At 39.8% G+C, this 126,580-nt stretch overlaps 6 protein-coding genes and 2 long non-coding RNA genes across 8 annotated transcripts; 3 read left to right on the top strand and 5 right to left on the bottom strand.

Moving 5' to 3' along the window:
- Positions 1-9,264: 9,264 nt before the first annotated feature.
- LOC118217877 (zinc-binding protein A33-like) lies at positions 9,265-15,412 on the bottom strand. Its single transcript, XM_035400041.1, has 6 exons — positions 14,978-15,412; positions 13,954-14,049; positions 13,558-13,788; positions 12,744-12,766; positions 12,284-12,402; positions 9,265-11,799 (listed from the first exon to the last, which is right to left on the bottom strand). The coding sequence occupies exons 1-6, from the start codon at positions 15,383-15,385 to the stop codon at positions 11,246-11,248; spliced, it is 1,431 nt and encodes a 476-aa protein (XP_035255932.1). The 5' UTR covers positions 15,386-15,412; the 3' UTR covers positions 9,265-11,245.
- Positions 15,413-18,344: 2,932 nt separating this feature from the next.
- On the top strand, positions 18,345-24,728 carry LOC118217952 (glycerol-3-phosphate acyltransferase 1, mitochondrial-like). The gene is made up of 3 exons (XM_035400211.1): positions 18,345-18,541; positions 20,880-20,938; positions 21,141-24,728. The coding sequence occupies exons 1-3, from the start codon at positions 18,358-18,360 to the stop codon at positions 21,255-21,257; spliced, it is 360 nt and encodes a 119-aa protein (XP_035256102.1). The 5' UTR covers positions 18,345-18,357; the 3' UTR covers positions 21,258-24,728.
- Positions 24,729-34,419: 9,691 nt separating this feature from the next.
- LOC118216973 lies at positions 34,420-60,749 on the bottom strand. Its single transcript, XM_035398666.1, has 14 exons — positions 60,301-60,749; positions 58,912-59,007; positions 58,515-58,745; positions 55,390-55,412; positions 55,189-55,307; positions 54,270-54,808; positions 49,946-49,997; positions 40,484-40,692; positions 39,455-39,550; positions 39,059-39,289; positions 38,247-38,269; positions 37,703-37,898; positions 35,309-35,373; positions 34,420-35,192 (listed from the first exon to the last, which is right to left on the bottom strand). Exons 1-14 carry the CDS (start codon positions 60,706-60,708, stop codon positions 34,607-34,609), a joined length of 2,874 nt encoding a protein of 957 aa, XP_035254557.1. The 5' UTR covers positions 60,709-60,749; the 3' UTR covers positions 34,420-34,606.
- A 10,009-nt stretch (positions 60,750-70,758) lies between these two features.
- Positions 70,759-73,473, top strand: LOC118217963. The gene is made up of 2 exons (XR_004763336.1): positions 70,759-70,847; positions 71,049-73,473. It is a non-coding gene; the product is annotated as an uncharacterized LOC118217963 (long non-coding RNA).
- Positions 73,474-83,213: 9,740 nt separating this feature from the next.
- On the top strand, positions 83,214-97,154 carry LOC118217973. Its single transcript, XR_004763340.1, has 2 exons — positions 83,214-83,279; positions 97,118-97,154. It is a non-coding gene; the product is annotated as an uncharacterized LOC118217973 (long non-coding RNA).
- On the bottom strand, positions 83,800-89,922 carry LOC118217915 (tripartite motif-containing protein 35-like). The gene is made up of 7 exons (XM_035400147.1): positions 89,828-89,922; positions 88,786-89,395; positions 87,776-87,871; positions 87,380-87,610; positions 86,586-86,608; positions 86,125-86,243; positions 83,800-84,753 (listed from the first exon to the last, which is right to left on the bottom strand). The coding sequence occupies exons 2-7, from the start codon at positions 89,191-89,193 to the stop codon at positions 84,200-84,202; spliced, it is 1,431 nt and encodes a 476-aa protein (XP_035256038.1). The 5' UTR covers positions 89,194-89,395; positions 89,828-89,922; the 3' UTR covers positions 83,800-84,199.
- An 880-nt stretch (positions 97,155-98,034) lies between the features above and the next one.
- Positions 98,035-105,077, bottom strand: LOC118216946 (zinc-binding protein A33-like). The gene is made up of 5 exons (XM_035398606.1): positions 105,051-105,077; positions 102,740-102,835; positions 102,344-102,574; positions 101,437-101,459; positions 98,035-98,794 (listed from the first exon to the last, which is right to left on the bottom strand). The coding sequence occupies exons 1-5, from the start codon at positions 105,075-105,077 to the stop codon at positions 98,224-98,226; spliced, it is 948 nt and encodes a 315-aa protein (XP_035254497.1). The 3' UTR covers positions 98,035-98,223.
- Positions 105,078-117,409: 12,332 nt separating this feature from the next.
- LOC118217901 (zinc-binding protein A33-like) lies at positions 117,410-122,950 on the bottom strand. Its single transcript, XM_035400089.1, has 7 exons — positions 122,885-122,950; positions 121,835-122,444; positions 120,562-120,657; positions 120,166-120,396; positions 119,064-119,086; positions 118,593-118,711; positions 117,410-118,000 (listed from the first exon to the last, which is right to left on the bottom strand). Exons 2-7 carry the CDS (start codon positions 122,240-122,242, stop codon positions 117,444-117,446), a joined length of 1,434 nt encoding a protein of 477 aa, XP_035255980.1. The 5' UTR covers positions 122,243-122,444; positions 122,885-122,950; the 3' UTR covers positions 117,410-117,443.
- Between the last annotated feature and the right edge of the window lie 3,630 nt (positions 122,951-126,580).

Raw genomic sequence — 126,580 nt, 5'->3', positions numbered from 1 at the left:
CTAAATATGGATAAGTTGTTCACATTTCTTTCTGAATATGGCTCAAAAGTTCTGACCAACTGATTCCCCACCACGGTCGGCACTCCCTGATTATGAAGGAAAAGATTAAAATTCATGCCAGAATTTAGGGAATAACCTCCAAACTGATACCGTCATCTTCCTGTGGGAGATATAGAGCTTGTGTATGTGAATGTATGTGGCCACACAGGTCTGTGTGTGTGTGTGTGTGTGTGTGTGTGTGTGTCGGTATGTTTATGCTTGTGTGAGTGGGTATACAAATTATTAGATGTGTGTAAATGTGTGGAAAATATGAATTATAGATTACATGTGCAGTATGATTTGTAGTTTGAGTGTTGTAATACAGATTAGGTGGGGTGCATGATATGTTTGCGCTGAATGTAGGATGTATTGATGATGGATGAGAAACAAATTAATTATATGTACCAAGTAATACCATTTGGACGATGTATGGCATTTCATAAGGAAAGTTTTACGGTAATTATTATTTTATTATTATCAGAGACAGCTTTGTGATTATTTGCCAATGCCAATTATTGTTGATTATCCTAATAATTGTCAAGTAAAAGGAAAGAACAGAGTTTGAGACCAATGGCTGGTTAGCAGGTCAAGCTACTGAACAGGGCTGGCCCTAGGATTTTGGTGGCCCTGAGCAAACCTGTCCGAGCCGGGGGGGTGGGGGTTGCTTTGTAAAATCCTTCTTACATTACATTGTTATGAAATGTTCGGTTGCCATTCTGTTTAAAATTTATACCGCTAGTTCCGCGATAGGGGATGAATAACGTAATTGCGAAAATGACGTTATTTACCTTAGATAAACATTGGATGTTGTGCCCTGCCCCCCCCCCCCCCCCCCCCCCCCCCCCCCGCGGTTGTGGCCCTAAACAACCGCATAGACCGTTTATGCCACGGGCAAGCCCTACTACTGGAGGATCAGATGTAAATCCTACAGCATGGAGCTGACAGGGTGAATTCTTCACTGGATCTGCAAAATAAAATCTGAAAATAGCACAGGAGACCGATGCAATAAAACTAACAACAGCTCACAGCACACATACATTTCAAGCTTGTACACTGCCTTATAACCCCAGATAGAAAGGAATGACATCAAACAGGTATAAAAGCATTTGATTTGACCACATGATCTCATCTGTTTAATGTATAAACAAATGAAATAAAAATCTGATTAAAAAAAAAAACAAAACCGAAGAGATAGTATATGTATGTTCATTATCAAAAGTGCATGTATAGTTCATTAACTCTCAACAAAATAATTAATAATGAAAAGGCAATTAATTAATTATAATTACTAAATTGATTTCCTCTATAGTACTCTTTCAGCATGAAAGACTGTGGTCCTTTGTAAGGTAAAATTTGTATTTATATTAACAAGCAAATATAGTCTCCAGTACAACATGAAACCGGGTAAAAGCAGGTCAGTTATAATACATTGTTGTTCAAGTACCAGCTTTATACCCCTTTCGCAGACAAAACTGTACCAAGGTTCCAGGTAACCAAAATGGTCACTGTTACCTCTGTATGCATGTCTGTTCCCTTCTGATAGGCTATTAAAACACCCCCCTTTGTATTTCCACATCTCCGGTAGGTTGATCCCAAATTAACATTCATGCATCCATTGCATTAACCAAATGGTCATTTTTATCTCTGTGCATGTGCCTCCTATTTGGTTCTGAAAGCCATCAACCACCCTCCTTTGATCATTTCACATGTCCAGCAGGTCTACCCTAGTTCAAGTCAACACCCAGGCATGCTGAGGCAGATTAAAAACAGCCACATTTCCTTAAAAGTACCTCATCTATAATTTGTTCAGTTTCACTGGGATGATGTCATTGTTACAACTACTTTCACTGGGCATATCTGCAGGGGTCCAACATTCTCATCTTTTTTCAAACAGGGAGAGAAGTATGGGAACACTCTCTCAGTAAATGTGTCTGTAAAAGTGTAAATGAGTGACGTGTCACTGGAGTCGAAGAAGGACACCTCACCCCTGTCATAGTCCAGCTGCACTCTGATGCTCTGGGGCTTCCTCTTCAGTGTGAGGTCAGTAACTCCAGCTGCTCCGTAATCATCACCATTCCTCAGCATTGTGGCCCAGAATCCACTTTCTGGACTGTATGTTAGACTCCCCTTCCTACTGATGGACTCTTTCACCACTCCTATATCCCCACTTGTTCCCAACCTCCACCTCCCAGCTGTGTTTCCCTGAGGTAAACTCTTCAGATCCAATCACATTCGTACAGTAGCTAAACCTCTCTGTGTTGGCAGGATATTTCTGGTCTGTACCTGTGTCTCTCACAATGGTCAGATCATCAGAGAGAGAGACTTGGGTATGTACAGTATTGGGGTCCAGCACCACAGGAGCTGAAATATCAATAAGAACAATACTTAAAATTAAAATGCTCTATTCAGATCAGGTCACATACACAGGAAATTGAATATAATAGATATGGATTCTAATATACTGTATATACTGATTTATTCTTCAAATAAAAAAAAAACCTATTTACATTATGAAATTTAATAAATTAACACATATCAGCAAAATTAAATGTGTACAATTCACACAGCTAATAAACCATATTATGAATTAGGTTGCATATGTCATATCAATTCTGTTTACTTGTGTTCTGATATTAAATTTAGAGCCGTGTAGTGCAGCCCATAGCATCTTCCTAAACATGGAGGGAACTGAGACTGGGTGACTCTTTACTGTTAATCTTTAGCACCATTTCAATATACAGCTTGTTTCTTCAGATTCAGGTGTTCAATAACTTTTTCCAAAAAAACACGATTTCACCACCTGACCCAGATACTCACTGTACTGAACCATCCCCAGCATCTTCTCCCAGACTCTGAACTTCAGGTTGCCCAGGTGTTTGGCCACATCTATCAGTGCCCCTGAGAGCAGCTCTGGATCCTGCAGTGTGCACTGGGCTCTGTAATGACAAGCAGGAGTCACTCAGACTTTGAAGTTTCAGGTGACTTAAACAGACAAGACAAAATGAGATGAGTTTGCATACCTTTCATTGATGTTCTTGTAGCTCTGAAAAACACATAGTAAGATGTATGCATGAATAAATGTATTCAGTACAGATCATTAAGAGAGACCTGTAACAATAAGTGAGAAACACTGTAATGTACAGGTAACTGCAGAAATAAAGGATACAAAGGATATTGAATGCAGGTGTTTCCACACAGGTGTGGTTCCTGACTTACATCCCAGCATGCTCTCGGTTGTCTATAAAAATCCAGGGCAAGCCCAGCTGGCCATTATTTTTGCTACTATGGCTACAAGAGATCTCAGTGACTTCAAAAATAGTGTCAGCTGTAGTTAGGGTTCAGCGTCATTGGTAAGAATGGTCAATGACAGGTCTGTGGAGCACATACTTCTTGAATGTGATGTCCGTGCCATGCTTTCAGATGCAAGGAAAAAACAGACTAATCTAGAGCGTGAACATGCGGCTTCATCAGTTTGTCTTGGACTTTGTGGCAGTTTGTCATGGTTCTGTGGTTAGCTTGCGTTCCCCCTTTTGGGCCACCAGAGGGCGGCACTTCAGTTTTTAGTTCTGTTCTTTTCCCCCTGTTTAATTGTATTATTGTTTTCAATTATTCTGTTATTGTTTTTGGGTTGTCTCGTTTTCCCTTCCCTCTCTGTGGCCTGATTGTTCATTGTGCCCTCCTGTGTCTCATCAGTGTCTGGTCTATTTAAGTTCCCTTCTTCCTTGACTCAGGAAGATCTGGATCCTTTTAGTTGTCTGTGCGTTTAGACTTGTGTTCGGTATGTTTCCCCGCGTGCATTTCTGAATATGTGTTTTGGTTCTGATTGTTTTTCTACCCTGCCTGTGTTCTGGTTTTGCATTGTTTTGGTTTTTCAGGATTTTCTTTTCTTTTGTTTTTACATTTTACGAGCTTTGCTTTGTGTTTTTGAAACTTGCCCTGCGTGGCCTTGTTTTTGTATCCCCTTGGGTTTTGTGCTATTAAAGTAAAGTTCTCAGTTTTGATTTACCCTTTTGGATTTCAAGTCTTTTTTTTTTTGACTGCGTGTGGGTCTGCTCCCTCGCCTCCCCTGACACAGTTACCTGTCTGGTGTGTACATTAATGTTGTGTACATGTAACATTGTGTGTCATTAATGCTATATTGGACAGAATATAGTTCAGAAACTTCTGTGTTACTTTAATAAGATTAAGTGTCGGCCTGAGTTTCTCCTGGAGTGATATGAAACAATTATCACTTACAGAAAGACACAAATGGTACAGTAATCTCCAATGGAAGAGAAGGTCAATATCTCTTAAGTTCATTGAAAATGTAGTAGGGGAAATTTTATTATCCATCCATCATCTATACCCGCTTATCCTGAACTGGGTCGCTTGTACATTGGATGAGAGGCAAGAATACACCCTGGACAGGCCGCCAATCTACCACAGGGCACACACACCATTCACTCACACACTCATACCTATGGGCAATTTAGAGTCTCCAATTAGCCTACCTGCATGTCTTTGGACTGTGGGAGGAAACCGGAGTACCCGGATGAAACCCACGCGGACACGGGGAGAACATGCAAACTCCCCACAGAAAGGCTCCAAGCCAAGATTCAAACCCACAATCTTTTTTCTGTGAGATGACAGTGCTACCCACTGCAGATGACACACTGGGCCTTTCAGAGACAAATGAATCTAATGATATTTTGTGACTAACAGTGTCAAATGCAGTGCTGAGAACCATTAGTACATATATGGACATATTTCCTGAATCTGTGTTCATATGAAGACCATGCAGAAGGATACTAAGGGCTGTCTCAATGCAATGATGCGGCCTAAATCCAGATTGAAAGTTCTCAAAATAGGCATTTGAAATTTGGTAGTTCTAGATTATTCTACGGTGAAAGGAACTGCCTTCCACTTACACAATATGCTTATTAGTGGTCTTCTAATAAGGCTCTACAAAATGTAGAAAATCTTTGACAATGGTCATTGACTGTAGCTCTGGGAGACGGCAGCCCCATGTGTTTAATATTCTGAAGCCCTTAGCAGACGTCTTTCACCCATTATATTACATTACATTTATTTAGCAGAAGCTTTTATCCAAAGCAACGTACCAAAGTGCACACATTTAAAGATGTGCACCAGTTGACCATCTTTTCTATTCTGCCAGCTGACCATCATTAGGCCATAATTTAGGGTTCTAATTAGATTTATTAAACTGCCTTAAGCAGAGCTGCAAGGTGTTGGGACATTTTTTAAAACAATTATAGGAGATGTAAAACACTACAGTCACACAAATTCAAGAAATTCAGTTAAAAAAAAAAGAGTTTTCCTTGAATTATCAAAAATGTAACTACCCTGCAGAAATAGACTTGTGTGTTTTGGTGAATTTAGGTTAGTGGTTTCACTGTAGCTCTTGGCTTTTTCGTACATGGTGTCAGTTTGTGAATTCAAGCCTTGATTAGGCTACAGGACATTAGCTATGTGAAACATAACATTTAGAGCTTGGTTACACTGGCCTGTGAATGTTATTAGTCATTCTGGCACTATTGCTCACATACAGTGAACTCCATAATGTTTGGGACAATAACAATTTTTTCTTGATTTGGCTCTGTACTCCACAATTTGAGATTTGTAATCAAACTATTTACACATGGTTAGAGTGCAGACTTTCACCCTTTTTGAAAGAGCATTTTTGCTCATTTTGGTTTTACAATGTAGAAATTACAACACTTTTTATAGATTTCAGGTAACCATAATGTTTTGGGACAAATGGTTTCACTGGTGTTTTTGATTATTCCCGTGTGTTCATTTGCTATCGTAGTGCAGGCATAAGAGAGCTTTAAGTATCTAGACTTAATTCTAGGCTTTTGATTGCCTTTGGAGTCTCTTATTGGTGGCTGTCAACATGAGGACTAGAGTTGTGCCAATGAAAGTCAAGGAAGCCATTATGAGGCTGAGAAGTCATATGCCAAACCTTACACTTATCAAAATGAATTTTTTGGAACATCATTAAGAAGAAAGAGAGCACTGGTGAGCTCAGCAATTGCAAAGGACACGGTAAACCAAGGATGACCTCTACAGTTGATGACTGAAGATTTTTTTTCCCAGGAGCTGAAACTGTGGGAGATGCAGAAACTACAGCTCCCTCATCTATCCTGTAGCTCACCACCATCTGAAGACCACAGAGATGAGAACTCAATGGCACTTTTTAATGTAACATTAGGCCTGGGGTATATTTGTGATGTTTGCCCTTTATCAATCCATTACATACTTCTCCTGAAACAGGGAGTTTATTGAACAGCAAGAACTGATCAGTGTGTTACATACAACCAGTGGTACAGCAACCAGTGTCTCAACATTCCATATTGCTCAAACAGCAGGGCAGAGCAGGTGACCTTTCAATTGCAGTGTGCTGCAGTCATTCACTTTCTTTGTTTACTAAACCATCATGCAACCCTTTTGAAATGACTTGTATCACATAATTGATTTTACATGGGAATGTTTTTCCAGAACCCACACAAATCTGTAGACATACATGCATACAAACAAAGGGACACACTTTAATAAAGCAGCCCATAGGAGGCACAAAAGGGGAGTCGCAGGAAGACCCCATTAACTAATAGAATGCACAGTGGTGTCTGAGTGTGTGTGTGCGTGTGTGTGTGTGTGTGTGTGTGTATTTACTGCGCATGCAAATATGCATGTTCATGAGCATGCTCGTGTATGTGTGCATGTATGGCATAGTTTTCATGCATGCATCTGTACTTGGTCACGTGCTTGTGCATACTTACATGTGTGTATGTGTCTGTATGTGTACCCATGTGAGTTTACATGTGTATCTGAGTGTACATGTCCGTGCTTATGCGTTACGTTTCTACATATATTTGTGTGTGTGTGTGTGTGTGTGTGTGTGTGCGCTCGTGAAGGAAGAGCAAAGAAAGAAAGAGGGAAAACGATCAGTGTTGGAGCAGCATGTGTCTCTCCCCATCTTCTCTGTCACCATTTGAATCAAGAAACACGGCAAGAAATATCTGCTACCCGCCCATGACCTTTGTCTGTAGGGAGGAAAACCTCATGCAGTCATAAGCCAAATGAAGTTATATCATCAAGTACATTCATAAAACGGTCTATACAATGACTGAAACCTTATTTATGCATGTAATATTATCTTTAAGAGGAAATTCATGAGTGTGGATGTTTTAAAAATGCAGACAAAGGCAGGCTGAAATAATTGCACTTATTCAATCTAAAACAAAAATTACCACAGATATCAAAATGTGTTATTTTTGAAAGTCTTTTTTATGGTCACTGGAAAAAGTACATTCATAAAATGGGCTATACAATGACTGAAACCTTATTTAAGCTTGTAATATTATCTTTAATATTTAATATTAGGACCCCCTTGAAAACGAGATGGTACATCTCAAGGGGTTATTCCTAATAAAGAATTTCCTCTCCTATTTAAGAGAAACTTCATGAGTGTGGATGTTTTAAAAATGCAGATAAATGCAGACTGAAATAATTGCAGTTATTCTACTTTAAAAAAAAAAATTTACTACAGATATCAAAAGATGTAATTTTTGAAAATCTTTTTTATGGTCACTGGAATGAATGACGTGTTAAGCAAATGAATTAACAACAAATGGCTGGCGCTGCGGTTATGAAAGAAAATTCATGATGCAAAAGTGGTAGACTGGCGCCATCTGCTGGATAAAATGCAGTGGTCATCTTTCACTCTCCTCCAGGAAAGTGTAGCTGTTGTAGGTGGTACTGAAATCACAGGGTCCTGTGATTTACTTTTTGAGGGTAATTCAACAATGCACTGGCTTGCCTTATTTTATTTTCTATGGTTGTGGACATAGTAGGTCTGCAACCAAGAAATTTGTACAATAAGAAACATTTATTCCAAAAAAAAAATAAAAATCAGCTACATATCAATGGAGATGCATTTCTTTAAAAAGTCCAGAGTCTATATGAAAAGACTGGAACGCAGCTATTTTAGTGCTGGTGGACTGTACACACTATAGGGACAGCAGGGTTGTTAGATTTTACTGAACAGCCTATTAAACTTTGCAGAGTCCACACAAGCCAGTTCCACTAAAGGTAGCAGTCAATCTAAGCTGCATGCTATCAGCCTGGAGTCAGTAATTGCATAATTACAGTCCCAATGGTTACTCTGTTTGGTAGTATGGACAGGCATTGATCAGGAAGCAGATGAGGTATAGACCAACCACAGGTTAAAGCTGGAAGTTTCATTATCACTTTTCAGTCTCCCACCATGCCACTAGATGCCACTATTTAAGAGCGGTTAAATACCATTTAATATACCATTTAAAAATACCATTGTTTCTTTTTACTTTTTTACAGTGTGGCGCTTTCTTGGAAAACGCAGTGTACATGGGAATCAGTTGCCAGGCTTTACATTTTGAAAGCATTAAACCATGATTAAATATATTAGCTCATTCAGACGAATTGCCTATTTTCATAGATGCTGCCGTTTATCAAGACAATCTATCACTTATCATTTAACAGTTCTAAAAAAATCCTACACTTGCGATTACAGTGAGCAACAAATCCAGTATCAACCTGGGTCACTCGGGTCAAGGGAGTTTGTGCCAACCGCTACATTATGTGTGTGCTGAGAGGGAGGGGGAGGATATACTGTGTGTGGGGTCTAATGGAAGCCACAGTTATAGGCACTATGAAAAAAAAAAAACATTTTTAGGAACTGATTACAATAGCAGTTTTAAGTTTCCTAAACTTTCAAGGTTCACGGTTCTGTGAATTACAATTTATAAACTTGAGTGGATTACAAATTCTTTTTAGAATTTGTAATCCACAAAGTTTTTATGATGGAACAGAGACCAAAAATATTATGCATTTACTCATATTGTGTTATTCGGCTGACAGAATATTTCCAGTTTTGTTAACTATATTTTATTACTCCATTCAAATACAAAAACAAATGACCAAGTTTATAAAACTAATAATTTTACACTGTGTCAATGTAAAAGATAAAGGTGTTTGTAGGGCAAAAAAATAAACAAGGCATGGCTAAATTCCTTCCTTTCCTCTTTCCCATATACTGCTGACTCCCAGTTGGGGTTGTTTGGGCCTGGAACCAATCTCCACATGCGTAGGATTGGCAGACATACAGCCGTGATTTGAACACAGTAACTTCTTGCTGTGAGGCAACACATTGGTACCCTGCAACAAAACTGAAATCCTGAAATAGTATTCTTGAAATAGTACTTTCATTATTAGTTTTGTAACATCATTAAAAAATTCCATTATATAAAAAAATGAAAGCAATGACTGTTGACTGGCCTCTTTGTCAGTACTAAAACATACAGGGATAGACAAAATAAGTGAAACATTGGTTTCCCATAAAATATAAAACAACTGAACAAATTTCTGGGCAAAACTGCCAACATATTTTTCACCCGATTATTTTGTGACTGTTATACATTTGTTTCCTTTTAGATTACGCAGTGTCAAAAAATTTAAAACACTCAACATTTCAAGGCACTCAAGCTTAACTATTTTACATTTTTTGATTGTTATGCAAACTAACATGAAAACAATATGAGTTGTTTTATTAACAAAACTTTAATTTAATCATTAGAAAACCGTAAAGAAATGAATTAAGCTTTTATAATAAAATGTAGTTTTTCTGAACAAATAAATGTTCACTGGCATAACTTCACAACAAAATGTAAAAATCTAAATTATGCTCAAAACTAAAAAAAATAGTGAAACAATTTTTTACAGTGTGGCTTGCCCTGCTGATGAATATGTCAATTAATCATAATTGACCATTGATTAATATTATTATCAAATATTCTGGAGTGGGGTTATGACCATCATGAGGGACGTTGGAGATATGAGGTTTTAGAGGGTTAATTAATAAGGTTGTATTGTATTTTTACTAATATTGATTTGTAAAACTACATTCATTTTATTCATGTTTCAGTGAACCACAGCAGTGGAATAATAGACAATTCTGAAATTATTGGGAGAAATATGGGGTTGTGTTTTAATACATATTTTTATTGGTATTGCCTTGAACAAAAAATCATTGTGTAAAATCAGTTAAACTGTGTAAATCATTTATGTAAGTATGGTTGGCTATTCTAAAACAGTATCTGTCATGTAATAATTGTCAGTCAATGAAAGGGAATGAGAGACCAATGGCAGGTGTGCAGGTGAGGCTACTGAAGGCTCAGATGTAAATCCTACAGCATGGAGCTGACAGGCTGAACTGATTATTCACTACATCTGCAAACTAAAACCAGGAAAGAGCACAGGAGACTGATAGTATAACACTAACAAGAGCTCATGATGCATTTCAAGCTTGTACACTGCAATATAAACCCATATAGCCAAGAATGAAATCGATCATACATAAAATAATTTGATTTAACCAGAAGAGTGCATCTGTATTTTTTTTTTAAAGTTTATTTTAATGTTTTTTATTTATCTGTTTTTATGTTACCAAAACTGATTGTACACCAATTTGTTTTATTCAATTACAATGGAAAACGAATAAAATCTGATAAAAGCACATTTGATTTATGTATAAACATTACATGAAATGTTTTGTCTTGTGATTCAGATCAAAGCAAAACCCAAAACATACTAAATTAATTCATCATAATTATTAAATGAATTTCCTCTACAGTACTCTTTACGTATGAAGTAATATTTGCAGTTCAAAAGTTTAGATCAATACCAATTTATATTAACAAGCAAAAAGAGTATCCTCTACAGCATGAAAGAACAAGGTAAAAGCAACGCAGGTAAGTTACAATACAGTGTTGTTCAAGCACCAGCTTTGTACCCCTTTTCCAGAACAAAATCTAGAAATGAGGTTGCAGGAAATCAAATGGTAACTGTTACCTCTGTATGCATGTCTGCTCTCTTCTGACTGACTATTAAAACACCCCCCTTTGCACTTCCTCTGGTCTGTCCTAAATCAGTATTCATGCATACTGAGGCTGATTACATTAACCAAATGATCACTGTTATTGCTCTGTGTGTGCCTGCCTTCCATTTGGTTTTGGTAGGCCATCAACCAGCTCCCTTTGGTCAATTCACATCTCCAGCAAGTCAACTCCAGAGTACCCAAGTCAGCAACCAGGTAAGGTATGCTGAAGCAGATTAGAAACAACAAACATTCCTTAAAAGTACACCATCTATTTTTTTAAAACAAATACCGTCACTGGTTTGACGTCACTTTTACAGAAACTGTCAGTGGGCATATTTGCAGGGGTCCAACATTCTTATCTTTTTTCAAACCGGGATAGAAGTACGGGAACACTCTCTCAGTAAATGTGTCTGTAAAAGTGTAAATGACTGACATGTCACTGGAGTCAAAGAAGGACACCTCCCCCCTGTCATAGTCCAGCTGCACTCTGATGCTCTGGGGCTTCCTCTTCAGTCTGAGGTCAGTAACTCCAGATGCTCTGTACTTATCACCATTCCTCAGCGTTAAGACCCAGAATCCACTCTCTGGGCTGCATGATATATCACCCTTCCTACTGATGGACTCTTTCATCACTCCTATATCCCAGGCTAATTTATTCCCAACCTTCACCTCCCAGCTGTGTTTCCCTGAGGTAAACCCCTCAGATCCCAGCACAAACACATAGAGTTTAAACCTCTCTGGGTTGTCAGGATATTTCTGGTCTGTACCTGCATCTCTCACAGTGGTCAGATCATCAGAGAGAGAGACACAGGTATGTACAGTATTGGGGTCCAGCACCACAGGAGCTGAAATATCAAGAAGAAACATATTTAAAAGGCTGAGAAAAGAGAAACAATTCAAACACTTTATTCAGATTATGTCACATACAAAGGGAATTGTAGGCCTATATAATAATTATGGATTCATATATACAGCAGTTATTATGATCTATACTTTAAATATGAAACCTATATTTGGATTATAAAAATGAATAAATGAACGAACACATTTTAAAATTCAATGCACACAATTCACATGGCTAAAAAACATATAATTAATAAAGTTTTACACATAATGTTGATTCTGTGTTTGCCTGGGTTCTGATTTCAAATTGTGAGCAGTGCAGTGTGGCCCGCGGGATCTTGCTAAACTTGGAGGGAACTGAGACTGGGTGACTCTGTAATTCATATCTTTAGCATCATTTCAAAATACAGCTTGTTTCTTCAATTCCTGTGTTCATTAAATACTTGCAAAACACACATGATTTCACCATCTGCCCCAGATACTCACTGTACTGCACCATCTCCAGCATCTTCTCCCAGACTCTGAACTTCAGGTTGCCCAGGTGTTTGGCCACATCTATCAGAGCCCCTGAGAGCAGCTCTGGATCCTGCAGTGTGCACTGGGCTCTGTAATGACAGCAGGAGTCACTCAAGATTTAAATGGTAAATGGACTGCATTCATATATTGCTTTTATCCAAAGCGCTTTACAGTTGATGCCTCTCATTCACCCATTCACACACACTCACACACACATCAACGGTGAAAGGCTGCCATGAAAAGTACCAATCAGCTCGTTGGGAGGAATTGGGGGTTAGGTGTCTTGCTCAAGAACACGTCGGCACACCCAGGGATCAAACTGGCAATCCTCCGACTGCCAGACAACCGCTCTTACCTCCTGAGTTATGCCGTCTCAGATTTAGGGTTTGAAGATACTTAGACACTAGAAAATAGGTCAGAGTCTACATACCTTTCCTTGATGTTCTTGTAGCTCTGAAAAACACATAACAGCACAATTGTAATAAAATGTATACATGTATTAACATACTCAGTAGAGATAATTATGAGAGACATGTTATAATAAGTGAAAAACAATGCAAATAAAAGTGATGTAATTTTAACAGTAAGCACATATGAATGAAGGTACTGTAATGTACAGGTAACTGTCAAAATAAAGGAAACGCTTGAATAAATGAAGGCTGCAAAGAATATTGAAAGCAGGAGCTTCCACACAGGTGTGACTCCTGAGATAATTAAGCAGTGAACATCCCCGCATTATCACGGTTGTGTATAAATATGCTGGGCAGGTTTTGTTGACCATTCATTTTGCTACCATGTGGCTGGAAGATTGTTCATCAACTCTGAATCAAATGACTGCACATCTAGAGAGTGAACAGGCAGTTTCATCCGTCTTGAACTTTGCAGCAGTTGCCTGCATGTGGTGTGCAGTGTCACTGCTATTATAGAGGACACAATGGTGAAAGACAATTATGTGGGGAAAATGAGGCCTTCTGTAAATTATACAGGACATGTCCTACTCTGCAGTCCTGACGTTTTCTATTGACTTTCTGGTGTCATCAGTTTTTCACAAAATTCAAAAATATAAAAAAAAATATGCAATGGCATTTTAAAATGAGCAGATGCATCTCTATGAACACCTGCACCGTGACTTTGACACTGTCACAGTAGGCTACTGCTGCATTGAGGCAGAATAAGGGAACACAGCCAAATATTGTGAAAAACCACAAACCAGCATACTGAATTACAATAAATCAAGCTCCTACCTGTAAAAAGGAGGTGTCTTCAGTGTCCATGGCCTTCTCTATAGCTGTGATTTTGTCTGTAAGAGTGGAGATGTGTCCTGTGATGTTTTCTATCTTCTCCTTCATGATCTGACTCTTCTGCTCATCTTCCTCCCTCAGAGCAGCTAGTCTGGCCTCCTCTTCCTCTCGCAGGAACTGGTGGAGCTTCTCAAACTCTGCCTTTATCTGCCTCTCTGTGTGATGGACCTGACTCTGGAATTCAAACACACTATTTTAAACTTGAATAGTGTTACTATGTGTTGTTATTTAAGTGTGGCAGCCAGTGTGTTTGTTATGCCCGTCACACACAACATAAACCAAAAACAATTCTTTTGTATTTTTGTGTACCTAGAAAGTATTCTTAATTGCTTTCCTTACCCTGATATGTTCTGCTGTTTCCTTACATTCTTGTTCAACCTCAGTAAACCTCTTCAGTTTTTCTTTAATAAGATTAAGTGCAGGCTTGAGTTCCTCCTGGAGTTAAATGAATCAGTTATCACTTCCAGAAAGACACAAATGGCACAGTAATACCCCTGCTGCAATACAAGTGGTCAGTACAGCTTATTAAGAACATGGGAGAAGTAGTAAGGAAAATATCCCTGCTACAAATTAAATAAAGATTAGTGAAACATACTGATAACACAGCATAAAATGTTATATGATGCATTTTCAAAACAATTAAACCAGTCAAATTGTACAGCATATAAGATTAAAAAAATAGCCTAACTTTTGCTGGGTTGAAATTTCATATATTTTATAGTAGACTGTAAGAAAAGTTAAAGTACTTATAAAATTGATTTGACTTACTGGTACAATTATTTTTTACGCATATGTATAGCTCTCCACCAGTCATTGTGGATTTCTGTACTTCCTGGTTGTTGCTCAGTTCTCTCCCCAAGCAAATAACGGAGTATTTCACGGCAGCTTTATTAGGTTGTGACCTTTATTATATTAAAGGTCATGTGTGATATCTCCATTTGTCCTGTCAGTACTTCTAATTTGACTTATCATTGCTATATATTTCTAAAATGGCTCTGCGTATTTCAGTGTTCATGTTGGGAGCCATATTCTCTGTAAAAGGCCCCCAAGCACAACTGTCAGTCAAGATTAACCATGCTTGCATTTATTCATAAAGCCCTACACTGAAAGTCTAATATACATGATGTTTTAATGGTTGTAAAAACACTTTCAGATACAGTGCTGCCTCTTCCTGCTTTTGCCTGATCAGCAGGTTTGTTCCTGTTGCTGCCTTTGCGAGTGGAAGTGGAGGCCAGACTGACTGTATTTACAAGACCTCATACCACCGCCGTCCGTCAAAACTGAATGTTTTACACAGAGATATTTTACTCATATTGGATTGTGTCTTGAGAATATGAAATAGATTTAATTTTAAATAAATTACCTTCAGATCCAGCGCAGCCTCTTCCACTGGACAGACCGGGTGGTTTCTGTGTTTTTTTGAAGTCTGACAGACAACACAAAGAGGCTCTTGGTCATGTTCGCAGAAGAATAAACGTTTCTCCCCATGAAGACTGCAGTGATCATCACTCTTGCCTGCAGCTTCCCTTATAGACTTCTGCATTAAGTAGGACTCCACAATGTTTTTTAGAGCCAGGTTTACAGGAGGATCCTGCCTAGATGCATTTCTCCTGCAGATGGGACATTCTCGAGAGCTTTTCTTTTCCCAGCACTGCTGCAGACATATTTTACAGAAGCTGTGGCTGCATTTCAGGAGAACAGGCTCTTTAAAAATATCACAACATACAGAGCAACAGAGATCGTCCTCAGGAATCAAAGGTTTAGCTGCCATTTGACAGACACAGTCCCTCACTCTGATATTTTTGCTTTCGGTTTTTCTGAACAAACAGTAGCCCATGGGGTGTTGACATGGCATTCAAAACAGGAACAAACTGGCTGATCAGGCTTGTTGCTGTTGTCAGTCAGTAGGAAATCCTTGACAGTGTTTGTCCTCTCTTACATTCAGAGATGATAATGCACCTGAACTGACTGCTCTGGAGGCATTTACGAGGTGCAGTAGTGTATCACTGGTAAAGGCTAATTTTGTTTATATAACACATTTAATGCAAAAGAAAAATTCTATGTGCTTTACAAAAAAACATTCAAAGAAAGAATAAACTGCTGCCCTCTAAGAAAGTCCGTACAGGACAAATAAACAACTAATTCCCCACAAAAGCATATAGAGGAAAAGAAAAGGTGACATAGAAATAAGACTAAATGAAATTAGATAAACTGTCACGGCTGTGACGCCCAGCTCTTCTACTAACCCTGTCTCCCTCTCTCCTCCCTAGTGTCTCTCCCTCTGGTGTTCTACCCAGGGGTATAATTGCTAAATTAATGCAATGATTGGTTAGTTGATTGTTTGATTGTTTCCTTCATGTGTAGCCCTGTGTGTCACTGGCTGTCTGCAATCAGTCATTACCCCCTTTTTGTATTTAGGTCTGTTTCCCCCATTCAGTCAGTGCTTAGTTGTCAGTCTGCCTAGTCTGTATTATTCTGAGCCGCTACGTGTCGTAGCTAAACTCCTGCCTGTCAGTTTTCTTTGTTTTGAGTAAGCCAGAGATCTCTTTCTCAGTGCTCTTCTGTAACTGCCTGCCTTCTGCTGTGATACAATAAATACCCCTGAATTGGGTTTAAGCTTCAGCTGCATCCTGCCAGTTTTTTCTCTGCACTTGGATCCACACCTGTCAGCCGGCTTACATAAACTTTAAACTTTAAAAGACATTTGTAGTAATGGTCAAAAAATATGGTTTTAAAACAACATAATAAAAATCAATAGATAATAAATTCAGATAAATTAGTGCCATGTCATGGACAATAGGACTGTCCTGAGCCTGCTTTTAAAAATATGTGAGCGTTAGGGTATGTCTCAGGTTATCCAGAAGTTTATTCCTGCAGTGAGGGTCCTAACTCCATTCATAATAACTCAAAGCATCTTTGCCAGTTTTTGTTTCACCTTGGGAACAATTGTCAGACCTTTCCCAGATGTACTGAACGGCCTGGATGGGTCACACCCAAAATGCAAGTCAGTGATGTACTGTGCTAAGTCATTTTTTTCTTTATAGACAAGCAGAAAGATTTTAAAATCTATTCTGTAAGCCAATGCAGTGATCTAAGGACTGGTGTAATGTAATGAAGTCTCTTATTACTCATTATATTTTTTGAGATGATAAAAACTGAAATTGTAATGCTATTGCTGTGGGTGTTAAAGGTGAGATTAGAATATATAATAACACCAAATTTCCCATCCTGGTCTTCAGAGACAGGGAATCAAGGTGTATTTAAATTTTTATCCTCCTTTTTTATTCCTGCAGTGAGGGTCCTAAATCCTTACACAATAACTCAAAGCATCTTACTTCAGTTTGCACTGAATATGACACATGACAGTCTGGCTCTTTCAGAGACAAAATTACCAATAATCTGCCAATCCAATAGTCTGTCTAATGATATTGTGTAATCAGCAGTTTCAAATGCAGCACTCGGACCCATATGTTCAAATATGGCAGTATAAATAAATATGTGTTTTTATGAATTTCACTAAGAATCCTATGAAGGGCTGTCTCAGTGTTACTGTATGATGGGGCCTAATTCCACATTGAAAGTTGTAAAAATGGGCATTTGAAATTAGGTAGTTGTTGAATTGGTGAAAAAAACATTTCTGTTTTCAACAGTGTTCATTTCATTGCAAACACAAATAGGAAATGGCTGCTGCTGTACGAGAGGACAAAATTATCTGCATTTATATGTATTTTTGTTATTAAGTGTAGTGCTTACGTGTCACACAAGCACATTACCCTCTGGAGGCACAGTTATGCCCCTGCCCTGAGCTCTAAAAGTGACAAGGATATGAAACACCCGCATCATTTAGTTTTTTTGCTGGCTCTTATAGTTCCTGACCACACATGGATGCAGGAGGAAGCCAAAAGGAACTCATAAATGCCCCACTAAATTGGGTGTGAGGTCATCTCTCCCCTTGAGGGTTGAACCAGGCAAGACTGGCACATAAGAATTCACAGTGTTCAGGAAAAAAAAGCTCCTCCTCAAAAATAGTTTGAAAAATGGTTGGGGTTTTATGTGTAGATTGTAAACGTCCACTTGGACTCAAGGATGACCTGATTAGATTTTGGTGGTCAAAGGTCAAGGTCACTGTGAACTCACGTCCATCCCATTCTCTCGTGAACGCGATATCTCAGGAACGCCTTGAGGGAATTTCTTCAAATTTAGCACAAACATCCACTTGGCTTCAAGGACGAACTGATTCGATTTTGGTGGTCAAAGGATAAAGGTCAAGGTCGCTGTGACCTCACAAATCATGTTTTTGGCTATAACTCAAGAGTTCATGTGCTAATTATGACAAAGTTTCACACAAATGTCTAATAGGATAAAATGATGAAGTGATGACATTTTACATCCAAACTGGCTACTGGTTGGCGGAGGCATACAACCGCGTGGCGGTATTTCTAGTTTTAGTTGTGCACTGTGTATGTACCATTGGGTACTGATTAGGTTCAGCTGGCTGGTTCACTATTAAACCCTGCATGTCATGTTCAAGGCTCTGGCTCAGTAGTTTAATGGACTCCTACAAAATCACCCCAAGACCAAATGAGAGCCGCTGCACTTATATCTCTGAGAGGAGACCAGCCGAGCACTGTGCCCCGGCCTTCTACACACGACCGGAAACCTCGCCGTCTTCCGACCGCCGCAGGTGACCGAGACCCGACCTCGCTCCTAACCGCGACCGTTTCCCGATCGCTGCAGGTCAGCATGTCTGCGGAGCACCAGGAGTTCTTCACGTTCCTGCAGCGGTTGCTGAGCCCGGTCCTGGAGGCGTACAGCGGGGCCGCGATCTTCGTGCACGGCCTCCACCGCCCCGTGGCCGAGAGCGAGTACACGCAGCAGCTGTTCAGATACCTGCTGACCCGCACGGAGAAGAAGGTGGCCGTGTTCGGTGAGCTCACCTCTTATGAGCGCCTCCTCGGAGGCGTTCCTCAGGCCTTGCGTTGGTGCTGGCTGGATACATTCAACCGGGGTCATATTGGGGTGGCAATGGAGATTTAGTGACGTACTGTGTATGTGTGTACAGTGTACTGAACCGGAGCTGTACGTACATGCACAGTTTTAAGTGAATTAATTAGCAAAGCTTAACTATATGTCTAAAAATTTACCGCCAAATGGAGGTCTATGCACGGCCATGTAGCCGACAGCTGGCGCTTGGGGAACTCGTAGCCGTTGCCCAGTGAGTCACTATCCTTATGCCCTAGATGGAGAAAAGTGAGTGAGTGCATGATAATGCGTGCAGGCCTGCATAGCGGGGCGTTGCATGTAGGTGTGTGCACTTAACTGTGCGTGTGTTACCATTTTAAACAAAGATGAGTTTTCACCCCCCTACTTCAGTTTTGGTGACAATCAGTTTAGTCATTGCTATCAGAGTATCAGAGTAGTCGTTGCAATATAATGTAAAATATTTAATATTATATGTTTATATTACTACAGTATATACAGTCATCTCCACAATGCTTGGCACCAAGGCATATTTTTTTCTTGATCTGGCTCTCATAATGAAGAAAAACCCCTACAAACCTGTTCAGTAGATCAGACAAATTCTTCGGGAGGCAGGCGTGCATGTGGCAGTGACTACTGTCCGGAGAAGACCTTACGAACAGAAATACAGAGCCTGCACTGCAAGATGCAAACTACTAGTTGGCTGCAAAAACAAGATAGCCAGGTTACAGTCTGCTAAAAAGTACATAAAACAGTCTGCAGAGTTGTGGACAAAGTTCTTTTTGACAGATAAGACCAAGATTCACTTGTATCAGAGTAATGCAAGAGCAGGTATGGAGGCCCAAAGTAACTGCCAAGAACCCAAGCACTCCCTTTCATTTGTGAAACCTGGTGGGATTTTAGGGTTTAGGCACGTATGGCTGCCACAGGTGCTGGCTCACTTGTCTTTATTGATTATGTACAGTAACTGTTGATAGCAGAATGAATTCTGAAGGGAACAGAAGCACCGTACCTGCTCAGGTTCAACCCAATGCCTCCAAATTCATTGGAAGGTGCTTCATCTTACAGCAAGATAATGATTAGAAAACTAGAAAAATGCCTGATTCGCCAAGTCATTTACCCGATCTGTTTCCAATTGAACATGTGTTTCATATGCTGAAGAGAAAATGTTTGGCAACTGTCCCCCAAAACAAGCTGAAGTTGGCTGCTGTACAGGCCTGGCAGAGCATCATGAGAGAAGATGCTCAGCACTTGGTGATGTCTGTGGGTCACAGATTTCAAGCAGTCATTGATATGTGCCAAAGTACTAAACATGACTGCTTTCATTTGCGTAACATTAATATTGTCACACACCAGCTTGACACCCCTGGGAGGGAGATGCGGCAGGTGCTGTGGAACACCGTTGGTTGCCGCATGGAGAGAGAGCGCTCCCACACAAACATGAAATAAAATAAACAATCCTCTTCACCCTTCCCTCTCACGGGTTCCGGGCGAAAACAATAAACTAAAACAACAAGCTAAAACAACAAAGACAAAATTAAGTAAAACGGTGTGACCACTTTCCCGTGCACTGCCCGTAGCTGACCCGCCTTCCCCGCCAGGTCCCAGCTCCTCCAGCATCCCAGCTGAGGATTACTTTCCTTGACTTTTGTGCTCAAACAAAAACGAAACAAAAATCATAAACACGCTCTCGGTGTGAGCTCCCGGTCTCTGCCCCGAACTGAGGAGAGCAGCACACCTTTAAGCACCTGGGCTGATTAGCTAACGCAACCCAGGTGCGTGTGCTCTCTCCACCAGCCGGCACAGCCGAGACCAATCCGCCTCTCCGGCGGACCGAATGCCACAAATATGTTCCATTATGGTACTCTTAAATGGGGGGCTATGTATATTAAGTGCTGTAATTTCTATATGGTGAAACAAGTGTATAAAAATACTGTTAAATTAATGCGGAGAATGTACACTTTAATCAAATTTGATTTGAAATTTGATTACAAACATAGAATTCTGGTGGAGTACAGAGCCAAATTAAGAAACATAATGGAGCTGACTGTATTTACATATTGTAGTGATTATTTTTCATTTCTGTACATCTGTCAGCTTTGTACTTGCTTCTGTGTTATGTTTGTGTCCTTCCATCTTTCTATGACCGGCTGCTCTGTATAAGAACTACCATAAGCCTGCCATACAAAACAAATTGGTAATCATTTATGTGTTCAAAAAGGACATTTGATTAGCAGGTATAATAGTGATATTGATAATTCTCTCTCGCTGTCTCCCTCTCACAGGGGAAAGTGCGACACACTACCTCGTGAAGAACACAATAAGAACCTTCAAGGAACTGGGGGTAAGATAAACGTGTCTGCCAAGCCTTCGCTAAACTTTTCAGCCGGTCTATTCTTCTGCTGGCCCCGTTTTTATGAAACTTGTCAAACAAGTTTACCCCCCCTCAGCTGAGCTAAGCAGATGGGAGTTAACCATTCCTTATGTGGTTGTTGAGCCCTGTGAAGGAGGAGGAGACTAGCGTAACCCCGCCCCCTGTCCCGCAGGTCCTGAAAGAGAGCCGCGAGAAGAAAGTCACGCTGCTGGAGGTCAGCAGCACCTTCCTACCTCAAGCAAACAGAACAAAGCTCCTTCAGTACATCCTGGGTTTCAGCCTCTTGTAAAGCGTGACACACACACACACACACACACATGCAAATATGCGCACATGCAAGTACACAAACACACAGATACTCTGCAAAAAGGGCTTTTGCTGGCTAGTTAAAAAAGGTGCTATTCTATGGCAAAGCTTTACCAGGAAGTGCCTTCATAACATGAACTTACGGGATAATAGGCTTCTCTTCAGTCTTCCTCCGGATTAGACATTTAACACGTGACGTGCAGCTAATCGCTCAGAGCAGTGCTTGTGCACCACCCGTAATCCCTGAATGTACATTTGAGCGTTTTCGCCAGTGAAAGCCCTAGCTTTTAATCACTTTTTTTGTTTTAACCATGAGAATGGGGTTTTATTCATCTCCGCTGTTTGTCCTCGCTCAATAGGGCACGAATGTCATGCTTGGCACCCAGCAGGTTTCCTTCGCTGTGTCAAAAAAGTGAGGTGAGACCGAACATACACCACCGTCGGGAGATGATCGTGACGGTTACGAATGGTGATAATGAACGGCGATTATCAAGGGCATTTTATTCTGTTTGCTTTTGAAGCATGTGTCTAGGGGAGTAAAACAAAGTGCTTAAGGCTTAAGGATTTCCAGTATCGTGGAAACTCCAGGAACTGTAAGGCAGACGCTAAATTTGAGGTCATCTCACTCTCTGAGACGCTACATTGTGTCTTGTGAGAGACTAGCTTTGCTTTCTGAGAATTAGACAAAGAGTTCTAGATATTGTACTTGCCCAAGTGGTATTAGATTCAGTTTGTGGCTGGGATATTAATGTGGTGACATCAGCTGCAGAGCAAATATGGTATTCTCAGTGATCTGTAGAATTGTCCATTGAAGAAAACATTTGAGTTTGACTGCGCTATCCCATTATTTCTACCCGTCTGTCGAGTGATGTCATTATAGTTAACACCCAAATAATGCATTACATTCAGTCAACCTTGCCACAGTGTTACATAAACAATGTGTGTTGTTTGGGTGTACTTTCTATCAGTGGTACAGCAGTACAAAAACAATGTGAGTTTGTTATATGGTGGTGCATTCTGTCAATGTTGCTACAATGTTACCTAAACAATGTAAGTGTGCAGATCAGATTTATATTCTGTCAGCTTTGCTACAATGCTATGTAACCACCCAAACAGTTGTACAATGCCGTTGGGTGTGACCTGTTAGCATTTCTCAGCAAGTGCAAAATGTGTAGGTTTCCATTGAACAGTCAATGTTGTGGTTCCTTTGTATGTTTGAGAAGAGCGTGTTAGCAGCGTTGGGATTTCTTTTCCAGTTTAAAATGTGTCAGAGTAGCCTTACTGCACTTCACTGTTGCATTAAACATTCTTTAGCTCCTGAAGATGGATGGAATCCCTGAGAAAAGTCAAAACTTAACCCACAGCTTTCTGTCTTTCCATTTTGCACTGTATACTACGAGTTAAGTGTAGTACTCTTTGATTGGTTGAAGTGTGAAAGGGAAGACTACAGGAGAGCTACACCCATAAGGCGGACTGAAGCAAGTCATTTGATAAACTTGGCATAGCCTCGTGTTGCTTAAGGTGGGCTAAAACTCCCATGAATGTGAAGTTTGAAGATGCACATTGTCCACATAAGTACAACTTGTAGGAGGGCATCAGCGCCACACAGTGAGGAGCCAGGTGGTCAAAATTTTAAAGCGTGGCCCCCTTTTCGTGTCCAAAAAAAAAAAGTTGTGTTATATTTTGTAACATTGCTGTTGCAATTTCGTTTCAGTTATCACCACAACCGTGTAAGCTATGATAAACCTAGGTTACCCTCAGCTAACCCTAACTTGAAAATAGGTAGTAAATCATTAGAATAATTGGATTGGATGAAGTGTACATTTGAATGTCGTAGATGTGCCTGTGTAGTCATTAGTGATCTGTGAAAATACTATTTTTTTCCCCTTACATCTATTTCACTAAATTATGTCAGTAAAGGTTTGAGGCAACATGGAAACTTGCAGTTCCAATAACGATAATTGTTATGCATAATGATAATAATGAAAATTATTACACATAATATGTTTAACCACATGTTGACTCTCGGTTGCAAAAAGAGATGTGAAAATAGATTTTTTTTTTCCCCCCTGTTTCCCAGCTTGCTTCAGTAGGAAGGCTGTGATAGGCTTTTGGTTGGTTTAATGTTTGATTTTTTTTTTTTTTTAAACACAATAAACTGTAGGAATACAATGCCCATAGGATCCTGCAGGAAAAAAAAAAGATTGTGATTGAGTGAGGTTTGTCCTATGACATATGCCTGCAATTATGTTTAGTACTGTGAAATCCATTAAATATTCAAAAAGAGTTTTCAGTACTGATGTCCTTCGTTGACAATAGCCCGCATTTACAAAGGACTTACTTTGTCATTGAAGTGGACCTGATTGGAAGTCACTAAAATCTGGACCTCACAACAGTGATTCCTTGTGCACAATACCCAATAAGCCCCCACCTGGGTTACAAACATGTTTGTGTTTGTAAAACAGGAACCCATTCGTCCATCTTTTACCCTTAGATAGAAGAGTAGGTTTTTGGAATGCTTTCTGCAGAATTATAAAACAGTGTTCTAGAACTCCATTGCATTCAGTAACTACTAACAGTTGTTACATCAGCTATAGAATGTTTTTGATCTCACACCTTAGAATTTACACCAAGCCATAGTGCAACAAAAACTATAAACTCGTTAGCTTTCGCCACTTGGTCTTGTCCCTGAAGATGTTGTGCGAGTAAGTCCATTAGGTTTCCAAAGGCTACCAATTTAGTTCCACTGCACCAAGTGCCCAAATGCTACCTGTTGTCACCAGTGAGAGCCACGCTAATCCTCTAGTTGGAGGTAGTGCATGGAGTACACCTGTAGTGTGTGGCAAAATCTTTGGCTTGTGCGTTTGAGGAGAGCAAAAGCTTCAACCGCAGTTGTTCTTGCTAGGGGTACAGGTGACCGCACAAGGTCGGGGGGCACAACTGGAAATTGATTACAGATTGAAACTGGGAGTAACGTTGGTCTGTGTGGGAGGGTTTCTGATAATTGGTATGCCTGGAGAGCATGAGCTTACCATAGCAATGTGTTATCCCATACTCGCATTGTTGTCTAAGGGAAGGGTTGGTTTTGGTTTGATGAATGGTACTCAAGGTGCTGATGCTATGCAACCTATATCCGTCACGCAAATCATCTCTGTGAACTAATCCATCTTATCTCAGCAAAATGAGTGTGCGCCTCCTCTTGACTTCTAGCATAGTCTGCTGTTAACGTATGGAACTGTTGTGTGGATCCTGGGTGTATGCTAGGTAGAGACCGGATAGATGACCAGTTGCGGTTTCTAGTCCTCCACAAACAGCCGTTGTTTCTGCTGTCCCGTTCACTGCAGTACCGAATGCCACTGAATCTATTAAACTCGGGTTTGGGACATTATCAGGGTTAAACTAACCACACCAGTTCCAGGAAGAAGAGGGCAGAGGAACTCCCGTGCATTTAATTTTTAAAAAATGTGCGTGAGCATAGCTAGCAGCAGAGCACTAAAGCCGTTCCTGCTGAACGATGAAAGAGACGCGCTCTCTTTGCGCTTGAGCCACCGAGTCAGAAACGGGCTTCTGCCGCCGCGTCTCTGAAGCCGCTTTTACGAACATCCGGCAGCGCAGACGAACGGTCCCTGAGAAGCTCGCCGAGCCGGCCGAAAACCAAACTAACAAATCCAGCTCCGCAGAAGAACTTCACCACATCCTTGAAACTTTGAACAGGGCAGGTTTATTTCCCCTCACGGACATACGGCCTGATTTATTGACACCTTTAGCAAAACCAACGACGCAACCAGTGATTGGTCATGGCATTTGTTTTGCGCCAATCAATGGTTGTGTTATTACTTTTGCGAGTGCTAAAATGTTTTGCACGTGCTGAAGGTTTCAGTAAGTCAGGCCCATACTGGCTGGCTGAGAGCTGGATTGATGGAGTGAGTTGAACACTCGGCAGAGGGGTGTGATATTGCTGATCAGGCACGGGGGAGCGGTCAATTACACAAACTTTGGAAAAGAAATACACTCGTCTGCGTATTTGCTGAAGGGACCTTTCTTGTCAACAGGCACGAAAAAAAACAACTGCAGTGCTCATCTTGTTTCCTTATGTAATTATTCTTGCACTTAAAATTAAAAAGACAAAGCAATAATGAACTGTGTCCTTTTCTTATAGCACACACTCCAAACGCATCATGCATACACATGCTTTCGGCATATTATGCACACACACACACACACACACACAAATTAAATAGCACACACACATGCACATGCACTCACTGAACACACTCTAAACTGTAGGCAAATAATGTATGATGTAGTTAGTAAGTTGAAAAAGTCATTCTAATTTTGAGCTGAAAGGTTAGTGTGTGCTAAATGGCATTCTCTGGCAGCACGTGACCAATCCAGTCTCTCGTCATGTAAAGAGCTCTGGTCACAGTGAACGCGAGTCGCCCCGAAAACAATGATGTGTTCATTCATGCAGTCAGTTGTTGTTACATTACATTCTATTATTTTAATCTTCAGAAAATTAACTGCTGTGTCAATGTTTCCTTTTCTCTGCATGGTTAAAAAATGCGCTGTAAGGTAACCCTGAAACAAAAAGAGCTGTACCTCTGATTACAGAATCATGGTGACGCACATGTATGTTTTTGTTTGGTTTTGTTTTAAATAGGTTTATTAATTTATCTCCAGGTTTTGTTTACTGTAAATGCATTGCTTCGTTGTCATTTTCACCAGTTGTAGTTTAACGCAATGTTTTAGCACACTTATGAGGATTGTTCTGTTTTTAAATAAATTAATGTTGGAGAGACAACAAGGCCTGGCTGTGACTTTCTTCCACTGTATTATTTTTAGGACACCGTGTTGATTTCGTCGGGAAATTCATGGAAGTCTGCCTCTTATCAGACCCCAAAGGAAAACAGACTGTTTACTGTGCTGACAGGGAGTCAGCAATAGTGACTAGGAGACTTTTGGGTCAGCATTATGTAAAACTTAAGGTTAGGTTCTTCATAATACAGTGTAATCATGTTTTCTGTTGTTGTGAAGCCAATGTCATGGGGAACAAGTTGGGTGTCTCGGCTGCAAAGGTTAGCCCAGTGTGGGATTCACTGTTGTACTATTTTGTCTGCGTCTATATATATAAGGAGAGAGGTGCAGGTCCCAAGAGACTTGGCAGCTCAGTCTCGTACGCATCACATGAGTATAGCCATTTCACCACTCACATTTTGTATGTTGTCATTATTACTGAACACACTGAACAATAAACTGCATTCATTTTAACCCGGCATTCCTCGTTGACACTGCACACCTAACATACACATGGGACTCAGGATATCTGCACCCCATAGTCACTCACCTATACACTAGTGTTGTAGCAGGATACACAATTGTATTTATGCAGGCTACACTATTCACGTCTACCAAGTTAGACGCACGAAACTGGGGCCACTCTACTGGTGGGCAGTAGTCTCCACCGTCTGGGCATAACTGCTAGCACAGAGGAAAGGTTAAAACACTGTGTTGTCACTGTGAGTCAGATAATCAAGATAACATAAAATTAATCCCATTCCAGTAGTGACTTTGATGTGACAATTTTTGGTTTCTTACAGCTGGTGACCTCCATGCGCCGTTTGGTGTATGTGAGGGGTTTCTTGCAGTTTAAAGACAGACATCCAGATAGATCCAGTGGATCTTTACGTCCCTCTGGTAAATATATATTTGTATGTAGACCTAATTTATATTTACATTACTATAGTAGTGTGTGTGCGTGCGTGCGTGGTTGTGTGTGAATAGACAATAGAAGACAAATGTAGATGTGGGCAGTTTTGAAGGAACCACCTGAGCGCCAGAGTTTATTTCTGTTTCTGTTCACTAATATTTATTCTGAAGCTCAATCTATAATGTTATATGTTACATTACTCTAATGTTACTGCTCCTGGCACCTTACATTAGCTTGCGTTTCCACAGCTAATGCTGTGAGTCACCTCTTCAAATGTGTTAAACTACAGCGACGGGTCAAATAACATTACAGGCATATTCTATTGTGTTCTATTATATTTATATAATATTTAAATGGAAATTATTTAAAATATACTATGGAATACATAATGAGATCCTCATGAGAACTTACTATATGAGCCTTAAAGTTTCAGTCCATCATTTTTTCAAATTTGATAAAAATGATATATTTGGCATTTTTGTAGCAATATCGATTCAGTGTGTTTGCGTTTGTAAATTGCTCTTCTGTATGCTGTTTTCCACTGGTTGTGTCAGGTGCAAAATTCGCTACGTATACAGATTTGATGATGCATGCACAGAACGTGCATGTGCTTAAAATCGGGGACCCTCCCCCAGGATCTATGCTATCTGTTCAAAGGAGAAGACTGAGAAAGAGAGGCACCGGCAGTGCAACGTTTTTAAACAAAGCTGGCTGGGGTTGCATAGGCCTACACATTCAAAATGGCTGAAAAATCAATGGAAAGAACACCATCTTCAGATAATAACCCACCAGCTGAAGTGGCCAAAAAAATGGATGCCCCCAACAATCAGAAGGCACAGTTCTAACAGCCTAACATCAGTACCGAATGTAACCTCCTGCTTTTCTTGCTTTTACGGAATTGTGGATAAAAAAATGTGAAAGTGAGTGTATCTACATACATCATACTTATACTTACTATAGCTCCCTTATTTGTCGCAGTTGATGTCTCTCACAGTTTGCCAAGAAATGATCAAATGTGACCACGTGTTGACACTTTAAAATTAGGTTTGATATGTTGCTCAGTATTTCTGTGTTGGATGACATTGCTCACTGTTTCCAGGCTTACACACACAAGCAAGCCATGCCACTTTGTTTGGAGGTGTAGCTTCATTTATGATTTAACTCTATAATTTGAAGTATGAAAACAAACTGTTGTGACCACCGGTGTCACTAAATCCATCGAAACCGAAAAATTATGGGTAGACACACAAAAAAGGTTTTATGGTATTTTTTACAGTGTATGTCACACCCTAAATGTAAATAATGTTTTCATATTCTTCCAGAATATGTGCCTATATCTAGGAATATATGTCGCAGAGCGCAAACTGCTTCACTGCCCCCTTGAAAACCCACCTTCCCCACCGCGTCTATGAAACCGCTGTGCGAATATCCAGCGGAGCTCACAAACGGTCCCTGTGAAACCCATATCCTCCAGCCCACCAATAGAGCACCTGCACAAAGTATGTGAAAGCAGTGATTAATACACTTATTCATATAATATAACTGACACAAATGTCATAGAAACACGGCTGATTTGTTATCTCCTCATTAAGATTTAAGATTTATTTAATTTTGAAAGAGCTGTCAATTTATTGTAATTTAATAGATGCAGTTAAGGGGTTTTTGGACCGAAGGTGATTCATTTGCTTTCTGGGCCTTCTCAACACATAAGCATGAAATAAAACATGCAGTTATCTGCTGTCTCCATTGTCTCTACTGTACTGTATGTCCTGAGAGAGCCTTTAGTGTCAATGTGTGAGTGAACGTTCTCACAGGATGAACTCCAGCAAAGGCGCTGGGTGCTCTGGAGGGATTTACAGGGTGCAGTAGTGCACCACTGAATGTAGCACTGGGCCTTCCCTGATTATCAAGCAGACAAATGAAATTCATGCAATATTTTAGGGAATAGTCTCTAAACTAACGCTACCATCTTCCTAAGGGCAATGTAGAGCTTGTGTGTGTGAATGTAAGTCACTGCACACGCTTGTGTGTGTGTATGAGTGTCTATATGGCCACTCGCTGGCATATGTCTGGGTTTAAAAATTAGTAGATCTGTGTAAATGTCTGGAAAATATGAATTCTATTTTATATGTGCAGTGTGAATTTCAGTTTGTATGTTGGAATACAGGTTAGGTGGGATGCATGATACTGTATGATTGTATGAGTGTAGGATGTATAGATGATGTATTGAGGAACAAGCTCACTATAAGTGCCAAGTAATACCATTTAGAAGATGTAGGCCATTTCACAAGGCATGCTGTAAGATTTCCTATATTATTTACTCATTTATCTTATTGTTTTGCCCGTTAATTTTTGTACTATACAAAAATTAAAGGGCAAAACAATAAGAACAAAATAATGTTCAAAAAAAGAGTTCATGCAATATTATCCATTTATCGAATCTGTAAAGATCAGGCAATTTAATAGTCATGCTCACGTTTTCATCAAACTGAAGAAGAAGCCCAACTGTTTGCTAGGCTGCATGTTGCTATAAGAGCCCTATATTATAAACATGAAAAAAAAAAAAAAAAATATATATATATATATATATATATATATATATATATATATATATGCTATATTCCTTACAACAATTTTTTTGTTACATAATTTAAATTGTGTAACATGATTTGATGAAAGTGAATGCCATGAAATCTCCTCAAATCAAATTTGTTTAGTGGATTTAGCAAACATCTGTCTCAATACACTCACAGTAAATCCTGGCCGAAACCCCCACAAGAGCCAGCCTAGAGTAATTAATTAAGCCTGAAATAATTGTAATAATTCTATTTGAAGAAAAAAAGCACAGACATCATGAATTAAAAACATAAAAATTATTTATTAAAGATCACTGGAATGAATGACATGCTAAGCAACAACAACAAAATAGATGGAAGACAATTCACTAATGAGGGACAAATTCATGGTGCAAAATTGGTACAATGGCGCCATCTACTGGATGTCATTATGGACATGCACTCTCCTACGGGCAAGGGTAGCTGCAGTAGGTGGCACTGAAATCACAAGGTACTGTATTTCACCCTTCATGCCTAATTCAACAATGAACTGGCTTAATACATTTTTTATGGTTTTGGACCATTGCATAATTACAGTTCCAATGGTTATGCGAATTTATCATGAATCCAATTGCCCAAGTATTTATAACGAGGGACTATTTCAATAGGAGTACCATCTAGGGTACATATCTGGAGATTGTCATAATCTATTTTTTTTATCTGATAAACAGCACTTAGTTTTATCACTATTTAAAACAAGTTTCATATCTATGAGTGCTGTTGCAAAGCAACGAAAGCAAGCTGTAGATGTTTAACAGTCAGGGGGATAAAGTGGGAAAAGCAATAGAGGTATCATCTGAATGAAAAAGGAATTTACAGTCATTTAAAAATAACAATGTCATTAATGTAAATGGAGAGCAGCACCAGACTACCAAATAATTAAAACTGTACTGTACCTATTTTCACACACTGAGATCTGTCCAAGAGGTAATTATGGAAACAATATTGTGCTGCAGTGTCTAGCTGAATAAGTGGCAGTCTGTGTAATAACATGGAATGGTCAACTGGTCGAAGGCCATAGAAAGGTCAATACAAAGTGCAGCACAATGAAGCTTCCAGTCTTAAGACACAATTTCATTTAAGCCTGAGGATGTGGCAGTGATGGTGCTATGCTTAACCCTGAATTCTGAATGATAAAGGATAAGTAAAGAGTGGCTCCAAAGAAATGATTAGAACTGCACATTAATTAGAGAATCCAAAGTTTTAGTCAGGCATGGCAATTTGAAAATTGGCTGATAATTATTTACATTACGTTTTACCCAACTTCATGGAAGGGCAGCACGTGAGCAATTTTCCAGACTTTCAGGGCAGTGCCAGACGTAATAAGAGGGCCAGCAAGTTCTAGACAGGATACAGGTTGTCCTCACCAGTGGTGGACCTAAGATTTATAACTAGAAGTGCATCTGCAACCTCTTTAGTAATAAACAGACAGAGTAAAAGACAAAAGAGTCCTGATCACAAAAGGAAGAGGGCCCCAGTTGTGAACACATAATAAATGAGGTGACTGGCAGCTGCAAAGTGCTTATTAGAAGCTGTGCATATCTCTTTTTACCAGATACTAAAGTAGTGCCAGACTTGTCATGGACAGGCAATGATGTGGTATTATATTGCTTGGTAGAATTTATAATCTTCCAGAACATCTGTAGCAGTGAAGAGATGACTGCAGGATGCAGTTTCAAATAAAAAAACACTTCTGAAACTTCCCAACAAGAAGAGCTTAAAATGAGCAAAAGAACACAAAGATTGGATGGTAGATGATCGGAAAAGAGTATTTTGGGTGGCATCCTGGAGTCGTCTCTTCACTGTTGCAGATGTTTGGCGAGTACTATTCAATGAAGCTACCAGCTGAGGACCTGTGAGGCGTCTATTTCTCAGACTAGAGACTCTGATGTGCTTGTCCTCTTGCACAGTTGTGCATCTGGAACTTCCACTCCTCTATCTGTCCTACTTAGATCCAGTTTGCTCTCTTCTTTCAAGACAGTAGTGCACATTATTGTATGAAATCTTCAGTTTCTTGGCAATCTCAGTGGAATAGCTTACATGTCTCAAAACAACAATTGACTGACAAGTTGTTTCTTTTTTGGCCATTTTTTAAACCAAAATTGAACTTTAGAAATGCCAGTGTACTAGATACTGTAGTAACTGAAAGAAACACCTTGTCCCCTTGCACTATTGTTTATTGTTTACTGTTTACCATTTGCACTATGTTTATTTTATTTTATTTTATTTATTTTATTTTATGTTCACTGTTATGCACCACCAGATGAAAACAAATTCCTCGTATGTGTAAACCTACTTGGCAATAAAACCTGATTCTGATTCTGATTCTGAAATATATTTTTTAGCTTAATTAAACAGCACAATTGTTTTCAGCTGCACTTTCTTTCATACCATATTAGCACATGAGCATACATAATTAAGGATGAGGCAACACAGTGTGCTGTCAATACACTGGAGTAATGGCTGCTGAAAATGGGGATTTGCAATCATCTGTAAATACTGAATTAAAAAACTGTTCTTTCAAACAATATTTTTAAAATATATATTATCAATCTCTTGGCTGTATTTTGTGACCAATTTAATGCTACCTTGGTGAATAATATCACTTCTATAAAAGTTATGAAAACATAAACATTTCTCTGTGATTCCAAACTTTTGAACAGTTGTATACATCCATCCATTTTCTATACCCGCTTATCCTGGGAAGGGTCACGGGGGGGGGTTCTGGAGCCTATCCCAGCATGCATTGCGCGAGAGGCCAGAATAAACCCTGGATAGGTTATCAATCTATCGCAGAGCAAACACACCATTCACGCACTCATACCTATGGGCAATTTAGTCTCCAAAATAGGTCTACCTGCATGTCTTTGGACAGTGGGAGGAAAGCTACACAGAGAAGGGGAGAACATCCAAACTCCACACAGAAAGGTTAAGGCTTTGAACTCAGGACCTTCTTGCTGTGGGGCGACAGTGCTACCCACTGTACCACCTTGCCACCTGGTAGATGTGAAATTTAAGGTATGTTGCTTGTACATAAATGTTTTTGTTACAGTGTTTGTCACCCTAAATATCATATATCATAAATTTCATATTTCTTTCAGAATATGTTGCTGAAAAGTCTTCTATGAATATATGTCACCCAGGGTAAACTACCACACTGCCCACTTGACTCCCCACCTTCCCCAAGTATCCCCCAGCACACCAATACAGAACCTAGACACAGTATGTAAAAGCAGTGATTTATATATTTATTCAAATAATACAGACTAACACAAATAGCAACATGTTTAATTGTTTTCTACTTCCCAAGATTCATTTAATTAACAAAAAATAAAGGTAATATATGCAGCTAAGAGGCATTTGTCCATTTACTAAAGGTATCACATTAGCTTTCTGGGCCTTCTCACACAGGAAGAAAAAGTGCAGTTATCTGCTGTCTCCATTGTCTCCACTGTACTGTATGTTCTGAGAGAGCGTTTAGTGTCCATGTGTGAGTGAACGTTCTCACAGGATGAACTCCAGAAAAGGCGCTGGGTGCACAGAGATGATAATGTGCCAACAATTTGAATTCATGCCAGAATTTAGAAAATATTGAAATATTATTTTAAAGAAAAATATTCATATTTTTATTTTGAAAATTTCATTTGAAAATACTTATTACTAAATAAGTATTTTAAAATTAAAATAAGTATACTAAAATTACTTAATATTCTTTAAAATAATTATGTTGTTTTTACACATTGGAATCCTTTTTTGTGATTTAAATTCTCTAACACGATATGATGAAAGAAAATGCTATCAAATCCACATTTGTCACAATAAACTTCACAGTAAACCATGGCTTAAACCCCCACAAGGGCAAACCTAGAGAGAAGGTGGCAAAGAAAAACTCCCTGGGTGGGACACATAGTGATGCTATGAGAGATAAAATCAAAGAAAGCTTTGTGATTACTTGCCAATGGCAATAATTTCATTATGCTTTATTATTGTAATACTTCTCATGTGATAATTATCAATCAATGAAAAAGGATGAACAGAGTTTTAGAATAACAGTAGGTTTGCAGGTTAGGCTACTGAAGGCTCAGATGTAAATCCTACAGCATGGAGCGGACAGGGTGAATTGCAAAGTAAAATCTGAAAAGAGCACAGGAGACTGATGGAATTGAACTAACAAGAGCTCATGATACTCACATTTCAAGTTTGTACATAACCTTAAAAACCCAACTAGACAGAAATGACATCAATCTGGTATTTGATTGACATCAATCATGCCTTTGATTTAACCACAAGAGTGCATCTGTTTTATGCATAAACATATGAAATAAGGTTTTGTCTAATGATTCAGATCAAAGGAAAACCAAAAAGATACTGCTTGCCTGTACTTGTACAAATGCATGTTCAGTTCATAAAATAATAATGAAGAAAAAAATATTACAATTATTACGTGAATTTCCCCTATAGTACCCTATCTGTGTGAAGAAATGTGGTTCTTTGTAAAGTTACATTTATAGTTCCAAAGTTTAGATCAATAACATTTTATATTAAGAACAAAAATAGTCTCTGTTACTGCAGGAAACATACTGGTCAAAGCAAGGCTGGTCAATTACAACAGAGTGCTGTTCAAGCACCAGCTTTATACCCCTCTACCAGAACAAAATGTACCGACAAGGTAACCAAACGGTTATTGTTACCTCTGTATGCATGCCTGCTCTCTTCTGATAGGCTATTAAAACACCCCCCTTTATACTTCCATGTTTCCGGTAGCTCCATCCGAAATCAACATTCATGCATACTGAGGCCTATCACACTGACCAAATGTGATAGGCCTCTGTGCGTGTGCCTCCCATTTGGTTCTGGTAGGCCATCAACCAGTCCCCTTTGATCAGTTCACATGTCTAGTCTGCCGCAGATCAAGTCAATAACCAGGCATGCTGAGGCAGATTAGAAACAACCAAAATTCCTACACCTCTTCATGGTTCAAAAAAAAAGAAAAGAAAGAAAAGAAAATGCTCACTGGGATGACATCACTGTTATGGAAACTTTCACTGGGCATATGTGGAGGGGTTCTTCATTCTTATCTCGTTTCAAACCGGGAGAGAAGTATGGGAACACTCTCTCAGTAAATGTGTCTTTAAAAGTGTAGATGAGTGACATGTCACTGGAGTCGAAGAAGGACACCTCCCCCCTGTCATAGTCCAGCTGCGCTCTGATGCTCTGGGGCTTCCTCTTCAGTCTGAGGTCAGTAACTCCAGATGCTCTGTACATATCACCATTCTTCAGCGTTAAGACCCAGAATCCTCTCTTTGGGATGCATGGTATATCTCCCTTCCTACTGATGGACTCTTTCATCACTCCTATAGTCCACTCAAGTTTATTCCCAACCTTTACCTCCCAGCTGTGTATCCCTGAGGTAAACCCCTCAGATCCCATCACACTAACGCAGGAGTTAAACCTCTCTGGGTTGGCAGGATATTTCTGGTATGTACCTGTGTGTCTCACAGTGGTCAGATCATCAGAGAGAGAGAGAAAGGGGGGTGCAGTATTGGGGTCCAGAAACACAGGAGCTGAAATTTCAAGAGGAAAGATATTTAAAAGCCTGAGAAAAGAGAAACATTTCAAATACTCTATTTAGATTAGGTCACATACAAAGGAAATATACAAATAATAAGAATTATGGATTTGGATGGCAGGTATGCCATCCTGCTAAGTCACACTTTGGCAGGGCAGCGTGCCCCATACAAATACAGCACTGAGAGTTTGGCACTTTGCAGGGCTCCCTAAAGAAATAACCACAATGACCACAAACTCTCAGCCCTTAAAAACTTTCATTTCTGTACCTTCTAACACCCAAACCTAGAGGATTTTGCGTTTTTTTTGCGTCTTTTTCCTGCCTGATTAGATCATCCCAAATACTCCAGGCCCAAAAAGAATATATGTCTCCCTATTGGACATATATAGAAGTGCACTCATTTAAAACAGCAACAGAGGCGGACATGGTGGCACAGTGGTTAGCACTGTCGCCTCACAGCAAGAAGGTTATGTGTTCAAATCCCCGCTTGGGGCCTTTCTGTGCGGAGTTTGCATGTTCTCCCCGCGTTCGCGTGGGTTTACTCCGGGTACTCCGGTTTCCTCCCACACTCAAAGACATGCATGTTAGGTGCGCTCCTGCAGTTGCCCTTGACCAAGGCACTGGCCTCAGAACTGGAGTTGGTCCCCGGACGCTGCACTGTGGGTGCCCACTGCTCCTAAGTAACTAGGATGGGTCAAAATGCAGAGGACAAATTACCCCACGGGGTTCAATAAAGTATATCTATCTATCTATCTATATATATATTCTTCACTAGTAGCTTCCCGGGGAGAACATCTACCTATGACACTTTTGGATGAGCAACAGGCTGCGTTCAAACCCCACCTCGGACTCATAAAAACCTCTCACTCAAACTAAAAATAAAACACTGAAACTATATTTTTGCATCTCAATAATCTTTGTGGGAAAGTAATTTATATTTCTGTATTTATACAACTACAGAATAAATATAACCACGCTTTACACAGTTCCTTCCGCCTTCGGTATTTTGACTGAGTTTAATGTTAGCTACCTATCAGCGTTGCATTGCGGTCCGGTAGGTAATGTTACCGGTCGTATAGAAACTGACACAGGATAATGACTTCTTCACGGCATGTATATCTATTTTCTTAAAAAGTGACAATGTCGAATACATCGCTCTGCCATATCTACTGTTCAATACTTTTTAACTAGGCTACCATGACTACACTGCAACGCCACTTTTTTAATTTTCAAGTTAGCTAGCTCTATATATCCTCTACCGACATACAAAAAATTGTAAGTTATGTACAATAACCCATTACAAACGCTTCCATTGAAAAATATGAAATACACTTTCATTTATTTGTCATTCATTTTAAAGGGAAAATGATTGAATCCATATGTGTTTCTGTCAGCTAGAATGTGTGTTTAAATGCATGTGTATGTGTATGCATGTCTCTCAACCAACATTTACATGAATTACTATTATCACTAACTCATAACAAACACAGTACAAAAGAAATGATATCTGAAGAAAAACACACTTTCAACATACAAAAAATGCCAAGTTTCTCACATACAAAGCACTGTCTATAAGTCATCATTCAAATCCATACCTATCATTAGGAGTATTGGTATCAAAATTGCACCAAAGTTACATGAAACAATATTGGTCATTTTAGCTCACACAAATTAAGCTGTATTCCAAAGCAATGCTGCTACCTATCCATCCATCGATTATCTACACCTGCTTATCCTGAGCAGGGTCGCGAGAGTTGCTGGAGCCTATCCCAGCGTGCATTGGTCGATAGGCATGAATACACCCTGGTCAGGCTACCAATCTATCGCAGGGGGGACACACCATTCACTCACACTTATGGGAAATTTATGGTCTCCAATCGGCCTACCTGCATGTCTTTGGACTAGGGGAGGAAACCCAAACGGACGCGACGAAGAACATGCAAGCAGAGATTCGAACCCAGAACCTTCCTGTTGTGAGGCGACAGTGCTACCCACAGGACCACCTAAATTATTTAAGTAACTTGGCCCTGTGTTATTTCATATTACCATTTGAATAGAACGTGGTCATTCAAACTTTTAAGTGTCACATCAAAGTATCACATAAAAAAATGTTTAATTTGTCTTAGCTAAGATAGCCAATCTTGTTTATTGTAACTTGGTCTAATTTTGATATCATTACTTCTAATGGCAGGCCTAGATTTTGCAAGTCTTAATGACTTATAGTCCTTTGTATGTGTGAGTAAATTGCCATTTTTGTACATTGTACATTATATATACTGTAGTTAAAGTGATTCATACTTTAAACATGAAATGAATGTGAAAATGAATAAATCAACTAACACATTTCAAAATTCAATTCACACAGCTAAAAAAACATTATTAATTAGGTTTTATATATAATGCAAATTCTGTGTTTGCCTGGGTTCTAATTTCAAATTGAGAGAAGAGCAATGCACCCCACGGGACCTTCATAAACTTGGAGGGAACTGAGACTGGGTGACTCCGTATTGTTTATCTTTAGCACCATTTCAGAATACAGCTTGTTTCTTCAGATCTGTGTGTTCATTAAATACATGCAAAAAACATAATTTCACCGGCTGCCCCAGATACTCACTGTACTGCACCATCTCCAGCATCTTCTCCCAGACTCTGAACTTCAGGTTGCCCAGGTGTTTGGCCACATCTATCAGTGCCCCTGAGAGCAGCTCTGGATCCTGCAGTGTGCACTGGGCTCTGTAATGACAAGCAGGAGTCACTCAAGATTTAAATGGTAAATGGACTGCATTAATATAGCGCTTTTATCCAAAGCGCTTTACAATTGATGCCTCTCATTCACCCATTCACACACACTCACACGCCAACGGTGAAAGGCTGCCATGAAAGGTACCAATCAGCTCGTTGGGAGCAATTAGGGGATAGGTGCCTTGCACAGGGACATGTCGACTCACCCAGGGCGGGGGATCAAACTGGAAACCCTCCGACTGCCAGACAACCGCTCTTACCTCCTGAGTTATGTCGCCCCAGATTTAGGGTTTGAAGATACTTAAACAGACACTTGAAAATAGGTCAGAGTCTACATACCTTTCCTTGATGTTCTTGTAGCTCTGAAAAACACAACAGCACAATTGTAATAAGATGTATACATGTATAAACATACTCAGTAGACACCATCATGGGATACATGTTATAATAAGTGAAAAACAAGAGCCAGGCAAATAAAAGTGATGTAATTTTAACAGGAAGCAAATACGAATGAAGGTACTGTAATGCACAGGTAACTGTTAAAATAAAGGAAACGCTTGAATAAATGAAGGATGCAAAGAATATTGAAAGCAGGAGCTTCCACACAGGTGTGACTCCTGAGATAATTAAGCAATGAACGTCCCAGCATTCTCACGGTTGTGTATAAAAATGCTGGGCAGGTTTTGTTGACCATTCATTTTGCTACCATGTGGCTGGAAGATTTCTCAGCAACTCTGAATCAAATGACTGAACATCTAGAGAGTGAACAGGCAGTTGCATCCGTCTTGAACTTTGCAGCAGTTGCCTGCATGTAGTGTACAGTGTCATTGCTATTATACACAATGGTGAAAGACAATTATGTGGGGAAAATGAGGCCTTCAGTAAATTATACAGGACATGTCCTACTCTGCAGTGGTGATGTTTTCTATTGACTTTCTGGTGACACCAATTTTTCACAAAATTCAAAAATATTAAAAAAATATGTGATGACATTTTAAAATGAGCAGATGCATATCTATGAACACCTGCACCCTGAGTTTGACACTGTCACAGTAGGCTACTGCTGCACTGGTGCAGAATAAGGGAACACGGCCAAATATTGTGAAAAACCACAAACCAGCATATTGAATTAAAATAAATCAAGCTCCTACCTGTAAAACGGAGGTGTCTTCAGTGCCCATGGCCTTCTCTATAGCTGTGATTTTGTCTGTAAGAGTGGAGATGTGTCCTGTGATGTTTTTTATCTTCTCTTTCATTGTCTGACTCTTCTGCTCTTCTTCGTCCCTCAGAGCAGCTAGTCTGGCCTCCTCTTCCTCTCGCAGGAACTGGTGAAGCTTCTCAAACTCTGCCTTTATCTGGCTCTCTGTGTGCTGGGCCTGACTCTGGAATTCAAACACACTATTTTAAACTTGAATAGTGTAACTATGTTTTGTTATTTAAATGTGGCAGCCAGTGTGTTTGTTATGCCTGTCACACACAACATAAACCAAAAACAATGCTTTTGTATTTTTGTGTACCTAGAAAGTATTCCTAATTGCTTTCCTTACCCTGATATGTTCTGCTGTTTTCTTACATTCTTGTTCAACCTCAGTAAACCTCTTCAGTTTTTCTTTAATAAGATTAAGTGCAGGCTTGAGTTCCTCCTGGAGTTGAATGAATCAGTTATCACTTACAGAAAGACACAAATGGCACAGTGATACCCCTGCTGCAATACAAGTGAAGGTCACAACAGCTTATTAAGAACATGGGGAAAGTAGTCAGGAAAATATCCCTCCTACAAATTAAGTAAAGATTAGTGAAACATACAGTACTTATAACACAGCATAACATTTTATGTGATGCATTTTCAAAACAATTAAACCAGTCAAATTTTACAGCATATAGGATTAAAAAATACCTTTTGCTGGGTTGTAATTTCATATACTTTATAGTAGACTGTAAGAAATGTTAACGCACTTATAAAATTGATTTGACTTATTGGTACAATTATTTTTTTGCACATACGTATAGCTCTTGTCTCCACCAGTCATTATGGATTTCTTTACTTCCTGGTTGTTGCTCAGTGCTCTCCCCAAGCAAATAACAGAGTATTTCGCAGCAGTTTTATTAGGTTGTGACCTTTATAATATTAAAGGTCGTGTGATATCTCCATTTGTCCTGTCGGTACTTATAATTTGACACATCATTGCTACAGATTTCTAAAATGGCTCTGTGTACTTCAGTGTTCATGTTGGGAGCCATATTCTCTGTAAAAGGCCCCCAAGCACAACTGTCAATCAAGATTAACCATGCTTGCATTTTATTCATAAAGCCCTACACTGAAAGTCTAAAATATGTGATTTTTTAATGGTTGTAAACACTTTCAGATACAGTGCTGCCTCTTCCTGCTTTTGCCTGATCAGCAGGATTGTTCCTTTGGCGGCCGTTGCGAGTGGAAGTGGAGACCAGACTGACTGTATTTACAAGACCTCATACCACAGCCGTCCGTCAGAACTGAATGTTTTACACAGAGATATTTTACACATATTTGATTGTGTCTTGAAAATATAAAATACAGTATATTCAAAATGGAATACCTTCAGCGCCAGTACAGCCTCTTCCACTGGACAGACCGGGTGGTTTCTGTGTTTTTTTGATGTCTGACAGACGAGACAGAGAGGCTCTTTGTCATGTTCGCAGAATAATAGAAGTTTCTCCCCATGAAGACTGCAGTCTGTAGTCTTCTGCTTTAAGTAGGTCTCCACAATGCTTCTTAAAGCCCAGTTTATAAGTGCCATTTTACAAACTCAGTCTCTCAGTCTGATATTTTCACTTTCGCTGAAACTACAACAGAACACACCCCATGTAATTCAAAACTGGAACAAACTGGCTGATCAAGATTGTTGTCTTCAGTCTTCTTGAACTCTTATATCGGTCATTATTTGACTTTTTTTGACGACATCGGGATCGGCAGTTATGCCGTATAATAAACAAAAAAACAAAGATTATTTATCTGTACTTGTCTGTTCGAACGTTGTAATTGCTATTTGCTAGAATTATCCAGTAGAGGGAGCTCTAATACAAGTGTGAACTGCAGCAGCTGACGCGCTACTTCTCTAATAAGACGTTTGTCACTCGTGCCTCATCCAATATTCTCCACTGCAATACTTGTCTGCACAGATTCGATTGCCGCAATAAAGGTATGTATATTTAGTGAAAGTTTTTAATTAAATGCGTTTATACGACCACTATGTTTATCAATCCTCATTATCAAGCGAGCGAGCTAGCTAACATATTTGGTTCACTTTAGCAAGGTAGCTGGCTAGCAAGCCTTTATGAAGTGGCAGTGAGCACATAAGCAGCGTAGGATCTACATTTCCAGAGGACATCGCTGTATTCTCAAATAAATAACCAGCCAAAATAAAATGGAGATTGAATGTATCACACATTTGTTTTTTTATCTGAGATAATGATATCAGCTACTATATGATGCTGTGTAAATAGCCAACGCGTGATTGCAAGCGAGTAGCTATGTCATCTAGTCACGCGTCATCGTAGCAAGCTATCCAGACAGTAAAAACGCAGATAAAACACTTCTAACATGGATCATTTTAAACCATGTTATCTAGCTTTGTCGTGATAACTTGAGAGAAGGATTGCTGTTGGAGAAGTGAATCAACCAACAGTTAGCGCGGGTAACCTGCACGAAAGCGCATTGTAGTTTTCTTTCACGTATTTCATCCAGTCAATTTAATTTCATCTAACGTTACACTTGATTCACTCTTTAGCTCCGCTAGATAATGTCTTACTCTTTGAGATCATGTAGTAGAAATAAAATAAGAAAATATAATTAATTTAACTTACTGAGAATATATAATAAGAAATAATGAGGCTGTGTATGAAATGCTTATGCATTTAAACTAACGCATTAACGCTAATGCGGTATTGCGAGCGAGTGTGTAATCTAGTCACGAGCCAGAGCGCATTGTAGTTATTTTCACCGCCTAATTCTTATGGGCAGGGAAGCTCGCTAGATAGTCTTACTCTTTGAGATCATGTAGGAATAAAATAAGAAAATATAATTAATGTACTGAAAATAGGTACTAAGAAATAATAACAAATTAATAACAGCAACAACAATAATAATACTATTCATAAAAATACATGTTTGAAACTGGAAAACTGATTTTTTTAAATTATTTTTTTTATAGATGGCTGGAAAAGAAAGGAGTAAAAGCAAGGTGTGGAGTTATTTTGATTTCACACACTTAAAGATGGTGTTTGTATATTTAATTTAATATCATCTTTCACTTTTTTATCTAAAAAGTTCTTTGTGTGTTTATTTTTATTTGTTTGCTTATAAGTTAAATGTTCTTAAATATAGAAACTTGATTGATTTGAAAATGTTGCACTTTTTGACAAAATATTGGTCAAAACATAGGTAATCGGTAGACTCTCCAAAATCAGGATCGGCATCGCACCCAAAAATCTGGCATCGGTCGGGCTCTAATGATAATATGCCTGAACCGGCTGCTCTGGGGGATTTACAAGGTGCAGCCAGTAGTGTCCCCCTGGATTAATTAAAATGCCCAGGCAAATTTTATTTATTCAGCATATTCATTCAGGAACATTTATTTAGCTTGTTTCAAGACACTGAAACAAGAATACATAATCTGCATTCCTCTAAGAGCCCTTACTGGACAAACAGACAGCACATTCCCAATAAAAGCATGTAGAGGCTAAAGGCCAATTCATGGTCCAGACGTAGCATACACGGACCGAACTAAAAATGACGAAATAGCGGACCTCAGCGTACGTCCACCTGGGCATGTCCGCGCGAAGCTCAATTTTTGTGACCGCGAGTACCTAGCGTACGCGTACCGGTGTCACACAAATCATGGCTCGGTATGAAACTGTTTCACATCGACATGCATTTCATGCGGCACCGGAAACACACGGTGATGCAGAATACACAAAACAGACATGGAGTCGACATTTGAAGAGAGACTGGCTGAAGAGGTGAGAAGGTACAGGTATCTATACGATTCATACCAACGGGATTATGAAGATTTTCAGAAGAACAACAATTAATGGAGAGAAATAAGCACAACGCTGGGCAAGGATGAGGCCATGTTGTTTACAGTCCAACTCCCGGCAGAAACGGAAAACGACGCGCAGAGACTGTGGGAAATGTAGGGCTTGGGTATGCGGTGGTACGACTGGAGTATGAAAGGGCAAACGACTGCGGACTGTCCGTCCGCACAGCGTGTGCGCCCTGTATTTATAGAAATGTAAAAGCCTTAAGGAGACATTAAGATGAAAAGGAATTAAATTAGATAATTCTACATTTTCAAAATATGTTTGCAGTAATTATAGTTAAACAGCTATATGAAACACCAAAATTCATTGTCATTATTTTCAGTTTGAGTGACAGACCGCCTTTTTCTCTTAGCATAATTTTTTAAACAAAAGTAGATATGAAATTCATTCCTCCCCTATTTCTCTGTAATTTAAATAGGCGTCGCAATGTTTTCACAGATGTAAACATCAGCAGTTTGGTGTCTTGTTACCATAGACAACAGAACCCTCTCCACAGCCCTTTGCCAAAGTATAAATGCAAAATTTTGTGCGACACTTTCATTTTTGTCGCACGACCGCAAGGGTCATGTGACAAAGTATAAATCACGCTTTAGAATTCTACAGCCATTTCAGAAGCGAAATGGCACCGAAAAAGGCGCTCTCCATCTTATTCAAAATAAGTCCAGAAGAGATTTTGTCTTGGTAAAATGAAATTTTATTCAAATTACAGCCAATCCCTGTCTTGACATCATTCTGATTGTTCAATTCCAGGTATCCAGGTTATGTCAGGAAAGAGGCCCTATAAAAAGAGGCCCTATGGCTAGACACGTAAACCTAGACTGAACAACAATATTTGTATATGTGTTTATTCTCCAAGATTTTTGACAGTGAGATTTTAATAATTTCTGTTTCATGAATGGGTGATTTTAGTCATTATGATGAAAAGGAGACATGCACCGCCTTCTGGACTGCAAATCCGCAGCAGCTAGAATAGTACGCCACAGCCTGGTATGCCAACTCGCTAACTGCCAGTGCACATGTTTTTTGGTGTGTCACAGGTCAAAATTTGGTAAACCCAAATGCAGACTCAGACAGTGTGGCGAAACTCCCGTAGGAGATGTTTAATGCAACGGCACACAATACAGCAGGCAGTCTCATAGTCAGCTCGTGCAAAAGATCAAAACCAGAAAAATCCACCGGGGCAAAAGTACAAAACATTAGGCAAAAATCAAAGTCGAAAAACAGGCGAAGGTCAAAACAGGAAATCAACAAAGCTAAGACGGCAGGCAGAAAACGGTGGTCGGGAAACAGGCAAGATCGAGCACGAGACAAACTGACAGGAGTAAACGCTGGAAAGGCACTGTAAACAGCAGGCACAATCTGTCACTGAACAGCAGGGGAACAGAGAATAAATACTACAAGAACCAGGTGAGTGAAATGAGAGATACTAGAACAGAGCGTGAGAATGCAAACGGAACAGGTGAATGAAATGCGAGTGATTAACCAGTGTGTGAGAATGCGACCAGAACAGGCGAGGGTGATCAGCAGAGGGGAGAGATAGTTAGAGGAAACCACGCCCACACTACAAACCGAAGCAAAGATTGCACAGGAGAGAAACAGATAACCAACTAGAAAGTGAAGTGACAGCAGGAACATAGCATGGTGGCTATCATGAGATAGCAGTCATTCTGGTAAGACCATATCCAGCTGGTAGGCCAGCTTTGTACAAGCAGCAGACCATCACCAAATTACAGATGTTAACCAGCTGGAGCAGAAGCTGGTTCCAGCTAAATTCCATTTTAGGCTGTTAACTGGATTGTCCACCAGGTCACATAACTCACATAACTCTAATGGATGTGCTTATGTTCTCTTTCATTGTAAGTCACTGTAGATAAGAGCATCTGCTGAATGAATATAATGTACAGTGCATATGAGTGATGTCCAGGAACAACACCTCACTCCAATGATGCAATTAACTTATTGTACAAATCACCATTGTTTAGTTGAATTAGCTCACCAGTAATTGACTCACCTGCAGTTGTATTATGACAATATAATGACAATGTAATGTCATTTTAATTCATAATTAGACATGCACATCACTCATTAACCCACGTGTTGTCTTCATATTATGCATGCACTTTGTGTTCACAGGGTCAAAAATGACCCATTCCCAATGGATCCTCTGTAATAAAGTCTCTTCATTGAATTTTAAACTTTAAATAATTCGTTTTCAGAGAAGCAACCTGTGTCCTCATCAGTAAATCAATTAATACCTTTACAGTCCAGAGAGACTGTATTTCTTCTGTTCATACCACTCGCCTTTACTACAAAACTCATGTCATAATTGTTTACTTTTGCTGTAATAGATGTGTGACATTTAACTTTGATTATGACTTATGATTTTATAACTTCATATTTAAAACAATCATTCATCACAATCGTCATTTTTTGTACCCTGATGGTACAAATTCTATTACAAAAAATACAAATTTTATAAAAATATAAAAAAGGGCCGTGTTCAACTTTTTTTTCTGGCAGGGTTACTCCAGGAAAACTAATAAAAGTTCATACAAAAAAAAAAAAAAAACAATTTCTGGGGTTTTAACTGCCATTAAGTTGAGGATAGAGCATTTTTGACCCTGAAGGCAAAATGAGGGTTAAATATTTTATATGAAGTCAAAAAGATAAATAAATAAATAAAAACATGTTATTGAACCGGCTGGTAGTTACACATCATTTATTGAATGACGGTGCTTTATTATCATTGTTTTGTGAGTAAAAAGCATGGAAAAAGGATGTAGGTGCATTATGTGTGCCCAAAGGGCATGACAGTAGCATGGTTGGGGTTCAGTCCGGATGGTAGGAAGCATCACATAAAGCCCTTGTGTGCGTGTTTGTGTGTGTGTGCGTGTGTGTGCATGTATTTGTTTGTGTTTATGCACCTGAGAAGGAAAATATCAGTGTTGGATGTGTCTGTCCATGCCTTCTTTGTCATCATTTCGATGACGACACACCCCAGGCTCCATATATCTGTTATGACTTTCTGTAGAGAGGAAAACTTCCTCATGCAGCCATAAACCAAATGAAGATCAAGTACTTTCATAAAATGGGCTATACAATGACAGAAACATTATTTATGCATGTAGCCTTATCTTTAATAGGAAAATCATGTTTTAAAAATGTTTTTAAATTCAGGCTGAAATAATTGTAATAATACTGTTTGGAAAAAATAAGCAGAGCCATCAAAAGTTGAAAGCTTTTCAAATTTTTTAATGGTCACTGGAATAAATGATGCACTAAGCAAGTAAATTAACAACAACTGGTTGGACTGCAAAATTCATGGTGCAAAAGTGGTAGAGTGGCGCCACCTGCTGGATAAAGTGCAGTGGTAATTTCTCACTCTCCTCCTGGCAAGGGTATCTGTTGTAGGTGATACTGAAATCAAAGGGCCTTGTGTTATTCTATGGCTTGACACACATGTCAACATTCTACAATTGAGTTTTTTTATGGTTTGGGTCATGGTAGATGTGCATCCAAGCAACATTTTTTAATGTACAATTTATTAAAATAAGGAACGTCTGCATATTAATAGACAGACTTAAAATAGATAAAAGTCCAGTGTCTTTCAGAAGAGACTGGAATGCAGCTATTTTAGTCCTGGTGGATTGTACACACTATAAGGACAGCATGGTTGTTAGATTTTGCAGAGTGGCCTACTAAACTTTGCAGAGTCTACACAAGTACAATGAATTAGGCAGACACTTCGCTTTGCTAGTGAACTGTATCTGATCATGCTTAATATCCCATAATAAAACGGTGAAAAGACATGCAGAAATTTTGCCACTGGAAAAAAAAGTAATAACAATAAAGGGGAAAAACAGTATGAAATCCTGATATTTCATTAGATGGCTGTTGAATAATGATTAAATGGCAGTGTAGTATAATGGGTAAGGCGTTGGGCTTGTAATCGAAAGGGCACAGGTTTGATTCCCAGATGGGGCACTGCTGTTTTAACCTTGAGCAAGGAATCCGAAAAATATTTTATGGTAAAATACTGTTTTTTTACTTAACCTGCACTTAACCTGCATTGCTTCAGTATATATCCAGCTGTATACATGGATGCAAAGAAAATGCTATGTAAGAAGTTGTGTAAATCACTCTGGAAACAAGCATCTGCTAAAAACCTGTAATTATTTATTGCCATTATCTACAATAACGCAGAAAGTGTTTTGTAAAAAAAAAAAAAAAATCCAGTGGAATCCAGAAAAATATTTAATGGGAAAAATGTTTTTTTTTTTTTTTTTTTCTCCTTATTCACAGTGTGGTGTGGAAAACCAAGTTGATATTGGAATCATTTACCAAGCTTTACACTGCAAAAGAATAGTCACATTGCGATTAGATATTCTAGCTCATTCAGAAGATTAGCCCATCTCCATGAACGCTATTGAACACTAGTTTCAAGACAATCGATTATTTATCAACAACCTTCTAAAGCCTCATATTTCCAACGTCGCTCATAATGGTTTTGCACTTACTCCACTATATATGATTAAGGGCCTCATATGATTAATGGTCAACACATTATAAAAAGGTTCAGAATACTCAAAAATTCAAGGAAACTTGCTTCAGTAATATTTTTTAGTTTTACGTTTAACATTTTTAAATTTCAAAATGAATTAGTTCAGAAAATTTGCATTTCATTGTTGGAAAAACTAAAAACTCAGTATGAATCTGTTAGTCTGCTGTTAACGTATGGAACTGTTGTGTGGATCCTGGGTGAAGACTGGATGGATGCTAGGTAGAGACCGGATAGATGACCAGTTGCGGTTTCTAGTCCTCCACAAACAGCCGTTGTTTTTGCTGTCCAGTTCACTGCAGTACCGAATGCCACTGAATCTATTAAACTCGGGTTTGGGACATTATCAGGGTTAAACTAACCACACCAGTTCCAGGAAGAAGAGGGCAGAGGAACTCCCGTGCATTTAATTAAAAAAAAATGTGTGTGAGCATAGCTAGCAGCAGAGCTCTAAAGCCGTTCCTGCTGAACGATGAAAGAGACGCTCTCTTTGCGCTTGAGCCACCGAGTCAGAAACGGGCTTCTGCCGCCGCGTCTCTGAAGCCGCTTTTACGAACATCCGGCAGCGCAGACGAACGGTCCCTGTGAAGCTCGCCGATCCGGCCGAAAACCAAACTAACAAATCCAGCTCCGCAGAAGAACTTCACCACATCCTTGAAACTTTGAACAGGGCAAGTGTATTTCCCCTCACGGACATACGGCCTGATTTATTGACACCTTTAGCAAAACCAACAACGCAACCAGTGATTGGTCATGGCATTTGTTTTGCGCCAATCAATGGTTGTGTTATTCATTTTGTGTTTACCACGTGCTAAAATGTTTTGCACGTGCTAAAGGTTTCAGTAAGGCCCTTACTGGCTGGCTGAGAGCTGGATTGATGGAGTGAGTTGAACACTCGGCAGAGGGGTGTGATATTGCTGATCAAGCACGGGGGGGAGCGGTCAATTAAACAAACTTTGGAAAAAAATACACTCGTCTGCGTATTTGCTGAAGGGACCTTTCTTGTCAACAGGCACGAAAAAAAAACAACTGCAGTGCTCATCTTGTTTCCTTATGTAATTATTCTTGCACTTAAAATTAAAAAGACAAAGCAATAATGAACTGTGTTCTTTTCTTACAGCACACACTCCAAACGCATCATGCATACACATGCTTTCGGCATATTATGCACACACACACACACACACACACACACACACACACAAATTAAATAGCACACACACATGCACATGCACTCACTGAACACACTCTAAACTGTAGGCAAATAATGTATGATGTAGTTAGTAAGTTGAAAAAGTCATTCTAATTTTGAGCTGAAAGGTTAGTGTGTGCTAAATGGCATTCTCTGGCAGCACACGTGACCAATCCAGTCTCTCGTCATGTAAAGAGCTCTGGTCACAGTGAACACGAGTCGCCCCGAAAACAATGATGTGTTCATTCATTCAGTCAATTGTTGTTACATTACATTCTATTATTTTAATCTTCAGAAAATTAACTGCTGTGTCAATGTTTCCTTTTCTCTGCATGGTTAAAAAAATGCGCTGTAAGGTAACCCTGAAACAAAAAGAGCTGTACCTCTGATTACAGAATCATGGTGACGCACATGTATGTTTTTGTTTGGTTTTGTTTTAAATAGGTTTATTCATTTATCTCCAGGTTTTGTTTACTGTAAATGCATTTCTTCATTGTCATTTTCACCAGTTGTAGTTTAACGCAATGTTTTAGCACATGAGGATTGTTTTGTTTTTAAATAAATTAATGTTGGAGAGACAACAAGGCCTGGCTGTGACTTTCTTCCACTGTATTATTTTTAGGACACCGTGTTGATTTCGTCGGGAAATTCACAGAAGTCTGCCTCTTATCAGACCCCAAAGGAAAACAGACTGTTTACTGTGCTGACAGGGAGTCAGCAATAGTGACTAGGAGACTTTTGGGTCAGCATTATGTAAAACTTAAGGTTAGGTTCTTCATAATACAGTGTAATCATGTTTTCTGTTGTTGTGAAGCCAATGTCATGGGGAACAAGTAGGGTGTCTCGACTGCAAAGGTTAACCCAATGCGGGATTCATTGTTGTACTCTTTTGTCTGTGTCTATATATATAAGGAGAGAGTTGCAGGTTCCAAGAGACTTGGCAGCTCAGTCTCGTACGCATCACAAGTATAGCCATTTCACCACTCACATTTTGCACCATTGTATATTGTCATTATTACTGAACACACTGAACAATAAACTGCATTCATTTTAACCCGCCATTCCTCGTTGACACTGCACACCTAACATACACATGGGACTCAGGATATCTGCACCCCATAGTCACTCACCTATACACTAGTGTTGTAGCAGGATACACAATTATATTTATGCAGGCTACACTATTCACGTCTACCAAGTTAGACGCACGAAACTGGGGCCACTCTACTGGTGGGCAGTAGTCTCCACCGTCTGGGCATAACTGTTAGCACAGAGGAAAGATTAAAACACTGTGTTGTCACTGAGTCAGATAATCAAGATAACATAAAATTAATCCCATTCCAGTAGTGACTTTGATGTGACAATTTTTGGTTTCTTACGGCTGGTGACCTCCATGCGCCATTTGGTGTATGTGAGGGGTTTCTTACAGTTTAAAGACAGACATCCAGATAAATCCAGTGGATCTTTACGTCCCTCTGGTTAATATACATTTGTATGTAGACCTAATTTATATTTGCATTGCTATAGTAGTGTGTGTGTGTGCGTGCGTGTGTGGTTGTGTGTGAATAGACAATAGAAGACAATTATAGATGTGGGCAGTTTTGAATGAACCACCTGAGTGCCGGAGTTTATTTCTGTTTCTGTTCACTAATGTTTATTCTGAAGCTCAATCTATAATGTTATATGTTACATTACGCTAATGTTACTGCTCCTGGCACCTTACATTAGCTTGCGTTTCCACAGCTAATGCGGTGAGTCACCTCTTTAAATGTGTTAAACTACAGCGACGGGTCAAATAACATTACAAGCATATTCTATTGTGTTCTATTATATTTATATAATATTTAAATGGAAATTATTTAAAATATACTATGGAATACATAATGAGATCCTCCTGAGAACTTACTATATGAGCCTTAAAGTGTCAATCCATTATTTTTTCATATTAAAAAAAGATGTATTTGATACCTTTGAAAAGTGGCATTTTTTGTAGCAATATCGATTTAATGTGTTTGTGTTTGTAAATTGCACTTCTATATGCTGTTTTCCACTGGTTGTGTCAGGTGTGAATTCTTGCCACGTATAAAAATTTGATGACGCATGCACAGAAGGTGCATGTGCTTAAAATCAGAGACCCTTCCCCAGAATCTCTGCTAAAATTCTAGGGAGAAGACTGAGAAAGAGAGGCATCGGCAGTGCAAAGTTTTTAAACAAAGCTGGCTGGGGTTGCATAGGCCTACACATTCAAAATGGCTGAAAAATCAATGGAAAGAACACTATCTTCATATAATAACCCACGAGCTGAAGTAACCAAAAAAGGAAACCCTGACAATCCGAAGGCACTCTTAGTCTAACAGTAACATCAGTACATAACCTAACCTAATCCTTTTCTTTTTCTTGTTATAGTAATAAAAAATAGTGAAAGTGAGTGCATGTATTTACATCGTACTTACATAGTCCAACATTGGTACCTAACTCACCTCCTCCTTTTCTTACTTCTACAGAGTTGTGGATTAAAAATAGTGAAAGTGAGCGTATCTATGCGCACCATGCTTACACAGTCTGACATTACCTACCTAACTTAACCTACCAAACCTTAGCTCCCTTATTTCTCATGGTTGATGTCTCTCAAAGTAAAATTTACCAAATGTAACCACGTGTTGACACTTTATCTTTAAAATTAGGTTTGCTCAATATTACCATGTCGGACAACATTGCTGGTTGTCCCCAGGCTTACACCCCTAAGCAAGCCATGCCCCCTTGTTTGGGGGTGTAGCTTTCTTTCGAATGGAACTCTGGAATTTGGAGTATAAAAAACTGTTGTGACCACCACTGACCACAAATGTCACCAAAACTGCTAAATTGCAGATAGACTCAAATGTGAATCGCATGGCAAAAAATGTGTAATGTATTTTTTTAGTGTTTGTAACACACTAATATAAGTACTTTGTTCATATTTCTTTCAGAATACGAGCCTTAAAAGTTTCTGAAACTTTTGTATGAGTGTATGTCAAGCGCAAACTACCACAGTTCCCACTTGACAGCACCCTACCCAGTTATCCCACAGCCCAACAACACAGCACTTGCACCCAGAAAGTAAAAGCAGTGATTACAATATTTATTCATATAATGCAAACTGAAACAAATGTATGAGTAACAACAATAATTTGTTCCATATTCCTTAAGATTTGTAGCCTTCAATTTATTTTAAGTTACTACATGTAGTTAAGGGACTTTTGGACTGAAGGTACGGCATTAGCTTTCTGGGCCTTCTCGATGCATACACGTGTGTGCGTGCATGTGAGTATCTACATGGTCTTGCTGCCATGCGTCTGGCTATACGATTAGTAGATCTGTGTAAATTTATAGAAAATGTGAATCATATATGCAGTGTGAATTGCAGTTTTTATGTTGTAATACAGGTTGGGTGCATGATATGTTCATACTGAATGTAGGATGTATTGATGATGTATGTGAAGCAAGTCCAAGTAATACCATTTGAAAGATGCATGGCATTTCACAAGGCAAGTTGTAAGGCAATTAGTATTTCCTATTTTATTTACACTTCAATCTTATTGTTTTCACATTTTCCTTTCCTGTACTATAATATGTGGCCATTATTCAATCAAAAATAATGTTCCAAAAATAATTTTGGAAATATTGACTGCAAATATCAATTTATCTGATTTGTGAAGATCAAGCAGCTTCATGCTCATGCTCAAGTTTTCACCAAACTACAGAAGCCTGTCTGCTGGGCTTTACTTATAGCAGTGGTGTCAAACTCGTGCCATGGAGGGCCGTGTGTATGCAGGTTTTCATTCCAGCCTCAGATCTTGATTATATAATTAGTTAAATTATTTGCTGAATTAGGGATCCAGGTTTGTGCACAATGGTGACCCGACGTCTATGGTGACCCGCATTGTCTAAATAAAATTTTTCTTATATTCTGTGCTTCAATGCAGTTAAACGCATATGGCTGAATGAGTAATTGGACTCAATTAAGGCAGCATTAATTGGTTGGAATGAAAACCTGCAACCTGCAACCAGCAACATGCTATAAGTGTCCTATACAATAAACAAAGTGAATGAATTGAGTAAAAATATACAGACTTTATTCTTTTAAATATTCAGTTTTTCAACCACTAGACTCCTACTTTTTGTCATTTAAATTAACATGATTTGATGAAAGAGAATGATCTGAAATCAACTCAAATCTGTATAGTGCATTTGAAAAACACTTGTCACGATCAGACTGTATAAGGTCACGATACACTTCACAGTAAATCCTGAACAAAACCCCCACAAGAGCAAACCTAGAGTGAAGGTGACAAAGAAAAACTCCATGGGTGAGACACATAGTGATGCTATGGGAGATACAATCAGAGAAAGCTTTGTGATTACTTGCAAATGCGTATTATTTAATTATGCTTGATTATTCTAATAATTGCATGAATTAATTGTCAATAAAGGAAAAGGAATAAAATTATTTTTAGACGAATAGCAGGTGTACAGGTGAGACTACTGAAGGCTCAGAAGGTAAATCCTACAACATGGAGCCGACAGGGTGAATTTATTCTTCACTGGATCTGCACAGTGAATCTGAAAAGTGTACTGGAGACTGATACAATCAAACTAAAGAGAGCTCACAATAATCATGCATTTCAAGCTTGTACACTGCCTTATAAACCCAGCTAGAGAGGAATGGCATCAATCAGGCATAAAAGTATTTGATTTAACCACAAGTGCGCATCCATCCTTCATTAAATTAATAGATAAAAGAGCTCATCTGTTTTGTGTATAAACATGAAATAAAATTTTGTCTAATCATTCAGATCAAAACAAAACCCAAAAGATACTGCCTGTACGTGCTTTATCAAAAATGCATGTACTGTTCATTTATTCTCAAAAGAAAAATATGAAAAGAAAATGAATTCATCATAATTATTATTATTAAATGAATTTCCTTTGTAGTACTCTTTCAGTGTGAAGTAATCTGGTCCATTGGAAAATAAAATATGTAGTTCCGAAGTTTAGATAATTAAAAATGTATATTAACAAGAAAAGATTGTCTGTTTTACCACATGAATCATACCAGGTAAGAGCAATTAGCATACAATGTTGTTTAAGTACCATTTTTATACCACTTTCCCAGGTATAGGACCAATAACCAAACGATCATTGTTACGTCTGTATGCATGTCTGCTCCTTTCTGATTGGCTATTAAAACACCTCCCTTTGTACTTCCACCTCTTCGGCAGGTCCATCTTAAATCAACATTCATGAATACTGAGGCCTTACATTAACCAAATGGTCGTTACCTCTGTGCGTGTGTCTGCCTACCATTTGGTTCGAGTAGGCCATCAAGCACCCCCCTTTGGTCAATTCACATCTCCAACAAGTCTACCCCAATTCAAGTCAACAACCAAACATACTGAGGAAGATTAGAAACAGCCAAAATTTTCACAAGTATAACATCATCAGTTTGTTAATCTTTTAACAAACACCTTCATCATCATCATTAGGATGATGTCACTGTTACAGAAACTTTCACTGGGCATATTTGCAGGGGTCCTTCATTCCTACCATCTTCTTTCAAACAGGGAGAGAAGAATGGGAACACTCTCTCAGTAAATGTGTCTTTAAAAGTGTAAATGAGTGACATGTCACTGGAGTCGAAGAAGGACACCTCCCCCCTGTCATATTCCAGCTGCACTCTGATGCTCTGGGGCTTCCTCTTCAGTGTGAGGCCAGCACCTCCAGTTGCACCGTACTTATCACCATTCCTCAGCGTTAAGACCCAGAATCCTTTCTTTGGGTTGCATGATATCGCTCCCTTCCTACTGATGGACTCTTTCATCACTCCTATATCCCAGGCAGATTTATTCCCAACCTTCACGTCCCAGCTGTGTTTCCCTGAGGTAAACCCCTCATATCCCAGCACACACCCACAGGGTTTAAACCTCTCTGGGTTGTCAGGATATTTCTGGTCTGTACCTGTGAGTCTCACAGTGGTCAGATCATCAGAGAGAGAGAGACAGGTATGTACAGTATTGGGGTCCAGCACCACAGGAGCTGAAATATCAAGAAGAAGGATATTTAAAAGGCTGAAAGAAAAGAGAAACATTTCAAATACTCTATTCAGATTAGGCCACATACACAGGTAATTATATATAATTATGGATTGTAATATACTGTGGTTATAGTGATTTATACTTAAAAAATAAAAGCTATTTGCATTATGAAATGAATAAATCCACATAGCAAATTCAATGCACACAATTCACACACTAAAAACCTGTATTATCATCTATATGTTGATTTATTGTTTGCTTTAGTTCTAATATTAAAATTAAGAGCAGTGCAGTGCAACACCTTGGAGGGAATCGAGACTTCATTAAATGTTTGCAAAAAACATTATTTCATTTATTTAAGTATCTGCCCCAGATACTCACTGTACTGCACCATCTCCCGCATCTTCTCCCAGGCTCTGAACTTCAGGTTTCCCAGGTGTTTGGCCACATCTATCAGTGCCCCTGAGAGCAGCTCTGGATCCTGCAGTGTGCACTGGGCTCTGTAATGACAAGCAGGAGTCACTCAGGCTTTGGGGTTTGAAGTGACTTAAACAAAAAAGATGAAAAGGTGAGTCTACATACCTTTCCTTGATGTTCTTGTAGCTCTGGAAAAAAAAAAAACACAATAACAGCATAATTGTGATAAGATGTCTGCATGTATAAAAGTATTCAGTAGAGACCAGTATGAGAGAAAAGTAACAATATGTGAAAAACAAGAAACATGCTAATGAACATGATGTAGATTTTAACAGTATGCACATAAATGAAGGTACTGTAATGTACAGATAACTGTAAAAATTAAGGAAACAATCCGTCTCTTGCCTTGTTACTCTGTAAAGCATCTTTGTGACATTCTTCTGTAAAAGCCGCTATACAAATGTTGAATTGTACTGAACTTGGGTAAATGAGGGACATATAAAGCATTTTGAAATAAGAAGTTTCCACATAGGTGTGGTTCCTGGTTTAATAAAACAATGAACATCCCAGCATACACACGGTTGTTTTTAAAAACACTGGGTAGGTCCATGTGACCATTATCTTGGCTACCATGGCTAGACGAGATTGCAGTGACTTCAAAAAGGGGGTCAGCTGTAGGTAGAGTACAGTCTCATCTCATAAAGAACACGTTTTCAACGTACAAAAATGCCAGGTTATTCACACATACAAGACCAGTCCAGATCTGCCATTAAAAGTATTGATATCAAAATGATGCCAAGTTACGGTACTACAAACAATATAGGCTATCTTGCCTCACCGAAATTAAATAAAATGTATTCCAAAGCAATGCTACCCAATATTTCCTCAATTCTTTCAAGTCACTTTTGCAAAGCGTTTTATTATGAGAATGAGAAATGCGAAGTGACCCTGTAAGCAACAGTTGTGGATTATGGCTATCCTTGTGTGAATTTGTACAGTCTGATGAGCGTGTACCGTTTAGCAGTTTCGGTTTGCTATATATGTAAAACAGTGGCTGTGACAAAGGGTGCGGTGGCGTAAGTGTAAACGCATCAGAAACGCAGCTGAAATATGGCCAGTGTATGTACTCACAAATTTGAGGCCATCCAACGAGCCTTGATTGAGAAAAAAAATCAGCAAGTCTGTAGAATTAGAGCTCCCTAGGTCGCAACTTGTGTACCCTGCTGTCCTGCTCCGTTGTCTGTTTCGTGGAGATGCACTTTTAGTGTTTGTAAGGTTTATAAGGCATTTTGATAGGCTTATCTGCAGGTGGGAATCCGCTTTGCTGTTTTGCGAAGCTAGAACCGGAAAAGAGGCTTTGCATATGAGAAAATAACAACAGTGTGAGAGAAATTAGGATGAAATGATGAAATTGCGTAGTTGAAACAATATGTTTTTAGCAGAATGGGCATGTAGGTGGAGGTTGACATGATCACAGACTATAGTGCGAAGTAAATGAAGTGACCATGAGCGAGCTTAGTTTCCTAATTGAACGGTATACAGTCTCTATAAAGCATTAATTGTTAAAGTGGAGGGTTAAGTAATGTGTGAAATCTATTGCACTGATGTGCTCTTCTCATGTTCAGTAGTAGCAGCTATAATTATGAGCGAGTCATGATTTTAAATGTAATGTTTCAATGGGGAGTTGCAGAACGTACATACGCAGTAATTGTATGTGACTAGACAGACAACAGGGCAAGGTAACATGAATGTAGAAACATGGCGTTTCCTGATAAAAAGGTTTTGTACGGTAGCCAAGTGAAGAAATACAGTTAGTAGAAATGGCACAGCGGTGAACTGGTGTAACTTTTTAATAAAAGGAATACATTTGCCATCATGAAATGCATATGGGTGGCCGTGAGTGAGTTTTGGTAAAGAAAATATAAAAGCGTAAGAAAACATTAGTGTAAAAGAGGAAATAATCTGCCTGAGGGCGAGGCGGGATTCAATCCTTCAACCGGAGGTTTACCAGTCTGTGACTTTGTTACTGCAGCCCCATGACATAGCTATGCAATGCGTTAAATATCATTAGCAAACCTGTCCGTGGTTTTAAAGAAGAACACAGGCCAATAAGCACAGAAGAGCTCCCGTTGAATCCATATGGCTTTGCAATATTGTAGCCGGTTAATAACTGAACGTGCAGACGGTACGCCATAATGCAGTGTATACGTTCGGTGAACGGTGGGTTGATATGGTGTAAAAGCAATAATTGAGAAGTAGTAGACAATTATTAGTGAGGGTAAAAGCAGGTTACAGAAACATGCTCCTAGCTGGGATTGAACCTAGGAGCCTATGTTCCCAAGACTGCAACCTTGCCCACAAGGCCACAGCAGACTAGCTGTTTAAGCTAGAAATGTTTCAGAATAAAAAGGTATGGGTATTTTGCGTGTGTATGCGAGTTTTTGATTGGGTCGTGTAGGTGAAGATTTTGCTGATGTCGGTAAAGTGTCCAATGGGGAGACATGTTGTTAGTGGGATAGGCGGCAGGAAAAATAATAAGGAGGAGGAGAAAATGCGAAATCCCCTTAGTTTGGGGCTTTATTGTGTGGATATGAAGTTGTTTATGAAATCTGTGTGTTGAAATGGGGTCAGAATGTACAGAATTTAATGTTTTTTTAAGGGCTGTGTGTCTGTGGCTGTTGTGGTTATTTCTGTGGGGAACCCTGAAAAGTGCCAAACTCTCGGTGCTGTATACGTATGGGGCATGCCCCCGCCAAGGTGTAACTTGGCGGGATGGCATACCTGCCATCCCAACCTGACATCCCAATTACTATTACAGAGCAAAGAATGGTCAAAGATAGATCTGAGGTGAAAATGAAGCTTTCTGTAAATCATACAGGACATGTCCTTCCATGCAGTGTTGATACTTTTCAACTGAAATGTGCAAAGATCTGCATCTTCACACATCAACATTACGATTGATTTCACCAACACTAATCCCACCAAACGCACCCAAACTGAATCACATTCACAATTCACAAATTATTCATTCTTGCTTCTGAGACTAAATGCTTAATTCACACCAAGTCTGATTTTGTCACACAGAAACATGCATGACGACATTTTTAAATGAGCAGATGCATCTCTATGAACTCCTGTACTCCGAGTCTAACACTGTTATATTAGGCCACTGCTGCATTTGTGCGGAACAAGGGAACTTTGGAATGCAGCCAAATACTGTCAAAAACCAAGAACCAGCACATTAAAATAACTGTTTGTTGAGTTTTAATGACATTGAATCAAGCTCCTACCTTTAAAAAGGAGATGTCTTCAGTGTCCATGGCCTTCTCTATAGCTGTGATTTTGTCTGTGAGGGTGGAGATGTGTCCTGTGATGTTTTCAGTCTTCTCCTTCATGATCTGACTCTTCTGCTCCTCTTCCACTCTCAGTAAAGCTAATCTGACTGCTTCTTCCTCTCGCAGGAACTGGCGGAGCTTCTTAAACTCTGCCTTTATCTGTCTGTCTGTGTGACGGGCCTGACGCTGGAATTCAAACACACATTTTTAAACATGAATAGTGGAATTATGTTTTGTTATTTATGTATGGGAGCCAGTGTGTTTGATATGCCCGTCACATGCAGTAGTCACCAAAAAATAATGTTTTTGTATTTTTGTGTTGCAGTAAAGTATTCCTAAATGCTTTACTCACCCTGATGTGTTCAGCTGCTTTCTTACATTCTCGTTCAACCTCAGTAAACCTCTTCAGTTTTTCTTTAATGAGATTAAGTGCAGGCTTGAGTTCCTCCTGGAGTTAAATGAATCAGTTATCACTTTCAGAAAGACACAAATGGCACGGTAATGCTTTAATTCAAGAAATGGTCAGCATAACTTATTTAGTACATGAGAAATGTGGCAGGGAAAATAGCCTTCTACAACTCAAGTCAAAGTCAGTGAAACATACTTATAGCACACTGTGGGGTGGGGATGGCTGGTTTAAGCAGCCACACCTGCCCTGGGTCAAGCTAATTGGACCTGGCCAATTGGATAATTGGTTAAGAATTAGATAATTGGCTAGGCTAATTGGACCCGGGAACAGGAGTGGCTGCACCTGTGCATAGTGAGGCAATCAGTGCGCACAGGTTAAATCTGCCATTCCCACTCACACGAGGAAAGCCTCTGTCATGACAGTTTTTACATCTGCTCAGTTGGCTGTAACATCTTGCCACCCTCGTAAATAAACGTGGACAGTTTGAACATCATCACCCTGTGTCTCTGTGCTGGAGGGCCCCTTGGAAAGCTACTTTGGTGGCCTGTGGCAGGCTTGTTTGCCACACACACCATTTTATGTTATGTGTGTTCAGTAAACCAGTCTTTCATCAATTTTTCAGCATGTACAGGATTATTACAAAATAACTTTTACTGGGTTGTACTTCATATAATTTATAGCAGACTGCAATAAATGTTTATGCATAAAATTTATAGAATTGATTTAACTTTTTAGTACAAGATTCTCTTGCGCATATGTGTAGCTCGTCTCCACCACAGTCATTGTGGACTTCTGTACTTCCTGGTTGTTCCTCAGTTCTCTCCCCCAGCACATTACAATGTATATAACAATAGTTTTATTAGGTCTGGACCTTTATTACATTAAAGGTAACGTGATATCTCTATTTGTGCTGTCAGTACAAATAATTTGACACATCATTATTGCATATTTCTAAAATGGCTCTGCGTATTTCAGTGTTCATGTTTGGAGCCATATTCTCTGAAAAAGGCCTCCAAGCACAACTGTCTGTCAAAATTTAAGCATGCTAGCATTTTACTTATAAAGCCTTCTACTGAAAGTGTGAAATATGTGATGTTTTAATGGCTGAAACGACACTTTTAGGTACAGTGCTGCCTCTTCCTGCTTTTGCCTGATCAGCAGGTTTGTTCCTGTTGCTGTCTTTGCGAGTGGAAGTGGAGGCCAGACTGACTGTATTTACAAGACCTCATACCACAGCCGTCTGTCAGAACTGAATGTTTTACACAGAGACATTTTACACATATTTGATTGTGTCTTGAGAATATGAAATAGATGTCATTTAAAATAAATTACCTTCAGATCCAACGCAGCCTCTTCCACTGGACAGACTGGGTGGTTTCTGTGTTTTTTCGAAGTCTGACAGACGACACAAAGAGGCTCTTGGTCATGTTCGCAGAAGAATAAACGTTTCTCCCCATGAAGACTGCAGTGATCATCACTCTTGCCTGCAGCTTCCCTTATAGACTTCTGCATTAAGTAGGACTCCACAATGTTTTTTAAAGCCAGGTTTACAGGAGGATCCTCCATAGAGGCATTTCTCCTGCAGACAGGACATTCTCGAGAGCTCTTCTCTTCCCAGTACTGCTGCAGACATATTTTACAGAAGCTGTGGCTGCATTTCAGGAGAACAGGCTCTTTAAAAATATCACAACATATAGAGCAACAGAGATCGTCCTCAGGAATCAAAGGTTTAGCTGCCATTTTACAGACACAGTCCCTCACTCTGATATTTTTACTTTCAGTTTTTCTGAACAGACAAAAGAGCACAGAACACACCCTATGGGGCGTTGCCATGGCATTCAAAACTGGAATAAACTGGCTGAACATACTTGTTGCTGTTGTCAGTCAGTAGGAAATCCTTGACAGTGTTTGTCCTCTCTTACATTCAGAGATGATAATGCACCTGAACTGACTGCTCTGGAGGCATTTACGGGGTGCAGTAGTGTACCACTGGTAAAGGCTATTTTTGTTAATATAACACATTTCATACACAAGAAAAATTCTATGTGCTTCACAAAAAAAAAAAAAAAAACCTTCAAAGAAAGAATAAACTGCTGCCCTCTAAGAAAGTCCTTACGGGACAAATAAACAACTCATTCCCCACAAAAGCATATAGAGGAAAAGAAAAGGTGACATAGAAATAAGACTAAATGAAATTAGATAAAATTAAAATTTTAAAAACATTTGCAGTAATGATAAAAAAATAAATACAGGTGATTTTAAAACAACATAATAAAAATCAATAGATAATAAATTCAAATAAATTAGTGCCATGTCATGGAGAATAGGACTGTCCTGAGCCTGCTTTTAAAAATAGGTGAGCGTTAGGGTATGTCTCAGGTCATCCAGAAGTTTATTCCTGCAGTGAGGGTCCTAAATCCATACATAATAACTCAAAGCATCTTTGCCAGTTTTTGTTTCACCTTGGGAACAATTGTCAGACCCTTCCCTGATGTACTGAACGGCCTGGATGGGTCATACCCAAAATGTAAGTCAGTGATGTACTGTGCTAAGTCATTTTTTTCTTTATAGACAAACAGAAGGATTTTAAAATCTATTCTGTAAGCCAATGCAGTGATCTAAGGACTGGTATAATGTGTTCTGCTCTCTTAGTCGTACTCTGGCAGCAGCATTCTGGATCAGCTGTAGTAACCATTGCAGTAGTCTAGCCTAGTTGCAATAAAGGGATGATATCAGCTTTTCAAAGTCAGATTTGGACATGAAGTCTCTTATTACTCATTATATTTTTGAGATGATAAAAACTGAAATTGTAATGCTATTGCTGTGGGTGTTAAAGGTGAGATTAGAATATATAATAACACCAAATTTCCCATCCTGGTCTTCAGAGACAGGGAATCAAGGTGTATTTTAATTTTTAGCCTCCTTTTTTATTCCTGCAGTGAGGGTCCTAAATCCAGACATAATAACTCAAAGCATCTTACTTCAGTTTGCACTGATTATGACACATGACAGTCTGGCTCTTTCAGAGACAAAATGACCAATAATCTGCCAATCCAATAGTCTGTCTAATGATATTGTGTAATCAGCAGTTTCAAATGCAGCACTCGGATCCATTTCTGTCAGGACCACTGTCATCAAGTAGAACTTTATTGACAATAAAGGCAATACAGTTATGTTTGGAGGTATGGCTCTATTCTGGAGCTCTCCCGCCAACCACGCAGCCCGCGTGGATAAGGCCGGGAGGCCAGCAGCCAAACCCCAAAACAACCATATGCCGATATGCTATCAATAAGTGTCTCCGGCTGATGTGATGACTATGTGTACGACCACCTGGAGGAAGCCCTTCGTCCAGTCGAGCCTTTCGGCTTGAGGCCGTCTATATTTTTTACATGGATCAGTGGTTATGTGTACCAACAGCATGTTGGACGTTCCCCTGAGGCCAATACTTACATGTAATATTAATTAATAACCCCAAGGAACATACTATGTGTGGTATGACATTAGGCTATGTGTACCGACAGCTGTCGGTATTTCCCCTCGAGCGCCGCGATTTGAACTAACCGGGGGAAATATACTACCGACTACGTCAGTGTAAATGAATCCTCACTCGTTGCATAGGCCAGTAGTAGCAGCAGCAGGAGCGCGGTGGCAGTGACGCAGCAGCGTAGGAGCCATAGCGCAGCAGCAGTAAGAGCAGTGATGTGAAGCACGTGTTCAACGATGATGTGATGACTATGTGTACGACCACCTGGAGGAAGCCCTTCGTCCAGTCAAGCCCTTCGGTTTGAGGCCGTCTATTTTTTTTTTTTTTTTTTAATGGATCAGTGGTTATGTGTACCAACAGCATGTTGGACGTTCCCCTGAGGCCACTAGTTAGATGAATTATTAATTAATAAACCAGGGGAACATACTATGTGAGATGTAATATTAGGCTATGTGTACCGACAGCTTGTCAGTATTTCCCCTCAAGCGCCGAGATTTAAACTAAACCGGGGGAAATATGCTACTACCTGCATCAGTGTAAATGAATCCTCGCTCATTGCCATCCATACAAGCATGCATGGACAAGACCAGAGGGGGCAGCAGCAAAACCCCCCAAAGCAAACATACGCCGACATGTTGTTAGTACTTAGTCTCTGACATAGGGCGACATAGCTCAGGAGGCAAGACCGATTGTCTGGCAGTCGGAGGGCCGCCGGCTCAAACCCCGCCCTGGGCGTGTCGAAGCGTCCCCGAGCAAGACACCCAATCCCTAACTGCTCTGGCGAATGAGAGGCATCAATTGTAAAGCGCTTTGGATAAAAGCGCTATATAAATGCAGTCCATTTAGTCTCCGGCTGAAGTGATGACTATGTGAAATGCCATTCGGCTACCGGAAAGGCCCTTCGTCCGGTCAGCTCGAGGCTGTTCTAACATTGTGGGTCAGTGGCTATGTGTACCAAGGGGTTTTTTTTTATTTTTTTTTACTATTTGTAATGTTAAAGGCTATGCCTACGTGTATGGCCTTGGCTTCTATCAATCAAATTTATTTGTATATTGTATTTTACGGCAGTTGTCACAATGCATTTTACGGACAACCCTGACCTGAACCCCCACAGGAGCAAGCCTAAGGCGACAGTGGCAAGGAAAACTCCCTGTGGCAGATAGGAAGAAACCTCGGAAGGAACCAGGCTCAAGGGGGAAACCCATCCTCCTCTGGTCGGCTCAGGTTGTCGATTGTGACAAGCATGTCAGTCAGTGGCTCAGCTACCTCGTAAGTCCAAGGCCATTCAAACTAATCACCAAATATCATTAGGCTATGTGTACCAGCAGCTTGTTCGTATTTCCCCCCAGCACAGAGATTTAAACCAATTAGAGGGAAATATACTACTCATATTAGTGTAATGAATCCTCGTTCAGTAGTAGTGCAGCAGCAGCAGCAGCAATAAACAGCAGGAGCAGTAGCATCAGCAACAGCAACATGGCAGCAGTATCATCAGCAGTAGTGGCAGCAGTACACAGCAGCAGCAGTAGCACCCAGCGGCAGTAAAAGCAGCAGCAGAAGCAGAAGCAGTACCAGCAGCAGCAGCTTCAGTAGCAGTAGCACCCAGCAGCAGCAGCAGTAGCACTAGCAGCAGCAGCAGCAGTAGTAGTAGCAGTAGCAGCAGCAGGAAACTGATTACAGAGGAAACATTGGCGGCTGCGACACCGGTACTTGCCAGTAGACAGTAGCAGCCGTGCTCCTATACTGCAAAGCTCATAGCTTTTGAATGGAAATTATGTCAATGCCAACGGATGAAGAAGTACATGTCCAAAGCCCCGTAGCTTCACTGAGGATGCTGGGAACCATCACTGCTGCCGTTGCCACACTGGAGCAAGAGTGGTGGTGTAGAACTCCGGAATGGGGACCACATTGCCAATGAGACAGAGGCGGACGGCAACCAGATTTCGTCATGGCATTTCCCAATGAAGGCTCCTCAGGGCTCGCATGGGGGCGCCACCACAGGTACCGGGTCATGGAGGAGAGGACGGAAAACAGTGCTAGTATGCAATAATGACACAAGTTTCTTCATTTTCTTAGATTAAAAGCTTGAGGTGTATAAAATATATAGCTAATTTAAGCATATTTGCCATGGTGAGATCATATAAAGAACCATGAAGCATAAGGAAATGCAGTTTCCAACAGTGGGTACTCCAGGGTTGAAACACTTGCCTTAAGAGAGACCAGTTGTGAACGCAGTTATGAGGCTGAATAGTCTATTAATTTTTTTTTTTTTTTTTTTTTTTAATTGTGGGGAAATGCATTATGCAGAGATTGGATGAACATATTACTGTTTCTGCCCATCAGGCGTCACGATGAGGCTAATCTTGCGTTGCGCTATCGGAAGCGACTCCTACCAAACGGATACGCTGGAAAAGATGCATAGCCTGGTCCCGAAAGCCGAGACGATTGGCGATCGTGTTTTTAAGTTTCGCTTACATTACATTATAGGCATTTGGCAGACGCTCTTATCCAGAGCGACGTACACCAAGTGTATAATCATAACCAGGAACAAGTATGACGAAACCCCTAGAGAGAAGTACCGGTCCAAGTGCAGGGAACAACCGCATAGTTCAACTTGGACCCTGAAGGTTAAACTGATTAACACTAACAGCGCTTGCAACAACGCTTAATTCGCTGACATAAGCGCCACTCCGGGCGAGGGCAGGCATCGAAGCAATAAGGTTCGAATAATTATTTCTCAATACGTCGTTATTTAAATATTATTTAACAGTTGGGCACAGTGGGCTGCTTTAAAGGGCCACATTGCATTACTAATATGCTTACCGAATGAGTACATTAGGAGAGGAATTGGAACCAGTCTTTTAAAAAAAATTTATTTTTTATTTTATTTATTTAATTAATTAATTAATTAATTAATTAATTAATAATTCATGTATTTATTTATTTTATTAGCCATCGTATTGCACTCTATTTAGACGAAAATGCAATGTACGATTAAAGAAACTATGACAAAGTTGCGAAAGCACATGCTACAAATCTGCCTGGAACCAGCCATACCGGCAGCAGGTCCAAGGATGACGCGCCACGCCATTCGCGTGAGCATGCAATTGTAGAGACGGCGAAGCCAATACCTAGGCTATGTGGAGCATGTCCGTAGCAGGAGGTATAATTATTATTATTTTTTTTTTTTTTCTTCTCCCGCAACATGTTCTCAGTCGTGTGGTCACATGCCTGATCACATGCACGGTGAAGAGGTCTGAGCAGTGACGCGGAGAAGGCTACATGAAATCCCTTCTCCGCTGTGATAAGCCTAAACGCCCGTTTAGGTGTCATGGAATACAACGATACACTTATGAATGCGGAACGTACGCATTCGCGTCTTGCAACAGCACAATATTGAGAGAACCAGTTGGATAAGACAACGTTAGCCTAATTCGTCTCATTACAATAAACATTAGCAATCCCTAAACATTCAGCATCGTGATCTGACAGCTAAATTAGATAGCCAACCAACTTGTATCCTCGCAGATTTAACACCAATATGAATTTAATGTTTTTATTTTTCTGTCGCGATGATTGGGTCCTGATAGGGAACCGGCTTTTTAAGCGCAAATCGTGAATCAGTGGAGAACAACTTTCAGAAACCGAAAGTTGAAGCCGAAGCTGGTTTTCATTTACAACATTGGCTGTAGCCTACTTGCCGGTAACAGTCCAACACTCCTTGTAGTGTAGCGATTCAGCGAAGGGTAGAATGCAGCTTTGAACAATTTAGACATCTCAGCTCTTTGCAACACGCCCTGCCGCCCATGTTCAATCTGCCAAACCTATAACAGCCAGAGTTTAACTGCCATCAACCCAATTTTTTCCGGAATAACTGTTTACACCAGGAAGTAGGCATGGGGCTATCTAGTAGCTGCGTGTTAGCGACTGTCCTTAATCCGTCAGCCGTTCGTAAAGAACAAAAGATTCTTTATCGATACGCCTACTTTTCCCATCTCGCCAAGCGTGAGAACTTTGGCGTTCTAAATTCAGACATTTCCGCTTAGATTTACGTGCACGAACCCCAAATTCGCGTAAAACGGTTGATTGGAAGACCCCGCTCTGATCAAGTAGAGGATGTAGCGTACGACCCAATTCTACTGCGTTCAGGAAGGTAGCCGAAAACATTCACGCCAGGAATTCTTTAGCAGTGACGCATCTAGCTTTGACTCTGGTGGTGAGAAACTCGACAATAAGCATGCCATTAACTTGTGCCCGCATATGTTGGAACGTTTCCGCTTTTAGCGAAAGACTTGCGATATTCGTGGAACCAGCCCCTCTGTGAGACGTCCCCGCAATCGAACGTGTATATTCGGTGTTGTCAATTTAGCGACTTTTAGAGGCCATAGCTACTTTCTATAGAAATAGTTGGCAACACTGTATATTATGCGTTTACGCTAGACTCAGAGCTCAGCAGAATTTAAATAAAGTTGATGACCCGGCAAAATCTGCAGCTAGCAGATATGGACGTGGCAGCAGCTTCCAGGCTTGAACATGGCGTCCTCCATGGAGGGGCGGCGCTGCCGCAAAGCAGCGCTCCTTGAATGAAGCTCCCTGGCCAGTTAGCAGTGAGGACAGTGCACCGGTATCCTCAATATTTGGAATAAGCCGCTTAGACAACGCTTTGCGTGGCTGGCCCCGAAATGGATCGCCTGCCTGCTGCAGCTAGGCTTTGAGGTAAGGAGCAATGCAAATGAATAGCGAGACTTCTTCATAGTGCCTAGGCTGTGAGCTTAGACTAGCAGCTAACATGTAGCAAGTAGACTTGGTTTAGACTGGCAACGTGCCGTAGGCTAGCTGGATTGCAGGAAGAAGCGCCGATTTACGAAGCAACGTGCAGCGCTTGCATGCAGGAGGAGCAGCCGAATGAGTAGAGGGAGGCTGTTTAAGTAGACCGCCCTGTTAGTGAATGTACTGTGATAGGCGAACATCACTCAGCTGAGCCATCAGCTGATTCGGCCGGAGCGCTTGACTCTCGTGACCTGCCAGAACTACGCGATGCTCCATATGTTCAAATATGGCAATATTTCCTAAATGTGTTTTTATGAATTTCACTAAGAATCCTAATAAGGGCTGTCTCAGTGCTACTGTATGATGGAGCCTAATTCCACATTGAAAGTTGTGCATTTGAAATTAGGTAGTTGTTGAATTGGTGAAAAAAACATTTCTGTTTTCAACAGTGTTCATTTCATTGCAAACACAAATAGGAAATGGCTGCTGCTGTACGAGAGGACAAAATTACCTGCATTTATATGCATTTTTGTTCTTGAGTGTAGTGCTTACATGTCACAAGCACATTACCCTCTGGAATCACAGTTATGCCCCTGCCCTGAGCTCTAAAAGTGACAAGGATATGAAACACCAGCATCATTTAGTTTTTTTTCTTAGGCTTCACCCAAACCTCTTTGAGTGTTATAGTTCCTGACCACACAAGGATGCAGGAAGAAGCCAAAAGGAACTCATAAATGCTCCACTAAATTGGGTGTGAGGTCATCTCTCCCCTTGAGGGTTGAACCAGGCAAGACTGGCACATAATTTACAGTGTTCAGAAAAAAAGCCCCTCCTCAAAAATAGTTTGAAAAATGGTTGGGGTTTTATGTGTAGATTGTAAACGTCCACTTGGACTCAAGGATAAACTGATTAGATTTTGGTGGTCAAAGGTCAAGGTCACTGTGAACTCACGTCCATCCCATTCTCTCGTGAACGCGATATCTCAGGAACGCCTTGAGGGAATTTCTTCAAATTTAGCACAAACATCCACTTGGATTCAAGGACGAACTGATTAGATTTTGGTGGTCAAAGGACAAAGGTCAAGGTCACTGTGACCTCACAAATCACGTTTTTGGCTATAACTCAAGAGTTCATGTGCTAATTATGACAAAGTTTTGCACAAATGTCTAATAGGATAAAATGATGAAGTGATGACATTTTACATCCAAACTGGCTACTGGTTGGCGGAGGCATACAACCGCGTGGCGGTATTTCTAGTTTTAGTTACGCACTGAGAATGTACTATTGGGTACTGATTAGGTTCAGCTGGCTGCTTCACTGTTAAACCCTGCATGTCATGTTCAAGGCTCTGGCTCAGTAATTTAATGGACTCCTACAAAATCACCCCAAGACCAAATGAGAACCACTGCACTTATATCTCTGAGAGGAGACCAGCCGAGCACTGTGCCCCGGCCTTCTACACACGACCGGAAACCTCGCCGTCTTCCGACCGCCGCAGGTGACCGACACCCGACCTCGCTCCTAACCGCGACCGTTTCCCGATCGCTGCAGGTCAGCGTGTCTGCGGAGCACCAGGAGTTCTTCACGTTCCTGCAGCGGTTGCTGAGCCCGGTCCTGGAGGCGTACAGCGGGGCCGCGATCTTCGTGCCCTTATGCCCTAGATGGAGAAAAGTGAGTGAGTGCATGATAATGCGTGCAAGCTTGCATAGCGGGGTGTTGCATGTAGGTGTGTGCACTTAACTGTGCGTGTGTTACCATTTTAAACAAAGATGAGTTTTCACCCCCCTACTTCAGTTTTGGTGACAATCAGTTTGATTAGTCTTTGCAATATAATGTAAAATATTTAATATTATATGTTTATATGACTACAGTATATACAGTCATCTCCATAATGCTTGGCACCAATGCATATTTTTTTCTTGATCTGGCTCTCATAATGAAGAAAAACCCCTACAAACCTGTTCAGTAGATCAGACACATTCTTCAGGCAGGCGTGCATGTGGCAGTGACTACTGTCCGAGAAGTCCTCACGAACCTCGGTTACAGTCTTCTAAAAAGTACATAAAACAGCCTGCAAAGTTATGGACAAAGTTCTTATTGACAGATGAGACCGAGATTCACTTGTATCAAAGTAATGCAAGAGCAGGTGTGGAGGCCCAAAGTAACTGCCAAAGCCCCAAATCACTCCCTTTCATTTGTGAAACCTGGTGGGATTTTAGGGTTTAGGCATGTATGGCTGCCACAGGTGCTGGCTCACTTGTCTTTATTGATTATGTACAGTAACTGCTGATGGCAGAATGAATTCTGAAGGGAACAGAAGCATCGTAGCTGCTCAGGTTCAACCCAATGCCTCCAAATTCATTGGACGGTGCTTCATCCTACAGCAAGATGATGATTAGAAAACTAGAAAAATGCTTGATTCGCCAAGTCATTTACCCGATCTGTTTCCAATTGAACATGTGTTTCATATGCTGAAGAGAAAATGTTTGGCAACTGTCCCCCAAAACAAGCTGAAGTTGGCTGCTGTACAGGCCTGGCAGTGCATCATGAGAGAAGATGCTCAGCACTTGGTGATGTCTGTGGGTCACAGATTTCAAGCAGTCATTGATATGTGCCAAAGTACTAAACATGACTGCTTTCATTTACGTAACATTAATATTGTCACACACCAGCTTGACACCCCTGGGTGGGAGATGCGGCAGGTGCTGTGGAACACCGTTGGTTGCCGCATGGAGAGAGAGCGCTCCCACACAAACATGAAATAAAATAAACAATCCTCTTCACCCTTCCCTCTCACGGGTTCCGGGCGAAAACAATAAACTAAAACAACAAGCTAAAATAACAAAGACAAAATTAAGTAAAACGGTGTGACCACTTTCCCGTGCGCTGCCCGTAGCTGACCCGCCTTCCCGGCCAGGTCCCAGCTCCTCCAGCATCCCAGCTTAGGATTACTTTTCTTGACTTTTGTGCTCAAACAAAAAGGAAACGAAAATCATAAACACGCTCTCGGTGTGAGCTCCCGGTCTCACACCTTTAAGCACCTGGGCTGATTAGCTAACGCAACCCAGGTGTGTGTGCTCTCTCCACCAGCCGGCACAGCCAAGACAAATCCGCCTCTCTGGCGGACCGAATGCCACAGATATGTTCCAAAAATTATGGTACTCTGAAATGGGGGGCTATGTATATTAAGTGCTGTAATTTCTATATGGTGAAACAAGTGTATAAAAATACTGTTAAATTAATGCGGAGAATGTACGCTTTAATCACATGGAAATTTGATTACAAACATAGAATTCTGGTGGAGTACAGAGCCAGATTAAGAAACATAGTGGAGCTGACTGTATTTACATATTGTAGTGATTATTTTTCATTTCTGTACATCTGTCAGCGTTGTGCTTGCTTCTGTGTTATGTTTGTGTCCTTCCATCTTTCTATGACCGGCTGCTCTGTGTGAGAACTACCATAAGCCTGCAAATTGGTAATCATTTATGTGTTCAAAAAGGACATTTGATTAGCAGGTATAATAGTGATATTGATAATTCTCTCTCGCTGTCTCCCTCTCACAGGGGAAAGTGCGACACACTACCTCGTGAAGAACACAATAAGAACCTTCAAGGAACTGGGGGTAAGATAAATGTGTCTGCCAAGCCTTCGCTGAACTTTTCAGCCGGTCTGTTCTTCTGCTGGCCCCGTTTTTATGAAACTTGTCAAACAAGTTTACCCCCCTCAGCTGAGCTAAGCAGATGGGAGTTAACCATTCCTTATGTGGTTGTTGAGCCCTGTGAAGGAGGAGGAGACTAGCGTAACCCCGCCCCCTGTCCCGCAGGTCCTGAAAGAGAGCCGCGAGAAGAAAGTCACGCTGCTGGAGGTCAGCAGCACCTTCCTACCTCAAGCAAACAGAACAAAGCTCCTTCAGTACATCCTGGGTTTCAGCCTCTTGTAAAGCGTGACACACACACACACGCACGCACACACACGCAAATATGCGCACATGCAAGTACACAAACACACAAATACTCTGCAAAAAGGGCTTTTGCTGGCTAGTTAAAAAAGGTGCTATTCTATGGCAAAGCTTTACCAGGAAGTGCCTTCATAAAATGAATTTACGGGATAATAGGCTTCTCTTCAGTCTTCCTCCGGATTAGACATTTAACACGTGACGTGCAGCTAATCGCTCAGAGCAGTGCTTGTGCACCACCCGTAATCCCTGAATGTACATTTGAGCGTTTTCGCCAGTGAAAGCCCTAGCTTTTAATCACTTTTTTTGTTTTAACCATGAGAATGGGGTTTTATTCATCTCTGCTGTTTGTCCTCGCTCAATAGGGCACGAATGTCATGCTTGGCACCCAGCAGGTTTCCTTCGCTGTGTCAAAAAAGTGAGGTGAGACCGCAGATACACCACCGTCGGGAGATGATCGTGACGGTTACGAATGGTGATAATGAACGGCGATTATCAAGGGCATTTTATTCTGTTTGCTTTTGAAGCATGTGTCTAGGGGAGTAAAACAAAGTGCTTAAGGCTTAAGGATTTCCAGTATCGTGGAAACTCCAGGAACTGTAAGGCAGACGCTAAATTTGAGGTCATCTCACTCTCTGAGACGCTACATTGTGTCTTGTGAGAGACTAGTTTTGCTTTCTGAGAATTAGACTGAGAGTTCTAGATATTGTACTTGCCCAAGTGGTATTAGATTCAGTTTGTGGCTGGGATATTAATGTGGTGACATCAGCTGCAGAGCAAATATGGTATTCTCAGTGATCTGTAGAATTATCCATTGAAGAAAACATTCGAGTTTGACTGCGCTATCCCATTATTTCTACCCGTCTGTCGAGTGATGTCATTATAGTTAACACCCAAATAATGCATTACATTCAGTCAACCTTGCCACAGTGTTACATAAACAATGTGTGTTGTTTGGGTGTACTTTCTATCAGTGGTACAGCAGTACAAAAACAATGTGAGTTTGTTATATGGTGGTGCATTCTGTCAATGTTGCTACAATGTTACCTAAACAATGTGAGTGTGCAGATCAGATTTATATTCTGTCAGCTTTGCTACAATGCTATGTAACCACCCAAACAGTTGTACAATGCCGTTGGGTGTGACCTGTTAGCATTTCTCAGCAAGTGCAAAATGTGTAGGTTTCCATTGAACAGTCAATGTTGTGGTTCCTTTGTATGTTTGAGAAGAGCGTGTTAGCAGCGTTGGGATTTCTTTTCCAGTTTTAAATGTATCGGAATAGCCTTACTGCACTTCACTGTTGCATTAAACATTCTTTAGCTCCTGAAGATGGATGGAATCCCTGAGAAAAGTCAAAACTTAACCCACAGCTTTCTGTCTTTCCATTTTGCACTGTATACTACGAGTTAAGTGTAGTACTCTTTGATTGGTTGAAGTGTGAAAGGGAAGACTACAGGAGAGCTACACCCATAAGGCGGACTGAAGCAAGTTATTTGATAAACTTGGCATAGCCTCGTGTTGCTTAAGGTGGGCTAAAACTCCCATGAATGTGAAGTTTGAAGATGCACATTGTCCACATAAGTACAACTTGTAGGAGGGCATCAGCGCCACACAGTGAGGAGCCAGGTGGTCAAAATTTTAAAGCGTGGCCCCCTTTTCGTGTCCAAAAAAAAAAAGTTATGTGTTATATTTTGTAACATTGCTGTTGCAATTTCGTTTCAGTTATCACCACAACCGTGTAAGCTATGATAAACCTAGGTTACCCTCAGCTAACCCTAACTTGAAAATAGGTAGTAAATCATTAGAATAATTGGATTGGATGAAGTGTACATTTGAATGTCGTAGATGTGCCTGTGTAGTCATTAGTGATCTGTGAAAATACTATTTTTTTCCCCTTACATCTATTTCACTAAATTATGTCAGTAAAGGTTTGAGGCAACATGGAAACTTGCAGTTTCAATAACGATAATTGTTATGCATAATGATAATAATGAAAATTATTACACATAATATGTTTAACCACATGTTGACTCTCGGTTGCAAAAAGAGATGTGAAAATAGATTTTTTTTTTCCCCCGTTTCCCAGCTTGCTTCAGTAGGAAGGCTGTGATAGGCTTTTGGTTGGTTTAATGTTTGATTTTTTTTTTTTTTTAAACACAATAAACTGTAGGAATACAATGCCCATAGGATCCTGCAGGAAAAAAAAAAGATTGTGATTGAGTGAGGTTTGTCCTATGACATATGCCTGCATTTATGTTTAGTACTGTGAAATCCATTAAATATTCAAAAAGAGTTTTCAGTACTGATGTCCTTCGTTGACAATAGCCCGCATTTACAAAGGACTTACTTTGTCATTGAAGTGGGCCTGATTGGAAGTCACTAAAATCTGGACCTCACAACAGTGATTCCTTGTGCACAATACCCAATAAGCCCCCACCTGGGTTACAAACATGTTTGTGTTCGTAAAACAGGAACCCATTCGTCCATCTTTTACCCTTAGATAGAAGAGTAGGTTTTTGGAATGCTTTCTGCAGAATTATAAAACAGTGTTCTAGAACTCCATTGCATTCAGTAACTACTAACAGTTGTTACATCAGCTATAGAATGTTTTTGATCTCACACCTTAGAATTTACACCAAACCATAGTGCAACAAAAACTATAAACTCGTTAGCTTTCGCCACTTGGTCTTGTCCCTGAAAATGTTGTGCGAGTAAGTCCATTAGGTTTCCAAAGGCTACCAATTTAGTTCCACTGCACCAAGTGCCCAAATGCTACCTGTTGTCACCAGTGAGAGCCACGCTAATCCTCTAGTTGGAGGTAGTGCATGGAGTACGGAGTGAGGCGCAGTGGGTAAGGAACTGCGCTTGTAACCGAAAGGTCGCAGGTTCGAATCCCGGGTAAGGACACTGCCGTTGTACCCTTGAGCAAGGTACTTAACCTGCATTGCTTCAGTATATATCCAGCTGTATAAATGGATACAATGTAAAGTGCTAAGTAAAAGTTGTGTAAGTCGCTCTGGATAAGAGCGTCTGCTAAATGCCTATAATGTAATGTAATGTAATGAGTACACCTGTAGTGTGTGGCAAAATCTCTGGCTTGTGCGTTTGAGGAGAGCAAAAGCTTCAACTGCAGTTGTTCTTGCTAGGGGTACAGGTGACCGCACATGGTCGGGGGGCACAACTGGAAATTGATTACAGATTGAAACTGGGAGTAAAATTGGTCTGTGTGGGAGGGTTTCTGATAATTGGTATGCCTGGAGAGCATGAGCTTACCATAGCAATGTGTTATCCCATACTCACATTGTTGTCTAAAGGAAGGGTTGGTTTTGGTTTGATGAATGGTATTCAAGGTACTGATGCTATGCAACCTATATCCGTCACGCAAATCATTTCTGTGAACTAATCCATCTTATCTCAGCAAAATGAGTGTGCGCCTCCTCTTGACTTCTAGCATAGTCTGCTGTTAACGTATGGAACTGTTGTGTGGATCCTGGGTGTAGACCGGATGGATGCTAGGTAGAGACCGGATAGATGACCAGTTGCGGTTTATAGTCCTCCACAAACAGCCGTTGTTTTTGCTGTCCAGTTCACTGCAGTACCGAATGCCACTGAATCTATTAAACTCGGGTTTGGGACATTATCAGGGTTAGACTAACCACACCAGTTCCAGGAAGTAGAGGGCAGAGGAACTCCCGTGCATTTAATTTTTTTAAAAATGTGCGTGAGCATAGCTAGCAACAGAGCACTAAAGCCGTTCCTGCTGAACGATGAAAGAGACGCGCTCTCTTTGCGCTTGAGCCACCGAGTCAGAAACGGGCTTCTGCCGCCGCGTCTCTGAAGCCGCTTTTACGAACATCCGGCAGCGCAGACGAACGGTCCCTGTGAAGCTCGCCGATCCGGCCGAAAACCAAACTAACAAATCCAGCTCCGCAGAAGAACTTCACCACATCCTTGAAACTTTGGACAGGGCAGGTTTATTTCCCCTCACGGACATACGGCCTGATTTATTGACACCTTTAGCAAAACCAACAACGCAAGCAGGGATTGGTCATGGCATTTGTTTTGCGCCAATCAATGGTTGTGTTATTCATTTTGCGAGTGCTAAAATGTTTTGCACTTGCTGAAGGTTTCAGTAAGTCAGGCCCATACTGGCTGGCTGAGAGCTGGATTGATGGAGTGAGTTGAACACTCGGCAGAGGGGTGTGATATTGCTGATCAGGCACGGGGGGTGGGGGGGGGGGGGCGTTCAATTAAACACAAACTTTGGAAAAGAAATACACTCACCTGCGTATTTGCTGAAGGGACCTTTCTTGTCAGTAGGCACAAAAAAAACAACTGCAGTGCTCATCTTGTTTCCTTATGTAATTATTCTTGCACTTAAAATTAAAAAGACAAAGCAATAATGAACTGTGTCCTTTTCTTATAGCACACACTCCAAACGCATCATGCATACACATGCTTTCGGCATATTATGCACACACACACACACACAAATTAAATAGCACACACACATGCACTCACTGAACACACTCTAAACTGTAGGCAAATAATGTATGATGTAGTTAGTAAGTTGAAAAAGTCGTTCTAATTTTGAGCTGAAAGGTTAGTGTGTGCTAAATGGCATTCTCTGGCAGCACATGTGACCAATCCAGTCTCTCGTCACGTAAAGAGCTCTGGTCACAGTGAACGCGAGTCGCCCTGAAAACAATGATGTGTTCATTCATGCAGTCAATTGTTGTTACATTACGTTCTATTATTTTAAACTTCAGAAAATTAACTGCTGTGTCAATGTTTCCTTTTCTCTGCATGGTTAAAAAAATGCGCTGTAAGGTAACCCTGAAACAAAAAGAGCTGTACCTCTGATTACAGAATCATGGTGACGCACATGTATGTTTTTGTTTGGTTTTGTTTTAAATAGGTTTATTAATTTATCTCCAGGTTTTGTTTACTGTAAATGCATTGCTTCATTGTCATTTTCACCAGTTGTAGTTTAACGCAATGTTTTAGCACACTTATGAGGATTGTTTTGTTTTTAAATAAATTAATGTTGGAGAGACAACAAGGCCTGGCTGTGACTTTCTTCCACTGTATTATTTTTAGGACACCGTGTTGATTTCATCGGGAAATTCACAGAAGTCTGCCTCTTATCAGACCCCAAAGGAAAACAGACTGTTTACTGTGCTGACAGGGATTCAGCAATAGTGACTAGGAGACTTTTGGGTCAGCATTATGTAAAACTTAAGGTTAGGTTCTTCATAATACAGTGTAATCATGTTTTCTGTTGTTGTAAAGCCGATGTCATGGGGAACAAGTTGGGTGTCTTGGCTGCAAAGGTTAACCCAGTGTGGGATTCATTGTTGTACTATTTTGTCTGTGTCTATATATATAAGGAGAGAGGTGCAGGTTCCAAGAGACTTGGCAGCTCAGTCTCGTACGCATCACGAGTATAGCCATTTCACCACTCACATTTTGCACCATTGTATATTGTCATTATTACTGAACACACTGAACAATAAACTGCATTCATTTTAACCTGCCATTCCTCGTTGACACTGCACACAGAACATACACATGGGACTCAGGATATCTGCACCCCGTAGTCTCTCACCTATACACTAGTGTTGTAGCAGGATACACATTTGTATTTATGCAGGCTACACTATTCACGTCTACCAAGTTGGACGCATGAAACTGGGGCCACTCTACTGGTGGTCAGTAGTCTCCACCGTCTGGGCATAATTGTTAGCACAGAGGACAGGTTAAAACACTTTGTTGTCACTATGAGTCAGATAATCAAGATAACATAAAATTAATCCCATTCCAGTAGTGACTTTGATGTGACAATTTTTGGTTTCTTACAGCTGGTGACCTCCATGCGCCGTTTGGTGTATGTGAGGGGTTTCTTACAGTTTAAAGACAGACATCCAGATAGATCCAGTGGATCTTTACGTCCCTCTGGTAAATATACATTTGTATGTAGACCTAATTTATATTTACGTTACTATAATAGTGTGGGTGCGTGGTTGTGTGTGAATAGACAATAGAAGACAATTGTAGATGTGAGCAGTTTTGAAGGAACCACCTGAGCGCCAGAGTTTATTTCTGTTTCTGTTAACTAATATTTATTCTGAAGCTCAATCTATAATGTTATACGTTACGTTACTCTAATGTTACTGCTCCTGGCACCTTACATTAGCTTGCGTTTCCACAGCTAATGTGGTGAGTCACCTCTTCACAGAGGTGGGTAACCCGGCTTCAAAGAGTAAAAAGACTGACCATGTATTTGCTCCACCACCATGCACTAAACCAGCTGATTCTAATTAGCACAACTTTACAGCATGATAGGAGAACTAATGATTGTAATCAGCTGGTTTAGTGCATGTTGGTGGAGCAAATACATGGTCAGTCTTTTTACTCTTTGAAGTCGGGTTACCCACCTCTGCTTCTTCAAATGTGTTAAACTACAGCGACGGGTCAAATAACATTACAAGCATATTCTATTGTGTTCTATTATATTTATATAATATTTAAATGGAAATTATTTAAAATATACTATGGAATACATAATGAGATCCTCATGAGAACTATATGAGCCTTAAAGTTTCAGTCCATCATTTTTTCTTATTTAAAAAAATGATATATTTGATACCTTCTCAAGTGGCATTTTTGTAGCAATATCGATTCAGTGTGTTTGCGTTTGTAAATTGCTCTTCTGTATGCTGTTTTCCACTGATTGTGTCAGGTGCAAAATTCTCGCTACGTATACAGATTTGATGATGCATCCACAGAACGTGCATGTGCTTAAAATCGGGGACCCTCCCCCAGGATCGATGCTATCTGTTCAAAGGAGAAGACTGAGAATGAGAGGCACCGGCAGTGCAAAGTTTTTAAACAAAGCTGGCTGGGGTTGCATAGGCCTACACATTCAAAATGGCTGAAAAATCAATGGAAAGAACACCATCTTCAGATAATAACCCACCAACTGAAGCAAACTGCTTCACTGCCCCCTTGAAAACCCACCTTCCCCACCGCGTCTATGAAACCGCTGTGCGAATATCCAGCGGAGCTCACAAACGGTCCCTGTGAAACCCATATCCTCCAGCCCACCAATAGAGCACCTGCACAAAGTATGTGAAAGCAGTGATTAGTACACTTATTCATATAATATAACTGACACAAATGTCATAGAAACACGGCTGATTTGTTATCTCCTCATTAAGATTTAAGATTTATTTAATTTTGAAAGAGCTGTCAATTTATTGTAATTTAATAGTTAAGTTAAGGGGTTTTTGGACTGAAGGTGATTCATTTGCTTTCTCGGCCTTCTCAACACATAAGCATGAAAGAAAACATGCAGTTATCTGCTGTCTCCATTGTCTCTACTGTACTGTATGTCCTGAGAGAGCCTTTAGTGTCAATGTGTGAGTGAATGTTTTCACAGGATGAACTCCAGCAAAGGCCTTTGGGTGCTCAGAGATGATAATGTGCCTGAGCTGACCTGCTCTGGAGGGATTTACAGGGTGCAGTAGTGCACCACTGGATGTAGCACTGGGCCTTCCCTGATTATCAAGCAGACAAATCAAATTCATGCAAGATTTTAGGGAATAGACTCTAAACTAACACTATCATCTTCCTGAGGGCAATGTAGAGCTTGTGTGTGTGAATGTAAGTCATTGCACATGCCTGTGTGTGTGTATGAGTGTCTATATGGCCACTCGCTGGCATGTGTCTGGGTTTAAGAATTAGTAGATCTGTGTAAATTCTCATTTATCTTATTGTTTTGCCCTTTAATTTTTGTACTATATAGTACAAAAATTAAAGGGCAAAACAATAAGAACAAAATAATGTTCAAAAAAAGAGTTCATGAAATATTATCCATTTATCGAATCTGTAAAGATCAGGCAGTTTAATAGTCATGCTCAAGTTTTCATCAAACTGAAGAAGAAGCCCAACTGTTTGCTAGGCTGCATGTTGCTATAAGAGCCCTATATTATAAACATGAAAAAAAAAAAAAAAAAAATATATATATATATATATATGCTATATTCCTTACAACAATTTTTTTGTTACATAATTTAAATTGTGTAACATGATTTGATGAAAGTGAATGCCATGAAATCTCCTCAAATCATATTTGTTTAGTGGATTTAGCAAACATCTGTCTCAATACACAGTAAATCCTGGCCGAAACCACCACAAGAGCAAGCCTAGAGTGATTAATTCAGCCTGAAATAATTGTAATAATTCTATTTGAAGAAAAAAAGCACAGACATCATGAATTAAAAACTTAAAAAATTTTTTTTAAAGATCGCTGGATTGAATGACATGCTAAGCAACAACAACAAAATAGATGGAAGACAATTCACTAATGAGGGACAAATTCATGGTGCAAAATTGGTACAATGGTGCCATCTACTGGATGTCATTATGGACATGCACTCTCCTACGGGCAAGGGTAGCTGCAGTAGGTGGCACTGAAATCACAAGGTACTGTATTTCACCCTTCATGCCTAATTCAACAATGAACTGGCTTAATACATTTTTTATGGTTTTGGACCATTGCATAATTACAATTCCAATGGTTATGTTAATTTATCATTAATCCAATTGCCCAAGTATTCATAATGAGGGACTATTTCAATAGGAGTATCATCTAGGGTACATATCTGGAGATTGTCATAATCTATTTTTTTATCTGATAAACAGCACTTAGTTTTATCACTATTTAAAACAAGTTTCAGAACTATGAGTGCTGTTGCAAAGCAACAAAAGCAAGCTGTAGATGTTTAACAGTCAGAGGGATAAAGTGGGAAAAGCAATAGAGGGATCATCTGAATTAAAATGGAGTTTACAGTCATTTAAAAATAACAATGTCATTAATGTAAATGGAGAGCAGCACCAGACTACCAAATAATTAAAACTGTACTGTACCTATTTTCACACACTGAGATCTGTCCAAGAGGTAATTATGGAAACAATATTGTGCTGCAGTGTCTAGCTGAATAAGTGGCAGTCTGTGTAATAACATGGAATGGTCAACTGGTCGAAGGCCATAGAAAGGTCAATACAAAGTGCAGCACAATGAAGCTTCCAGTCTTAAGACACAATTTCATTTAAGCCTGAGGATGTGGCAGTGATGGTGCTATGCTTAACCCTGAATTCTGAATGATAAAGGATAAGTAAAGAGTGGCTCCAAAGAAATGATTAGAACTGCACATTAATTAGAGAATCCAAAGTTTTAGTCAGGCATGGCAATTTGAAAATTGGCTGATAATTATTTACATTACGTTTTACCCAACTTCATGGAAGGGCAGCACGTGAGCAATTTTCCAGACTTTCAGGGCAGTGCCAGACGTAATAAGAGGGCCAGCAAGTTCTAGACAGGATACAGGTTGTCCTCACCAGTGGTGGACCTAAGATTTATAACTAGAAGTGCATCTGCAACCTCTTTAGTAATAAACAGACAGAGTAAAAGACAAAAGAGTCCTGATCACAAAAGGAAGAGGGCCCCAGTTGTGAACACATAATAAATGAGGTGACTGGCAGCTGCAAAGTGCTTATTAGAAGCTGTGCATATCTCTTTTTACCAGATACTAAAGTAGTGCCAGACTTGTCATGGACAGGCAATGATGTGGTATTATATTGCTTGGTAGAATTTATAATCTTCCAGAACATCTGTAGCAGTGAAGAGATGACTGCAGGATGCAGTTTCAAATAAAAAAACACTTCTGAAACTTCCCAACAAGAAGAGCTTAAAATGAGCAAAAGAACACAAAGATTGGATGGTAGATGATCGGAAAAGAGTATTTTGGGTGGCATCCTGGAGTCGTCTCTTCACTGTTGCAGATGTTTGGCGAGTACTATTCAATGAAGCTACCAGCTGAGGACCTGTGAGGCGTCTATTTCTCAGACTAGAGACTCTGATGTACTTGTCCTCTTGCACAGTTGTGCATCTGGAACTTCCACTCCTCTATCTGTCCTACTTAGATCCAGTTTGCTCTCTTCTTTCAAGACAGTAGTGCACATTATTGTATGAAATCTTCAGTTTCTTGGCAATCTCAGTGGAATAGCTTACATGTCTCAAAACAACAATTGACTGACAAGTTGTTTCTTTTTTGGCCATTTTTTAAACCAAAATTGAACTTTAGAAATGCCAGTGTACTAGATACTGTAGTAACTGAAAGAAACACCTTGTCCCCTTGCACTATTGTTTATTGTTTACTGTTTACCATTTGCACTATGTTTATTTTATTGTATTTTATTTATTTTATTTTATGTTCACTGTTATGCACCACCAGATGAAAACAAATTCCTCGTATGTGTAAACCTACTTGGCAATAAAACCTGATTCTGATTCTGATTCTGAAATATATTTTTTAGCTTAATTAAACAGCACAATTGTTTTCAGCTGCACTTTCTTTCATACCATATTAGCACATGAGAATACATAATTAAGGATGAGGCAACACAGTGTGCTGTCAATACACTGGAGTAATGGCTGCTGAAAATGGGGATTTGCAATCATCTGTAAAGACTGAATTAAAAAACTGTTCTTTCAAACAATATTTTTAAAATATATATTATCAATCTCTTGGCTGTATTTTGTGACCAATTTAATGCTACCTTGGTGAATAATATCACTTCTATAAAAGTTATGAAAACATAAACATTTCTCTGTGATTCCAAACTTTTGAACAGTTGTATACATCCATCCATTTTCTATACCCGCTTATCCTGGGAAGGGTCACGGGGGGGGGTTCTGGAGCCTATCCCAGCATGCATTGCGCGAGAGGCCAGAATAAACCCTGGATAGGTTATCAATCTATCGCAGAGCAAACACACCATTCACGCACTCATACCTATGGGCAATTTAGTCTCCAAAATAGGTCTACCTGCATGTCTTTGGACAGTGGGAGGAAAGCTACACAGAGAAGGGGAGAACATCCAAACTGCACACAGAAAGGTTAAGGCTTTGAACTCAGGACCTTCTTGCTGTGAGGCGACAGTGCTACCCACTGTACCACCTTGCCACCTGGTAGATGTGAAATTTAAGGTATGTTGCTTGTACATAAATGTTTTTGTTACAGTGTTTGTCACCCTAAATATCATATATCATAAATTTCATATTTCTTTCAGAATATGTTGCTGAAAAGTCTTCTATGAATATATGTCACCCAGGGCAAACTACCACACTGCCCACTTGACTCCCCACCTTCCCCAAGTATCCCCCAGCACACCAATACAGAACCTAGACACAGTATGTAAAAGCAGTGATTTATATATTTATTCAAATAATACAGACTAACACAAATAGCAACATGTTTAATTGTTTTCTACTTCCCAAGATTCATTTAATTAACAAAAAATAAAGGTAATATATGCAGCTAAGAGGCATTTGTCCATTTACTAAAGGTATCACATTAGCTTTCTGGGCCTTCTCACACAGGAAGAAAAAGTGCAGTTATCTGCTGTCTCCATTGTCTCCACTGTACTGTATGTTCTGAGAGAGCGTTTAGTGTCCATGTGTGAGTGAACGTTCTCACAGGATGAACTCCAGAAAAGGCGCTGGGTGCACAGAGATGATAATGTGCCAACAATTTGAATTCATGCCAGAATTTAGAAAATATTGAAATATTATTTTAAAGAAAAATATTCATATTTTTATTTTGAAAATTTCATTTGAAAATACTTATTACTAAATAAGTATTTTAAAATTAAAATAAGTATACTAAAATTACTTAATATTCTTTAAAATAATTATGTTGTTTTTACACATTGGAATCCTTTTTTGTGATTTAAATTCTCTAACACGATATGATGAAAGAAAATGCTATCAAATCCACATTTGTCACAATAAACTTCACAGTAAACCCTGGCCTAAACCCCCACAAGGGCAAACCTAGAGAGAAGGTGGCAAAGAAAAACTCCCTGGGTGGGACACATAGTGATGCTATGAGAGATAAAATCAAAGAAAGCTTTGTGATTACTTGCCAATGGCAATAATTTCATTATGCTTTATTATTGTAATACTTCTCATGTGATAATTATCAATCAATGAAAAAGGATGAACAGAGTTTTAGAATAACAGCAGGTTTGCAGGTGAGGCTACTGAAGGCTCAGATGTAAATGGCTCAGATGTACAGCATGGAGCGGACAGGGTGAATTGCAAAGTAAAATCTGAAAAGAGCACAGGAGACTGATGGAATTGAACTAACAAGAGCTCATGATACTCACATTTCAAGTTTGTACATAACCTTAAAAACCCAACTAGACAGGAATGACATCAATCCGGTATTTGATTGACATCAATCATGCCTTTGATTTAACCACAAGAGTGCATCTGTTTTATGCATAAACATATGAAATAAAGTTTTGTCTAATGATTCAGATCAAAGGAAAACCAAAAAGATACTGCTTGCCTGTACTTGTACAAATGCATGTTCAGTTCATAAAATAATAATGAAGAAAAAATTATAGTACCCTATCTGTGTGAAGAAATGTGGTTCTTTGTAAAGTTACATTTATAGTTCCAAAGTTTAGATCAATAACATTTTATATTAAGAAAAAAAATAGGCTCTGTTACTGCAGGAAACATACTGGTCAAAGCAAGGCGGGTCAATTACAACAGAGTGCTGTTCAAGCACCAGCTTCATACCCCTCTACCAGAGCAAAATGTACCGACAAGGTAACCAAACGGTTATTGTTACATCTGTATGCATGTTTGCTCTCTTCTGATAGGCTATTAAAACACCCCCCTTTATACTTCCATGTCTCCGGTAGCTCCATCCTAAATCAACATTCATGCATACTGAGGCCTATCACACTGACCAAATGTGATAGGCCTCTGTGCGTGTGCCTCCCATTTGGTTCTGGTAGGCCATCAACCAGTCCCCTTTGATCAGTTCACATGTCTAGTCTGCCCCAGATCAAGTCAATAACCAGGCACGCTGAGGCAGATTAGAAACAACCAAAATTCCTACACCTGTTCTTTGTTCAAAAAAGAAAAGAAAAGAAAATGCTCACTGGGATGACATCACTGTTACGGAAACTTCAACTGGGCATATTTGCAGAGGTCCTTCGTTCCTACCATCATTGTTCAAACAGGGAGAGAAGAATGCGAACACTCTCTCAGTAAATGTGTCTTTAAAAGTGTAAATGAGTGACATGTCACTGGAGTCGAAGAAGGACACCTTCCCCCTGTCATAGTCCAGCTGCACTCTGATGCTCTGGGGCTTCCTCTTCAGTGTGAGGTCAGCAGCTCCAGCTGCAAGGTACTTATCACCATTCCTCAGCGCTAAGACCCAGAATCCACTCTTTGGGCTGCATGTTATATCTCCCTTCCTACTGATGGACTCTTTCACCACTCCTATATTCCAGTCTGGTTTATTCCCAACCTTCACCTCCCAGCTGTGTGTCCCTGAGGTAAACCCCTCAGATCCCAGCACATTCACATAGAGTTTAAACCTCTCTGGGTTGTCAGGATATTTCTGGTATGTACCTAATCTCACAGTAGTCAGATCATCAGAGAGAGAAAGCGAGGCGGCTGCAGTGTTGGGGTCCAGCAACACAGGAGCTGAAATTTCAAGAGGAAAGATATTTAAAAGTCTGAGAAAAGAGAAACATTTCAAATACTCTATTTAGATTAGGTCACATTCAAAGGAAATATACAAATAATAATAATTATGGATTTGGATGGCGGGTATGCCATCCTGCTAAGTCACACCTTGGCAGGGCAGCGTGCCCCATACAAATACAGCACTGAGAGTTTGGCACTTTGCAGGGCTCCCTAAAGAAATAACTCTCAGCCCTTAAAAACTTTCATTTCTGTACCTTCTAACACCCAAACTTACAGTATTTTGCGTTTTTTCCTTCTTTTTCCTGCCTGATTACATCATCCCAAATACTCCAGGCCCAAAAAGAATATATGTCTCCCTATTGGACAAAAATAGAAGTGCACTCATTTAAAACAGCAACAGAGGTGGACACGGTGGCACAGTGGTTAGCACTGTCACCTCACAGCAAGAAGGTTATGTGTTCGAATCTCCGCTTGGGGCCTTTCTGTGCGGAGTTTGCATGTTCTCCCCGTGTGGGTTTACTCCGGGTACTCCGGTTTCCTCCCAACTCAAAGACATGCATGTTAGGTGCACTCCTGCAGCTGCCCTTGACCAAGGCACTGGCCTCAGAACTGGAGTTGGTCCCCGGGCGCTGCACTGTGGGTGCCCACTGCTCCTAAGTAACTAGGATGGGTCAAAATGCAGAGGACAAATTACCCCACGGGGTTCAAAAAAGTATATCTATCTATCTATCTATCTATCTATATATTCTTCACTAGTAGCTTCCCGGGGAGCACATCTACCTATGACACTTTTGGATGAACGACAGGCTGCGTTCAAACCCCACCTCGGACTCATAAAAACCTCTCACTCAAACTAAAAATAAAACACTGAAACTTAAATATAAACATTGTTTATTGTAACTTGGCCTAATTTTGATATCATTACTTTTGATGGCAGGCCTAGATTTTGCAAGTCTTAATGACTTACAGTGTTGTGTATGTGTGAGTAACTTGGCATTTTTGTACATTGAAAACATGTTTTTATTCAGATTCATATATACTGTAGTTAAAGTGATTCATACTTTAAACATGAAATGAATATGAAAATGAATAAATCAACTAACACATTTCAAAATTCAATTCACACAGCTAAAAAAACATATTATTAATTAGGTTTTATATATAATGCTAATTCTGTGTTTGCCTGGGATCTAATTTCAAATTGAGAGAAGAGCAATGCACCCCACAGGACCTTCATAAACTGAGACTGGGTGACTCTGTATTGTTTATCTTTAGCACCATTTCAGAATACAGCTTGTTTCTTCAGATTCCTCTGTTCATTAAATACATGCAAAAAACATAATTTCACCGGCTGCCCCAGATACTCACTGTACTGCACCATCTCCAGCATCTTCTCCCAGACTCTGAACTTCAGGTTGCCCAGGTGTTTGGCCACATCTATCAGTGCCCCTGAGAGCAGCTCTGGATCCTGCAGTGTGCACTGGGCTCTGTAATGACAAGCAGGAGTCACTCAAGATTTAAATGGTAAATGGACTGCATTTATATAGCGCTTTTATCCAAAGCGCTTTACAATTGATGCCTCTCATTCACCCATTCACTCACACGCCAACGGTGAAAGGCTGCCATGAAAGGTACCAATCAGCTCTTCAGGAGCAATTGGGGGTTAGGTGCCTTGGTCAGGGACACGTCGACACACCCAGGGCGGGGGATCAAACTGGCAACCATCCGACTGCCAGACAACCGCTCTTACCTCCTGAGTTATGTCGCCCCAGATTTAGGGTTTAAAGAGACTTAAACAGACACTTGAAAATAGGTCAGAGTCTACATACCTTTCCTTGATGTTCTTGTAGCTCTGAAAAACACATAACAGCACAATTGTAATAAGATGTATACATGTATAAACATACTCAGTAGAGAACATCATGAGAGACATGTTATAATAAGTGAAAAACAAGAGCCAGGCAAATAAAAGTGATGTAATTTTAACAGTAAGCACATATGAATGAAGGTACTGTAATGTACAGGTAACTGTCAAAATAAAGGAAACGCTTGAATAAATGAAGGATGCAAAGAATATTGAAAGTAGGAGCTTCCACACAGGTGTGACTCCTGAGATAATTAAGCAATAAACATCCCAGCATTCTCATGGTTGTGTATAAATATGCTGGGCAGGTTTTGTTGATCATTAATTTTGCTACCATGTGGCTGGAAGATTTCTCAGCAACTCCGAATCAAATGACTGCAAATCTAGAGAGTGAACAGGCAGTTTCATCCGTCTTGAACTTTGCAGCAGTTACCTGCATGTAGTGTACAGTGTCATTGCTATTATAGAGGACACAATGGTGAAAGACAATTATGTGGGGAAAATGAGGCCTTCTACAGGACATGTCCTACTCTGCAGTGGCGATGTTTTCTATTGACTTTCTGGTGACACCAAATTTTCACAAAATTCAAAAATATAAAAAAAAAATTTGTGATGACATTTTTAAATGAACACCTGCACACTGAGTTTGACACTGTCACAGTAGGCTACTGCTGCATTGGTGCAGAATAAGGGAACACGGCCAAATATTGTGAAAAACCACAAACCAGCATACTGAATTACAGAAAATCAAGCTCTTACCTGTAAAAAGGAGGTGTCTTCAGTGTCCATTGCCTTCTCTATAGCAGTGATGTTGTCTGTAAGAGTGGAGATTTGTCCTGTGATGTTTTCTATCTTCTCCTTCATGATCCGACTCTTCTGCTCCTCTTCCTCCCTCAGAGCAGCTAGTCTGGCCTCCTCTTCCTCTCGTAGGAACTGGTGGAGCTTCTCAAACTCTGCCTTTATCTGCCTCTCTGTGTGCTGGGCCTGACTCTGCAATTCAAACACACTATTTCAGACCTGAATAGTGTAACTATGTTTCGTTATTTAAGTGTGGCAGCCAGTGTGTTTGTTATGCCTGTCAAAAAGAACATAAATCAAAAACAATTATTTTCTATTTTTGTGTACCTAAACAGTATTCGTAATTGCTTTCCTTACCTTGATGTGTTCAGCTGTTTTCTTACATTCTTGTTCAACCTCAGTAATCCTCTTCAGTTTTTCTTTAATAAGATTAAGTGCAGGCTTGAGTTCCTCCTGGAGTTAAATGAATCAGTTATCACTTACAGAAAGACACAAATGGCACAGTAATACCCCTGCTGCAATACAAGTGAAAGTCAATACAGCTTATTAAGAACATGGGAGAAATAGTCAGGAAAATAGCCCTACTACAAATTAAGTAAAGATTAGTGAAACATACTTATAACACAGCATAAAATGTCATGTGATGCATTTTCAAAACAATTAAACCAGTCAAATTGCACAGCATATAAGATTTAAAAAATAGCCTAACTTTTGCTGGGTTGAAATTTAATATATTTTATAGTAGACTGTGAGAAAAGTTAAAGTACTTATAAAATTGATTTGACTTATTGGTACTTTTTTTTTTTAAATTATATTTTGCGCATATGTATAGCTCTCCACCAGTCATTGTGGATTTATTTACTTCCTGGTTGTTGCTCAGTTCTCTCCCCAAGCAAATAACGGAGTATTTCGCAGCAGCTTTATTAGGTGTGATATCTCTTTGTCCTGTTAGTACTTCTAATTTGACTTATCATTGCTATATATTTCTAAAATGGCTCTGCTTAATTCAGTGTTCATGTTTGGAGCCATATTCTCTGTAAAAGGCCCCAAGCACAACTGTCAGTCAAGATTAACCATGCTTGCATTTTATTCATAAAGCCCTACACTGAAAGTCTAATATACATGATGTTTTAATGGTTGTAAACACACTTTCAGATACAGTGCTGCCTCTTCCTGCTTTTGCCTGATCAGCAGGTTTGTTCCTGTTGCTGCCTTTGCGAGTGGAAGTGGAGGCCAGACTGACTGTATTTACAAGACCTCATACCACAGCCGTCCGTCAGAATGGAATGTTTTACACACAGAGACATTTTACACATATTTATTTGTGTCTTGAAAATATTAAACACATTATATTGAAAATGGAATACCTTCAGCTCCAGTACGGCCTCTTCCACTGGACAGACCGGGTGGTTTCTGTGTTTTTTTGAAGTCTGACAGACGACACAGAGAGGCTCTTTGTCATGTTCACAGAAGAATAGAAGTTTCTTCCCATGAAGACTGCAGCGAGCATTACTCGTGTCGGTAGTTTCTCTCTCAGTCTTCTGCTTTAAGTAGGACTCCACAATGCTTCTTAAGGCCAGGTTTGCCGGAGGATTATCCATAGAGGCCTTTCTCCTGCAGATGGGACACTCTCGAGAGCTCTTCTCTTCCCAGTACTGCTTCAGACACACTCCACAGAAGCTGTGGCTGCATTTCAGGATAACAGGCTCTTTAAAAATATCGCAACATACAGAACAACAGAGCTCGTCCTCAGGAACCAAAGCTTTAGCCTCCATTTTACAGACTCCGTCCTCTCAGATACTTTCACTTTTAGTTTTGCTGAACTTTAGACAGAACACACCCCATATCGTTCAAAACTGGAACAAACTGGCTGATCAGGCTTGTTGTCTTCAGTCTTCATGCCCATATACTGAGATGATAATGTGCCTGAACTGACTGCTCTTGAGGGATTTACAAGGTGCAGAGAGTAGTGTCCCCCTGGATTAAATAAAAATGCCCAGTCAAATTATATTTATATAGCACATTCATTCGGGAACATTTAATTTGCTTGTTTCAAGACATTTGAAAGGGGGGAGTAGGCTAGTTAGATTATTATGAACATGAAGCTAATGAGCTTAAAACTGGGAAAATACATTGTCAGCTTCACTTAACAAACATCTTAACGTTATGACAGGAGCCCCAGAAAGCAAATAACATCACAGGGATCCATTAAAAAACGTTGGTAAACTGAATGGCTAGCTGCCATTAACCCGTAGGCCTATGTGTTTGTGACCGGAAGTAAAATAGCCCCCTTCACACGAGTGGGGAAAGTTTATCTACTTTTACAACAATCAAAAAGAACAGAATACTGGAAAATCCCACAGTTTAAATCACACTGTAATTATCTTGAACACATATACGCGTACTTACTAACTGGAATGAGCAGGGAATCAAAGAGATGGACAAAAGCTAGCTAGGCCATTTTTTCTCTCGCTTCTACTGGCCTGAAAAGGCGAGAGCTGGCCAGCATGCCTACCCGTCTCACAAGAAAATGCCTCATTGTCCTCTAGTGGTGAAATCTGGAATAACCTTTCTTTTTGAACAGCGTTAATTCAAGGCAGTATGGGCTGGGAAAAATGGTTCTTAAACAGAAAAATACACATTTGATATTATAAATGTGACCACTCATTTGTGTGATTCACAATGGTCAGCTGCAACTATATGGCCATGTGTTTGGGGGAGTGAAGGCTTACATAAAAGGTGCGCACCAATCATCTTTCTTTTCCATTCTGCTTTCTGGCAGCTGATCATCATTAAGTTATAATTTAGGGCTCCAATCAGTTTTATGAACCTGCTTTAAGCAGAGTTGCAAGGTTTTGGATATTTTTTATGACAATTATAGGTGATGTACGACACCAGTCATTAAAAATCCAACAAAACATGTTCAAAGAAAATGAGTTTTCCCAAAATTATCCTAAATGGAACTACCCAGCAGCCATATTCTTTGGTGTGTCTTTATGAATTTAGATTAATGGTTTCACTGCAGTTCCTGGCTGTTTCTTACATGCTGTAAGATTAGGAATTCAAGCCTTAAGTAGGCTACAAAATGCTAGGTTTGTGAATCTGATTTGTATCAGGGCTCTAGATTAACATTTAGAGCTTGGCTATTCTGGCACTGTTGCTCATCCTGGTGTAAATTCCAGCTTGGTTCCAGCCTAGTTTTAAGCTGGTCCAGCTGGTCTGAATCTGGTCCAGCTGGAGTGAAGCTGATTTAGAGATGCTCAAGATGACAACAAGCTGGTTGAGATAGCGGTCACGTAACTAATGGATGTGCTTATGTCTCTTTCATTATAAGTCACTGTAGATAAGCATCTGCTGAATAAATATAATGTAAAGTGCATATGAGTGCTGTCCTGAAGCAATAGCTTCCTGTAATGATGCAAGCCATTGTCCGTGGTGATGCGATAAATAACTGTTATTATAGCCTGCAGAAGAACATTGTTTTTTTAAACTCATGATTAGTTGATGGAAATAATTTTGGAAATGACAGTACAATGACAATATAATCTCATTTAAATTCATAATTAGACATGCACATCACTCATTTACCCTTATGTTGTCTTCATATTACCCATGCACTGCATGTCAACAGGGTCAAAATTCCTCCCATGCCAGTCAAAAATGACCCACCTCCATCAGACCCCCTGGAAAAAAGTCTCTTCATTGAATTTTAAACCCTAAATCAATATTTCTCGTGTAGAAATACCCTGTTGCTCAACAATAAATCAGTGAATAACTCCTTTCCTTCTTTACAACCTAGAGACTGTATTTAATCAGTTTTCACTTTGACTATGACTTATGATTTCATGACTGCAAGGTTAATAAGACATTTTAAGATAATCTCCGTTCCTTGATCGTGAACTAATTTTATAGAAATATGTAAAACGTTTTGTACTGGTATGTTCACTCCAGGAAGTCATCAAATTGCATGTTAAAAAAATGACTTTTCTTGGGTTTTCACGGCTACTAAAATTCAGGATAGGGCATGTTTAACTGAGGACAAAATGGGGGTTAAGTATTCTATATGAAATTTAAAAAAATGATTGAACTAGCTGGTAGTTATGCAACATTCCCTGAAGGACTGCATTTCATATTCCTTCTTTTATGAGTGGAAAGCATGGAAAGAGTATATAAATCATAGTCTGAATGCGCTTCTAACCAGTCTAACAGGGGACACACCCTCAAACTTCACCTGTCCCCTTCACTTGTGCTACATTTGAGTGTTTGTGTGTGTGTGTGTACGTGTGTGCATGTGCGCATGTGTGTGTGTGCGTGTGTGCGTGTGCGCATGTGTGTGTACATGTGTGCGTGCGTATGTGCTTGTGTGCATGTGTGTGTATGTGTGTGTGCATGTGTGTGTACATGTTTGTGTGCCTGTGTGCGTGTGTGCATGTGTGTGTGTGTGTGTGCGCGTGCGTGCACGCGTGTGTGTGTGTGCATACACTTTTGGGCTGTTTATTGGTTTTTTGCCCAGGCTCAGTGTATCATGGCTAGTTGTTCAGATCATGACCAGAGTCCTCTCCTAATAAAAACATGTCCATCCAGATGACTCTCATCAGAGCACAGCAAACAGTCAAACAGAATTGATTCAATAAAAGAAAGGCAGGAGCTCAAACTGTGGGAGGTGCAGGAACTAAAACAAGAGCAGATTTCCATCATCTGTGCTGTGGATCACCACCGTCTGAAGACCACAGAGATGAGAACTCAACGGCTCTTTTGAATGTAGCATAAAGCCTGGGGCACAATGGTGATGTCTGCCCTTTATCAATCCATTACATACTTCTACTGAAACAGTTTATTGAACAGCAAAAACTGATCAGTGTGGTACAAACAAAAGTACAGCAGCCAGTAGGGTGGGAGGGGAGAACATGCATTCATACTAAACAGTACCAGTCTGACCAAACAAACAGAACCATCACTAGGCAGCAGAACTCCAGAATGCTGCAGTTAGAAGACTGAGTGTCCCAACATTTCATATTGCTCAAACTGCAGGGCAGAGCAGGTGACCTTTCAACTGCAGTGTGCTGCAGTCATTCACTTTCTTTGTTTACTGAAACATCATGCAACCCTTTTGAAATGACTTATATCACATAAATAATTTTACATGGGAATGTTTTGCCACAACCCACACAAATGTGTACACATACACATACAACAAAGGCACACACTTTAATAAAGCCGATAGGAGGAACAAAAGGGGAGTTGCAGGAAGACCCCATTAACTCTAATAGAATGCATGTGCATATTTACTGCACGTGCAAATCTGCATGTTCATGAGCATGCTTGTGTATGTGTGCATGTATGGCATAGTTTTAATGCATGCATCTGTGTGTGGTCACATGCTTGTGCATACTTACATGTCTGTATGTGTCTGTACGTGTAGCCATGTGAGTGTACATGTGTATCTGAGTGTACATGTCCGTGCTTATGCATTCAGTTTCTACATGTGTATATTTGTGTGTGTGTGTGCATGCTCGTGAAGGAAGAGCAAAGAAAGAAAGAGGGAAAAAGATCAGTGTTGGAGCAGCATGTGTCTCTCCCCATCTTCTGTGTCATCATTTGAATCAAGAAACACGTCAGACAAGAAATATCTGTTACCCGCCCATGACCTTTGTCTGTAGTGGGGAAAACTTCATGCAGTCATAAGCCAAATTAAGTCATATCATCAAGTACATTCATAAAACAGGCTATACAGTGACTGAAACCTTATTTATGCTTGTAATATTATCTTTAAGAGAAAATTCAAGTCTCTGGATGTTGTAAAAATGCAGATAAATGCAGAAAGAAATAATTGCAGTTATTCTACTTAAAAAAAATAAATAAATCAGATATCAATTTGTGATATTTTTGAAAATCTTTTTTATGGTCACTGGAATAAATGATGTGTTAAGCAAATTAATTAACAACAAATGCCTGGCGCTGCACATATGAAGGGAAATTCATGGACGCAAAAGTGGTAGACTGGCGCCATCTGGTGGATCAAGTGCAGTGGTCATTTTTCACTCTCCTCCAAGAAAGTGTAGCTGTTGTAGGTGGTACTGAAATCACAGTCCTGTAATTTACTCATTGAAGGTAATTCAACAATGCAGTGGCTTGCGTTATTTCATTTTCTACGATTATGGACATAGTAGGTCTGCAATCAAGCAATTTGTACAATAAGAAACTTTTAATCCAAATAAGAAACAGCTGCATATCAATGGAGATGCATTTCTTTAAAAAGTCCAGAGTCTGAACAGGCTGGAACACAGCTATTTTAATGCTGGTGGACTGTACACACTATAGGGACAGCACAGCAGGGTTGTTAGATTTTACCGAATAGCCTACTAAACCTTACAGAGTCTGCACAAGCCATTCCACTGAAGACAGCACTAAATCTAGGCTGCATGCTATCAGCCTGGAGATTCTGTAAACACACTTACACCATCACAAAGCCAACGATTGCAAAATTACAGTCCCAAGGGTTATGCTGATTTGTAGTATGGACAGGCCGTGATGAGGAAAGGACCAACCACAAATTAAAGCTTTGTTTCACTACCACTTATCAGTCTCACAATGTGCCACTAGATGGCGATATTTAACAGCTGTTTCAGAAAAGGCAGACAAGCAGTGTTGACTGGGGTTGGTTCCAGAAAGCAGGTTCGGCAAGTTATCTGGATCTATTCAATCAAAATGTAGGAAAATCCTAAATTATCGGGTCCCAATATGAGGATCAGAGAAAGCCTGAGTCAGATGTGATGGTAACGTATGCTCTGAAACTAACCTGCCACCTGACAGGTTAACTTGAGCTAAACCCGACCTACCCCATATTATTTGGAGAGACAACTTCAGGAGACCAGTCACTTTGCAGGTGACCTTGATAAACAGTACTAAATAAAAATAAAAATCCCATAATAAAATGGTGAAAAGATGAGCATTAATGCTGTAAATGAAAAAAAAAATGTAGGAAAAAAACAGTTTGAAATCCTTATGGGATGGCCATTAAATATCGAGTTATCGTTATTCTACATGACTTTGACAATGTTTTGAAAAAGAAAATAATGTAAATTTTACGTTTTACCGAAACGGTTTCTACCATTTTTATTTTTTTATTTATTATTTTTTTTATAGTGTGAAGTGTCCTTTCTTGGACAACCCAGTGGATAAGGGATATGGGAATCATTTGTCAGGGTTTACATCTTGAAAGGATTAAACCACAATTAGATAGATTAGCTCATTTGGAAGAACAGCATATTGTCATAAATGCTGTAGTTTTTCAGGACAGTGTATCATTAACAGATTACACACTCACAATTAGTGTGCCATAAATCCAGTATCAGCCTGGTTTGCTCGGGTCATGGGAGTCTGTGCCAACCGCTACACTACTCCTGTGTGCTGAGAGCAACAAGCACCAATTAGGAAGGGGGAGGAGATACTGTGGGTGGGGTCTAATGGAAGCCGCGGTTATGGGCACTATGGATGTGGGGCGGGGCTGAGACATAAATTTAGCTGAGACTCCTTTACCGAGAAACTCTTCCCATATTTCAGTGCTAATTTATACACTGAGCAAATCCTGGAGCTTTTCAGATCTTCCCAGAGAGGGTTTCTATGTCTATTACAGTGATGTCATCCCAGTGTATGTGTCTCTGACAGTGATGTCATCTAAGCAAAGCGATGTCTTTCTTTTGCTTGTAGTCAAAATGTTGACAAAGGTGTATCTGATATACAATGTAAAAAAAAATTGTAGAGTATATTTTTTTTAGGAACTGATTACAGAAGCAGTTTTAAGTTTGCTCAACTTTCAAGGTTCAAGGTTCTGTGGATTACAAATTCTAAGATTGGGTGAATTACGAATTCCAAGCTTTTATGTTGGCACAGCGACCAAAAATGTGTTGCATTAACTCATATTGTACTATTCAGCAGAGAGAATATTAGCAGTTTTGTGAAATACATCTTATTACATGTGAAATACATTTTATTACTTCATCCATCCATCGTCTATACCTGCTTATCCTGGACAGGGTTGCAGGGGCTCCTGGAGCCTATCCCAGCATGCATTGGGCAAAGGGCAGGATTACAGGTTGCCAATCTATGGCAGGGCACACACACTCATACCTATGGGCAATTTAGAGTCTCCAATTAGCCTACCTGCATAGTCTTTGGACTGTGGAAAGAAACCGGAGTACCCAGAGGAAACCCACGCAGACATGGAGAGGACATGCAACTCCACAGAGAAAGGCCCAAGCCGAGATTCGATTACTTTTTATTACTTCATTCAAATATAAAACCAAGTTTATGAGACTAATAATTTTACACAGAACCAATGTAAAAATAAAGGTGTTTTTGTGGAAAAAAAAAAAAGCAAGAACATACAGGGGTGGACAAAATTAAGTGAAACATCGACATCAACAACTGCCATGTTAATTTTATAGGCAAAAACACCAACCTATTTTTCACCTAATTATGGCCTGCTGTTTTTGACTGTTATACATTTGTTTCTTTTAGATTATGCACTGTCAATAAAGCTAAAATACTGAACATTTCAAGGCAGGTTTTAAGGTTTTATAATAATTTTTCTGAACTAATTGATGTTCAATAGCATAAATTGACACAAAGTTTAAAAATCTAAATTCTGCTCAAAACTAAAACATTTAGTGAAATAAATTGGCTTGACATTTTTAGTATTCTGTACTTTTTACAGTGTGACTTGCCCTGCTGATGAATATATTAATTAATCAATTAATCTTAATTCATTATTAATCATTTTATTATCAAATATTCTGGAGTGGAGTGAGGACAGAACCACAATGAGGGACATTGGGAACAAGAGGATTTAGAGAGTTAATTAACTAGGTTGTGTTTTATTTTTACTAATATTGATGTGTAAAACTACATTCATTTTATTCATGTTTCAGTGAACCACAACAGTAGAATAATGGACAAATCTGAAAATATTGGGAGTAATATGGAGTTCTGTTTTAATACATACACTCACCGGGTTGGACCCCCTTTTACCTTCAGAACTGCTTTAATTTTTTGTGGCATAGATTCAACAAGGTGCTGGAAACATTCCTCAGAGATTTTGGTCCATATTGACATGATAGCATCACGCAGTTGCTGCAGATATGTCGGCTGCACATCCATGATGCAAATCTCCCGTTACACCACATCCCGAAGGTGCTCTATTGGATTAAGATCTGATGACTGTGGAGGCCATTTGAGTACAGTGAACTCATTGTCATGTTCAAGAAACCAGTTTGAGATGATTTGAGCTTTGTGACATTGTACATCATCCTGTTGGAAGTAGCCATTAGAAGATGGGTACACTGTGGTTATAAAGGGATGGACATGGTCAGCAACAATACTCAGGTAGGCTGTGGCGTCCCCATTCTAATGCTTGGTTTGAACTTCAACAGATTGCCTTGACCATGTCTGCATGCCTAAATGCATTGCGTTGCTGCCACATGATTGGCTGATTAGATATTTGTATTAACGTGCAGTTGAATAGGTGTACCAAATAAAGTGTATTTTTTTATTGCTATTGCCCTATAGAAAACGTTTTTCATATAAAATCAATTAAATTGTGTAAATCAGTTATTTAATTATGGTTGATTATTCTAATAACTGTCATATAATAGCTGTCATTCAAGAAAAGGGAATGAGAGACCAATGGCAGGTGTGCAGGTGAGGCTACTGAAGGCTCAGATGTAAATCCTACAGCATGGAGCTGACAGGGTGAATTTATTCTTCACTGGATCTGTAAAGTAAAATCTGAAGAGCACTACTGATGCAATCAATCTGAGCTCACGATACGCAAACATTTCAAGCTTGTACACTGCCTTATCCACCCAGGAATTAAATCAATCAGATATAAAAGAATTTGATTAAACCAGAAGAATGCATGTGCATTTTTAAAATTTGTTTTAAAATTTTATTTTACACGTTTTTTATGATACCAGGACTGATTGTACACCAACTTGTTTTTTAACTGCAATGGAAAATTGAATAAAAACAAATAAAAAGAGCACATCTGCTTTATGTATAAACATTATATGAAATTATTTGTCCTATTAGCTAGAGCAAAACAAAACCCAATTAATTTATTTATTATTATTATTATTATTATTATTATTATTATTATTATTATTATTATTGTTATTGTTATTGTTATTGTTATTATTATTATTATTATTCATAATAATAATTAATGGATTTCTTCTATAGTATTCTTTAGGTATGAGGAAATTTGGTCCTTTGCAAAGTAAAATGATCAGTTAAAAAGATTAGATCAATACCATTAATAAACAAAAACTGTCTCCAAGGACAGCATGAAAGATATGAGGTAAAAGCAATGCAGGTAAGTCACAATACAGTGTTGGTCAAGCACCAGATTTGTACCCCTTTTCCAGAACAAAATCTAGCAATGAAGTTGCAGGAAATCAAGCAGTTCAACTGTTCAACTGTTACCTCTGTATGCATGTCTGCTCTCTTCTGACAGACTACTAAAACATCCCCCTTTGCACTTCCTCTGGTGTGTCCCAAATCAGTATTCATGCATACTGAGGCTGATTACATTAACCAAATAATCACTGTTATCTGAGTGTATGTCTGCCTCCCACTTATTTCTGGTAGGCCATCAACCACCTCACCTTGATCAATTCACATCTCCAGCAAGTCTACCCCAGAGTACCCAAGTCAGAAACCAGGCATGCTGAGACACATTAGAAACAACAAAAGTTATTTCCAAGTACAACATCTCTACTTTGTTCTTTTTTTTAAAACAAATACCTTCACTGGATTGACTTCACTTTTACAGAGATTTTCACTGGGCATATTTGCAGGGATCCATCATTGTTATCTGTTCTCAAATGTGGAGAGAAGAATGGGAAGACTCTCTCAGTAAATGTGTCTTTAAAAGTGTAAATGAGTGACATGTCACTGGAGTCAAAGAAGGACACCTCCCCCCTGTCATAGTCCAGCTGCACTCTGATGCTCTGGGGTTTCCTCTTCAGTGTGAGGTCAGTAACTCCAGCTGCTCTGTACCTACCACCATTCCTCAGCATTAAGACCCAGAATCCTCTCTTTGGGGAGTATGTTATATTTCCCTTCCTACTGATGGACTCTTTCATCACCCCTATAGTCCAATCAGATTTATTCCCAACCTTCACCTCCCAGCTGTGTTTCCCTGAGGTAAACCCCGCAGATCCCAGCACAAACGCACAGTAGCTAAACCTCTCTGGATTGTCAGGATATTTCTGCTTTGTATCTGTGTGTCTCACAGTGGTCAGATCATCAGAGAGGGAGAGAGTGGCACATACAGTATTGGGGTCCAGCACCACAAGAAGAATGATATTTAAAAGGCTGTGAGAAGATACACATTTCAAATACTCTATTCAGATTATGTCATATACATGGGAAACTGTATATCATTGTTTTGATTTTGAATACACGGTAGTCATAGTGATTTATGCTTTAAAAACAAAATCTGTTTGCATCATGAAATTAAATAAATGAACACATATCATAGCAAATTCAATGCAATACAATAAATCAGAGTAAAACCCAGATAATGCATTTCAGGAAAAAGGGTACAGCAAGAAGTACACAAAATATCACTTTTGGACCATCACCACTAGAATATGCTAATGTGTATAAATACATGGGGTTTGCCCTGGATGAATTTATGACCTACAAGGTGGGGATAAAATCCCTAGTGACCTTGGCTGGAGGAGCGTTAGGCTCAGTGATTAATAAATTTAAAGTGCGCAAAGATCTTGGCTATTCAACATATTCACAACTTTATGATGCCTGTGTCTCTCCTGTACTGAATTATGCTGCTGGTATATGGGGCTTTAAAGAATCCAAAAAATGCCAATTCTATTCAGAACAGATCCATACAATGTTTTCTTGGGGTATATAAATTTGCTCCAGTTCTAGCTATTCAGGGTGAAATTACACAACACCCCATGGACAAAAGAACTTGATGATGCATTTTTTGAGGAAGTTGATTTACAATATATTTACAGAAATAACTTACGGTGTAATATTAACATGATTAAATATAAGCTTTTATCAAAGAAGAAAAGTGGTCTAATAATATATTGCTAAAACCAAAATTAAGGACATATATTCATGTTAAGCAAAACTATGGCCCTGAACCATATGTTATGGCATACCTAACCAGAAGCCAAAGGTCCCTGGTTGCCTAGTTACAAACCGGTATCCTTCCTCTGGCTATTGAGGTAGGCAGATCTAATGATGTAGTTGAAGAACAAAGACTATGTCTGTTATGTGATCTGGGTGAAATTGAAAATGAATCCAACTTTATGCTGTACGGTACATATTATGATGATCTAAGAGCACCAATTTTCCATGAAATGTCTAAACGAAATCCTGAAGTGTTTTGGGGGGGTGGGGATGATGAAAAATTGCTATTTAAGTTTGACGTTTTTAAAATGACTAACTTTGTATCAAACACCTGGAAAAGAAGGCAAGATGGGTTGTTTGTTTAGTCTCTAATGAGGTGTTATTATTTATGTAATGACTATGTACATGTTGCAAAAACCTGAAAAAGAAGATAAGAAGGTTTGGTTATGGAGTCTATACTGTTTTGTACAGGACATATGTATCAGATATGTGTTTGTTGCATTTTAATAGGTTTATGATTTACTCTGGATCTGTTATATGCAAAATGTTGGTGTCGTGTAAGCCAATGTGGGCTGGGCATCGGTGTGATGCATGACACAATAATAAAATTCATTCATTCATTCATGCACGTAATTCACACAGCTAATAGTTCCTGATATGAATTAGGCCTTATAGGGAGGGGCTTGAAGGGAGAGCTGAGGGGAGGGTTGGGAGGGGGTTGAATGTTTCTTTTCTTTTTTTAAATCTAGTGTTACGTCCCCTGCCTCTGCTGGTCTGGGTGGTGCAGGAGGAGGTAGTTGCCTGATTGCCTAATTGCTTGATTGCCTCCACCTGCCGGTGGCCAACATAAGCCCTGCAGTATGAGCCAGGGGAGTTCTTTCTTTGAGATCTTCTTTGGGGTTTCTTTTGTGTGTGGTTTGATTCGTGGTTTTGGGTTTGTAGTATTTGTGAAGATTGTTTTTTTTTTTTTTTTGAACTTTGTGGGGTTTCCTTTGTTTTAGTTTGTGATTTGTTTGTTGGTTATTCTAATAAATGTCTGGGTTTGTGTTTTTAGATTAGTTTCTGAATTGTTTTTTAGTACATTGGACTTGTTTGTTGCGGCCCTTCGAGCCGGCCGTAACACTAGTTATTTTCTCCAAACTTACAAACTGCAGTTTTAATTAGGTTTTAAACAGTGCACTAATTCACTAATGTTAACTAATGCTTGCTTGTTTTCTGATATTAAATTGAGAGCAGTGTAGTGCAGCCCCAGAATCTTCCTAAACTTGACGGGAACTGAGACTGGATGATTCTGTACTGTTTATCTTTCACACCATACAGCTCGGTTTTTTGAGTTTGATGTTTTCATTTAAATGTTCACAAATAATGTGATTTCAATTTTTGCCCCAGATACTCACTGTACTGCACCATCTCCTGCATCTTCTGAACTTCAGGTTGCCCAGGTGTTTGGCCACATCTATCAGTGCCCCTGAGAGTAGCTCTGGATCCTGCAGTGTGCACTGGGCTCTGTAATGACAAGCAGGAGTCACTCAAGATTTAAATGGTAAATGGACTGCATTTATATAGCGCTTTTATCCAAAGCGCTTTACAATTGATGCCTCTCATTCACCCATTCACACACACACTCACACGCCAACGGTGAAAGGCTGCCATGAAAGGTACCAACCAGCTCGTTGGGAGCAATTAGGGGTTAGGTGTCTTGCTCAGGGACATGTCGATACACCCAGGGCAGGGGATCAAACTGGCAACCCTCCGACTGCCAGACAACCGCTCTTACCTCCTGAGTTATGTCGCCCCAGATTTAGGGTTTGAAGAGACTTAAACAGACACTAGAAAATAGGTCAGAGTCTACATACCTTTCCTTGATGTTCTTGTAGCTCTGAAAAACACATAACAGCACAATTGTGATAAGATGTATACATGTATAAACATACTCAGTAGAGAACATCATGAGAGACAGGCTATAATAAGTGAAAAACAAGAGTGTGGTAAACACGCCTGCCACAGGCCACCAAAGTGGCTTTCCTTGGGGCCCTCCAGCACAGAGACACAGGGAGATGATGTTCCAACAGTCCAGATTTATTCACAAGGGTGGCAAACCAGCCATCCCCACACCACAAAGAGCCATTCAAATAAAAGTGATGTAATTTTACCAGTGAGCAAATGCGAATGAAGGCACTGTAATGTACAGGTAACTGTCAAAATAAGGAAACACTTGAATAAATGAAGGATGCAAAAAACATTGAAAGCAGGAGCTTCCACACAGGTGTGACTCCTGAAATGATTAAGCAATGAACATCCCAGCATTCTCACGGTTGTGCATAAAAATGCTGGGCAGGTTTTGTTCTGAATCAAATGACTGCAAATCTAGAGAGTGAACAGGCAGTTTCATCCATCTTGAACTTTGTAGCAGTTACCTGCATGTAGTGTGCAGTGTCATTGCTATTATATAGGACACAATGGTGAAAGACAATTATGTGAGGAAAATGAGGCCTTCTGTAAATTATACAGGACATGTCCTATTCTGCAGTGCTGATGTTTTCTATTGACTTTCTGGTTACACCAACAAAATTCAAAAATATAAAAAAAAAAAATTTGATGACATTTTAAAATGAGCATATTCATTTCTTTGAACACCTGCACCGTGAATTTGACACTCACAGTAGGCTACTGCTGCATTGGTGCAGAGTAAGGGAACACGGCCTAATATTGTGAAAAAACCAAAAAACCAGCATACTGAATTACAGTAAATCCAGGTCTTACCTGTAAAAAGGAGGTGTCTTCAGTGTCCATGGCCTTCTCTATAGCAATGATTTTGTCTGTAAGAGTGGAGATGTGTCCTGTGATGCTTTCTATCTTCTCTTTCATGATCCGACTCTTCTGCTCATCTTCCACTCTCAGAGCAGCTAGTCTGGCCTCCTCTTCCTCTCGCAGGAACTGGTGGAGCTTCTCAAACTCTGCCTTTATCTGCCTCTCTGTGTGCTGGGCCTGACTCTGCAATTCAAACACACTGTTTTAAACTTGAATAGTGTAACTATGTTTCGTTATTTAAGTGTGGCAGTCAATGTGTTTGTTATTCCTGTCAAAAGAAACATGAACCAAAAGGAATTATTTTGTATTTCTGTGTACCTAAACAGTATTCATAATTGCTTTCCTTACCTTGATGTGTTCAGCTGTTTTCTTACATTCTTGTTCAACGTCAGTAAACCTCTTCAGTTTTTCTTTAATATGATTAAGTGCAGGCTTGAGTTCCTCCTGGAGTTACATGAATCAGTAATCACTTACAGAAAGACACAAATGGCACAGTAATACCCCTGCTACAATACAAGTGAAAGTCAGTACAACTTATTAAGAACATGGGAGAAGTAGTCAGGAAAATAGCCCTCCTACAAATTAAGTAAAGATTAGTGAAACATACTTATAACACAGCATAAAATGTTATGTGATGCATTTTCAAAACAATTAAACCAGTCAAATTATATGGCATATAAGATTTTAAAAATAGACTAACTTTTGCTGGGTTGAAATTTCATATATTTTATAGTAGACTGTAAGAAATGTTAAAGTACTTATAAAATTGATTTGACTTATTGGTACAAGAATTTTTTGTGCATATGTATAGCTCCAGTCATTGTGGATTTATTTACTTCCTGGTTGTTGCTCAGTTCTCTCCCCAAGCAAATAACGGAGTATTTCACGGCAGCTTTATTAGGTTGTGACCTTTATTATATTAAAGGTCATGTGTGATATCTCCATTTGTCCTGTCAGTACTTCTAATTTGACACATCATTGCTGCATATTTCTAAAATGGCTCTGTATATTTCAGTGTTCATGTTTGGAGCCATATTCTCTGTAAAAGGCCCCCAAGCACAACTGTCAGTCAAGATTAACCATGCTTGCATTTTATTCATAAAGCCCTACACTGAAAGTCTAATATACATGATGTTTTAATGGTTGTAAACACTTTCAGATACAGTGCTGCCTCTTCCTGCTTTTGACTGATCAGCAGATTTGTTCCTGTTGCTGTCTTTGTGAGTGGAAGTGGAGGCCAGACTGACTGTATTTACACCTGTGCACCAGATCCCTTGGCCCTGTAATATCTGCCCATGGCTTGTCCTATCACTCCTATGCCGACGACACGCAACTCTTTCTCTCCTTCTCCCCATCGGACACACAGGTCCCTGCCCGCATCTCCGCTTGCCTGAGGGACATTCAGAGCTGGATGGACAATCACCACCTGAAGCTCAACCTGGGAAAGACGGAGCTAATCTTTATTTCTGCTCTATCCTCTCCCCTCCTCGACTTTTCCATTTCCCTAGGGGACACCGTAGTGACATCATCACCCTGCGCCAAGAATCTCGGAGTGGTGATGGACAACAGGCTGTCCCTCTCCAACAACATTGCAGCAGTAACCCGGGCATGCAGATTTTTCCTGTACAACATCCGCAGAATCTGCCCCTTTCTCACCACCTACTCAACCCAGCTCCTGGTCCAAGCAATGGTTCTATCCCGCCTGGACTACTGCAACTCTCTTCTGGCTGGACTACCGGCATCTGCCACCAGACCCCTGCAACTCATTCAGAATGCTGCGGCTCGTCTGGTCTTCAACCTCCCCAGACACTCCCACGTAACTCCCCTGCTCACTACCCTCCACTGGCTGCCTGTTATAGTTCGCATCAAATTTAAAACATTGGTCCTAGCATACCAGGCAGTCAAGGGATCAGCCCCAGCATACCTCCACAAGATATTCAAACCCTACATGCCAGCCAGATCCCTCCGTTCTGCTACCTCAGGACACCTAGCACCTCCCCCTCTTCGCACCTGCACTTCCAGAACACGTCTCCTGTCTGTTCTGGCCCCACGATGGTGGAATGACCTCCCTGTGGAGGTCAGAACAGCTGAGACACTGACCCATTTCAAACGACGACTGAAGACTCACCTCTTCAGGCTGCACCTCTCCCCATCCCTCCCTTCCCCCCTGTAAATGACTAAACTTAGGGTTGTAACTAGGCAGCTGTTTCGTAGGTGACTTAGGTGCATTAACTGTCTTAACGACTACTTGTATTTTTTCCATAGATTGCGTTGTTGCCGTTCTCGTTGTTAGTGTTAATCAGTTTAACCATCAGGGTCCAAGTTGAACTATGCGGTTGTTCCCTGCACTTGGACCGGTACTTCTCTCTAGGGGTTTCGTCATACTTGTTCCTGGTTATGGTTATACACTTTGTTGTACGTCGCTCTGGATAAGAGCGTCTGCCAAATGCCTGTAATGTAATGTAATGTAATATTTACAAGACCTCATACCACAGCTGTCCGTCAGATCTGAATGTTTTACACAGAGACATTTTACTCATATTTGACTGTGTCTTGAGAATATGAAATAGATGTAATTTAAAATAAATTACCTTCAGATCCAGCGCAGCCTCTTCCACTGGACAGACCGGGTGGTTTCTGTGTTTTTTTGAAGTCTGACAGACGACACAGAGAGGCTCTTGGTCATGTTCGCAGAAGAATAAACGTTTTTCCCCATGAAGACTGCAGTGATCATCACTCTTGCCTGCAGCTTCCCTTATAGACTTCTGCATTAAGTAGGACTCCACAATGTTTTTTAAAGCCAGGTTTACAGGAGGATCCTCCCTAGAGGCATTTCTCCTACAGATGGGACATTCTCGAGAGCTCTTCTCTTTCCAGTACTGCTTCAAACACACTCCACAGAAGCTGTGGCTGCATTTCAGGAGAACAGGCTCTTTAAAAATATCACAACATACAGAGCAACAGAGATCGTCCTCAGGAATCAAAGGTTTAGCTGCCATTTCACAGACACAGTCCCTCACTCTGATATGTTTGCTTTTGGTTTTTCTAAACAAACAGAAGAGTACAGAACACACCCCATGGGGTGTTGACATGGCATTCAAAACTGGAACAAACTGGCTGATCAGGCTTGTTGCTGTTGTCAGTCAGTAGGAAATCCTTGACAGTGTTTGTCCTCTCTTACATTCAGAGATGATAATGCACCTGAACTGACTGCTCTGGAGGCATTTACAGGGTGCAGTAGTGTACCACTGGTAAAGGCTAATTTTGTTTATATAACACATTTCATGCACAAAAAATTCTATGTGCTTTACAAAAAAACATTCAAAGAAAGAATAAACTGCTGCCCTCTAAGAAAGTCCTTACAGGACAAATAAACAACTCATTCCCCACAAAAGCATATAGAGGAAAAGAAAAGGTGACATAGAAATAAGACTAAATGAAATTAGATAAACTGTCATGGCTGTGACGCCCAGCTGCCTACTAACCCTGTCTCCCTCTCTCCTCCCTAGTGTCTCTCCCTCTGGTGTTCTACCCAGGGGTATAATTGCTAAATTAATGCAATGATTGGTTAGTTGATTGTTTGATTGTTTCCCTCATGTGTAGCCCTATACCTCTGTGTGTCACTGGCTGTCTGCAATCAGTCACCCCCTATTTGTATTTAGGTCTGTTTCCCCCATTCAGTCAGTGCTTAGTTGTTAGTCTGCCTAGTCTGTATTATTCTGAGCCGCTACGTGTCGTAGCTAAACTTCTGCCTGTCAGTTTTCTTTGTTTTGAGTAAGCCAGAGATCTCTTTCTCAGTCCTCTTCTGTAACTGCCTGCCTTCTGCTGTTATACAATAAATACCACTGAATTGGATTTAAGCTTCATCTGCATCCTGCATCCACTTGAATCCACACCTGTCAGCCGGCTTACATAGACTTTAAACTTTAAAAGACATTTGTAGTAATGATCAAAAAATAAATACAGGTGATTTTAAAACAACATAATAAAAATCAATAGATAATAAATTTAAATAAATTAGTGCCATGTCATGGACTGTCCTGAGCCTGCTTTTAAAAATAGGTGAGCGTTAGGGTATGTCTCAGGTCATCCAGAAGTTTATTCCTGCAGTGAGGGTCCTAAATCCATACATAATAACTCAAAGCATCTTTGCCAGTTTTTGTTTCACCTTGGGAACAATTGTCAGACCCTTCCCAGATGTACTGAACGGCCTGAATGGGTCATACCCAAAATGCAGTCAGTGATGTACTGTGCTAAGTCATTTTTTCTTTATAGACAAGAAGAAGGATTTTAAAATCTATTCTGTAAGCCAATGTAGTGATCTAAGGACTGGTGTAATGTGTTCTGGTCTCTTAGTCGTACTCTGGCAGCAGCATTCTGGATCAGCTGTAGTAACCAAGCAGTAGTCTAGCCTAGCTGCAATAAAGGGATGATATCAGCTTTTCAAAGTCAGATTTGGACAAGAAGTCTCTTATTTCTCATTATATTTTTTGAGATGATAAAAACTGAAATTGTAATGCTATTGCTGTGGGTGTTAAAGGTGAGATTATAATATATAATAACACCAAATTTCCCATCCTGGTCTTCAGAGACAGGGAATCAAGGTGTATTTTAATTTTTGCCTCCTTTTTTATTCCTGAGGTGAGGGTCCTAAATCCATACACAATAACTCAAAGCATCTTACTTCAGTTTGCACTGAATATGACACATGACAGTCTGGCTCTTTCAGAGAAAAAATTACCAATAATCTGCCAATCCAATAGTCTGTCTAATGATGTTGTGTAATCAGTAGTTTCAAATGCAGCACTCGGATCCATATGTTCAAATATGGCAATATTTCCTAAATATGTGTTTTTATGAATTTCACTAAGAATCCTAATAAGGGCTGTCTCAGTGCTACTGTATGATGGAGCCTAATTCCACATTGAAAGTTGTGCATTTGAAATTAGGTAGTTGTTGAATTGGTGAAAAAAACATTTCTGTTCTCAACAGTGTTCATTTCATTGCAAACACAAATAGGAAATGGCTGCTGCTGTACGAGAGGACAATATTATCTGCATTTATATGCATTTTTGTTATTGAGTGTAGTGCTTACATGTCACACAAGCACATTACCCTCTGGAGTCACAGTTATGCCCCTGCCCTGAGCTCTAAAAGTGACAAGGATATGGAACACCAGCATCATTTAGTTTTTTTGCTGGCTCTTATAGGCTTCACCCAAACCTCTTTGAGTGTTATAGTTCCTGACCACACAAGGATGCAGGAGGAAGCCAAAAGGAACTCATAAATGCCCTCCTTGAGGGTTGAACCAGGCAAGACTGGCACATAATAATTCACAGTGTTCAGAAAAAAAGCCCCTCCTCAAAAATAGTTTGAAAAATGGTTGGGGTTTTATGTGTAGATTGTAAACGTCCACTTGGACTCAAGGATGAACTGATTAGATTTTGGTGGTCAAACGTCAAGGTCACTGTGAACTCACGTCCATCCCATTCTCTCGTGAACGCGATATCTCAGGAACGCCTTGAGGGAATTTCTTTAAATTTAGCACAACTTATGTGTAGATTGTAAACGTCCACTTGGATTCAAGGACGAACTGATTAGATTTTGGTGGTCAAAGGACAAAGGTCAAGGTCACTGTGACCTCACAAATCACGTTTCTGACTATAACTCAAGAGTTCATATACTAATTATGACAAAGTTTCACACAAATGTCAAATAGGATAAAATAATGAAGTGATGACATTTGACATCCAAACTGGCTACTGGTTGGCGGAGGCATACAACCGCATGGCAGTATTTCTAGTTTGAGTTATGCACTGTGTATGTACCATTGGGTACTGATTAGGTTCAGCTGGCTGCTTCACTGTTAAACCCTGCATGTCATGTTCAAGGCTCTGGCTCAGTAGTTTAATGGACTCCTGCAAAATTGCCCACTGAGTCACTACCCTTATGCCCTAGATGGAGAAAAGTGAGTGAGTGCATGATAATGCGTGCAGGCCTGGATAGCGGGGTGTTGCATGTAGGTATGTGCACTTAACTGCACCCCCTACTTTAGTTTTGGTGACAATCAGTTTGAGTAGTCTTTGCAATATAATGTAAAATATTTAATATTATATGTTTGTATGACTACAGTATATACAGTCGTCTCCATAATGCTTGGGACCATTTTTACATCTATTTCACTAAATTATGTCAGTAAAGGTTTGAGGCAACATGGAAACTTGCAGTTTCAATAACGATAATTGTTATGCATAATGATAATATTGAACATTATTACACATAATATGTTTAACCACATGTTGACTCTCAGCTGCAAAAAGAGATGTGAAAATAGTTTTTTTTTTTTCCCTGTTTCCCAGCTTGCTTCAGTAGGAAGGCTGTGATAGGCTTTTGGTTGGTTTACTGTTTGATTTTTTTTTTTTTTAAACACAATAAACTGTAGGAATACAATGCCCATAGGATCCTGCAGGAAAAAAAAAATTGTGATTGAGTGAGGTTTGTCCTATGACATATGCCTGCATTTATGTTTAGTACTGTGAAATCCATTAAATATTCAAAAAATGTTTTCAGTACTGATGTCATTCGTTGACAATAGCCCGCATTTACAAAGGACTTACTCTGTCATTGAAGTGGGCCTGAGTTCCACTGCACCAAGTGCCCAAATGCTACCTGTTGTCACCAGTGAGAGCCATGCTAATCCTCTAGTTGGAGGTAGTGCATGGAGTACACCTGTAGTGTGTGGCAAAATCTCTGGCTTGTGCGTTTGAGGAGAGCATAAGCTTCAACTGCAGTTGTTCTTGCTAGGGGTACAGGTGACCGCACAAGGTCGGGGGTCACAACTGGAAATTGATTACAGATTGAAACTGGGAGTAAAATTGGTCTGTGTGGGAGGGCTTCTGATAATTGTTATGCCTGGAGAGCATGAGCTTACCATAGCAATGTGTTATCCCATACTCACATTGTTGTCTAAGGGAAGGGTTGGTTTTGTTTTGATGAATGGTACTCAAGGTACTGATGCTATGCAACCTATATCCATCACGCAAATCATTTCTGTGAACTAGTCCATCTTATCTCAGCAAAATGATGAGCGTGCACCTCCTCTTGACTTTTTGCATAGTCTGCTGTTAACGTATGGAACTGTTGTGTGGATCCTGGGTGTAGACTGGATGGATGCTAGGTAGAGACCGGATAGATGACCAGTTGCGGTTTCTAGTCCTCCACAAACAGCCGTTGTTTTTGCTGTCCAGTTCACTGCAGTACCGAATGCCACTGAATCTATTAAACTCGGGTTTGGGACATTATCAGGGTTAAACTAACCACACCAGTTCCAGGAAGAAGAGGGCAGAGGAACTCCCGTGCATTTAATTTTAAAAAATGTGCGTGAGCATAGCTAGCAGCAGAGCACTAAAGCCGTTCCTTGCTGAACGTTGAAAGAGACGCGCTCTCTTTGCGCTTGAGCCACCGAGTCAGAAACGGGCTTCTGCCGCCGCGTCTCTGAAGCCGCTTTTACGAACATCCGGCAGCGCAGACGAACGGTCCCTGTGAAGCTCGCCGAGCCGGCCGAAAACCAAACTAACAAATCCAGCTCCGCAGAAGAACTTCACCACATCCTTGAAACTTTGAACAGGGCAGGTTTATTTCCCCTCACGGACATACGGCCTGATTTATTGTTGGCAAAACCAACAACGCAACCAGTGATTGGTCATGGCATTTGTTTTGCGCCAATCAATGGTTGTGTTATTCATTTTGCGAGTGCTAAAATGTTTTGCACGTGCTGAAGGTTTCAGTAAGTCAGGCCCATACTGGCTGGCTGAGAGCTGGATTGATGGAGTGAGTTGAACACTCGGCAGAGGGGTGTGATATTGCTGATCAGGCACGGGGGGTGGGGGGGGGGCGTTCAATTAAACACAAACTTTGGAAAAGAAATACACTCACCTGCGTATTTGCTGAAGGGACCTTTCTTGTCAGTAGGCACAAAAAAAACAACTGCAGTGCTCATCTTGTTTCCTTATGTAATTATTCTTGCACTTAAAATTAAAAAGACAAAGCAATAATGAACTGTGTCCTTTTCTTATAGCACACACTCCAAACGCATCATGCATACACATGCTTTCGGCATATGCACACACACACACACACACACACATGCACTCACTGAACACACTCTAAACTGTAGGCAAATAATGTATGATGTAGTTAGTAAGTTGAAAAAGTCATTCTAATTTTGAGCTGAAAGGTTAGTGTGTGCTAAATGGCATTCTCTGGCAGCACATGTGACCAATCCGGTCTCTCGACATGTAAAGAGCTCTGGTCACAGTGAACGTGAGTCGCCCTGAAAACAATGATGTGTTCATTCATTCAGTCAATTGTTGTTACATTACATTCTATTATTTTAATCTTCAGAAAATTAACTGCTGTGTCAATGTTTCCTTTTCTCTGCATGGTTAAAAAAATGCGCTGTAAGGTAACCCTGAAACAAAAAGAGCTGTACCTCTGATTACAGAATCATGGTGACGCACATGTATGTTTTTGTTTGGTTTTGTTTTAAATAGGTTCATTAATTTATCTCCAGGTTTTGTTTACTGTAAATGCATTTCTTCATTGTCATTTTCACCAGTTGTAGTTTAACGCAATGTTTTAGCACACTTATGAGGATTGTTTTGTTTTTAAATAAATTAATGTTGGAGAGACAACAGGGCCTGGCTGTGACTTTCTTCCACTGTATTATTTTTAGGACACCGTGTTGATTTTGTCGGGAAATTCACAGAAGTCTGCCTCTTATCAGACCCCAAAGGAAAACAGGCTGTTTACTGTGCTGACAGGGAGTTAGCAATAGTGACTAGGAGACTGTTCTCAGGTGCCAAACATACAGTTGGGTCAGAATTATGTAAAACGTAGGTTCTTCATAATACAGTGTAATCATGTTTTCTGTTGTCGTAAAGCCGATGTCATGGGGAACAAGTAGGGTGTCTCGGCTGCAAAGGTTAACCCAATGTGGGATTCATTGTTGTACTATTTTGTCTGTGTCTATATATATAAGGAGAGAGGTGCAGGTTCCAAGAGGCTTGGCAGCCCAGTCTCGTACGCATCACGAGTATAGCCAAGTTTTTAAACAAAGCTGGCTGGGGTTGCATAGGCCTACACATTCAAAATGGCTGAAAAATCAATGGAAAGAACACAATCTTCAGATAATAACCCACCAGCTGAAGTGGCCAAAAAAATGGATACCCCCAACAATCAGAAGGCATAGTTCTAACAGCCTAACATCAGTACCGAATGTAACCTCCTCCTTTTCTTGCTTTTACGAAGTTGTGGATAAAAAAAATGTGAAAGTGAGTGTATCTACATACATCATACTTATACTTACTATAGCTCCCTTATTTGTAGCAGTTGATGTCTATCACAGTTTGCCAAGAAATGATCAAATGTGACCACGTGTTGCCACTTTAAAATTAGGTTTGATATGTTGCTCAATATTTCTGTGTTGGATGACATTGCTCACTGTTCCCAGGCTTACACACCCAAGCAAGCCATGCCACTTTGTTTGGAGGTGTAGCGTCATTTATAATTTAACTCCATAATTTGAAGTATGAAAACAAACTGTTGTGACCACCGGTGACCACAGATGTCACTAAATCCATCGAAACCGAAAAATTACGGGTAGACACACAAAAAAGATTTTATGGTATTTTTTACAGTGTATGTCACACCCTAAATGTAAATAATGTTTTCATATTCTTCCAGAATATGTGCCTATATCTATGAGTATATGTCGCAGAGCGCAAACTGCTTCACTGCCCCCTTGAAAACCCACCTTCCCCACCGCGTCTATGAAACCGCTGTGCGAATATCCAGCGGAGCTCACAAACGGTCCCTGTGAAACCCATATCCTCCAGCCCACCAATAGAGCACCCGCACAAAGTATGTGAAAGCAGTGATTAGTACACTTATTCATACAATATAACTGACACAAATGTCATAGAAACACGGCTGATTTGTTATCTCCTCATTAAGATTTAAGATTTATTTAATTTTGAAAGAGCTGTCAATTTATTGTAATTTAATAGATGCAGTTAAGGGGTTTTTGGACCGAAGGTGATTCATTTGCTTTCTGGGCCTTCTCAACACATAAGCATGAAAGAAAACATGCAGTTATCTGCTGTCTCCATTGTCTCTACTGTACTGTATGTCCTGAGAGAGCCTTTAGTGTCAATGTGTGAGTGAACGTTCTCACAGGATGAACTCCAGCAAAGGCGCTGGGTGCTCAGAGATGATAATGTGCCTGAGCTGGCTGCTCTGGAGGGATTTACAGGGTGCAGTAGTGCACCACTGGATGTAGCACTGGGCCTTCCCTGATTATCAAGCAGACAAATCAAATTCATGCAAGAATAGTCTCCAAACTAACACTATCATCTTCCTGAGGGCAATGTAGAGCTTGTGTGTGTGAATGTAAGTCACTGCACACGCTTGTGTGTGTGTATGAGTGTCTATATGGCCACTCGCTGGCATGTGTCTGGGTTTAAGAATTAGTAGATCTGTGTAAATGTATGGAAAATATGATTTCTATTTTATATGTGCAGTGTGAATTTCAGTTTGTATGTTGGAATACAGGTTAGGTGGGATGCATGATACTGTATGATTGTATGAGTGTAGGATGTATAGATGATGTATTGAGGAACAAGCTCACTATATGTGCCAAGTAATACCATTTAGAAGATGTAGGCCATTTCACAAGGCAAGCTGTAAGATTTCCTATTTTATTTATTCATTTATCTTATTGTTTTGCCCTTTAATTTCTGTACTATATAGTACAAAAATTAAAGGGCAAAACAATAAGAACAAAATAATGTTCAAAAAAAGAGTTCATGAAATATTATCCATTTATTGAATCTGTAAAGATCTGGCAGGTTAATAGTCATGCTCAAGTTTTCATCAAACTGAAGAAGAAGCCCAACTGTTTGCTAGGCTGCATGTTGCAATAAGAGCCCTATATTATAAACATGAAAATAAATAATAAATATATATACATATATATATATATATATGCTATATTCCTTACAACAATTTTTTGTTACATAATTTAAATTGTGTAACATGATTTGATGAAAGTGAATGCCATGAAATCTCCTCAAATCAAATTTGTTTAGTGGATTTAGCAAACATCTGTCTCAATACACTTCACAGTAAATCCTGGCCGAAACCACCACAAGAGCAAGTCTAGAGTGATTAATTCAGCCTGAAATAATTGTAATAATTCTATTTGAAGAAAAAAAAGGTACAGACATCATGAATTAAAAACTTAAAAATTATTTTTTAAAGATCACTGGAATGAATGACATGCTAAGCAACAACAACAAAATAGATGGAAGACAATTCACTAATGAAGGACATATTCATGGTGCAAAATTGGTACAATCGTGCCATCTACTGGATGTCATTATGGACATGCACTCTCCTACAGGCAAGGGTAGCTGCAGTAGGTGGCACTGAAATCACAAGGTACTGTATTTCACCCTTCATGCCTAATTCAACAATGAACTGGCTTAATAAATGTTTTATGGTTTTGGACCATTGCATAATTACAGTTCCAATGGTTATGTGAATTTATCATTAATCCAATTGCCCAAGTATTCATAATGAGGGACTATTTCAATAGGAGTACCATCTAGGGTACATATCTGGAGATTGTCATAATCTATTTTTTTATCTGATAAACAGCACTTAGTTTTATCACTATTGAAAACAAGTTTCAGATCTATGAGTGCTGTTGCAAAGCAACAAAAGCAAGCTGTAGATGTTTAACAGTCAGGGGTAGAATTGGAAAATTGGCTGATAATTATTTACATTACGTTTTACCCAACTTCATGGAAGGGCAGCACGAGAGCAATTTTCCAGACTTTTGGGGTAGTGCCAGACATAATAAGAGGGCCAGCAAGTTCTAGACAGGATACAGGTTGTCCTCACCAGTGGTGGGCCTAAGATTTATAACTAGAAGTGCATCTGCAACCTCTTTAGTTGTAAACGGGCAGAGTAAAAGACAAAAGAGTCCTGATCACAAAAGGAAGAGGGCCCCAGCATGTCAGTTGTGAACACATAATAAATGAGGTGACTGTCCGCTGCAAAGTGCTTATTAGAAGCTGTGCATATCTCTTTTTACCAGATACTAAAGTAGTGCCAGACTTGTCATGGACAGGCAATGATGTGGTAGTATATTGCTTGGTAGAATTTATAATCTTCCAGAACATCTGTAGCAGTGAAGAGATGACTACAGGATGCAGTTTCAAAGAAAAAAACACTTCCCAACAAGAAGAGCTTAAAATTAGCAAAAGAACACAAAGATTGGATGGTAGATGATTGGAAAAGAGTATTTTGGGTGGCATCCTGGAGTTGTCTCTTCACTGTTGCAGATGTTTGGCAAGTACTATTCAATGAAGCTACCAGCTGAGGACCTGTGAGGTGTCTATTTCTCAGACTAGAGACTCTGATGTACTTGCCCTCTTGCACAGTTGTGCATCTGGAACTTCCACTCCTCTATCTGTCCTACTTAGATCCAGTTTGCTCTCTTCTTTCAAGACAGTAGTGCACATTAGTGTATGAAATCTTCAGTTTCTTGGCAATCTCAGTGGAATAGCTTACATGTCTCAAAACAACAATTGACTGACAAGTTGTTTCTTTTTTGGCCATTTTTTAAACCAAAATTGAACTTTAGAAATGCCAGTGTACTAGATACTGTAGTAACTGAAAGAAACACGTTGTCCCCTTGCACTATTGTTTATTGTTTACTGTTTACCATTTGCACTATGTTTATGTTATGTTATTGCACTACGTTTATTTTATTTTATTTCATTTTATTTATTTTATTTTATGTTCACTGTTATGCACCACCAGATCAAAACAAATTCCTCGTATGTGTAAACCTAGAGGACGGAGTGTAGCACAGTGGGTAAGGAACTGGGCTTGTAACCGAAAGGTCGCAGGTTCGATTCCCGGGTAAGGACACTGCCGTTGTACCCTTGATCAAGGTACTTAACCTGCATTGCTTCAGTATATATCCAGCTGTATAAATGGATACCATGTAAAATGCTATGTAAAAAGTTGTGTAAGTCGCTCTGGATAAGAGCGTCTGCTAAATGCCTGTAATGTAAACCTACTTGGCAATAAAACCTGATTCTGAAATATATTTTTTAGCTTAATTAAACAGCACAATTGTTTTCAGCTGCGCTTTCTCTCATACCATATTAGCACGAGTATAAATACTTAAGGATGAGGCAACACAGTGTGCTGTCAATACACTGGAGTAATGGCTGCTGAAAATGGGGATTTGCAATCATCTGTAAAGACTGAATTAAAAAACTGTTCTTTCAAACAATATTTTTAAAATATATATTATCAATCTCTTGGCTGTATTTTGTGACCAATTTAATGCTACCTTGGTGAATAATATCACTTCTATAAAAGTTATGAAAACATAAACATTTCTCTGTGATTCCAAACTTTTGAACAGTAGCATACATCCATCCATTTTCTATACCCGCTTATCCTGGGAAGGGTCACGGGGGGTTCTGGAGCCTATCCCAGCATGCATTGCGCGAGAGGCTGGAATAAACCCTGGACAGGTTATCAATCTATCGCAGGGCAAACACACCATTCACACACACCATTCATGCACTCATACCTATGGGAAATTTAGAGTCTCCAAAATAGGTCTACCTGCATGACTTTGGACAGTGGGTGGAAACCCACACAGACAAGGGGGGAACATACAAACTCCACACAGTAACATAAAATAATTATGTTGTTTTTACACATTGGAATCCTTTTTTGTGATTTAAATTCTCTAACACGATATGATGAAAGAGAATGCTATCAAATCCACATTTGTCACAATGAACTCCACAGTAAACCCTGGCCTAAACCCCCACAACATCAAACCTAGAGAGAAGGTGGCAAAGAAAAACTCCCTGAGTGGGACACATAGTGATGCTATGAGAGATACGATCAGAGAAAGCTTTGTGATTACTTATTAATGCCAATAATTTAATTATGCTTTATTATTGTAATAATTTGCATGTGATAATTATCAATCAAGGAAGAGGGATGAACAGAGTTTTAGAACAACAGCAGGTTTGCAGGTGAGGCTACTGATGGCTCAGATGTAAATCTTACAGCATGGAGCTGACAGGGTGGATTGCAATTGCTCATGATACCCCCATTTCAAGTTTGTACATAACCTTAAAAACCCAACTAGACAGGAAAGACATCAATCCGATATTTGATTGACATCAATCATGCCTTTGATTTAGCCACAAGAATGCATCTGTTTTATGCATAAACATATGAAATAAAGTTTTGTCTAATGATTCAGATCAAAGGAAAACCAAAAAGATATTGCTTGCCTGTACTTAAAACAAATGCATGTTCAGTTCATAAAATAATAATGAAGAAAAAATTATTACAATTGTGAAATTGTACAATTGTACAAAAGTGAATTTCCCCTATAGTACCCTATCTGTGTGAAGAAATTTGGTCCTTTGTAAAGTAAAATGTATAGTTCCAAAGTTTAGATCAATAACATTTTATATTAAGAACAAAAATAGTCTCTGTTACTGCAGGAAACATACTGGTCAAAGCAAGGCTGGTCAATTACAACAGAGTGCTGTTCAAGCACCAGCTTTATACCCTCTACCAGAAAAAAATGTACCGACAAGGTAACCAAATGGTTATTGTTACATCTGTATGCATGCCTGCTCTCTTCTGATAGGCTATTAAAACACCCCACTTTATACTTCCATGTCTCCGGTAGCTCCATCCTAAATCATCATTCATGCATACTGAGGCCTATCACATTGACCAAATGTGATAGGCCTCTGTGCGTGTGCCTCCCATTTGGTTCTGGTAGGCCATCGACCAGCCCCCTTTGATCAGTTCACATGTCTAGTCTGCCCCAGATTAAGTCAATAACCAGGCATGCTGAGGCAGATTAGAAACAACCAAAATTCCTACACCTCTTCTTAGTTCAAAAAAAAAAAAAAAATGAAAGAAAAGAAAATGCTCACTGGGATGACATCACTGTTACGGAAACTTTAACTGGGCATATTTGCAGAGGTCCTTCGTTCCTACCATCATTGTTCACACAGGGAGAGAAGAATGCGAACACTCTCTCAGTAAATGTGTCTTTAAAAGTGTAAATGAGTGACATGTCACTGGAGTCGAAGAAGGACACCTTCCCCCTGTCATAGTCCAGCTGCACTCTGATGCTCTGGGGCTTCCTCTTCAGTGTGAGGGCAGCAACTCCAAATGCACTGTACTTATCACCATTCCTCAGCGCTAAGACCCAGAATCCATCCTCTGGGCAGCATGTTATATCACCCTTCCTACTGATGGACTCTTTCACCACTCCTATATCCCACTCAGGTTTATTCCCCACCTTCACCTCCCAGCTGTGTGTCCCTGAAGTAAAGCCCTCAGATCCCAGCACATTCACACACCTGCTAAACCTCTCTGGGTTGTCAGGATATTTCTGGTCTGTACCTGTGTGTCTCACAGTGGTCAGATCATCAGAGAGAGAGAGAGTGGCACGTGCAGTATTGGGGTCCAGCACCACAGGAGCTGAAATATCAAGCAGAAAGATATTTAAAAGGCTGTGAGAAGAGGCACATTTCAAACACTCTATTCAGATTTGGTCACATACACGAGAGTGTATATCATTGCTATGGATTCGAATACACAGTAGTTAAAGTGATTTACGCTTTAAATACTATACCTGTTTGCATCATGAAAATGAATAAATGAACACATATCATAGCAAATTCAATGCACACAATTCACACAGCTGATAATTCCCAATATGAATTAGGCCTTATAGGGAAGGGCTTGAAGGTAGAGCTGAGGGAGGGGTGGGAGGGGGTGGCATGTTTTTTAAATATTTTTTAATCTTTTCTCCAAACTTACAAACTACAGTTTTAATTTGGTTTTAAACAGTGCACTAATTCACTAATGTTAACTAATGCTTGCTTGTTTTCTGATATTAAATTGAGAGCAGTACAATGCAGCCCCAGGATCTTCCTAAACTTGAAGGGAACTGACACTGGGTGACTCTGTACTGTTTATCTTTCACACCATACAGCTCGGTTTTTGAGTTTGATGTTTTCATTAAATGTTCACAAATAATGTGATTTCGACTTTTGCCCCAGATACTCACTGTACTGCACCATCTCCAGCATCTTCTCCCAGACTCTGAACTTCAGGTTGCCCAGGTGTTTGGCCACATCTATCAGTGCCCCTGAGAGCAGCTCTTGATCCTGCAGTGTGCACTGGGCTCTGTAATGACAAGCAGGAGTCACTCAAGATTTAAATGGTAAATGGACTGTATTTATATAGCGCTTTTATCCAAAGCGCTTTACAAATGATGCCTCTCATTCACGCATTCACACACACACACTCACACGCCAACGGTGAAAGGCCGCCATGAAAGGTACCAACCAGCTCGTTGGGAGCAATTAGGGGTTAGGTGTCTTGCTCAGGGACATGTCGACACACCCAGGGCAGGGGATCAAACTGGCAACCCTCCGACTGCCAAACAACCGCTCTTACCTCCTGAGTTATGTCGCCCCAGATTTAGGGTTTGAAGAGACTTAAACAGACACTAGAAAATAGGTCAGAGTCTACATACCTTTCCTTGATGTTCTTGTAGCTCTGAAAAACACATAACAGCACAATTGTGATAAGATGTATACATGTATAAACATACTCAGTAGAGACCATTATGAGAGACAAGTTATAATAAGTGAAAAACAAGAGTGTGGTAAACACGCCTGCCACAGGCCACCAAAGTGGCTTTCCTTGGGGCCCTCCAGCACAGAGACACAGGGAGATGATGTTCCAACAGTCCAGATTTATTTTCACGAGGGTTTGGCAAGATGGTAACAGCCAAAGTGAGCAGATGTAACCCAGTCATGACCGAAGCTCCCTGGTGTGGGTGGGGATGGCAGATTTAACCTGTGTGCACCGATTACCTCACTACGCACAGGTGCAGCCACTCCTGTTCCTGGGTCCAATTAGCCTGGCCAATTATCTAATTCTTAACCAATTATCCAATTGGCCAGGTCTAATTAGCTTGACCCAGGGCAGGTGTGGCTGCTTAAACCAGCCATCCCCACACCACAAAGAGCAATGCAAATAAAAGTGATGTAATTTTAACAGTAAGCACATATGAATGAAGGTACTGTAATGTACAGGTAACTGTCAAAATAAAGGAAACGCTTGAATAAATGAAGGATGCAAAGAATATTGAAAGCAGGAGCTTCCACACAGGTGTGACTCCTGAGATAATTAAGCAATGAACATCCCAGCATGCTCACTGTTGTGTATAAATATGCTGGGCAGGTTTTGTTGACCATTAATTTTGCTACCATGTGGCTGGAAGATTGCTCATCAACTCTGAATCAAATGACTGCAAATCTAGAGAGTGAACAGGCAGTTTCATCCGTCTTGCAGCAGGAATTCAGGAAAATGAGGCCTTCTGTAAATTATACAGGACATGTCCTACTCTGCAGTCGTGATGTTTTCTATTGACTTTCTGGTGACATCAGTTTTTCACAAAATTCAAAAATATATAAACAAAATATGTGATGAGCTGATGAATCTCTATGAACACCTGCACACTGAGTTTGACACTGTCACAGTAGGCTATTGGTGCAGAGTAAGGGAACACAGCCAAATATTGTGAAGAACCACAAACCAGCATACTGAATTACAGTAAATCAAGCTCTTACCTGTAAAAAGAAGGTGTCTTCAGTGTCCATGGCCTTCTCTATAGCTGTGATTTTGTCTGTAAGAGTGGAGATGTGTCCTGTGATGTTTTCTATCTTCTCCTTCATTATCCGACTCTTCTGCTCCTCTTCCTCCCTCAGAGCAGCTAGTCTGGCCTCCTCTTCCTCTCGCAGGAACTGGTGGAGCTTCTCAAACTCTGCCTTTATCTGCCTCTCTGTGTGCTGGGCCTGACTCTGCAATTCAAACACACTATTTTAAACTTGAATAGTGTAACTATTTTTCATTATTTAAGTGTGGCAGTCAGTGTGTTTGTTATGCCTGTCAAAACGAACATAAAACAAAAACAATTCTTTTGTATTTTTGTGTACCTAAACAGTATTCGTAATTTCTTTCCTTACCTTGATGTGTTCAGCTGTTTTCTTACATTCTTGATCAGCCTCAGTAAACCTCTTCAGTTTTTCTTTAATAAGATCAAGTGCAGGGTTGAGTTCCTCCTGGAGTTAAATGAATCAGTTATCACTTCCAGAAAGACACAAATGGCACAGTGATACCCCTGCTGCAATACAAGTGAAGGTCAGTACAGCTTATTAAGAACATGGGAGAAGTAGTCAGGAAAATATCCCTGCTACAAATTAAGTAAAGATTAGTGAAACATACAGTACTTGTAACACAGCATAACATTTTATTACATTACAGGCATTTAGCAGACGCTCTTATCCAGAGCGACTTACACAACTTTTACATAACATTTTTACATTGTATCCATTTATACAGCTGGATATATACTGAAGCAATGCAGGTTAAGTACCTTGCTCAAGGGTACAACGGCAGTGTCCTTACCCGGGAATCGAACCTGCGACCTTTCGGTTACAAGTCTAGTTCCTTACCCACTGTGCTACACTCCGTCCTCTCATTTTATGCGATGCATTTTCAAAACAATTAAACCAGTCAAATTGTACAGCATATAAGATTTTAAAAATAGGCTAACTTTTGCTGGGTTGTAATTTCATATATTTTATAGTAGACTGTAAGAAATGTTAAAGTGCTTATAAAATTGATTTGACATATTGGTACAATAATTTTTTGCGCAAATGTATAGCTCTTGTCTCCACCAGTCATTGTGGATTTCTTTACTTCCTGGTTGTTGCTCAGTTCTCTCCCCAAGCAAATAACGGAGTATTTCGCAGCAGTTTTATTAGGTTGTGACCTTTATTATATTAAAGGTCATGTGTGATATCTCCATTTGTCCTGTCAGTACTTCTAATTTGACATATCATTGCTATATATTTCTAAAATGGCTCTGCATATTTCAGTTTTCATGTTTGGAGCCATATTCTCTGTAAAAGGCCCCCAAGCACAATTGTCAATCAAGATTAACCATGCTTGCATTTTATTTATAAAGCCCTACACTGAAAGTCTAATATACATGATGTTTTAACGGTTGTAAACACACTTTCAGATACAGTGCTGCCTTTTCCTGCTTTTGCCTGATCTGCAGGTTTGTTCCTGTATCTGCCTTTGCGAGTGGAAGTGGAGGCCAGACTGACTGTATTTACAAGACCTCATACCACAGCCGTCCGTTAGAACTGAATGTTTTACACACAGAGACATTTTACACATATTTATTTGTGTCTTGAAAATATTAAACACATTATATTGAAAATGGAATACCTTCAGCTCCAGTACGGCCTCTTCCACTGGACAGACCAGGTGGTTTCTGTGTTTTTTTGAAGTCTGACAGACAACACAAAGAGGCTCTTTGTCATGTTCACAGAAGAATAGAAGTTTCTCCCCATGAAGACTGCAGCGAGCATCACTCTTGTCGGTAGTTTCTCTCTCAGTCTTCTGCTTTAAATAAGACTCCACGATGCTTCTTAAGGCCAGGTTTGCCGGAGGATCATCCATAGAGGCCTTTCTCCTGCAGATGGGACACTCTCGAGAGCTCTTCTCTTCCCAGTACTGCTTCAGACACACTCCACAGAAGCTGTGGCTGCATTTCAGGATAATAGGCTCTTTAAAAATATCGCAACATACAGAACAACAGAGCTCGTCCTCAGGAACCAAAGCTTTAGCCTCCATTTTACAGACTCCGTCCTCTCAGATACTTTCACTTTTAGTTTTGCTGAACTTTAGACAGAACACACCCCATGTCGTTCAAAACTGGAACAAACTGGCTGATCAGGCGTGTTGTCTTCAGTCTTCATGCCCATATACTGAGATGATAATGTGCCTGAACTGACTGCTCTTGAGGGATTTACAAGGTGCAGACAGTAGTGTCCCCCTGGATTAAATAAAAATGCCCAGTCAAATTATATTTATATAGCACATTCACTCGGGAACATTTAATTTGCTTGTTTCAAGACATTTGAAAGGGGGGAGTAGGCTAGTTAGATTCTTATGAACATGAAGCTAATGAGCTTAAAACTGGGAAAATACATTGTCAGCTTCACTTAACAAACATCTTAAAGTTATGACAGAAGCCTTAGAAAGCAAATAACATCACAGGGGAACCATTGAAAAATGTACAACATTGGTAAACTGAATGGCTAGCTGCCATTAACCCGTAGGCCTATGTGTTTGTGACCGGAGGTAAAATAGCCCCCTTCACACGAGTGGGGAAAGTTTATCTACTTTTACAACAATCAAAAAGAACAGAATACTGGAAAATCACACCGTTTAAATCACACTGTAATTATCTTGAACACATATATGTGTACTTACTAACTGGAATGAGCAGGGAATCAAAGAGATGGACAAAAGCTAGCTAGGCCATTTTTTATCTCACTTCTACTGGCCTGAAAAGGCAAGAGCTGGCCATCATGTCTACCCATCTCACAAGGAGAAAATGCCTTCTTGCCCTCTAGTGGTGAAATATGGAATAACCTTTCTTTTTGAACAGCATTAATTCAACGCAGTATGGGCTGGGAAAAATGGTTCTTAAACAGAAAAAGACACATTTGATATTATAAATGTGACCACTCATTTGTGTGATTCACAATGGTCAGCTGCGACTATATGGCCATGTATTTGGGGGAGTGAAGGCTTACATAAAAGGTGTGCACCATTATCTTTCTTTTCCATTCTACTTTCTGCCAGCTGATCATCATTAAGTTATAATTTAGGACTCTAATCAGATTTATGAACCTGCTTTAAGCAGAGCTGCAAGGTTTTGGATATTTTTTATGACAATTATAGGTGATGTACGACACCAGTCATTAAAAATCCAACAAAACATGTTCAAAGAAAATGAGTTTTCCCAAAATTATCCTAAATGGAATTACCCAGCAGCCACATTCTTTGGTGTGTCTTTATGAATTTAGATTAATGGTTTCACTGCAGCTCCTGGCTGTTTCTTACATGTTGTAAGATTAGGGATTCAAGCCTTAAGTAGGCTACAAAATGCTAGGTTTGAGAATCTGATTTGTATCATGGCTCCAGATTAACATTTAGAGCTTGGCTATTCTGGCACTGTTGCTCATCCTGGTGTAAATTCCAGCTTGGTTCCAGCCTAATTTTAAGCTGGTCCAGCTGGTCTGAATCTGGTCCAGCTGGAGTGAAGCTGATTTAGAGATGCTCAAGATAACAACAAGCTGGTTGATATAGCGGTCAAGTAACTAATGGATGTGCTTATGTCTCTTTCATTGTAAGTCACTGTAGAAAAGCATCTGCTAAATGAATATAATATAAAGTGCATATGAGTGCTGTCCAGAAACAATAGCTCACTGCAATGATGCAGGCCATTGTCCATGGTCTGTGACAAATAACGTATTGTACAAATTAACATTTTAAAATTTACTTCACTCATCAGTAATTGATGGAAATAATTCTGCAATTGAACAATGACATTATAATGACAAGGTAATGTCATTTAAATTCATAATTAGACATGCACATCCCTCTTTAACTCTTGTGTTGTCTTCATATTATGCATGCACTTTGTGTTCATAGGGTCAGAAATCACCCACTCTCAATGGATCCTCTGTAATAAAGTCTCTTCATTGAATTTTAAACTCTAAATAAAAAGTTTTCAGAGAAGCAACATGCAGCTCATCAATAAATCAATGAATATCTTTACAGTCCTGAGAGACTGTATTTTTTCAGTTTACACCACTCGTTTTTACTACATAACACACATAATTGTTTTCTTTTGCTATAATAGATGTGGGGCATTTAACTTTCACGATTTCATAACTTCATAGTTAAAACAATCATTCATTACAATCGTAAATTTTTGTACCCTGATGGTACAAATTCTATTACAAAAAATACAAATTTTGTAAAATATTAAAAAAGGGCCATGTTTAACTTTCTTCTGGTAGGGTTAGTCCAGGGAAAGTAATCAAAGTTCATACTAAAAAAATAAATCTATTTCTGGGGTTTTAACTGCCGTTAAGTTGAGGATAGAGCATTTTTGACCCTGAAGACAAAATGAGGGTAGGGTATTTTATATGAAGTCAAAAGGATAAATAAATAAATAAATAAATAAATAAATAAATAAATAAATAAAAACATGCTGTTGAACCATCTGGTAGTTACACAACATTCCTTGAATGACAGTGCTTTATTATCATTGTTTTGTGAGTAAAAAGCATGGAAAAATGATGTAGGTGAATTATGTGTCCCCAAAGGGCATGACAGTAGCATGGTTGGGGTTCAGTCCGGATGGTAGGAAGCATCACATCAAGCTCTTGTGTGCGTGTTTGTGTGTGTGTGCGTGTGTGCATGTATTTGTTCATGTTTATGCACCTGAGAAGGAAAATATCAGTGTTGGATGTGTCTGTCCATGCCTTCTTTGTCATCATTTCGATGACGACACACCCCAGGCTCCACATATCTGCTATGACTTTCTGTAGTGAGGAAAACTTCCTCATGCAGCCATAAACCAAATGAAGTTATATCATCAAGTACTTTCATAAAATGGGCTATACAATGACAGAAACCTTATTTATGCGTGTAGCCTTATCTTTAATAGGAAAATCATGTTAAAAATTTTTTTTTTTTAATGGTCACTGGAATAAATGATGCACTAAGCAAGTAAATTAACAACCACTGGCTGGACTGCAGTGCACATATGAAGGAAAATTCATGGTGCAAAAGTGGTAGAGTGGCGCCACCTGCTGGATAAAGTGCAGTGGTCATTTCTCACTCTCCTCCTGGCAAGGGTATCTGTTGTAGGTGATACTGAAATCAAAGGGCCTTGTGTTATTCTACAGTGGCTTGACACACTGTAAGTAAGTACGTAAATTTTATTTATAAAGCACATTTAAAACAACTGGCGTTAACCAAAGTGCTGTACACAAATACAACGTAAATAAATAAAAAGAATAAAAATAATAAAAATTAGCAGGTCAACATTCTACAACTGGCTTGAGTTATTTTTTATGGTTCGGGACATGGTAGATGTGCATCCAAGCAACATTTTTAATGTACAATTTAAGGAACGTCTGCATATTAACAGACAGACTTAAAATCCAGTGTCCTTCAGAAGAGACTGGAATGCAACTATTTTAGTCCTGGTGGATTGTACACACTATAAGGACAGCATGGTTGTTAGATTTTGCAGAGTGGCCTACTAAACTTTGCAGAGTTTACACAAGTACAACAAATTAGGCAGACACTTCGCTTTGCTAATGAACTGTATCTGATCATGTTTAATATCCCATAATAAAACGGTGAAAAGACATGCAGCAATTTTGCCACTTGAAAAAAGTAATAATAATGAAGGTGTTATGGGAAGCAGTACAGGTGGACCCAAACGCAAGACGCAGACACAGACAATACAGGGAGAAACAAGACGTGATTTATTTTTCCAGGTACAGAAAACCAGGCTGAGAACCAGAGGGACAAGGCCGGTGTGGGTTGAGTGATGAACGGAAGCAGGCACAGGGCTGGACAGCGGCAGGGAGCAGGCACAGGGCTGGATAGCGACAGGGAGCAGGCACAGGGCTGGATAGCGACAGGGAGCAGGCACAGGGCTGGACAGCGACAGGGAGCAGGCACAGGGCTGGACAGCGGCAGGGAGCAGGCACAGGGCTGGACAGCGACAGGGAGCAGGCACAGGGCTGGATAGCGACAGGGAGCAGGCAAAGGGCTGGACAGCGACAGGGAGCAGGCACAGGGCTGGATAGCGACAGGGAGCAGGAATTTTTTGTATTTTTAATACTGATTTGAAAAAAAATACATTAATTTGATTAATGTTTTAGTGAACCACAACAGAAGAATAATGGACAAAATCTGAAAATATTGGGAGAAATATCAGGTTTTTTAATATATTTTCCTTTATATGTATTTCCTTGTAGAAGAACAACCATTGTGCAAAATCACACTGACTTAAAAAAAAAAGCAAATTAAGTGTATTTGTATTCATTATTGTGTTAACCATAAAATTTAATTACTGCCAATAACTGTAATTGCACA

The sequence above is a fragment of the Anguilla anguilla genome, chromosome 2 (assembly GCF_013347855.1).
Source record: "Anguilla anguilla isolate fAngAng1 chromosome 2, fAngAng1.pri, whole genome shotgun sequence".
In the NCBI taxonomy this organism is placed as follows: Eukaryota; Metazoa; Chordata; class Actinopteri; order Anguilliformes; family Anguillidae; genus Anguilla; species Anguilla anguilla.
The sequence above is the reverse complement of the archived record's forward strand: the minus strand, read 5'-3'. Positions and strand labels throughout refer to the sequence as shown.

Bases quoted from the DNA above. Each gene is read 5' to 3' on its own strand.
- LOC118217877 (XM_035400041.1), bottom strand. From the start codon at position 15,385: ATGGCAGCTAAACCTTTGATTCCTGAGGACGATCTCTGTTGCTCTGTA. The intron at 14,050-14,977 runs GTAATTTATTTA...ATTTAACTCCAG, and splicing joins AGGCTGCGCTGGATCTGAAG to GAGGAACTCAAGCCTGCACT. The intron at 12,767-13,557 runs GTAGGAGCTTGA...TGTGTTTTTCAG, and splicing joins AAGACACCTCCTTTTTACAG to AGCTACAAGAACATCAAGGA.
- LOC118217952 (XM_035400211.1), top strand. From the start codon at position 18,358: ATGTCTGCGGAGCACCAGGAGTTCTTCACGTTCCTGCAGCGGTTGCTG. The intron at 18,542-20,879 runs GTGAGCTCACCT...TCCCTCTCACAG, and splicing joins GAAGAAGGTGGCCGTGTTCG to GGGAAAGTGCGACACACTAC. The intron at 20,939-21,140 runs GTAAGATAAACG...CCTGTCCCGCAG, and splicing joins GAACCTTCAAGGAACTGGGG to GTCCTGAAAGAGAGCCGCGA.
- LOC118216973 (XM_035398666.1), bottom strand. From the start codon at position 60,708: ATGGCAGCTAAACCTTTGATTCCTGAGGACGATCTCTGTTGCTCTATA. The intron at 55,413-58,514 runs GTAGGAGCTTGA...TTTTTTTTCCAG, and splicing joins AAGACATCTCCTTTTTAAAG to AGCTACAAGAACATCAAGGA. The intron at 37,899-38,246 runs GTATGTAGACTC...TTGTCATTACAG, and splicing joins TACAAGAACATCAAGGAAAG to AGCCCAGTGCACACTGCAGG.
- LOC118217915 (XM_035400147.1), bottom strand. From the start codon at position 89,193: ATGGAGGCTAAAGCTTTGGTTCCTGAGGACGAGCTCTGTTGTTCTGTA. The intron at 87,872-88,785 runs GTATTCCATTTT...ATTTAACTCCAG, and splicing joins AGGCCGTACTGGAGCTGAAG to GAGGAACTCAAGCCTGCACT. The intron at 87,611-87,775 runs GTAAGGAAAGCA...TTTGAATTGCAG, and splicing joins AAACAGCTGAACACATCAAG to AGTCAGGCCCAGCACACAGA.
- LOC118216946 (XM_035398606.1), bottom strand. From the start codon at position 105,077: ATGACCAAGAGCCTCTCTGTGTCGTCT. The intron at 101,460-102,343 runs GTAAGACCTGGA...TGTGTTTTTCAG, and splicing joins AAGACACCTCCTTTTTACAG to AGCTACAAGAACATCAAGGA. The intron at 98,795-101,436 runs GTATGTAGACTC...ATCTTCTCACAG, and splicing joins TACAAGAACATCAAGGAAAG to CCTTTTAAATATCATTCTTC.
- LOC118217901 (XM_035400089.1), bottom strand. From the start codon at position 122,242: ATGGAGGCTAAAGCTTTGGTTCCTGAGGACGAGCTCTGTTGTTCTGTA. The intron at 120,658-121,834 runs GTATTCCATTTT...ATTTAACTCCAG, and splicing joins AGGCCGTACTGGAGCTGAAG to GAGGAACTCAACCCTGCACT. The intron at 119,087-120,165 runs GTAAGAGCTTGA...TGTGTTTTTCAG, and splicing joins AAGACACCTTCTTTTTACAG to AGCTACAAGAACATCAAGGA.